Below are 144179 nucleotides of genomic sequence, written 5' to 3' on the forward strand. Positions count from 1 at the left end.
TTATTAGCACCCTTACGATAACTATGTTCATTGGGGATAGCGGCATATTTCCTTACCGCATGCTGCCACACAAGCCATCCAGTTGCGTATTCGTGCTTTCTTGTTCTTCTTGAGGTGGTTTTTAGGCCTACTCTGATTCAATATAGGCCTGTACAGGACAGGCCTACTTGCCCCTGAAATGCTGTTAATCAAACTCTCGGCAATACCGTCCATTGTTTACTCCAGGACAACACAAGAGATGTGCGATTGCATTCACAAACACACACGTGTGTGTTCACACGGGACTTCAATTACCACAGGACGTCTGTGTTTCGCCGAAACACAGTAGGTAATTCGCGGCGGAATTATTACCCCACAAATCACGAACATGGCGCATTCGCACAGGACTAAGAACTCAGACATTCTCTGAAATAATTCCGAATTACGGGGGGTCCATAGGTAATACAAGTCCCGTGCGAATTGGGCTTTAGTTGTAATTTCCCCCCCAGGGATTAATAAAGTATTTTTTAATTTAATTGAATTATCATATAAGTTTAGGTCCTTGTATGAAAACTACAATAGTTGGAAAATAATCTCATAACTTTTCATGAACTCATCCAGAAACCATGTGATGCGGTAATGATATCACCGTACATATGACTAAACATGTTAAGGGTGAGCAGATGCATTTAGCTTTGTTGGCTTTTTGTGGTTACACTGACTTCATTTTCTCTTTGTGTGTGTAACCCATGTTAAAATGTGACACAAGTCAAAGATGTCAATAAAATAATCATTTAATGTACTGTTGTCTCTATGTGATTTGCTCTTGTGTGAACACAGATAAACAGCCAGCCAAACTCCTTATTCAAAGAGCCAGGAAGTGAGCGGCTTGCTCCTTTAATATCTTCTCACACACAAGTCAGCATTTCGGACTGCATTGAATTTGGTGTAAAACTAGAAAAGACAGATACAAAAAATGTCTTAATAAACAGCCATGTAAATATCAGTATCAACGTTCAACCGCTTAACATTAACTCAACAGGTATTAGCACAGCAGGCTAGAAAACGAGGCAAATTAGCAAGTAAGTATACACACTGCTGTCCCACAAGCCACAAAATTATACTGTTACTTTTATACACAAAATACTTAAAAGTCCTTAACACATCTTATCAAACCTGTAAACAATTTGAAACACTTACAACCATTGCTTTCTGGGAGTTTAACTGCATTGATGCGGCTGTAACACGATGCAACATACGTTTTCTTCGTTTATGTTTTGACTTCCTACATCCGATTCGTAGTGAGATTTTCCAAATAAAGGCACCGGAAATACATATAAAGAAAGAAAACTGAATCAACATTTCAAAGTCGTTTTGAGTGTCTTTTAACCCTCCTGTTGTCTTCGGGTCAAAATGACCCATCACTGTGTTAAACCCCCCCAAAAAAACACTAAATGCTATTTTTTTTACTTGAAATTTTATGACTTTTCCTAGATTGGCCCCAACAGTAGAAAAAGTGAAATGTTGCTTTTATTCACATTTCCATATAAGCTGTACAAAAAAATGTACAAAGGTGGTCTTCGGGTCAAAATTACCCGTGAGGCAAATAGAGTTGAAATCAAGGTCACAGAGTTATTTACAAACCACAGAATGTTACAATGTTTTAGTTGTGTCTCAGATCAATCAGTAGCAGAAATAAACAAGGCAAATCTCAGACTGCAGAATACCACCTGTTTTTTTCCAGAGGTTATAAAGATGTTGCAGATCACAGGACCCCGAATTCTGTCTGTGCTGAAGCCATGAGTGTGCGTTATAACGTTGAAGAGGCTGTAGAGCTGATTTTCTCAGATGTCCAGCAAGACAACTCTGATTCAGAAGAGGAAGTGGAGGATGTATCCGAAGAAGAAGATGGATACAACCCAGAGCATGATGAATCATCTTCAGAAGAAGAAAACCCTGAAGCTGAAAGAGAGACTTTCCTTTCAAAAAATGGCAAAATAACATGGTCTTCAGCAGAATATGACCAACACGGCAGGCATGCAGAACAAAACGTCATAAAGGTGACCCCAGGACCCACAAGGTATGCCGTTTCTCATGCCCATGACATTGTCTCTACATTCTACCTGTTTATCACACCAGCATTAGAAAAAATAATCCTGGAGATGACAAATCTGGAGGGTTTGGCCCAGCAAGCCAGCAAAATATGGGATCAAGTCATGGGCGGCTTGCGATGCCAAATCAAGCTATGCTTGAAAAATGCAAGTCTATACTGGGAAGCCGACCAGTGGATGCCCAGAGAAGAACCAGGGGATGTGAGTTGTGCTTGATGTGACTGAGGGGTCACAATGTGACATGTGACAATTTCTTCACCTCTTATGAACTCGGACAGCAGCTCCTGAAGAGGAAGATCACCATGGTTGGTACAGTTCGAAAGAACAAGCCTGAGCTCCCACCTGCACTGCTTGCGTCAAAGGAGAGAGAGGTCTTCTCCTCAAAGATCCTCATGCCCACCACCACTCTAGTTTCCTACCTCCCAAAGAAAAACAAGAATGTAGTTCTTCTGAGCACACTGCACACAGACGGTGACATTAGCAATCGTGAGGACAGGAAGCCAATCATCATTCTAGACTACAACCGCAACAAAGGAGGTGTGGGCAACCTAGATAAGGTGATTGGAACATACAGCTGCAGAAGAATGACTGCCCGCTGGCCCCTGGTCATCTTCCACAACATCATTGAAGTTTCCTCCTACAATGCCTTTGTGATTTGGAGAGAGATCAACCCAACCTGGATGTTGGGTTGACCCAACCTGGCTGTAAGCAGAACAAGAGTAAGGTGTTCTTGGAGCACCTAGGAAAGGCACTTGTAACTCCACTTATTGAAAGAAGGAAGCATGTCCCCCGCACAGAAGCCTCAGCAGCAGTTGTGAAAGCTATTCAGAGTGCAGGAGCTCCTGATCAACCAGAGAATCCAGCTACCACAGCCACTTCCCCACCTAGCGCAAGTAAGAGGAAGTCAGTTCTGCCCTCAAAAGAGGGTCTGTAAAACACATACTGTGTGCTGCAGGTGTAAGAAATATATCTGCTAAGGCTGTGCACTTGCATACTGCCCTACATGTGCTAATTAGTTGAATGGGTTACGTTATTACCTCCGCCAAGGAGGTTATGTGATCGCCCGAGTTTGTCTGTTGCTTTGTCTGGATGTTTGTTTGGATGTTCGTCTGTTCGTGCTGCAATCTTGCTACCTGCCACAAGGTGGCGCGACCTCAAGGTGCCAAAGCCAAACAGAGCCAAAGCCAGACAGAATGCATAGTGCGCGGATTGAATGCATATTGCGCGGATTTGCTGTATTTAGCACAACAAAAGATTGCAACGGCAAGCCAGTGTGCATAACTGCATATAGCGTAATAATAACGGCGAACACTGCTTCCCGACAGAACACTGCTTCCCGACAAAACATTATAATAATAATAATAATATTAATAATAATTAATAACGGCGAACACTGCTGTTCAATAATGAATAGTGAGAAGGGAATGCCTCTTCTGCTGACAGCGCCAAAGAACAAGTAGCCCACATCAGGAACGTATGTCCATACATGGCTCGCTATCCACAGGTAGGTTGGCGGTTGGCGGAGGTCTGCACTCTCTGAGTGCATTTCTAGTTTTTCATATTTTTGTCTTAAATTGTTCACTGGAGAAAAAAAAGTGAAGAGGGAAAACTCAGGTATTAACACATTTTGTGGTGAATGACAATATGCAAGATGAAATTTGGTGTTTAAAATTCAATCAAGCTGCTTATATTGGGGGTTTAGTGAAGGCGGGTCATTTTGACCCGGAGGACACGGGGTGTATACAGAAAATGAGGACAACAGGAGGGTTAAACATATTCAGGGCAGAACATTTAATGTTAAAAAACTAAAAGAATGGTGACAGAAAAGTTATGTCGCTGTCCCTTTAGGAATCGGTATGCTGCCGCAGATACTTGAGGGAGAGAGCAGAGAGGAGATTGCAGAAAGCGTGCGGCGGCTAATTAGAAAAATAAACGGTGAAAAAGTTGATTAAGAATCCATAAAACGATATTTAAAACTTAGCAATTTACAAAGAAATGCTTCGTCATAGACTGTTTACCAGTTAATATTTTGAGTTTATACTGACAGTGAATGTTATAAAAGTGTATGTATGCTGTGTAAATGGAAGGTGTGTTTAGTAGTTCGTGTGGGAGACGGAGCCGTGAGTTAAAGGAGGCCGCTCCAGCGCCATTTTGAGATGAAAAAACTCTGTAGCAGTAATGTTACAATTCAGGGATTGAGAGACATTTATTTATGCAACTTGAGGATTTTAAAAGATTTTTCTGTGCTTATGACCGTCAGGTCAGGTTTTTTTGCTCGGTTGGAAGCTCGGTCGGAGTGAGAACTAGGCTGTGTTCGAAACCGCCTACTACATACTTGCAAACGGCATACTCATTCGATCAGTATGCAGCCGAAATCAGCCGGCCTGAAGCTGATTTTGCTTAAGCTATAAACTCTGTTAATATATAACTTTAGCAACATTTGAAACATTTTCAGGCGAGAGAGTAGTCGTTTAGATCCCCAACGTGTTGAATATCTGTAAAAATACTGGCAATTTACAATTTTTGTTCCGATGAATTCGGCGCTACTAAAGCTAGCCGCAGTGAGCAACGCACTTCCGGTTATTTTCAAAAAATAAAATACCTGTTGCCTTTTATCATAGGGAAAGTCATTACGACACAATTGGTGCTTTTGTTTTGAAAACAGGAAGTGAACCTACCCTCGTTATAGCTAGCTTGAAACTGCCGTTTTGACAGGAAATGACGATCGGCGACGTCACGTTACGTTGCATCTTGGGTAGTTTGAGTATGAGTAGTAACCTCATGATGCATACCCAACATTTCGGAGAATCTAGTATGCATCCGGGAACTTCTTGCTTACTCAAACTCGCATACTAACTCAAGTAGTTGGAGAAGTATGCGGTTTCGAACACAACCATAGGCTCCATGTTTCTGCCATCAATTGTGTTTCTTCTCATTCCCTTTGAGCAGTGATCCCACTGGCGCTTCACTTTGCTTGTGTAGCCAATTAAATCACCTGATTTCTCAGGTCTTATCTCGTGACAGATTGTCACTTTAACTTAAAATGTCAAGCCTGCCCACAATCAAACATTAAAGTTGACATATTATGCCATTTTTAACAAGCCAAGGTCTTATTTAAATAAGACTCTGAAAGTTGGAACTGATCCCTCTTTGAGGCTCGGTTTCTTCAGTCCAGCGTTGAACTGGACCAAGTTGTTAAAAACAGGCTGCTGCTGGATGGAAGATGCATGCTCCTCAGTGCAGCTGACAGCAGAACATTTCCACCAGAAGCTGGCTTCATCCGTCCAACAGGGTGGATGTGAGTGGGCGGGGCTTAGCAGAGGAGGCGGAGTCAACTTAAGGTGTGACGTACTTTGGAAATGAAAATTGTACTGTTCTATACGTTAGGTCTCTTATCCAATGTGTGCAGGGGATAGGCTCACCCTGATATTCTCCTATCCCACAACATGTACAGGATATTACTGAGCTTTGCAAATGGATCAAAACAAAGCAGCAGGATTCTCTCTAGATGATTTTGTTCGCTATCATGATCAATTTTATGCGCATTACAAAAGTTCTGACCAATCAGCTTCCTGTAGACGTAGTTATTGGTGGTTTTCAGGTGTGATGACAATAAACAAAAGTGACTTATATTAATTTTCTGGTTCTGTGAGTGATGTTTGATTTAGCTGAGTGGTTGACTTTGATAGCCCATGAGCCATGTAGTATAGGTCAAATTATGTTAGCTCGCACATGCTATCCTAAGCAAGTCGCCAACACTTAGAAAAAGAAGCAATTTAGGTCATTATTCAGAGAGGAATTCAATAAATTCTTAATTTACAGTCGAGTTAGAACAATGTTTGTCCGGCAAAGGATGGAATCTTCCGACAGGCTCACCACCCGAGGGAGGGGCCAAGGGGGTCGGGTGCATTGTGAGCTGGGTGGCAGCCGAAGGCGGAGACCTTGGCGGTCTGATCCTCGGCTACTGAAGCTGGCTCTTGGGACGTGGAATGTCACCTCTCTGCTGGGGAAGGAGCCTGAGCTGGTACGTGAGGCTGAGCGGTTCCGGCTAGATATAGTCGGACTCACCTCGACGCATGGCTTGGGCTCCGGAACCAGTCTCCTCAAGAGGAGTTGGACTCTCTTCCACTCTGGAGTTGCCCGTGGTGAGAGGCGTAGAGCAGGTGTGGGCATACTTATTGCCCCCCGGCTGTGCGCCTGTACATTGGGGTTTACCACGGTAGACGAGAGGGTAGCCTCCCTCCCCCTTAGGGTGGGGGGACGGGTCCTGACTGTTGTTCGTGCTTATGCACCGAACAGCAGTTCAGAGTACCCACCCTTTTTGGAGTCCCTGGAGGAGGCACTGGAGAGTGCTCCTCCAGGAGACTCCCTCGTCCTGCTGGGGGACTTCAATGCTCACGTGGGAAATGACAGTGAGACCTGGAGGCGCGTGATTGGGAGGAATGCCCCCCCCGATCTGAATCAGAGTGGTGTTTTGTTGTTGGACTTCTGTGCTTGCCACGGACTGTCCATAACGAACACCATGTTCAGGCATAAGTGTGTCCATATGTGCACTTAGCACCAGGACACCCTAGGCCGCAGCTCGATGATCGACTTTGTGGTCGTATCGTCGGACTTGCGGCCGTATCTCCTGGACACTCGGGTGAAGAGAGGGGCGGAGCTGTCAACTGATCACCACCTGGTGGTGAGTTGGCTCCGCTGGTGGGGGAGGAAGCCGATCAGACCTGGCAGGCCCAAACGTATTGTGAGGGTCTGTTGGGAACGGCTGGTGGAATCCCCTGTAAGGAGGAGTTTCAACTCCCAACTCTGGCAGAGCTTCAACCATGTCCCGCGAGAGGTGGGGGACATTGAGCCCGAATGGGCCATGTTCCGCGCCTCGATTGTTGAGGCGGCCGACCGGAGCTGTGGCTGTAAGGTGGTCGGTGCCTGTCGTGGCGGCAATCCCCGAACCCGCTGGTGGACCCCAGTGGTGAGGGAAGCCGTCAAGCTGAAGAAGGAGTCCTATCGGGCCTTTTTGGCCAGTGGGACTCTGGAAGCAGCTGATGGGTACCGACGGGCCAAGCGGAACGCAGCCTCGGCGGTTGCTGAGGCAAAAACTCGGGCTTGGGAGGAGTTCGGGGAGGCCATGGAGAATGACTTCCGGACGGCCTCGAGGAGTTTCTGGTCCACCATCCGGCGGCTCGGGGGGGGAAGCGGTGCACCGTCAACACCATGTATGGTGAGGGCGGGGCTCTGCTGACCTAGGGACATCATCAGTCGGTGAGGGCCTCCTCAATCCTACCGACACGCCTTCCGATGAGGCGAGTTGGGGAGCTCGGATATTACTGGGCATGTATTGTTGTAATGTTTTAAATACTTGAACACAGTTTTTCTAGAGAAGATTAATTGTTTTGTATATGTGATTATCGTCCATCGACTCTTTTGGGCTTTCACATGCGCGAGCGTACAACTAACCGGTAAGTGACATGCTGTTTATAAAGTTGTTTTGTAACGTCCCCATGCCAGTAATGTGAGAACCATGCACATGGTTTTGATGGTAATGCTTGTGACTTTATTGTCGGATGGTTTATAAAGTGGTGTGACGTTTAGGCAGTGTGCAAGTTGTTGTTTTACGTGGAAGGGTTAGCGCTTGCCCCTTAGCCACCATGTATTAGCATCGCATGACAGGCTGTGCAAACAGCGCGATCTCCACACAGGGAGCGCCGATTTGCACCAGCCTGTGTCCTACTATCAGTATTGGACAACCTCTAGCAATGGGATTGCGCTTCAAATGCCCCGGAGTTTTCCTTTAATAGTATACTTCATATTTTATACATTTTGTCTTGTGGACAACTTTTCAGGCTCAAGTCTTTTCTTCGTTGAGTTCTAGTGCCTGAAAGGACTCAGTTTCTCCTGACACAGTGAGGGACCTATACAGGGACACATATTTCCTTTGATCCTTATTGTTGTGACCTTTGAGTTAGAACTTCTTTTCATAATTTAGCATTGACACAGTAGCAGTGTAAGTCAGAGCAAGTGTAAGAAGGCTAAATGGACAGAGATGATTTATAACTTTCCACACGTTTAGGTCATGGCACCCCACTGTGAATATAAATGTAAAAAACACATTTCTAACACTTTGCATGAACCGTACAATAATGATAAGTTTGAGTTCAAGTTGTGTTCAATTGTTTAATTATTATTACATGTTTCTCAAGCTGTGGAGAGAAAACAGAATTAAATACAGTTCACAACACGAAATTCTCCTTTATCTGAATTTATACTAACATCCATCTCCAATTTCATAATCTCTAGCTTGATCTTTTTATTTTCAGTTTCTTGTATTCCATATCTAGTTTGGCGCTCTCTTTATTGGACAAACACATTTCTTCAAAGGCTACTTACCACTCTGAAATATGTTCCTGTACTTTACCTTCACCTGCTGACAGGTACGCTTTTGGCTGTTAAGATTGATCCTGCTGAGATGTAACAGTGAAAAAATAATATCTGGGTCACACACACAGGATAATATAGTCACAAAGTATGATGATGCGTGTCGATTATTGGGTTATTAATAAAGTGAGCAGGGCCAGTATATGTGTGCTGTACATCTCATACAGAGACAATTCAGCATGCTTTATGTAAACAAATTATAACACAAAGAGGAGAGCATAAATACATGAGGACGGTAAAATTAATGTCAATGGTGTGAAACTTTCATAACTTACGGATTTAGTCCATCTGCAGTTGTTAGCCATGCCGTTTCTTTGCTTTTTTGATCACAGCTGTATTACCATTTCTGGTGATGACACTTTTAAAATCCTAAAACAGCTCCATCAGCATTATTAGTTCAGCTGCCGAAAAAATAACAGCCCTTGTCTCGCTCTCCTTTTCACACAGATCTCCATTTTTCCACCATCCACTCGTCAGGGCTTCTTACGTTCCTCGTGCACTCGCACTAAGCTAGGCTATGTAAGCCTCGCTTGGATTAGCCTCACCGAGATGCAGCTAAAATGTCTTTGGAGTAACGACTTGAGGCTTAAATGGGAGATGGCGCTAGTTCAAGCGACGCTTACCGGCTATAGCCTGGCTTTCTTTAGCTACTTTCTAGGAATACCCCCCTGGTCTAAAAACCTCTCCAAAATAGGACATATTTGCAACATGGCGAAGGGGTTAAGGGGCAGAACAATCGTCAAAACTGCTTTCCAGTTGGTTCGTTTGAATAGGGGGCGTGTCTGTCAGTCCTCCTCCATTCAAATAGCACAACGCTGTGGGGGAGTTTACTTTAAGCCCATACAGTGCATGTGTCGGCAGCTTGAGCTTTCGTCAACCAAATTTAAATACCAGTTACTTGGTTAACACGTTTCTTGTGACCCTGATGGCGTTGTAATGGTGCGTTTGCTTGCATCATACAAGTTCTACATTTCTTTACAAAAAACAAACAAACAAACAAAAAAATTCATAAAAAAATTCCACACTGTTAACAAAATTGACGGTCATGATTTATGCTCGTGTGACCATATTTTCATTACCGAATTGAATTATTACTATTATTCTTTTTTATTTATTATTATTATTATCATTATTATTATTATTATTATTGTTATTATTATTATTATAATGCTTGAAGTTGTAGTAGTCGTTTTTCACTGATTTTTTTCAGGTATTGTTTTCTGTCCCCCCAGATGAGCTAACTGCCCACCCACACATGCCATTCTGGTCACACCTCTGCTTGGGACGTTGTGCTGCTGGTGACTGGCGCTTTTTACACCCGTTATGATGCGTAACCGAATCCCGATCATGCCTGGCGGTTTACAAGATTGGTCAGGAAGTCGGTGACCTTGTCCATGAGATGTCAGTGGATGAAGGTGTGCAACAGGTGCAGCTAAACTCAAGCTGCCTCACCGTTTACCGTCTGTACAAACTACAGAGTTTGGTTACAGGAACATCATTTTGTTTTAATCTAATATGCTGTTTTAGATGTGGCTGCTTTGTTGACCCCATCTCACTGGTAAAAGATGACTTTTTTATTCCCGGCAGCACTTCCTGGTTCAACCCATCTTTTAATCATCAATCCGTCTCATCCTCCATACTGTGACAAACATGAAAATACTAAATACTAATCAGCCTTGTAATTGAAAGTGGAGATGCCTCCATATGTGCCTCATCATCTCTGAAGGGAAGCAACTTCAGAAACGGTTTGTTTTTGCTGCCATTCAACACACTAAATTCTCATTATATATGCAATCATACTGTACATACAGATGCATACGATCCCTGATCTGTAGGATACATATGATGACACGTTTTCCTATACTTCGTCTCAGGTTTTTCTATTGCTAACACTTTCTTTTTCAATTATTTGCAGCTCCTGTTTCCTGCCTGGTTAGATCAAAACAGCACCTCGGCACCTTCACGCTGCCATCAAGCCACACTTCAAATGCCTCGTTTTCAAAAGGTGTCTCAAAATAGGTTCGACATGAAGCTCCCCGTCTTTGAAGTAATAAGATCACATTGATACCTGCAGCCTGCTCCAGCACCGATCCCATCCCTACTAAACTATGGAAGTATACACAAGTGTTGACAATCCTGCTCTCAGATTAAGGTGTGAAATGAGTTTGAATTCTTAACACATCTCTGTCACAGCCATCGTGATCGGCAGTGTAAGAGGGCAATGATTCTGTAAGAGGATCACTGAGTTCTGTCTCATTTTCCAGGTAATCACCAAGCTGCCCAAAACACGCAGTCATGTGCAAAGAAAGCACAACATATCATCAACTGGGAAACCTTTTCTGGATTGAAATTAATTGGATTCGACAGGATTGTAATTAATTTGATTCAAATTAGACTGAACTGTATGTTTAGAGTCAACCGTGTTCAACTGAACTAATACTAAGATTTCTGAGAGTCCTCAGAGTAGTGTTCCACATCTATTCCACCTCTCGTTGCCTCGCTCTTTCCTGAGGCTCTGGTCTGGAAATTTGCATGTTCGTTTAAAACAGCTCGATGTTAGCCTGACAGATTGTGCCAAAGCTAAAGTTGCCTGTTTATTCCTGCTTTCAGCATCTATTCAAAGGTTGATATAAATCTCTTTTTTTTTAGCTGGAGGAGAAGCCGTCACAGGAAGGGAGCATATCACACCAGCAAACACAACGAAGAGCTAGGAGCAGATGCTAATGTATCCTGGTGAACTTGACTTCAGCACAACAATACAAATCTACATTAAAATCCAACTTTAAACAGAAAAAGAAAAAGAAGCATTTTCTGCTCACTGCACCTGAACTCCAACACATCCAGGGGACGCGATCGAATGTCCACCGTGTGTCCCGGCCCATGAGAACCCAAGAAAGGTGGACTCTAAAGCAGATAAAGGAAATAAGATTTATCAGGTAAGGTAAAGAGGGGCGAGCCTTGGGTCAGTTCTCCAAGATATCTCTGCAGGGATAGAGGGAAACTGTTAGGACTGATAAGAACTAGCATAGGGCTCCACAGAGGAAGCTGAGGGACTAAAGGAACCACAGCCAAGGCAAGGATACAATTTAGATTCTTGGTTTTTAGTCACGAGAGAACTGATTACCACGTGAAGGATGCTGACAATCTGGCAAATAGTGGCTGCTCCTGCTGGTCCTAAAGAATGGCTCCTGATGAGATAGAATGAGGCTCAGGTGTGCATGCAGGAGCCGGCCAGATTCCGCTCAGGAAAGCTTCTGATACCTGCTCCGCACCAGCCTATGGCTCAGATCACACAGCAACGCCACAGCCAGGCATCATCATGACACTGTGGGTCAAAAACCTACGACCACAAATGATCGATCCCGAATAATGAGTGTGGATAATAATACATATATAATATAATAATAGGAAATAGGAGGTGAAGGCCTTGGTGTAAAACCAAGAAGATGAAAATGGACTTCAGGAAACCGTGTGGAGTGTCAATGTAAAGGTGATGTAAAGGGAGTAAGACGTTGCGACGAGGCACGCTTGTTAACTGAAAAGCCGTCCAGGTGACTGGATAGTGGAGTGGTAAGATTGCTGCCTTTCATGTGAGTTTGAACCCTGACCCCCTGCATGAAAGGTGCCTACCTCCGGTAGGGGTTCCTTAGGCAAGACCCCCTTACACTACCTGCCTACCTGGGATATGAGTTTAAGTCGCTTTGGATAAAAGCATCTGCCAAATGCATAATTAAAACAGGTGATTTCTATCTAAAGCTGGTGGAGAACTTGCAAGGCTGTCATAGAAAAACATCACTCATATCCTTTCTTTGTTTACTACCATTCTGTCAACTTTACATTTCTATTGTGTGGGTGTATAGAGATATATGTCCATCCATCCATCAATCCTGACCCTAGCATTGCTATTTTTTGTTAACAATTGGATTTATCAATCTAGCATGGTTTAGGACTGATCGCCAGTGGTGAAACATCGAGTCAGTGAGCATTTTGGCTCATCCAATCCATCCTTCGGGTCTCTAAAATGATGGTAAATGATAAATTGACTGTACTTCCGTAACGCTTTTCTAGTCCAGTTGACCGCTCAAAGTGTTTTTACACTACTAGCCAAATTCACCCTTTCACACACTCATACAGAGCATCTTAATCTAACCAATATTCTAAATGACTAAAAGGTTAATACGGAGGAACATCTCACAAGTATTGTTACTATAGTTTTTTTTCATAGCAGATCATAGGCTACAATTATCATAGAGACCATGATTAAAGACCTCCTGAAAAGTTTTAAACTTGTTTAAATGACCATATTGTGTTATTTTTTGCCAGAAATCATACCAATCTTTGGACAATTCAAATAAACAGTTCATACAGGCAGGGTTTCATACGTAATATACTGAAGGAACACAGTCCACTCCATTGGGAATGAGAGTTGAAGCTGGTGACTAGAACAAGGCTAATATAAGCAACATCCATCCATTCATTTTCTATACCCGCTCAATTCAACTCAAAACTCAAACCTTGTGCAAACATAGCCAACCAAATGCATGAAGACCAAACTATAGTCTAGTGTCTGGTTGCTTCCACTACAATACTTATCAACTTAATCAACCCAATGATTAACTCTTTGGCCACATCGAGATGGAATTTCACAGAATGTGCCCACCAGCTTTGCAGAGACTGAAGATTGAGAGGCCTTTCTCATCTTTCAGTCATACGTGTAAAATCAATCCATACTTTTTTCACCTACAAAGTGCACCTGTTCATGTATCTGCTCCTTTTAACCTCATTAGTGGCAACCCTGATGTTTTCATATAACGGAGAAATGAAATGTGGCGAAGCAAAGTGTTTCTATTTGCAAAATACAGCTTTGTATGTAGTGTCTGTTTCTGGTTGCACTGCACGACCGCTGCTGACAAGGGCTCCAAGTCAAGTCAGCAAAATTGAGAGGATTTATTCTTTATTACTTGCTGTTATTGCTCAGTTCAGTTCAGTGTTTCTCTCAGCTGTTTATATATCTCCTCAAAAGCTGTTAAACCTGAACAAACTGAATGGCATTCTAAGCACTGGAGAGCATCTCTCAGGCAGAGGCAGTGTCCTTTGTGCTGGGAGACTTCAACAGGCTTGGTAAGAAGAAGTTTCTGCTAAAACAATATTGCCCATGATAGGAGATCTGATCCCTTGATCAATATTACACCCGATTTAGGGACTTCTACAAAGCCCTCCGTGCCTTTCTTTTGCAACCACTGCTTCATCCATCTGCTGCTTGTATCAAGGCAGAAATGGAAAGAGAAAAACGTTTTAGGTACATCTGCTAATGCGTCATAGAGGCTGAAAGGGTCTAATGGGACTGCTGTGAGATCATAGACTCATTTATTATGGCTATACCAGTAACTTACAGACCAGGTAAGTGCGTTGACCGTCATGAGCCTCCGGATTCAGGTGTTTTATTCTTCCTCTTTCCCTCGTGTGTGTGTTGGATTGTCTCCCCCTGCTGAGCGTCTGCTGGAGTGCCAGTGAGGGTGGGTTTGGGTGTGGGTGTGGGTAGGCCAAATGTAGGCCAAATGTCATTTCGATCCGGGCCCTTGTTCTGGCATGGGCATGGTTGTATGCCAGTTGTGCCTCCAGAGGGTCTGCAAATGGAGTGAGCAGAAAAGGCTGGCAGGCATACCCTCTGTCACCCAGCAATACACCCAGGAATTCACTTGTGAATACAAAATGTTACCATCACAACCTCATAAGTAGTGACATTCTTAACACAGCCATGATGTTAAAAGTGGTTATCAATAGAGGTTCTTTGGCTCACCTTGTGATAGGCGCCGATAGATCTCCGAGTTCTGAAACACTCGGGAGTCGTGGACCGAGCAGGGCCACTTTGCCACAACATTACTGATCAAATAGTCAGCATTGCAGACCATCTGAAATGATAAGATGTTAAACCAATTAATGCACATCACAGGCAATGTACAGTGTTCATTAATTAACTTTATCAAGAGTCATGTTCACCTGTACATTGATGCTGTGGAAGTTTTTCCTGTTCACAAAATCCCCCTCATGGCCACCTGAGGGGGATTTTATTTTGATGTGTGTGCAGTCCACTGCACCAATGACATTGGGGAAACCTGTAATACGATGCAATGAGTATCTTACTCTGAATGTTAACATTGTAATTGTAACTGTAATTTTCTGTAATTAACTGTAATTAACTGTAATATAAAGAGTTACATTTAGGTAGTTTCACTCACATGCAGTCAATTTCAACTTATTCATAATCAAAGTAGGCTACAAATATGTTTTCAAATATGTTAATTAACATATTATTTGGATTGTGCACTACTTACGCATTCAGGCAGTCAGCAATGGTTTGCCACGCTTGCTCCCTTTGTTTTTTAACTGTGGCAGTATTTCCTTTTTGTTTTATTTTCTCCTTCACCTCTTCATATGCTTCCATTAATAGTTCTTGTTCCGCTGGGGAGAAATACGCCACCCTGGTTTCCATGGTGAATCAGTGAATCTATGATCGATCGTGGGGTCTATTTAAGCAAGCCGTGTGCAGCACTTATCCAGGATCGGTTTCACCTGGCTTGATGAATCCGTGTCTGCTCATCCTGGCTTGGCCTTTGTGCAACCAACTAAGCCTGGGCGCCCATGTTTTGGATTCCTTGAACCTGGCTAAGTAATTCATCCTGGATGTCTAAATCCTACTTTTGTGCAACGGGCCCCTGCTCTTTATGTCCAAACTCGCCTCCTTGGGACTTTGATGACAACTGTCTGTACACAGGCAAATCAGAAGTGCGGGATCAAAGCTACACCTTTTATGCTAAAGTGTATTCATGCAAGTGAAGAGGTTGTCATGCTGACGTGATAAAGTCCTTTAAGAAGGCTCAGTCATTGAAAAGTAGTAGCCAGTTGGTATCCCAGGCCTTGGGGTGGAGGGGTTTACCAACATAATAAAACATTCAGAGAAAACCATGGTCGCCACTTACCTTCGAGCATCAACAGCCATTCCTGTTCCTTAGATACAAATGTTTAGCACCATGTCACGCATTCGATTATCATGAAGTGTTTTGAGCAGCTTGTCAAAAAACCTCATCTGCTCTTATAGTGGGGTCGTATGTATGTGTAATTTTTCTCAGTCATTTCAAATTGGTGTTAAAGTTTGGTTTTCACTTTTAAGTTGAAGTAAAGGGTCTATAGAACAATTTGAGTTCGAGTGTCAAACACACAGATAAAAAAATATCCTCTTGGGGGCACTGCAAAATATTTAAACTGCTACAACTTTTGATTAGTTTAACCAAATATAATATATGAGGTATGTATGGATTCAGAATTAAAAGGAGAAACTGTTGAGCTAAGCATTTGGTTACCAGATAAAAAGCACACTTTATAATAAGCACACCTTTAGCCCATGGACAGCAAAATTGTGCTTTTTTTTAGATTAAGGGTGGAAATGCCCTCAAAGTTGCAATGAAACATAATTTTTAAAGTTATTGTAAATAAAGGCTGGGTAATCACTCAACTCGATTTAAGATCGGTGTTCAGAATATCCCTGAAACACAAAGATACCTAGGATACCCATACACAAATATGGCTGCATAAAGCCTATGTGATATTAAGCACCCAACTTGCAACTTTGAGTTTATGAATTTAGGATCATGAGTACCAACTTTTTTTCAATCAAGCCATCATTTTATTCACAAAAAAATACACAAAAGAACTTCATGTCTGGAAGAAAGTAAATCAATAATAATAATAATAATAATAAAGAAATAATAATAATAACAATAATAATATGAGGAACAACAGTTTTTCTGGCATTCAAAAAACAAACAGAAGACCATAGGGCTAACATTTATTCCAATACTCCACTCTGCAATGATAACTATGACAGATAACAGATATGATAACAGTCAGTGGTCAGTCTTAGTAATAGCATGTGCACTTTAACTCTGCCTTCATGCACTTACACCGAGAACTGGCAGGTCTATTTGTACAAGTACTTGTACAACTGCACTTCACCTCTAGTTGGAATACATCTTTGGCAAGTGGTAGTCCAAATTGGAAGAAGTTTGCTGTCCTCTTCTTTCCAGCCATGGTCAGTGGGGTTGTTGACAGGCATTGTTGACCTAAATTAATGGCTGATTTCGGCTCGGGCAGGAGCGAAATGCATTGTGGGTAAATGCTCTGCATACTATCTGATCGATGAGTATGCAGTATGGAAGTATGCCGTATGCAAGTATGTAGTATGTAGTATGCCGTTTCAAACACAGCCATTGTCTTTGTTTCAGATAAAGTTGTTTATATGTTGAAAGTGAGCCACTGACGAGCGATGGAGATACAGGTGGCGAACAATTTGAAAAAAAGGAGGCAAGTGTGTCGTTATGTAAGGGATTATTTTCATTTGTGTTTTTTGACTTTAATCATTGCCAGGAGGGCAACTTTCAGGTCTGTGGAATCAGCCATTTGGAGACTATTTGTTCAGTCGCAAGCCATGATAGTTTGTGTGTTTTGCATTGAAATGCCATGTCTTTCACAAACTGCTCAAGGACAGCACTTTGTACCAGGTACTGCTTTACTGCATTCCCCTGGGTGAACAGTATTGATCTTAGTTGCTGAATTAGCATTTCATATCACCTTTCCTCATTTAAAATGGTGATTGCTGATATCTCATCCAGGATAAATGGTTGACTGGGGAATTGCAGCTGAGGGTGATACCGATCAGCCACAGAGAGTTAACGAGCTTATCATCCAAATGTAAAAGCATTGTGTGTGTGTGTGGGGGGGGGGTGTTGATTGCTTTAGGGCACTCCCTCATGTCGAAGTGTCATGGTTGGTAATCAGAGGATAAACTGGAGGAGAATCACAAATGACTGTATCATCTGTGCTTGTGACAGAGACTCCTTTAAGAGATGATCATCCTTGGCTTTTTGTCAAAACACAAGAAGAACAAATTCATCAACTGGGTTTCTGCTGGAATAGTAATGACACAGAATGCGCTTATTGATTCCTGTCCACCGAGTCAAAGTTGATTTATTTGCCAAGCAGGTGTGCTGATTGTCAATGTCATGGGGTTTTAGGTGTAAGAACGCAAAAGTTCACAGATTGTGAGAGAATCAAGATGACACAGTCCTATCATCATTGGCCATGGACAGCCAGGGCCCTTCTTCCAAGTGAAATGCACATTTTTGAATTGTATATTTAGAGATGTACCCTGAGTTGAGATGAGCTATAAGAACAGAAATGAGACGGTCATGTTTGCTTAATTTCTTGATTTTTATCAGAGGTGTAAAAAGTACCTACATCCTTTACCGAAGTCGAAGTATAGATACTGGGGTTCAAAATTACTCAATTAAAAGTTGAAGTATCAACTCAAGCTTTTTACTCAAGAAAAAGTGAAAAAGTAAAGGCTTAGAAAGATACTTTTAATGTATCCCAGCCAGCATGTCCATGTGGGGCCCATAAGGTTTAAATTAGGGCTGCAGATAAGGGTCCCAAGTGGGATTGTCCGCAGTTTCCACAGTGGCCTCACCTGTGTTTGCCCATATGGGTTTCAAGTTGCTGTGTGGACAATAATGCAAATGCTGAATTAAAGGGGGCAGAAAGAAGCGAACTTATGTTGTCTACCCCTTTTTTCAGTAATCATTTTACAGATTAAATTATAATATGTGTCCAAGCAAATGGACACCTCTGGGCAGGGTCTCCCATGGCAAATTAATCTTAGGAGAGGGGTCACACTAAGAGCAATTCAAAGACCTCGATGGAGTGGCAACAGCTAAAGAACGTCCTCTCGTCGGAAGTGGGAAACTGGGGCACCACCCTGTCTGGAGGGGGAGCTTACCACAGAGCGCCTGGTGGCCACTTCCAAGTGAGCCCACCAGTCATGGGAAGAAATTCATGGGGTGTATTGTGAATTGGGCGAGGAACTTTTTTAGAACTTTTACTCACATACTAGTTTAAAATGATGGGATTGAACTGGCTAGATCGACGATAACGATCAATTTATAATTTACAATTCAATGTCTGACAAATAACATTACAGCGACATACCTGCTGCTGCTGTCTTTGTATTTTACATGAACTGTGATAAAGAGTACGAAAATAAAGCATATAAAGATGTTGCAATGCAGCATTTGTATAGAGATGTGATGCATAAACAATTGTGAGCTGCTCTTGATTGTGTTGTTGCTGTTGTTGGTCCTTTAGCTTTGTGTGCTCTGGAAAAAACTAAGTGGATTACAAATTTTAACCTGTATTTCTTTGCTATTTAATTTTTTTTTTTGGACTTTCATCCTTCTGTTAATAAATCTGTTGTGTCTTCAAAGTCTATCTTATGTCAGCTTTAGACTGCAAGTTTCTATGTTTCTGTTAAAAAACTGAAATATGTGGGAGCTAAGAGCAGTTCAGAAAAATTAATAGGCCTCAAAGTCAGTCCAATGCCTACTTTCTTTGATAGCAGTGTTAGCTAGTTGTTGGCATGTGATGTGGTACTGTAAAACAAATTAAATCTTGCTGCGCATGAAACAAAAGATCTGAACTGTGGAGCCCACTGGTGCTCCAGAGCCGTTTCAAGCCTGGAAGTGTGAATGAAAACCGATGGAACTGTGTAAAGTCTTCATAGAAGGCAAAATAGCAGTAATTCAAATAACTAATCACATTTGTTGACATCTTATTATAGTTTGATAAGTCACACTAAATGCTTTGCTGCATGGAAGACTGTGGAGCTGAAAATCAGACGAATAATTTGAAACAAAGCAAATTCAAAATATGATGTCCAACTGAAACATAAGGTTTCTGTGTTCGTGACCTCAGGAAATTCATCACTGCATGAAAAGTGGGATTTTCGTCCCTGTAAACTCCCGAAAATCTCCCTAATTTTTGGCAGTTAACGACAATTTAAAGGCTGCGAACGTGGCGTTTGTCGGTGCCACTAATTGTCGGGAAGTAACCATGCTCACGGCTCTAATTAGCATATGAATGCAGAAACCGCGCGCCTGGCGCTGAATGTCCTTACTCAGGATTGGATGAAACCACTACTTTTCAAACAAGTAAAATCACTCGTGATTGGTTGGTAGAGCTACCAGTAGGCAGGCTCAAATGTAAACCCCAATAATAAATTATATTTATTATTATAATATATATATTTATTATATTATTATTATATATTTATTATTTAATTTATATGCTATTATGCTGTATATCATTGTTCTCTTATGTAGGCTACTACACGACATGATTGAATTTATTGAGGCAAGGAACATTTACCAGAAACATGTTTATGCAAAGAAAGAGCTTTATTTAAAAAAAAAAAAAAACACACACACAGGAGATCAGAGGTCCGTTTCACGTAGCAGGTTTAGTGAAAACTCTGAGTTTGTTAACCCTGAAATGAGGGAAACCCTGAGTTTTCCGTTTCACAAAGGGAGGTGACTCAACCCCGAGAAAGAGGGGTAACTCTAGCCTGTTTCACAAAGAGAGGTAACTTAACCTCACGGTCAGTTACCGGAGTAACAGACTCTCTGAACCTAACCTGGTCGGGACCAGGTTTTATTCAAGAAACCTTGAGTTTCTTTCTGTCTCCGCCCTCTTTCAGCCACACACGCCATTTGATTTCCTCATTCATTCAGTCAGCAGAGCGAGTTCTTCTACTTCTAGAAGTCCATTAGGCACAGTAGGAGACGACTTTTTTCACGAACATGTCCTTTTGACAACGATCCCGTGGATGAAGGTGCAGCATTATTGCGCAGAGAAATAAATATTCGTCGGAGATGGTTATCAGACCGCGCATAGATTTTTGCATTTACAGACAATTATCTTTTTGAGCGGCACCATCAGAATGTGTTGGGACAAAAGGAAAAAAAGACATAAAAGACAAATAAATATTTGTATGAATAGGCTTAAAAAAGACATATATAGGTCTATTATATTTTATAAAGACACTCGTGTCTTGGGGGTGGATTCCTTCAGCCACTGGCCTTCCGTTAGAGGTGGCGGTGCTGGGCAGCACCCGTTTTACGGGCATCTGCCTTCTTTCTGTTGGCTCAGTAGAAGTCTGTGTTAGTTTAAATAGGCTTAATTATTTAACAGAACATGATATAGATGATGACTCTAAATTGTCCTTCGGAGTGACTGTGAGTGTGTATGGTTGTTTGTCTCGTTTGTCTCTATGTGGCCCTGTGATGGACTGACGGCCTGTCCAGGGTGTACCCCGCCTCTTGCCCATTGACCGCTGGGATAGGCTCCAGCCCCCCCGCGACCCGACTGACGGATTCAGCGGTGTATAGATACAGGATGGATGGAGGGATGGTATAGATGAGAAGACATAGTTTATGTGTGTGAAAACAGCATTATGTTGGGAATAAAATAACTGCACAGTGAAATAGCCACTTAATATTTATTTTACAGTGTAAAACATGATCAAAATGAGGTACCTCCATGCCGAGGTCTCACCTGTTTGAACAATGTTTTTATATTTCATCTTAAACTGCTGCAGAGCGCTTCTCCCCTGCGGGATTGCACCTAAATGAAATAAATGAATGGGCTACCATTCAAGCAGTTTCCCTGTAATATTATTGTGATTGCAAAGGACTACATTTAAACTTACACTTTTGCTGCTGCAACGGTGTTGCACTTATTTCTAAAAACGTGTTGAAACTCGCCGTATGAGCGCATTAAGATTTCCAATTCGAGGTTGGTGAAAAACGTAGCCCCTCCTCTTCCCCGTTGCCAAGGTGACTCATCGAATCGGGGCTCCATTGATGCTGGCTTTTTAAAGTTGTGGTGCACGCGCTAAACTCAAGGTGAACTTACTCAGAGTTGATTAACCTCACTCAAATCAGCGTTTGTGGAACCGAAAACTCAGAGTTTTCTATCTCAGAGTAGATCAACTCAGAGATCAGGAATAGACTCAGAGTTGGTTGAACATGCTACGTGAAACGGACCCCTGCCCACACAACATGTATGGGTAGCTGACACAGAGTCAAAAAAGAGTACCCAAAATCCTGGCTACAACTGTGTGAACTGCCGCTCTGCAGCCTCGGAGCAGTAGGCGGCGTTCTGTGCGAGGGCTGGCCGTGTTGCAGACGCTTATGGTGGGTCGCTCTGTACTTCAGAGTCCCCTCCAATCGCGACTGCAATGTAGTACAGAGTTCGGAGAGGTCCTGGCTACGGAAGGAGGGAGAACGAACTATCCATCCAGACACCCCGCCAACAGTGCCGTCTTCCTCGTCGGACATCAGGTCTACTGTAGCGGACTTCCAGAGTTCCTCCTCGGCCGCTACTAGCACACTGTGTCTCGCTTCCAACAGCTGTAAAAAACAAATAAATAAAGGCAATAAGCACTGTGCTATGCACTGCGTATGGACACAACACATATATAAATGCATCTGAAAAATAGTCAACAAAAAAGTCTTACCCTCTTTTTCTCGACCTACTCCGAGCTGAAATCTTCGCAGCTTCCGCCTAATCTGAAAGTCCTGGCTGGTTATATCGGAAACTCCGGCGTATGCTTTCATAGTACGTCTTAAGGCTGAGTTATACTTCTTTTAACTGCCCTTGCGCTTTCTTCTTGCGCGTATGTTAATGGCTCGAGACGTTTATACTTCATTTAGCTTTGTCGGCGCTTGCGTGTGCTGCGTGGCGATTCACCGCCAGGACAGTAGGTGCAGTAGCGGGTTTTTTCAATGACAAGCCTACTATGATGAAAGGAAATTCACCGCCAGGACCTCTTCGAGTGATTCATGCTTCTTCTTCTTGTAAATAGCCGGTATTTTGTCAGATTTTCAACACCTTGGGGGTCTAAACGACTACTTTCTCGCCTGAAAATGTTTCAAATGTTGCTAAAGTTATATATTTACAGAGTTTATAGCTTAAGGGAAATCAGCTTTTCAGGCTGGCTGATTTCGGCTCGGACAGGAGTGAAGTGCACTGTGTGTAAACGCTCTGCATACTGTCAGATCGATGAGTATGTCGTTTTCAAGTAGTAGGCTTGCGTCTTTTCTTGCGTGAAGTTTAGAAAATTGAGGTGACACACGCAAGCTCGCAATGGGGGGCTTGCAACCGCGCAAGGGCTTGCGTTTCTTCTTGCGTCTTGCTTTGCGTCTTGCGTTACCGACTATAAACCAGGCTTTACAGGCCGCTGGAAAACAATTAAATGAGGGTGGTATTAATGAAAATCAAACGTAAGTCACAGTAACATCAAGCAAGGAAGGAGAACCAGTAAAAAAAAAAAAAAAAAGAAGTTACTTACACACAATTTCGTCATTATCAGCATCGTGTAAATCTGGACAAAAAAGAAGTGACGGCCTCGTTGTGAGGAGAGTTTAGCCTCTGAAAACAAATTATACAGTTAAGATCGGTATCTATTAACGTGTCCATTTCCTTATACAGAAGAATGAAAGCATATTATTTCAATCTTACCCTTGCTCCGGATTGTAGCGCCTAGTATTGGTCTCCGAGTTGTGAAGTCGGCGTATGGCTTCCTGTAAATTACAAGACAAAAAATACACTTTAATAAAGAAACTTACACTGCTTCTGTTGTTCTTTTGCAAGGCTACTAGGCTACTTTTAGCTTGGGCTACCAACAAAGGCGTGGTTTTATAGTACGTTTAGCTTAGCTAGCAGTCATCAAACATATTCTTACCGCAATCTTAGGATTGTGCACCCGTCTTCTTTTCTTGGAGTTAGCCTCTGGACAGCAACCTGGAGTTAACGGCACTGAACTGCTCGTTCATGCCAGTAGCAACCCGACTCAACTGACGAGACAGTCCGCTGATGGCAACCAACAGTTTCTTGTGGTCGGTCTGCGGACTGGCTAGAAGTTGGTCGCGTTCAACCAGACGAGTTGAGGCGGGAGAGCTAAATGCGAGACGCCGTCCAGCCATTGTAGCAAAAATCCTTACTAGTGTGTAGACAAGGCAGCAAAACCACAGGAACTGGAGATGATAGGTCTGAGAGCTAGCTAGGTACGATAATGTTTGTGTACATGCTAGTCGTGCAAGTAGCCGTGGCCATGACCTCTCACGTGATGAGGAGTAGAAGGCTCGTCGGGCTCCTCCAATCACATGCGAGGTTATTGTTATACGGAAGGACTCGTGAGACAAGCTCGCCCTGGCTCGCGTCTAAAAGGTGTGCCTGTGAAATTCTTGTTTGTTGAAAGATGGAAGTCCCAAGACGGAAGGAAAGACCTCGGCGCTTCTGTGAACATTGCAACTATGAACTCTCTCATTCATAGTATTATGACCACAGAAGGCGCTATTTCAAAAATGGAGTTTGGGAGAGAAAATCCAAAGGCTTAATATTGTGGATGTTAATACATTTAAGTAAGACCAAAGAAAAGGTCACTGTAGTCATGCCACTATGCACAGTGGTTGAGCTCTAGGATGACAGGGACAACAAGAAAGCAGACATTTCCAGCTGCACTCCCCCTCCAGGCAATTGCATTCCCACCCATAGCGTCTTATTCTTATGTGTAGCCTTAATTCTATTCTTACTGTTCTGTATATTTTATTCTTTTTTATGTTATTGTTGAGTGTTGTACTTTGAGAGCAAAGATTAACCAGAGTCAAATTCCTTGTTTGTTTAAGCCAACCTGGCCAAAAATGCTAATTCTGATTCTGATTTTGTGTATCTTTTTTTACATAACATTTGCCATTGCTAATGACATACACAGTAGTTAATCTAGCATACTTTCATTAAATAAATCAATTCAAGCTAAAATGTAAGAGTCTATAATTAAGCTATACTTAGCCTGATCTATTTGTACCAGAGATTTTACCTTTTAGAAAAATCTCAGCTGGGATATAACTCCCCCTGCAACCCTGATTTGCATTTGTATAGCCTCCCCTAGAATTAGGAGCAGGGGGGTCATAGGGGGATGACTGCCAAGCCAGGCCCACGTCAATTTCCGGCAATTCACGGCAGTTTTCTGCATTGCCGTAAACCTGAAATTTCATGACAATCTACAGTGCCGCATACTGACGAAAATCCCACTTTTCATGCAGTGATAGTGCTTTGTTTTTTGGCAGAGAAAGTACACACACGACAAAAACAAGGTTGGACTTTTCTCTGCGTATTTCACTGTTTAGATATGTTGTAATATTTCATTTGAGACAGCTGCTTCTGAAATATCAACAATATCAAAAATGGAATTCTGTACTTATTCTGCTCTTTTCTCCTGAAGCAGCGTCTTCATTCATGTTGAAAAAAGCCACATACACAGAAGACAGTCAGTGGAACTACTCCCCACTGGGTAAAAAACTTATTTTTCTGGCAGCAGGTCCAGGAGGGAAGCCTAGACATCCCTCTCTCCAGCGACACTTTCCAACTTCCCCTGGGGGATCCCAAGGCGTTCTCTGGCCAGAAGGGATATCTAATCCCTCCGGTATGTTCCGGAAAAACCTCCACAGGGAGACGACCAGGAGACATTCTGGTTGGATGCCCAAACCATACTATGAATGCTAACGCTAACAGCTTAGCTAATGAAGGTGACGTACACCAACTTCTAAGGAGTTATTCAGGGTTGCCAACTTTTCCAAAAACCTTGGAGTGAGATTTCAGCGGGTCGGTTCGCGACACGCATCTCAGAAGTTATTCCACTGTACAGATATATTTATATATCTGTGTAGATATGATGTAGATACATGTATACATTTTATGAATATGCAATAGTGCAGAGTGTGGGGCCTTCCTCTAGAAAATTTTGCATTTCTTAAATGCAATTTCTTCCATTCTAGTCGATTTTAGGGTGATTAGTTAGACATGGCAAATCCTAAATCTACATCTCATTCATAGCCTACATCCTCAGCTGCCCTTCAAAAGACAATGTTGTTTAACAGAGAGAAACTAGTCTAGGCTGGTTCAACACATTTCAAGGCAAAGGTGAGATGGTATATGTAGATTTTTAATGGAGTTTCATGCCATAGTCATAGATCAATTCAGAATTTAACAGAAAATGTACAAAATGACAATGTACACGGTCCCTCGTAAAAATAACTTAATATATACAATATAGTTTTCTAAGCGGTACAACAGTACCTGAGTATTAGTGAGTATCACCTCAGTAAGTCAACCCAGCTTTTCTGATTCCTGATATGTGCATTTATTCAAATAAATGGGTGGAGTTGGCATCAGCTGATCAATCCCAATCTATTTATCAGACTGAAAGCAGCAGCTGTAGCCACAGCAGGAAAGAAAGCTAGCACAAAAAGACGAATGCCAGCAGCCGACAGTGTGAATGAGTAATTAACAGGCTGATCAATAACGCTGTCGAGTCATTAAAGCAGTTAGGAGTTTTCTGGATCTGTTAGATTTGCGATTGTGTATTTCATTGAATGAATGAATCCCAGATGCATCTTTTAAACTATCTGAGAGAGTTTCAGCCTTAATCTATCAGGTGTTATGATTGCACTTGGCTGTGGCGTTTTGGTTGTGTTCTGAGTTCCAGGCGGGTCTGAGCAGGTATCCAGGAAGTCCGGGACGGACCTGCAGCTCATCTGGCTTCTCAACAGGGTTCATACACATTTTGACCAAAAGATTTCCATGACTTTTCCAAGACTTTTCCATTAGCCTGATAAACCAGCCTAAATGGATTGGATGTCTAATTTAGTCTGGCTCCGATCAATGGATACAACGGAACATTGTTGATGAGCACAACCCGTTGTCTTTCAAACCGTGTCTGTGCCTATAGGCCAACGCTCTGACCAATCAGCGCAACTGACTGTGACGTAGTAAGCGCGACAGAAAGCTTTGGTGGGAGGGGACTCTTCCAAAACTGATGCCAAGGCTGAATCAAACGAGCGCTGTTCCATTGCCGCCGCCATCTTTCTTGTTGTGCTTTCGCTTCCTCTATGTTCGCTTCCACTGCCCAACGTCGCACTGCTCTGTCGTCACTCCCTCAAAACCCCGCACCAGAACCATCTGCCCCGCCCGCGTTGATTCAAAACACATCTCTGCGTTGTGATTGGTTTAGTTGCCATCTGCCAGATTCAGGGCAGTATTTTCAAAATGAAAAGTGGTTCGAGGCCAGACCCAACCGCAGGCAAAACATTTTGCCGTCCAGCAGTTGGCGCTGGTTTTCCAGGCTACTTTTCCATGACTTTAAACCAAATTTCCATGACCAAACATTTGGTGAAAACTCGGTGTATACATGAAAAAGTGATCAAATGTAGTATTAAAACTAACAATGAGAATTCCAAAGCATACAGTATTATCTCAAATGACACAAATGAATGAGAGACAATAGTTTGATTAAAAGAATAAACATTTATAGATATACTCTGGTTGACCGGCATTCATAACACTGACACATCAATGAGAGCTTTAGTAGGCAGTATCATCCAGCAAGGGCAAACATTGCTTTCCCTTTTGTAGTGCAAATTTTTAACAAAACGTTGACTTGGCAACTAACTCTTTGACTACAATTTAACAAAAACTATTTCTACATTTTGGCCCATCCAGGGTCTTTATCTGGAGTATTTATCCATTTGTAACCAAGCATGGTTAAACCTACAGTGGCCTGGCATGTTGAATTTTTTTCCCGTCTGCTTCTTACTGTTGTTATCATAGACGTCTATGGTTGCTATGGCCAACGAACTTTTCAGTAGTATTCAGCGTATGCCTGCTTATAATTTGCGCGTATTTCTTTTTAAAGCATATACATTATTTCAAACTCAGCATAAATGAACAACCTGAAAATATGAATGTTACAAATTTCCATGACTTTTCCAAAACTTTTGCGATTTTATTTTTTTCAAGCACTTTTTCAGGCCTGGAAATGACCATTTTAAAATTCCATGACTTTTCCAGGTTTTTCATGACCGTACGAACCCTGTCTCAAGGACCTGCAGGAGCTCCAGTTAGAAATCAGTTCATATGGCCTTTGGCTAATAAAATATGAAACCGTTGAACGTTTCCATTGACAGTGTCAGCCAGTGAATACATCTTCCTTATTTTGCTAGATCTCAGTCCTTCATTTGACATCAAAGTTTTGTCCCAGACTGAAACTTCTCAGAAAGATTAGAAATACCAGAAGTCTTAAGTCATATTTATCATATTATCCTGATGGTCTGTGTCAGCAGTGGGACTTTAACACACACTGAATTAGTCTTATATTTCCATAAGGTTTGTTGACGTGTATAAAACTCTTCAGTTTCTTCATGCTTCATATTGGCAAAATGATGAGGAACCACAAGAACTTCTCATTGCTTTGCAAATAACCTGATGTTTTTAGGGCTGGGCGAGTTAACTCGTTATCATCGCCTTAACTTGTTACTTATTTAACGCCGATAAATATTTGATCACGCATCAACGCAGGCTTTATTTATTTATTAAATTTATTTATTTATTTTTTATTTTAAAAAAACAAAAACATTTTTGGCAGAGAGAGGGGGAATGACACGCAGCACAGGGCCGTCCGATTGTGGGACTGGAACCGGGGCCAGCTGCAGCGAGGACTATAGCCTCTGTACATGGGGCGCCTGCTCAACCCACTACGCCACAGACCACCCCTGTTTTATTATTTATTTTATTATTGTAAAAGTATGTTGCTCACAGGCTTTTATTTTGTAAAAGTCTGTTGCTGTCTGCTGTGGAACAGGAAAAGAAAGTAATCGGCGGATCCACCAAACATGGAGAAGGGTACGGAACTTTTACTCGGCCATTTTCATTTTAAAGTTCTTCCAGACGGCGGAGTCGACAGAACCAAAGTCATCTGTAAACACTGCCAAGTTGAATTGTCTTCTCAGCGTAGTAGTTCCAGTCTAAAATATCACTTAAAGGCAAAACACACAACTGATAGCAGCAAGTCATTCAAGGAAACAGACAGTGGAGCGAGGCTTCTACATAAAAACTACAGAAAGATGCTGATGTTAAAAGTGTGTTTGCACAACTAATGTTATGGCTCTTTCATTCATATGGCAGCACATTTAAAATAAAACTAAATGCTAAAAGCTATACACTACTTTTGGATTCATTTTTGGATTCTGCGTACAAATGCGATTAATCGTGATTAATCAGGGAAATCATGTGATTAATTAGATTAAACATTTGAATCGTTGCCCAGCCATAGATGTTTTTTGTTACATGATGCAAAAACGTACAACAGGAACATTCTAAGACAAATGCTGGAAAAACTCCATTTGTTACTTCTATACTGGACTAATTGGTAACTATTTGAAAGTCCCAGTAAATCTCAGAGGCCTCCAGCTGATGCAAACCAAGTGAGATCATCTATCATATGAGTGGCTTTTCAACTGCTCTCTACACAAAAAAGATCTTTTAAAATCCTGTATGTGTAAAGCCCTTTTAAGCGTGTTCCACTGCATTAAAAACATCTCATATCATCATGTTTTCCTAACAGGCTCTGCTCCCAGACTTCTTTTTTTATTTTTGCTTCAGCCCAGCACCTCATTAAATACGCTTTTCAAGTGCTGTGAGTGCTGTGAGTGTTGACTTCACAGCCATCAGAAAGCCTGCAACTCAAACGATGATTAAAGTACAGCACTCACCCACAACATTCGGTGTCAGTCCTGGAAATGGGCCTTTCTGTCATTTCATGACACAGCTTACAAGAGTGATGGACGCAATTTAGTCTCGCTTGGTTCTGCGTTGGATCGTGTGGCAGCAAAGTCTGCTGTGCATTCAGCTGTCGTCCACCTTTACCATGGCAACTAAAGGGAATTAGTTCCACGCACTGAAGTCAAACCCAATAGATATTGTAAGAAACAAAGCATGAAGCATCCACTGACTCTCACTCACTAAACTCACAGGCTTTTTGCACCTGCTTGCGAATTGCAGAGCTGCCCCAGTTTCTTTGAGCGGGTCAAAGAGCAGCTGAGGATGGAGTCAGCACAGGCCTCTCCAGTGATTGAGGCTACGGCTACACGGAAACGAAACAAGTTTTTTTTTTTAAGACGGGTACGAAAATTCTTGCAACCACACGGCAACGCTGCTGTAAAGACTCAGGTCCAGACGAAAACGGATGAAAACGATGAAACGATGCAGTACACACGCCACTGTGTCACGCCACGCTGTGAGACAATAGAGAAGTCTCACAGCGTCAACGTTTGACTGACGCAAAAACGTTTTCGCTGTAATAATGGAAACGAAACGACCTCGATTTCAAACTTTCCCACTCTGGAACCCGTTCTCAAAAACTATCGTTTTGGGGTAGTGGGAACGCCGGCTCCGTGTGGCCGCGACAGCGAAACGATAAGAAAAATTATCCTTTACAGTGAAAAACGTTTTCGTGTAGCCGCAGCCTAAGACTGAAGCTGTTCCAACCGTTCATCCAGGAAACACACGCCTATCAATCATTCTCCAACTTTACTTTTCTAATATATTCTCTCTTTGTTGGATTTAACGTAGGGCTGGGCAACGATTCAAATGTTTAATCTAATTAATCACATGATTTCCCTGATTAAGCACGATTAATCGCATTTGTACGCAAAATCCAAAAATGAATCCAAAAGTAGTGTATAGCTTTTAGCATTTGGTTTTATTTTAAATGTGCTGCCATATGAATGAAAGTGCCATAACATTTGTTGTGCAAAACACACTTTTAACATCAGCATCTTTCTGTAGTTTTTATGTCGAAGTAGATTATAACGAGTTAACTCGCCCAGCCCTAATCATTTCCCTTTAGGAATAATTAAGTATTTCTTCATTTTTCTTCTAAAGGGTCTCTGGTACATTGTTTGTTAGCATGCTAAAGAACAAACATCTTTGTTAAACTTAATCTTGCTTTTCCTTTATCCAAAGAATCAGAGGTTGAGGAGGCTGGTAGAAAGTTTCTGTGACACAGTTAGTCTAATGAACCTCTGTATTTAAGACCTCTAAGGGCAAGGATCAGAGTGAAATGAAGCCGTTGACCGTTGTGTTGCGCATAGTTTAAGAGTCTGGTGAGACAAGCTCGGACACTAAGTAGGAGCCAGAGAAAGGCCTCTGAACGGAGGAGCTAAAGAAGATTGGGATGTACTGGTTAAAGGTTGGTGTTTATTTGTATCATGCCAGCTCTGACGGGATATTTTCTTGCAGTAAGATCCTGAGTGCAGAAGAAACCACACAGGAAAAAGAGGATAAGCCTGATGATACCTCCAATCCCACAAGTCAACACAACAGCACAAAGATGAGAGTGTGGAAGAAGCAGCAGGAGACTGAAGCTGGCCTGGAGCGACTCTTTGCTCTCTGACTGAAGCCGTGTGTCTGTAGATATAAATAGTGCAGCGGTGAAGTCACAGCCAGAACCAGGGTTAGTTTGCACATCTCTCTCTGGAGCGGGACCGCTGCAGAAACGCTGTCATAGTTGGACGAGTCGTCGCTCATGCTCTATGAATCGTTATTATAAAGAGATCCACACGAACATTATTCTCATCTCAGGATAACGTTCAGGCATTAAAAGTCCTTGTTTTGGTTCGACTGCATCTACCCGGCAGGACCAAGCTCCAGCAGAAGCTCCCAACTCTGCAGTGACTTCTGCACCAGAGCACAGTTCTAAGGTGGTTCTGTTTCTGCATTTAGCAGAAGCATAAAAGCTAACAATAAGCTACATAGAAGGAAGCCACAAGAGGATAGAGGGATATTGCTGATGATAAGATGATATTATCTTACGTGATGCTAGATAAATGTAAACACTGCAGTTCATGATCATTTAGAGTCATAAAATATCTTATTTAGTATGAAAAACAGAGAATTCTGTGAAGTCTGATGGCAAAGTTGTTGTATTCAAACTAGGGCTGGGCGAGTTAACTCGTTATTTTCGCGTTAAAGGTGGGGTAGGGGATCTTTTTCTGGAGCATTTTTTTACATATTGCTTGAAATACTCTTCACACCCCCATTGCAACCAATTAATTAAAAGTTTTGACACAAATATGAAAAGTTTTAGTGGCCTCTAGAACGTACAATCTAGGAAAAACAGTATCCAATCATTGTGAATGGACCGTTCACAATGATTGGATTCTGATGCCGTCTATCAAACTGCAATCTGCTCCTCCCTTTGTGCCTTTAATGGATAGGAAAGTTCAGAGAGACAGGAAGCATGGGGGCAGAGGGAGGGGGTACGACATGCAGCACAGGGCCGTCTGATGGGGGACTGGAACTGGGGCCAGGTGCAGCGAGGACTATAGCCTCTGTACATGGGGCGCCTGCTCAACCCACTAAGCCACGGACCACCCCTGTTTTATTATTTATTTTATTAATGTCTCTGGCTCCTACTTAGTGTCCGAGCTTGTCTCACCAGACTCTTAAACTATGCGCAACACAACGGTCAACGGCTTCATTTCACTCTGATCCTTGCCCTTAGAGGTCTTAAATACAGAGGTTCATTAGACTAACTGTGTCACAGAAACTTTCTACCAGCCTCCTCAACCTCTGATTCTTTGGATAAAGGAAAAGCAAGATTAAGTTTAACAAAGATGTTTGTTCTTTAGCATGCTAACAAACAATGTACCAGAGACCCTTTAGAAGAAAAATGAAGAAATACTTAATTATTCCTAAAGGGAAATGATTAGGGCTGGGCGAGTTAATTCGTTATAATCTACTTCGACATAAAAACTACAGAAAGATGCTGATGTTAAAAGTGTGTTTGCACAACAAATGTTATGGCACTTTCATTCATATGGCAGCACATTTAAAATAAAACTAAATGCTGAAAGCTATACACTACTTTTGGATTCATTTTTGGATTCTGCGTACAAATGCTATTAATCGTGATTAATCAGGGAAATCTTGTGATTAATTAGACTAAGAATTTGAATCGTTGCCCAGCCCTAGAAATGATATACGAATAGCCTTAAAGCTGAGTAGAGAGGTGTTAGAATTGTTTCTGCAGCTCCTTCCTCCTCCTTTTTCTCCATTCTGTTCCTGCTCTGCGTCTCCTAGACGTCACCTCTTGAACTCTTTCGATAGCTCAGGCAGCTGCTCTGACAGCTTGACAACTTTTCCGTTGCCACGGTTACGCATCATAACGGATTGAGTTACCAGTAGAAGTCCGCCCGGCAGCTCAGCATCCAAACCGGCGCAGAGGAACGTTTCAGAAATCTGTGTTTTTACTGAAAACAGAAGAAAAATCTCAAAGGAAGTGATTTTACAGAAGGGCTTGAGGTGTCGCAATCGAGGTGTTAACTTATGAAGTTGGTTTGATGTCATCTCTCACTCCGGGTGTGCAGACAGCACATCTGTAACAGCAATAATACACATTCTAACAGAGTCCGGGGGAAATGTGCCACTGAGATGAATCGTGGGAAATGAAAAATCATTACTTTCAACTGCACATTAATTCTCTTGTTTCCGTTTGCTGCTGGGGGAACCTCGCTTCACGCAGTGTAGAAAGATGGATGCCACTTTTCCCTCTCACTACGCTGATCCCGTGTGGACACGGTTTAAAAAGACAGACGTTTTTGAACCCAGAGGTGTCACATCCATGGGGTTTTCCCCATGTTTTCAGTTCTTTTGTGTTTTATCATGTGTTAGTTTATGTCACGTTTTAGTTTTTAAGTCCATGTTTAGTTAAGTTGTTTTTTCCTCAGTCCCCATGTTCTGGTCATTAGTTCACTCACGTCACCTGTGTCCATTGTCTTCAGCTGCACCCATTTGCCAATCAACCATTTAGTTTCCAGGGCTGTGTTCGAAACCGCATACGTCTCCTACTACTCCTACTAACGTTTTGAGTTAGTATGCGAGTTTGAGTAAGCGAGAAGTTCCCAGATGCATACTAGATTCGCCGAAATGTTGGGTATGCATCATGAGGTTAGGGTACTCAAACTACCCAAGATGCAACGTAACGTGACATCCCCGATCGTCATTTCCTGTTTCAAGCTAGCTACAACGAGGGTAGGTGCGAAATGCATTGTGGGTAAACGCTCTACATACTGTCTGATCGATGAGTATGCAGTGTGCAAGTATGGAAGTATGCAGTTTGCAAGTTTGTAGTATGTAGTATGCGGTTTCGAACACAGCCAAGCTAGCTATAACAAGGGTAGGTTTACTTACTGTTTTCAAAACAAAAGCACCAATTGTATCGTAATGACTTTCCCTATGTTAAAAGGCAACGGGTATTTTATTTTTGTGAAAATAACCGGAAGTGCGTTGCTTACTGCGGCTAGCTTTAGTAGCACCCAATTCGTGGGAACAAAATTGTAAACAGCCGGTATTTTGTCAGATTTTCAACACGTTGGGGATCTAAACGACTACTTTCTCGCCTGAAAATGTTTCAAATGTTGCTAAAGGTTACAGAGTTTAGAGCTTAAGTGAAATCAGCTTCAGGCCGGCTGATTTTGGCTTGGGCAGGAGCAAAATGCATTGTGGGTAAACGCTCTACATACTGCCTGATCGATGAGTATGCAGTATGGAAGTATGTAGTGTGTAGTATGCAGTATGGAAGTATGCGGTTTCGAACACAGCCAAGGTTTCCCCATTCAGTTGTGAAATCCTTTCACCATACGCTGTTTTCACCTTCCACGCCCCGCCACGCCCCGCCACGTCACGTCACGTCACGTCACGTCACGTCACGTCACGTCACGTCACGTCACGTCACGTCACGTCACGTCACGTCACGTCACGTCACGCCACGTTAAGTGTTTTCAAGTCTTTTGTCACGTTCATACTCATGTTTTGTTTCCACAGTTTAGTTACGTCATCGGGCTCAGCCACGCCTTTGTTTTGACATTTGTTGTTTTTGAAAAAATAAACCAAGTTTGCTTTTACCCCTCTGAAGTCTGCATCCGTGTCCTGCCAACAGCTTTACTGACGTGAGGAGGGTCTGCATCAGGGCTTGGCACACCCTCCTCAGGACCATTGAAGCACCCAGATGCTGGAGTGTGCCCAGATGGCAGTGGACTCCGGGGCGGATCCGCCCTCAAGCCGAGCGGATCCGCCGTCCTGATCAACCGCTCGCACCACCTCCACACAGTGTTATATCTCATCAGCGGACCCGTTGCGGACTCTAGGCGGATCCGCACATTGTACACGCTCTTTTCAAACCTCGGCAGCGACACGCCCCGCCCCCAAACATTGTACCGTAAAACAGCGGTAGTGCTGCACACTCCAGGCGGATCCGCACCATTCTTTGTTACAGCGTCATTCCAAGTTGGAAGTTGGAAATCAACAGCGAAACGTCTCCTTCGGCAGATCGTACACTGTAAGTAAACTGTTAAAACTGTTAATATGTGCTTGTTTATGCAGATGGAAAGCGGGTGAACCTGTCTCTATGATTTAACTTTGTAATATAGCATGTAGCATAGCGAGCGTGGTTAGCTAGCTCACATAGCATATTGCCGGTAGGTAATGTAGATTTGAGTTAACCCTGGTAGTTTTGGTCACGATATCATTCACTCATCACTCATTCATCTAAGTTGACTATACACAGGTTATTTTTGTTAAATAGTCTTAAACTGCATTCCTATATTTAGAAATTCTATGTCTGAAGTATGTGACAGATTGTCTATTTTGGAGTGCATCACTATGTGTATCCTGTCACATTACAAATTGTCAGGGCTCTCAAGTCTCACGCAATGAGTGTGAGACACACGCATTTCAACAAGTTCACACGCTCACACGCCACACATGCCATTTCTCACGCTGAGAAATGATCAACTTCGTCGCACAGAAATTATAATGGCCGATACTATAAACGAGTCAATGGCAGGTGCGCTCGTACAGCTCAGAACTATAGCTCTGGTACAGCTGTCTTGATTTAGCAACCCATCGGAAAATCACAAAATAGAATTTCTCATGCTCTGAATGCGTGCAGAAGTTGTAGACGAGCTGGAGGTGGAAGAGAACCGTCAGGATCTTCAGCAGGTCATATCTTCATTTATTTTAATCTTTTGTTAGTTACTATAGTTTTCCTACTCCTTGTAAAAGACCAATACCTGCCGATTAAAGTGTTCGTTGGAGTAGTAGGCCTAAATATTCAGCACACACCCTTTGACATGAGCAACTTAATGAAAAATGAAAAATATGTAGGAGTGTAATTAGGCTTCTGTGGTTAATTCTTTTCAAAGGTGACTGGTATGAGCAGGTTCCCAAGGCTATCTACAATTGCCAAACTGGTATTAGTTCTGCCACACTGAAATGCTGATGCAGAGAGGGTTTTTTCCATGGTGGGGCTCAATAAAACCAAGACCAGGAACACGTTGGCTCTGAATGGAACTCTGTCATCCATCATGACTGTGAAAATGGCTGTGCTTTAAATGGGAGCCCCCAATATCAGTCATCAAGCATCAAAATCTGCCACAAACACTTACAACAACACTCATAGAAAAATTTTGTTTGTTAAGACTTTGCATACCTAAAACAATTTATTTTAAAATATAGCAGAATTTAGTGTAAAAGTGAAGATTTGTGATTTTGGTATAAATAAAACAATTGTTCTTTAGCTAGTTTATGGCGATGGAATACTGCAAGGGACCAGCCCCCCCCCCCACCAAAAAAAAACCGAAAGAAACCCCCCCCGCGCACACGGCCCGGCCCCTGCCCCGCCCGAATCTCACTCCAAGCAAACTTGAAAACTTGAGAGCCCTGCAAATTGTGATTATGATGGCGGATGATGATAACTTCATTGAAAATCTCATTTTGTGATTCCAGATTCTTCAGAAAAAATCCTGTCGCTCGTGCTTCCACTGAACATGATGTCTGCAAGCATGCCATCCGGTGGTTCAACTTGGCAGCAGATAGGGGAACCTCAAGGAGACGAAGAACACACGAGGTTCACCCCGCTGACCATGTCTAAGCACAGCACATCACATGTTATGCCAGTTCTTTTTTACGTTTTCTTATTGTTCATTTAAATGAGTCTGTGAGCATTAATAAATACATTTAAGAATTTCCATCATGTGTGTCCATTATCTTATTAGCCACTTGTAGTGATGTGTTGGTCAATCTGGTGTTTGTGCCAGCTCTTTTAAGTGAACTCAATTCCACTCAATTGGTTGTATCCAACCAATCATATGATCACAAGGATCATACTCTAATGTCCTATATATCTCCAGGGAGGTTGGTGGAGGTTACTGTCCTGGTATGGAGGATGAGGGAGGCAGGGAGAGCAGTACAGCACAATGGATAGCAGATGAGCTGAAGTACCCAGAGAGAGCCCATGCATGTACAGGGAGAACATGCAAACCACATACAGAAAGACCCCTGGCTGGATTCTAACACCTGCAACAGTGCTACCAACTGCACAACTGTGCAGCCTCAAAACTGTAAATTTACTCGTAATAATAACCCAATTTGAGGTCTTTTGCAGCTTTACAATAAATCATTTTCAGGTGTATAAGGCTAAACTGGTGGGATTATTATGGAGTCATTTCTAGTTGGTAAGCAAGTTTTTATCTGTATCTACTTTTGTTAATAAATTCATGATAAATAATGGTTCTGGACCAAATGAGTCCACCTCCATTATACGTATCATACACAGATCCAAAACGGCTTTGGGCCGGATGATGTGTTCTTTGAATGGATCCAAAACGGATCCGGGCTGGATGTGGTACTTAATGAGAGGATCCGGTTAGGGTCTGGGGCGGATCCGACCTGGATCCGTGATCTGGATCTGTTCCAGATCCGTTCCGGTGCCCAAGTGGACTCCGATCCGGGTCCGTTTTCCGGATCCGTTCCTGAGCCTACCCGTCCGTTCGCTATCTGGGTGACATCTGAAAACTTAAACATAGAGCATGTTGAACCCAAACACAGAAACTAAGAGCTATTAGCCCTGTGAAGATGTATCGTGGGATAATGGCGTCCTCACAGAGAGATGCTGTAATCTAAGCTACTCTGTTCTATTGCTTTCTGGAGTACAATCACAGAATGAATCTAAACTTTGTTAAAGTACGTATATGGATTTATCTTTAAGTAGGTGTCCCTGGAGTCCTTTTCTTTGCCTCAGGCTCTCTTATCTTCCAGGTATCAATAACTCTGTGGATACTCATAAAGCCAAATATCATCCCAACTGTGTTACTTAAACGTTATCAGGCACAAGTACTGAATCCATATTTATGCTTGACATTAAACCAAACTGAAAGTGCTTGTCATGAATGATGAATAAAAAAAGAATCAACTTAACATATGTCTTCCTCATAGAATAGAGGTGATATTTTGTTGATATTTTGTCATGATTTGACAACAAAGTCTATTCTACACTGCTTATGTTGCAGATTTGTGTATTGATTAATGTAGTTTTTTCTTTTTACAGAATAAATCCCAAAAATCTAACTTCTATATGGCAAGAAACGAACTTTCAACATTCAATTCAGTTAAATTCAGAAAGACTTCGTTCATCCCTGAACGTAAATTATATCACTGCTGTATTCATTATTATTAAAGAAGTGCTATTGTTGGAGAAAAAGACTAAAAAATTAGACAAATCTGCTGACAAACATGTAGAAAGTTGAAGTGTAGCAAAGGTCTCCATCAGTGGGTTGGGCTGTTGTTTCTGTAGCTTAGCAACAACTCAGCTGATGATGTCACTCACAGCGTCAGCAGGTAAATCAGGTGAACTCTCTCAGTGGACAACATGGACAGAAACTCAAAGCCAGCAGTTCAACATCTGGGGTGCAGAGACGCTCCTTCTCAGTGACATGTCCAGGATTACAGCATCTGTTGTTAACCAGCTCTGTGATCCTCCTCCTTTCCTGTTACCGCTCTGTCTGCAGTCTCTGTCTGCCCGGATAGTCTTAAAGCTGAGCAGAGAGCTGTTAGAGCTGTTCCTGCAGCCAGGTCCAGGATAACAGCATCTGTCGTTAACCAACTCTGTGATCCTCCTTCTTTCCTGTTACTGCTCTGTCTGCCCGGATAGTCTTGAAGCTGAGCAGAGAGTTGTTAGAGCTGTTCCTGCAGTCAGGTCCAGCATTACACCAACTGTTGTTAAACAGCTCTGTGATCCTCTTCCTTTCCCGTTACTGCTCTGTCTGCAGTCTCTTTCTGCCCGGATAGTCTTGAAGCTGAGCAGAGAGCTGTTAGAGCTGTTCCTGCAGTCAGGTCCAGCATTACACCAACTGTTGTTAAACAGCTCTGTGATCCTCCTCCTTTCCCGTTACTGCTCTGTCTGCAGTCTCTGTCGGCCAGTGGTAATTTAACCACCCTTTGAATGGACCTCAGCCTTAGCTTCACATCTCACACCAGGCCCATCTTTCAATCTACAGTTTACGTGTACAATATATCACGAGAAAATTGAAAAGTAAAATAAAACACATCTGTGTTGCTCACACAAAAGTTGAAACTTCAGAGAAGAATGACAGAAAAGCTAAAAAACAGTAGCAGAGGAATGGAGGCTCGCTTTTTCAGACGTGCTTACACATTGTTGATAATGTGCATTTGAAAAAGTGAATAAAAATAATGCAAATTAATATATGACATTCAATAATATATAAAACTGTTGACACAAGAGAAAACTTTTCAGAACCTTGAAAACCATGCTGAAAGCTACTCGTGTGGACTTCACTTCCCACAAGCCATTGCGACAGGTCGATTAAAACGTATCCCTGGACAAACTGAAGCTCATTTCAAAGCATTAACGTTTCTTTTTGTTGCTGAATTCCATTGACAGACTGTGTTACACCACTGTGTCATTTGGAAAGCTGCTGTTATTAGCAGCTTTATACATTTATAAGTGTTTCCGTGTTAGCTTTTATTCGCCCTCGTTCCCATGTATTTAACGCGGAAGTATGTTTGCGGGTGAAACATGTCTGAGTCAAGCGGCTGCTACAAATGTGTGAGCCATGTCATCTTCGACATGGATGGATTATTACTGGGTATTGAAACATATGTCAGATTGTAATTCTTTGTGGTTTTGTTTAATTTATGAGTTGCATCTATGTTGGAACAGAAACTCACTCATTCCGCTCGTTCTCACGTAGAGCTGGCATAACAAACCTTAGGAAAAGTAGGTGTTCGTGATGTTTTTTTTTAAAGATTTAGGAGATAGTGCATCGTATCAAACATCTTGAACAAAACCTTTAATGCTTTATAACATATTGGTGAATTCGGCTTTCTTTTCAATGATCAATCATCGCTGCAAACTGGAAATATCAACGTTTACTACTCTTATGATGACAGTGAGGTAACTAACGTGGAATCACCGACCGACGCAGACCAGTAAACAGTGGAGAGTTTACCGACAAATTAACTTTTTTCTTACGAAAGACATATGCCGAATTGAAGGGATGGCATCTACTGGCCATGTTATAATAATAATATTACACCAGGGGCTTGCAAGTGAACCGCATAGCCCAGCGATTGAATGAGCCTCAAGTTTTTAAAGCTATGTTTGGCGTGAAGGAAAAGCTCCTTTAAGGGCTATCAGGTGAAGGTTGGGACTCTACTGTCATGAACATCTGACTCTTTTTTTTTTTTTTGATGACTTCAAACTGAACATTCTGCCCTATTCAGTTTGAATGCTAAAATACCAAATATCCCAACATTAAAATGTGATATTGACTCATTTATTTATTTTGTTTTAGACACAGAGCGACTTTACACCGTGTCCTTCCAGGAGATATGTGACCGCTTCGGAAAGCAGTACACATGGGAGGTGAAGTCATCAGTAATGGGTAACAAGGCTCTGGATGCTGCCCAGGTTATTCGGGATGCTCTGGAGCTTCCCATGACGGCTGGGGAACTCCTCACTGAAAGCAGGCAAATACAAGAAAGGATCTTTCCCTCTGCCAAACTCATGCCAGGTACGCCTGCTTTACCTCTGCATGCTCACTGCAGGACGTCTTTCAGACCTTTCACTGAAGAGTACATGGCCTTTCATGAAGGCTGCTCCTTGTGTTTTACATAGAGTGATAATGATCTGCAATCATTTCCTCTGATAATCAGCTAAAACAATTACCAATTGTGAGCTCAGGCCGATCTTTTGTGTGACAGCTAAGGTTCCACCATCATTTCTGAGTGAGGATTCTTCTAATCCAGTCGTCTGCTGGAAACTCGTGTTATAAGCAATCAATCAACCATAAACTGGAGCTATTAATATCAGTGTGAATATCATTAATTAGAGAGAAAAGCATATTTTGGAGTTAATTTAACTCTTAATTTGGAGCGTATAATTTGTGCTGCTAATGTACTGAACAAATAGAACATCATGATTGTCAGTGGGATCAGCTAAATTCCTCCTAAATGCAAACAGACGCTTTCCGGGTCATTGTATACTGTTGGAGCAGCTAACTGGACACGTAATGCCTGGAAAATACCCCAAATCAAGAGGACTCCAAGAGAAGACGTCTTGGATGCAAAGCAGGAATAAAATAGGAAAAAAAGTTTAAACCATTTCTTTCCTTGATCATCATGGAAAATGTGAGATCAGTGACAGGTAAAATGGACGAGCTTGGAGCCCTGATGAGGACACAGCAGGAATATCAGGCAGAGACCTGGCTGCAGGAACAGCTCTGCTCAGCTTTAGGACTATCCGGGCAGACAGAGACTGCAGACAGAGCGGTAACAGTAAAGGAGGAGGATCACAGAGCTGGTTAACAACAGATGCTGTAATCCTGGACCTGACTGCAGGAACAGCTCTAACGGCTCTCTGCTCAGCTTTAAGACTATCCGGGCAGACAGAGACTGCAGACAGAGCGGTAAAAGGAAAGGAGGAGGATCACAGAGTTGGTTAACAACAGATGCTGTAATCCTGGACCTGGCTGCAGGAACAGCTCTTACAGCTCTCTGCTCAGCTTTAAGATTATTCAGGCAGACAGAGACTGCAGACAGAGCGATAACAAGAAAGGAGGAGGATCACAGAGCTGGTTAACAACAGATGCTGTAATCCTGGACCTGGCTGCAGGAACAGCTCTCTGCTCAGCTTTAAGACTATCCGATTAGACAGAGACTGCAGACAGAGCGGTAACAGGAAAGGAGGAGGATCACAGAGCTGGTTAACAACAGACAGGACCGTCTCTGCACCCCAGATGTTGAACTGTTTCTGTCCATGTTGTCCACTGAGAGAGTTCACTTGAGTTACCTGCTGACACTGTGTGTGACATCATCAGCTAAGTAGTTGCTAAGTTACAGAAACAACAGCCCAACCCACTGATGGAGACCTCTGAAGGTTTCTACCACACCTTCCTCTCTGCTGCACCTCAACTTTCTACATGTTTGTCAGCTGGTTTATATTTTATTTTGTTGTCTGTCTGTAACAGCAGTATCACCTTAATAATAATGAATGGAGCCCTTTGGCGGCTTGTGGGTGATCATTCAGTTTTGACAGCACAGGATAAACATATTAAAAGTTATATCCAAACCAGTATCATGATTGGCAGACAAGTACTTATCAGTCAGGGGATGGAAGACGGAGGGGGTGCCCTCTCTTCAAGAGTGGGCTGTGGAGATGGCACGAGTTGCAGTATTCGAAAAAATGTCATATTAACGACTGGGCAGACTGGATCTACATGAAGCAAAGTGGGGCAAATACCTGAACTTTTTAAAGGGCTCCTGAAAGGGGTCATATAGTGGAGAGATTCAAGTTTTAAGTAGTGGTGGATAAATACATTACAGTGCTTCTTCTTATTGTTATTTATTTATTTATTTATTTTCTGTTAACCAATTATTTCTCTTGATGTAGCACTTATTTTACTAATTTGATGTATCGACATTGTTTGGAGCTATTTTCTGTGTCTAATTTTGTTATCGTTAATTTATGTGTCGTCTACATTGATACAAATAGTGTGGCTACATGAAGGAGAGCAGTAGTAGATATTGGTAACCAAAAAGGGATCAGCATGGATGGTGGTGGCTTGGGAGGGGTTTGTTTGCTGGGGGGGGTTACTGTTGTTATTGCATTGTTGAAATAATGAAAATAAAAAATGTTAATCACAAAAAATAATAACGAATGGAGCAGTGATATAATTTCCCTTCAGGGATTGATAAAGTGTCATCAATCTGAACTGAATTGTACATGGTGTTTACCTACAGCACAACACTGCTGTTTTAGAAAGCTTTTAAAAAGCATGTGACCCAATGAAGCCGAAGTTAGGGCTGAAAATGGGCTACTTTGACAAACCTACATTGTTCTTCTGTTGTGGAAATCACAGAAAAACACGCCCCCCCACCCACCCCTTTTCTATGAGAATTTTGTGCTAACAGATGTTAGCTTAGCTTGAATTGTAATTTAAACTTTTGTGTGTCAGGCGTGGACAAATTTGTGAAGCACCTACTGAAGCACAACATCCCCACTGCTGTGGCGACCAGCTCGGCCGGCGCGACCTTCAAACTGAAGACCAGCCAACACAAGGACTTCTTCACCCTGTTTGACCACATCGTCTTGGGGGACGATCCCGACGTAAAGAATGGCAAACCTCAGCCTGACTCCTTCCTGGTGTGCGCCAACAGATTCAGCCCCCCAGTTTCCCCAGAGAAGGTAAGGCATCCAGCATGGTTGTTTGGAATGAATTCCTGTGTTTAAGCAGACTTCCTGTTCCGGGAGATGCTCCTGTGGAGCCTTATTTTACATTGGGAAGACTTAACTATGCCAAATGACCTCTTCACGGCTAACGGTGGTAATTATGAGATCCCCGACACACAATCCCACTCCCGATCGTCACTGAAATTGCTCTCTCAGAATGAGGAGATAAGCCACATTAGACTAATGGAGCTGGAATTAAAGGGCTGTCTGGGAATCAGCAGGTGTGATAGAGTTTGTCTTGCCTGGCCTCAGACCTCAGACCTCAGAACCCATCGCTGTGGCAACGTGACGTGACCCAGTCAGGTTTACCATTTGTCCATCAATTTTCCATGAATTCTAGTTGGCGTGACACAATGATGACACCACTTTCCATAGATGGAAGCATAGATAGCAACATGGATAGAAGCAGCACTCTGTTTATGACTGCCATGTGTGATGGAGCCCACCCTGCCACCTGCTCACACTGCTGTTTACAACCATTCCACACCACTTAATGGACACCCATCAACATAAGATTTCCAAAATGTAAATCAAAACCATTGGACTCATATTATGGCCCATTTTGTACCTGGAGATGTTAAATGGGGGAGAACAAATTCAACATATGTGGAGAGAAATACCCCCGACCATCAACTCCAAGTGTGGTGAACATGCACTTTGATTTTACAGACGTAAATACCTTGAAATGTAAGTGAGAGATATCATGCAAATGTGCAAACTCATACAAACTGACTCTGACCCAGTCACTCACTAAAGTGAATCGGGTTTTCGAGTCACTTGAATCAATCACCCAGATTGTGCGCCACGGAATGTACAAACAAGTTCCAAATCATTGTGAAAAAGGCTAAAAATCAAGAAGTCTCCAAGGTGAAACATTTATTTTTCTTTCTTTCTCTCTAAATAAATGCAAATAACCCAAACGGCCAATAAATTAACATTCAGTGCGAAACAGTGCAAAAATATAATAAAATGTATGAAACTGTGCACAAATAGAACATTTAAATAACCCAAACAATAGTGCAAAAATAATATTCTAACATTCAACTCTGAACCATTAGAATAAAATAATTATGTACAGAATGAATGAACTCCCGCTTCCTTCATCATCCTGAATCATGAGTCGTGAGTCCTGAACCGTGAGTCCTGAACCGTGAGTCCTGAACCGTGAGTCCTGAACCGTGAGTCCTGAACCGTGAGTCCTGAACTGTGAGTCCTGAACTGTGAGTCCTGAACCGTGAGTCCTGAACCGTGAGTCCTGAACCGTGAGTCCTGAACCGTGAGTCCTGAACTGTGAGTCCTGAATCGTGAGTCCTGAATCGTGAGTCCTGAATCGTGAGTCCTGAATCAAGTCCTCTGAACGAGTTAATGGAGACAATGACTCGTAACTCCCGAGTCAGTAAAAAGAATCTCAAGTTTTGAACGATTGACTCACGAATCGCACATCACTAATCCTGATCCTGATCAGATGCCTGAACCACCTCAGCTGGCTCCTATGGATGCAGTGGAGCACCCGCTCTTCCCCCATCTCTCAGGCTGAGCCCGGCCACCCTATGACTAGGGCTGAGCAATTTTATCGATACTGCGATATATATCGATATTTCGTTTCCCGATAAAGTATCGATTTTTGAGCCGAGAGTATCGATTTTTAAATTTTTTTATTTAAAGCAAACTTTATTTAAAAGTCAGACGTTACAATTAGTGAAAACACAGAACATTAAGGTAATACAATACAATGACAGGGGGTCACATTATACAAAACAGTGATAAATTAGTTCATAAAAATGTTGTATAAAGTGCACAGCTCTCCCGTCTCATGTTCGTTTGTTTCTGTTTGTCTGGCGATGTTATCGTTCCGGTTCAAAGGTCGGACCACCGGTCCAATCAGCGACAATTCATGTCAAATCACACTGTCCCTTTTTTAAGTGAATCGAATCGTATCGTATCGTATCCTGAGATTAGTGTATCGCTACAGCCCTACTTATGAAGTCAATTCATTTCAGTCGCTTATATCGATGATCTGGTTTCTTTAGTCACTGCCATGAACATTGGTGGTGGTTGGAACTAAAATGGACTTGTCAAAGTTTTGACACACTACATTCTTACGGCTTAAAAAGCTCGAATCCATCGGTTCATCTCTTGCCATCACCTTTGAGCAAGATCCCCGAGATACTTGGACACCTCAGCCTGATGTAAAGCTCCATTCCTGACCTGGAGGAGCACCCTTTTCCAGTTAAGAGGCCTGGCCGTCATCCCGGCCGCTTCTCACTCTGCTGGAAATCCCTCATCCCACATGGAGTCGGCTTACAACCACGAGACATTCTGTAGGGGTTGCTGTGGGAGGCTATTACGTTTGTAGAAGCAAAGTAAGAGCTGGCCGCATCATTGGCACAAAGTCAACCTTGTAAACTATATGGCTGTAATGCTGCTGCTCCAACAGATGGCTGTGAAGCAGCGCTCAACGTAGCAAACAGGAGTGAGGAGAGGAAATGTCATGGAGCGCTGTAGCAATTACGAGTCACAGAGCCGCAGGTCGTCTGATTACCTTTTCGACCTTTACCTAAGCTGTCAGCGTCAGCTCATGCAAAACAGCCGTTAAAAATAATTATTCCACGTTTCACGTTTCTCTTGTGTGAAGTTAGGCCACCAGAGCTGGAAATCATCCCCACTTGAGGAACAATTTATTTGAAATGACATAATTGAACTGGTAAAACTGTCACAAAAGTGTTTGCTAGAAATATGAACTTTTGCTGGAACATTAGCCTCAAGTATAAAGTTTATCCACCGGGGTCATATGTCCTCTGAGGCTGGAGTAGATGCAGTATAAGATGCATGATCTTCATGATCTCACACCACAACCACCATAATCTACCTCAGCCTCTCACCAACTGCACACCAGTCACAGCGGGGTGGGGATGCAAACCCTGGTTCGGGTAGGGGAAGAAATAAAAGAGGTAAGAAAAGCAGGAACGGGATTCAAACCCTGGTTCGGGTAGGGGGTAATGAAAATATAGAGGGTGCCAGTGGTGGAGGAAACAATAAGTGCGTAAGGAACTAGGACAGAGCAGGTGATGTCCTAAGAGGGCGGATCAGGGTAGTGATAACTGAAGGCTCTGCCTCCCAAACTGGCAGCTGGTTCCACAGAGAGGGGCCTGATAACTGAAGGCTCTGCCTCCCAAACTGGCAGCTGGTTCCACAGAGAGGGGCCTGATAACTGAAGGCTCTGCCTCCCAAACTGGCAGCTGGTTCCACAGAGAGGGGCCTGATAACTGAAGGCTCTGCCTCCCAAACTGGCAGCTGGTTCCACAGAGAGGGGCCTGATAACTGAAGGCTCCGCCTCCCAAACTGGCAGCTGCTTCCACAGAGAGGGGCCTGATAACTGAAGGCTCTGCCTCCCAAACTGGCAGCTGGTTCCACAGAGAGGGGCCTGATAACTGAAGGCTCCGCCTCCCAAACTGGCAGCTGCTTCCACAGAGAGGGGCCTGATAACTGAAGGCTCTCCCTCCCAAACTGGCAGCTGGTTCCACAGAGAGGGGCCTGATAACTGAAGGCTCTGCCTCCCAAACAAATGCATGGAGCAGTTTTTCTGAATCACTCTGAGACAGGATGTTCCTGATTTGAACAATATTACCAAGTTGACAGAAAGCTGTTTTATATGTGAGTCAGGGGACGGATCCTGGTCATTTCCTTTCAGCTCAAATTGTGTTTCTCATCAACTCATTCACCCAAACACTCCTACACACTCTATATGTGCAACCATATCAGCACAGGAGGAGCAATGTGGAGAGCAGGGTTTTTCAGTGTGTTGACTTTCATTTCCACTTCACCTGCTGTGTGTCAACCCATTAAAATAACCGTGATTACGGTGAAACGTGCCGGAATCCATCAGCTGTACATGCTGTTGCTGTGACTGCTGCCTGACAAGTTCATCTCCTCGTTGTGGACAAATACAGTTCCGTTTCTGTCCTAAATATCTTGAAAATTCGACTGGATATGCTTTTTATTTCATTGTATTACAGTTCTTCGAATCAGCGAGCATCAGTCATGTGATGGAGTGAAAACACAGCGAGCTGCTGCCCAGCTATCAGAACCTGACTGTACTCCGTCTCACGTTAATTCCCCTGCCCGTCACACATGGAGCGATGCAATCACTTTCTGTTGAGTGTGTCTCTTAAAGATGACGCCGTAAATGATTGCGGTCTTCATCTTTGAACAGGGACCTTTCAGCAGAGCTCTGCAGCATCAGCAGCAGCAACAGAAAGCAGCCTTTCTGGGGGTTTCCTCTCACTTTAGTTTCGTGGAAAGATTTGTGAGATCCTTTTAATTAACCGGGAAAAAAACCTCACTGAGATTAAAACCTCTTTTTTGAGAGTGAAACACAACCAAAATACAACCGGTCCATGAGAAGTACCCTTCAAACATCAGGGCAGTAGCCAAGGGAGCTCATGTCTCTGTCCTTTAAAAGTCCTTTGAATTCCCCCAAAGAAGTGTCAGTTTTGAATCGTTTTGCATATTATTCCAGGTAGCAGGGGCAGAACATTTAAAGGCCTTTTTACCCACTTCACTTCTGACTTCTGGGACCTGCATCAAGAAATCATAAGTGCATTTCCTTCCAAAACCAAACAGCTAAGAGCATAACTAGTGCTAGAGTAAGTGCGGTAAGTTAGGTACCGAGATAAATGGGAAGACAATTTAGAAAACAAAGACAATTTAGGAGATAAATAAGTGCGTAAGAAGCTGGGTTGAAACAGATGATGTCCTAAGAGGGCGGATCTGGGTAGTGTTTCCTGAAGAGATCGGTTTGCAGCCTGCGGCCAAAGATGGGCAGCGACCCAACACCATACGGTTAGTTTGCTTTCACCCCAACCTGAAGCTGGAACTTATTCAACTCATCCCATGGACTGTGGTGGCTCCATGACTAACCGTTTCTGATATTCTGTCCACAACGTTTATGATAATAGAGCTAACAGCAATGAGGACAGTCCTTGCATTTATTAGGACATTTATTGGAGCATGACAATGATCATTCACTGGATTATACTTGGATTGTAATAAACTCTGCATGTTAACCTTACTTCTCATTCAGGCCTTGAGCCTGAACTCGTTTCTTTATATTTAGCTTCCAAGGATCTTTCTTCTTAAAGTGGCCTTCAGCAATAATTCCCCCAGGCTGTCAAAGATATTAGCTGCTTTCTTTTTACTCATCTTCAGTCCAATCTCTTTTTCTAAAGCCACTTAACTCTGACCTGTGAACCATTCAGGCAGGAAAAAGGCTCCTAACTCAAGGGATGAACCAGTGTTGTGTCCACACAGAACAGACAACTTAGCAAAGAAGCCATTTTAAATTGCATATGGCACTTTGTTCCCAGCAGCCTGTCACAGAGACACATCATTTGTTCCCATTTCTTTAGTTGCATCTGTGAAAAACAGCAAAGATAACACAGTCTGACAGACAGAAAACAGGATTTCTGCAGCAACAAGGTGATTCCCAAAGAGCTGTTAGCTGAAAACTTGGCATATCTCAGCATGGTGTGCTAACATCTGCTCTAACCTGAACAGAAAGCCGATGAAGAGAAGAAAAGACTCAAAGAAAGGATCAAATTTTGGGTGACTCCAGTTAGCATTTAAGCTAACAAAGCTTCATGTTTGTTTGTTCACCTTAAAATCATTGTTCATCACATTTCTGAAGCTCTGGGTGTCATTTGGTTGCCCTATGAACAACTGAGTTAGAAAAGTTTATGAAAACAGTCGCATCAAACCCAAAAATCAGTGCCAACACAAAAACAGAGAATTGGACTGTACTATTGAAGTGCCCTGAGATGATATTTGTTGTAATTTGGCGCTCTATACTAAACTAAACTGAATTGGATTGAATTGAATCAGCTGCACTCACTCACCAATCACCCGGTTTGTTCAGTTGTCAGATCCTCATGTATACTCGTTCTTGTTTCGTCGTGTCCAGTTAGGTGTGTTTGTTCATCGTTTTTTGTTGTTTGGTGTTCCAGTTTTTTTAATAAATCAAGTTTTAATTTATAATCTGTATAACATATTTCGCTGTTCGTTTTGCAAGCACAACCATTCGATTCTCTCAGTCCTTCCACCGTCTCGGGCTGTGCCGCTGAGTGTTTATCACAAACCGTAATCATCGGCTTTTATCCGCTTTTCCCAGGACCAGAAATCCTTGCATCCCTCAGGTTTATTGTTCAGTAATAAATTAATAATTTCAATTCAAATCAAACAGCATTTCATGTAGCTCCCATGTAAATGGAGCAGCTCAGCAGCCGAGGCCCGTCACGGTGACTGCTCCTGTTAGAGCCATTTCCCCCTAAATTCATGTATCACACAGAGTTCATTGAAAAGATTCTAATCAGACTCAATTAAAAGTTTCAAACAGTCAGGAAACAGTAATTTTTATAACTTATTCAATGAGCGATCTTTGGCCTTCATAACCAACAGTGCATTGCTTGCTCTGAACATGAAGTGGGTCAGAGCGTGCAGTTAGTTGGCTTTCAGTGAGATATGTGGTAACTATTTTAGACTGACTCCAGACTCCAAAAGGCTCCCTGAGTGTCTGTGAATCCATCCTAAACAGCCCTGGAAGCCTGAAAGCTCACTCACTTCTGATTAAAGTGTGTGTCTGTCAGGGCAAAGAGCCGCTGACGTCAAGTCCTGCCTGCGCTGCTGTCATGGAACAAATCAGATGCCTCGCTCACAGGAAGATAAATACACATAAAGTAGGGCACAGATCTGCTGGAGCACCTGCTGATTTCAGTCAAATCTGATCCTTAACCAGTGGATGCAGAAAAGGGATGAATATCCTGCTCAAGTGTGCATTTATATGGCAGAAAAAAAGATGAATACACCACTGGGCGAGGGCAAAGATTCTTTGGAAGCAGTGTTTCCCACAGATCTGAAGGCAATGTGTGGTGGTGGGCCATCGGGGGGGGGGGGGGGGGGGGGAGTTAAAAAATAAAAATTCTTCAAAATAATTATTTCGTTAATAATTGGTCACACAGAACTTTATTGTATTAATATTCACATCTTCAAATTGTCACGCCCAGAGACTCTCATTTTTGGTTTTCATGTTTAGGTTATGTTTGTTTTCAGTCCAGGTTTAGTTTTTTGTCATGCTTTAGTTTCCCTTCACTCTGTTCATTAGTTCACTCACGTCACCTGTGTTTTTTCCCTCAGCTGCACTCACTCCCCAATCACTCTCTCTCCTTATTTAGTTTCCGGTCTCCCCTGCCTGTTTGTTGGTTCCTCGTTTGATGTCAAGTTGTATACCCATGCCAGGATTCCGGCTTCCCATGATTTCCACGTTTTTGTCAAAGCTGAGTATTTATTCCATGCCATGTTCTTTTTTTGTTTTGTTTATAGCAACGTTTTTAGAATCCGGCTTTGCCGCGGCTTTAGTTTGAACTTTGTTTGTTTTTGTTGTTATTAAATCAACCTTTTTTTTGAAAGTCCGCATCCGTGTCCTCCCTCCACACCACAACCTGACAGAAGGAACCAACCTGAAATGGACGCGGCGGACGAAGGCGCTTTCTGGAGACTGGTCACGAAATTCTGGTGCTGCTTGGCCCGTGACAGCACCTCCTGGCAACATCTTAACGAGGCTAATGATCTAGTGGACTTCTTTTTACAGAAACAGGTCCTTCAGCATTTGCTGGAGGTGTCGGACATCTGGGCGGAGGTCATGAGCGTGCGGCGCGCAGCAACCCTGGACATTTTTGGTTTGGAGCCACACCAGGTAGCCGCGCTGTACAGCTGCCCCTCAGCTTCGCAGTCCCAGGACCCAGCAGCAGCCACAGTCACCAGAGACTCAGCCGTCCCAGAGCTGGCCCCGGCCCCAGCCGTTCCCGAGCTGGCCCCGGCCGTTCCCGAGCTGGCCCCGGCCCCAGCCGTTCCCGAGCTGGCCCCGGCCCCAGCCGTTCCCGAGCTGGCCCCGGCCCCAGCCGTTCCCGAGCTGGCCCCGTCCCCAGCCGTTCCCGAGCTGGCCCCGTCCCCAGCCGTTCCCGAGCTGGCCCCGTCCCCAGCCGTTCCAGAGCTGGCCCCGTCCCCAGCCGTTCCAGAGCTGGCCCCGTCCCCAGCCGTTCCAGAGCTGGCCCCGTCCCCAGCCGTTCCAGAGCCGGTCACAGCCGTTCCAGAGCTGGTCCCAGCTATAGAGGCCTCCGGGCCTGACCCCGAACCCGACCAAGAGGCCTCCGGGCCTGACCTCGACCAAGAGGCCTCCGGGCCTGACCACGAGACGGCAGAGCCCGACAAAGCCTCAGAGCCCATGGGGCCCTAGCCCATGGACTCACCGGTTCGAGCCCCTCCCTCCCACCCCCAGACTTTGGGGATGTCTGGGATCCATCCCTTGAAGGGGGGGCTCCCCCCCCGTCGGAGGTCCGGCCGACCGTGGGACGGTCCCCGGCTCCTCCTCCCGGCACGCAGACGGGGGTCTGGGTGCCATCCAGACCACCGCCTGCTGCCACGTCATCGCCGCGCCAACGGACGTCTGGGTGCCAACCAGACCACCGCCTGCTGCCACCGCGCCAACGGAAGTCTGGGGGCCAACCAGACCACCGCCGGTTCCTGCTATGCCGTCTGCGGTCTGGGCGTCCGCCAGACCACCGCCTGTTCCTGCTATGCCGTCTGCGGTCTGGGCGTCCGCCAGACCACCGCCTGTTCCTGCTATGCCGTCTGCGGTCTGGGCGTCCGCCAGACCACCGCCTGTTCCTGCTATGCCGTCTGCGGTCTGGGCGTCCGCCAGACCACCGCCTGTTCCTGCTATGCTGTCTGCGGTCTGGGCGTCCGCCAGACCACTGCCTGTTCCTGCTATGCCGTCTGCGGTCTGGGCGTCCGCCAGACCACCGCCTGTTCCTGCTATGCCGTCTGCGGTCTGGGCGTCCGCCAGACCACTGCCTGTTCCTGCTATGCCGTCTGCGGTCTGGGCGTCCGCCAGACCACCGCCTGTTCCTGCTATGCCGTCTGCGGTCTGGGCGTCCGCCAGACCACTGCCTCCTGCTGCCCGTAGCCGGTACCACATACCCGTTTCTGGTCCCCAGCCTGACCGGCTTCGAGCCCCTCCCTCCCACCCTCGGATTTCTTAAGGGTTGTCTGGGATCCACCCCTTGAGGGGGGGGCTCTGTCACGCCCAGAGATGCTCATTTTTGGTTTTCATGTTTAGGTTATGTTTGTTTTCAGTCCAGGTTTAGTTTTTTGTCATGCTTTAGTTTCCCTTCACTCACGTCACCTGTGTTTTTTCCCTCAGCTGCACTCACTCCCCAATCACTCTCTCTCCTTATTTAGTTTCCGGTCTCCCCTGTCTGTTTGTTGGTTCCTCGTTTGATGTCAAGTTGTATACCCATGCCAGGATTCCGGCTTCCCATGATTTCCACGTTTTTGTCAAAGCTGAGTATTTATTCCATGCCATGTTCTTTTTTTGTTTTGTTTATAGCAACGTTTTTAGAATCCGGCTTTGCCGCGGCTTTAGTTTGAACTTTGTTTGTTTTTGTTGTTATTAAATCAACCTTTTTTTTGAAAGTCCGCATCCGTGTCCTCCCTCCACACCACAACCTGACACAAATATCTTTACCTCTACAAAATACTATGCCATACTACATTTTGTATTAACAGCCTATTTCTTCATTGGTCATACACAACTTTATCATATTAATCAAACATTATTCATACCCCATTCAAATGTCTTTACCTCTACAAAATACTATACTATACTACATTTTGTATAAACAGACTACTTGCTGCAAAGTCTGCATGTTTTGTCAGATGATTTTGTGGGGCTTGAGCAGCACTGGTTGAAGCCTGAAAATATTGTAAACAAATGAATAACATAGCTAATTACACTGGTCGGACTGTTCAGCTCTGTTTCAGACTGATACCTCCGGTTCAGGCTGGTCCTCATCCTCAACACGTTTCTTTTTCAATCGCGGAAAATATTTTTCAATACTCATCTGGATTGAAGCAGCAAACATTCAGTGTAAGAGTTTACAAAACCTACTTTATTTGATTCACAGCTGCTAGTGTTTTGACCTGGACAACCCAACTACATTTTTTTTTTTTACCGCAAACTTGCGACTAGTTAACTTTATAAAGAAGGCGTAATTTCTTGTTTGCTATGGGTCGGGTCGGGACGGGACAACATTGTATTCAAAATATAAAATATTTGTATAGGAATTTTTCATGTGTGATTTTATAAACGTGCACGTGATACCAACCTTTCGTGAATTTCGCCAGCCGTCTTCTCTGCACTAAGGCACAGCTTCCACGCTTCCAGGGATGAGCTCGGTGATGGAGACACATGCGGTGTGCACGGAGGGGAGGGGCTGTGTGTGTGTGTAGGCTATGTGAGAGAGACGCATGACTGACAGAAACGGAGGGAGAGCAGGGAAAGGAAATGCAGCTTAACGAATTCGATGCGTATTTTTTAAATAGCGTTAAAAAAATAATAACGAAACGCAATATGTGGCGGCTGGTGTTGAATCTGTGGCGCACCGCCACGAATTAGTCTATGTCTGGGAAACACTGGGAAGGAAATTAATCTGCTGCGACCAATGTGGCTCCTAATCGAAGACCAAGTCAGAGCCTGGTGGAGATGGGGCAACTCAACAAGCCTGGTGGAGCAGGGGCAACCCAACAAGGCTGGTGGAGCAGGGCCAGCCCAACAAGCCTGGTGGAGCAGGGGCAACCCAACAAGGCTGGTGGAGCAGGGCCAACCCAACAAGCCTGGTGGAGATGGGGCAACCCAACAAGCCTGGTGGAGCAGGGGCAACCCAACAAGCCTGGTGGAGCAGGGGCAACCCAACAAGGCTGGTGGAGCAGGGCCAACCCAACAAGCCTGGTGGAGCAGGGGCAACCCAACAAGGCTGGTGGAGCAGGGCCAACCCAACAAGCCTGGTGGAGAAGGGGCAACCCAACAAGCCTGGTGGGGCAGGGCTAACCCAACAAGCCTGGTGGAGAAGGGGCAACCCAACCAGCCTGGTGGAGCAGGGCCAACCCAACAAGCCTGGTGGAGCAGGGGCAACCCAACAAGCCTGGTGGAGCAGGGGCAACCCAACAAGTCTGGTGGAGCAGGGCCAACCCAACAAGCCTGGCAGAGCAGGGGCAACCCAACAAGCCTGGTGGAACAGGGCCAACCCAACAAGCTTGGTGGAGCAGGGGCAACCCAACAAATCTGGTGGAGCAGGGCCAACCCAACAAGCCTGGCAGAGCAGGGGCAACCCAACAAGCCTGGTGGAACAGGGCCAACCCAACAAGCCTGGTGGGGCAGGGTCAACCCAACAAGCCTGGCAGAGCAGGGGCAACCCAACAAGCCTGGTGGAACAGGGCCAACCCAACAAGCTTGGTGGAGCAGGGCCAACCCAACAAGCCTGGTGGAACAGGGCCAACCCAACAAGTCTGGTGGAGCAGGGCCCAACCATACAAGTCTGGTGGAGCAGGGCCAACGCCACGGTACCGGGAACCCTCCCAAAGTCTATTAAGTTGCCTGATGCCGAGTCCCATCTTTATGCCCACGATATGCTTATCTATGGTCCATCTTCTTCAGTCTCTCAATCACTCTAACCTCCTGCAGCTCAGTCCCGTTTGAGCAGGCTTCAGCCAGTTTGAAGCGCAGAGAAAGCAGCTCCCGCCTCTCCTCCCCAGCTTCAAACTGAAACTGTTTGAGGCTACAAATGTTTATTTATTTATTTAGTGGTTTCTCAGCTTAGACCTAAATGAAGCCAGGAAGCATTTGATCACTTCAACCTTTCTCCCCCTGATGGATGATGGAGATCTGCTGTTCGTGAGCACCTCAGCCCAGCGTGTGCATCACTGTGCTCTGCCTTTTCTGATCGCTGGACTTCCACCCCCCGTCTCTGTCCGACTCATAGACACTGGCTATTTTTTATCTATAAACGCATTCTTGGACTTCTTGGACACATGGATATATTAACATTAGGGCTGGGCAACAATTAAAATCTTTAATCTAATTAATCACATGATTTCCCTGATTAATCACGATTAATCGCATTTGTACGCAGAATCCAAAAATGAATTCAAAAGTAGTGCATAGCTTTTAGCATTTAGTTTTATTTTAAATGTGCTGCCATATGAATGAAAGTGCCATAACATTTGTTGTGCAAACACACTTTTAACATCAGCATCTTTCTGTAGTTTTTATGTAGAAGCCTCGCTCCACTGTCTGTTTCCTTGAATGACTTGCTGCTATCAGTTGTGTGTTTTGCCTTTAAGTGATATTTTAGACTGGAACTACTACGCTGAGAAGACAATTCAACTTGGCAGTGTTTACAGATGACTTTGGTTCTGTCGACTGGAAGAACTTTAAAATGAAAATGGCCGAGTAAAAGTTCCGTACCCTTCTCCAGGTTTGGTGGAAACACCAATTACTTTCTTTTCCGGTTCCGCAGCAGACAGCAACAGACTTTTACAAAATAAAAGCCAAAATAAAAACCCGGTTCCAGTCCCACATTGGTCGGCCCTCTGCTGCGTGTCGTTCCCCCTCTCTCTGCCCCCTGCTTCCTGTCTCTCTGAACTTCCCTATCCATTAAAGGCACAAAAGCCCCAAAAAATAATTTAAAAAATATATATAAAAAAATATTAAAAAAAAAACTGCGTTAATGCGCGATAAAATATTTATCGGCATTAAATAATTAACGAGTTAACGCGATAATAACGAGTTAACTCGCCCAGCCCTACTTTTTTTTCCATTTATTCTGGTTCCCAGTTAAATAAATGCACAAAATCTTCTTGTGGCTCCAGAATTGAGGCACTCTGTGTGGACGTGTGCTGATCTCTTCCATTTACTCTATATTACTGCTATCTACTGTGAGAAATTGTAAATTTCAAGAATACATTATATGTACAGTGTACACTGGTTTGATACTGATGCACAGTGGCGTTATAATTCACTGGCCTGCAGCAAAGATTGAATTTCAGTGCCTCACAGTGCTGCTTTACATTTACAAGCAACTAGTGAAGTAAAACAAGTCTTCGCATCTTTCCTGGAGAACAGTAGGAGCGAATAAAAGACCCTAAACACATGTGGCTGTGCGCCTTTCTGATTCATTTGATGCTGTTGTGAAATGAAACAGAAAAAAAGTTCATAGGCGTTGCTTGTCATAGGAATCTTTATCTATCTGTCATGATGCTATGATGTTTGGCCTTGATGCACCACATCAGAATGAGAGCTATTGTGCATTGACAGAATTGTGTGCCGCAATGCTTTTATGGGTGGCTTGGATTTATCCCCCTGAAACTCATTGTTCGTTCAGAGTTAACTGTGTTCAGTTTGTTCAATTTAAGACTCCTCTCAGGCCATTCAAACCTTGAAAACGTTCACATGCAGCTAAACTAAAACCCAGTAGCATAGTCAATCTACCATTTCGACATACACTACCGTTCTAAAGTTTGGGGTCACCCAGACAATTTTGTGTTTTCCATCAAAACTGACACTTTTATTTATCAAATGAGTTGCAAAATGAATAGAAAATATAGTCAACACATTGACAAGGTTAGAAATAATGATTTATATGGCAATTTCTCGCATGAAATACCCTTCATTCCTAAGAAAAGGCGAGTTTCACATGAAAGTTCTCTTTTTCTGGCCTTTTTGAGAGTATAATCATGCTCCAGATACTCAACTAGCTGAAAGGAAGGACAGTTTTATAGCTTCTCTCACCAGCAAAAACAGTTTTCAGCTGTGCTAACATAATTGCACAAGGGTTTTCAAGGGTTTTCTAATCATCCATTAGTCTTCTAAGGCGATTAGCAAACACAATGCACCATTGGAAGACTTCAGTGGTAGTTGCTGGAAATGGGCCTCTATACACCTATGTAGATATTTCACTACAAAACAAACATTTCCACCTAGAATAGTCATTTATCACATTAACAATGTATAGAGTGTATTTCTGATTAATTTAATGTCATTTTCATTGAAAAAAAACACTGCTTTTCTTTGAAAAATGAGGAAATTTCTAAGTGACCCCAAACTTTTGAACGGTAGTGTAAGTTTAACAGTCCCATGAGTCTTTGGACGAGCCAGAGTTCAACTGTCCCCAGTCAAAGTCGCTGCCACTCCTCGCCTCGTTTTGATGTTTACCTTGAACTGCTGATGACATGAGGTGGAGCTCCTCCATCAGCATCTGCTGCAGAGACACACATAATTTGCTGCACTCTATTCTCTCTGATATCCATCTTGATGTACAGTCCAAGTAAAATCTTCAGTCTCATCTTCACCACTCTTGCTCCACTTGTGTTTGATTGAAAAGGCTGATAAGAAGTCGCATTTATGCCACTGTAATTGGGCAACAGTGGACCAGATCTTTACTGTTGCTTAGTAACCGAGGGCCTTCTCTAGGTCCAGGGTTTCCTGGACCTAGAGAAGGCTTATGACTGGCTCCCCTCAAGGGATTTTGTTGGGGATGCTGCAGGAGTACGAGGTACTGGATTATTCGGTCCCTGAATAACCAGAGCAAGAGCTGTGTCCACATTCTTGGCACACAGTCATACTTGTTCATTGTGCCTGTTGTACTCTTGGACCCCTTGTTACGGTCCCGATGGTGATTTTCATGGACAGGATCTGGAGGTGTGGTCTGGTTTGGGAACCTCAGGCTTACATCTCAAATCTTTGCTGATGATGTGGTTCTGTTGGCTGTTGTTCTGTTGGTGGTTCCTGCTTCAAACGGAGAACTTTAAGTATCTAGGGATCTTGTTCATGAGTGATGGCAAGTTGGAGCAAGAGATGCATAGATGGATAGAGCAGTAATGAGGGTGCAGCTCTGGTCCATTGTGATGAATAAGGTTTTCAGGTTACTGCTCCATCTTTGTTCCAACCCTTACCTATGCTCACAGATCTGGGTAGAATGAGGATGACGTCGTGGATACAAGCGGCTGAAATGAGTTTCCTTGATAGGGGGGCGGGGCTCAGTCTTAGAGATAGGGGGAGGGTCAAAGCTCAGAGTAGAGCCGCTGCTTCTCTGCATCGAAAACAGTTAGCTGAGGTGGTTCGGGCGCCTGGTTAGTATGCCTCCCGGTCACCTCCCTTTGGAGGTTTGGCTCTGGGGCAGATCCAGAACTTGCTGGAGGAATTATCTATTCCATTTGGCCTGGAAACGCCTTGGGATCCCCCAGGAGAAGCTGGCAAGAATGTATTTTCTATATAACAGAAAACATTTTCTTACTTTGTGGGATTCGCTACGGCTAAAATGTGAAATTCCTAAAATGTTTTTCGGAGCAGCGTTTCCCTGATTCTGGTCCTCGAGGCACACCTGCTCCACCTGATTCAAAGGAATGGGTTTTCCTCCACCTTCTGCAAAGCTTAAAGAGCTGAAGAGCTGACCCATTTATTTGATTTTTAGGGTGTGTTGGAATGAGGATACATGGTTGCCAATGTTACAATATGTTGCCAGACTGGCAGGATAACAATGTGGTTGCAGTGTCCACTCTTTACCAAAAACATAGATGTATTGATTGATGTTGTTTTTTCTATTATGCAATCATAACAAATCATCACCCTCTTCTAGACCAGCCATCATTATTTGCATAACCTTTTATTAAACGTAATTACAAAGCCCTTAATGTTCATAATTGGGTTCTTGATGATTTAAAAATCGCGGCACAGACAACAAGTCGTCATCTAAAAAGTGAGCAACGATGGGATTGTATTGATGCAGGTCTTGGACATTTCTAGCCTAATTTAACAGAGATTTAAGAGGCATCTGAAAGAGGCCTTCGTGCTTGTTGCTGTCCTCTCACTTGAAAGGCTTTTCGCTGCCCTGTTGCACAACACACCTGATTTTTTTAAATCTGGAGCCAGCCTCAAGCTTTTTTCTTGATGAGACATGAAACTTCGGCTCGAGGGGGGGGGGGGGGGGTGTCGACAGTGTTGAGTGGTATAACAAATGACGATGCATCATACATAGAGGGGAAACTGGAGCCCGGAGGATGGCTAGGGTAATATAAACACAAGTAAAAAGGTAGTGACTCAGATCCAGTGGTCAGCTCTTACTGTTTTTTTTGGGGCCTTTATTGGCTAGGACAGTGGAGAGAGACAGGAAGCAGGGAGCAGAGAGAGGAGGAACAACATGCAGCAAATGGCCGTCTGATGCGGGACCCGAACCGGGGCCAGCTGCAGCGAGGACTATAGCCACTACGCCACGGACCACCCCAGCTCTTACTGTTTTAATCAAAACTTGGATGTTAACCATGGAAAAAAGAAACCTTGTAAAGAAAGGAGAAACTTTGCTAAGCATCTAAAACATAACAGATGATGTCACAGAATAGGTTTTTCTGTGTACCCCCGTGTTAATAGGTGCAGATGTGAAAGTGGAGTAAAATTTCTGCTGCAACAACTGGAAAAGCTAATGATGCCTACAGCACTCCTCTTTTATTACCCTTTGCAAATTGCTTTTTCTTGTACACAATGCATGTGAGAGGAGTCTTAAATGCAAACTATGTGTGAGTAATGTCATGTTTCTGAGCAGTTATGGAAGCAGCAAATGGATACTTCTATTTGCCTTGTGAACAAATGTATTAACACAAAGTTCTGCAGGACTAAGTACCCAGAGCTGTCTTTGCACTAAAATGTGTTCTTACCTCTTAAGGGAAGCTGAAAAGAGTCGGCTTGTCCTCACAACTGAAAACACATTTTCTTACAAACAAAAGCAAAGTGCCGTGCTCTGAGAAATAGGACTCAATCATTTGTAGATTGCAGTGCCAAAAGCTTCCACTTTTAAAATGGTTGCGGTGGATAGCTTACACACTCTGTGAGTAAAATGTGACCATTTGAGAAAAATGGGATGCCACTGTATGACCACAAACAGAAGCCTTCTGCATAAAGAATGACCAAAACACGCCAATACCTCTTTCTCTTTTAGCTTTGGGTGATGTTTAAGGTGACAATGCATCATTTCAATACTGTAGATAAGCCAGAAAAACGTGTGATGGGCCCTTTGAGGTAGACATAAAGTGTATTGTGATTGACATCTTTGTCAGAAAGTCTAGAAATGTCATGGTCACTCAGACCCTGCCTGAGTCCAGGCTGACTACAGCAACTCCCAGTATTACTGTCCCTTAAAGATGACGTTTTGTGTAAAAATACATCGGGGAGTCTAAAGTCACCGGCAGGTGTAAAACGCCCCAAAAACACAACCCTGGTCTTTTTTTAAAATTTCCCCTTTGTTTGAAAGTTCTTTATTTAACGAGCCCTTCTGATGTTGATCCCGCCTCCTATGCTAAGCCCCGCCCCCTCACATCCACCCTGCTGGACGGATGACGCCAGCTTCTGGTGGAAATGTTCTGCTGTCAGCTGCACTGAGGAGCATGCATCTTCCATCCAGCAGCAGCCTCAGAGGATATCGGAGTCCAGTGGATAAACTCTATCTGTGGCTAATGCTCCAGCAGAGTTAGCTAATGACTGTGGATGTGCAGCATCCCACTGTTGGTCCAGTTCAACGCTGGACTTCCTTTTGTTTTCTATATGAGCTCATAAAGTGGCTGTGTTCGCAACCGCATACTGCATACTGATCGATCAGACAGTATGCAGAGTGTTTACCCACAATGCATTTCGCTCCTGCCTGAGCCGAAATCAGCCAGCCTGAAGCTGATTTCCCTTAAGCTCTAAACTCTGTAACCTTTAGCAACATTTGAAACATTTTCAGGCGAGAAAGTAGTCGTTTAGATCCCCAACGTGTTGAAAATCTGACAAAATACCGGCAATTTACAATTTTGTTCCCACGAATTCGGCGCTACTAAAGCTAGCCGCAGTGAGCAACGCACTTCCGGTTATTTTCACAAAATAAAATACCCGTTGCCTTTTATCATAGGGAAAGCCATTACGATACAATTGGTCTCTAGCTTGAAACCGCCGTTTTGACAGGAAATGACGATCGGCGACGTCATGTTACGTTGCATCTTAGGTAGTTTGAGTATGAGTAGTAACCTCATGATGCATACTAAACATTTCGGCGAATCTAGTATGCATCCGGAAACTTCTCGCTTACTCAAACTCGCATACTAACTCAAAAAGTTAGTTTGAGTTGTAGGAGAAGTATGCGGTTTCGAACACAGCCAGTTTTTTGGAGTCCGATACACTTGAACTCCATCTCTTTTTTCGGCAATTAAACGAAACCAGTGAATTCTTCCGTCACAATGTGGGTGGAAGTCCTGAGCTCCACTTTCTTTTGCAGGCTGATTAGATGGTCCCTGCCCTTCAAAGCGCTGCTGGTAGACGTGCAGCAGTTGATCATTGCATCTGATGTCGTGTTGTGATGTTGTTCTACTTTACAGATTTAACGTTTTAGGTTCAGCAGGTTAGAGATTTCGACATGAAATAAGGGGCTTGTATGGAAGTAGTATAAGTGAGACCATCCCTCACGTCTAATTATAAGCAGAGAGTTGGGACTGTCGAGGCACGGGAGGGTCTGAATGCTCCTTTCCTTTGAAAAATAAATGACCAGAAGTAAGTTGATGACAACCTACACACTTCGTCCTCTCCCCCTGGCATTGTTACTATAACAACAGGCTCACATCAATTCTCAAGGCTCTTTCACTCACACAAGACAAACACAGCGCTCTTCCCCTTAACAACACCCATAATGACAAAGTTATTAGCTCAAACTCTCTCAGTAGTTTTTAAAAAATAGAATCACCAAAAATGATAATTCTTTCAACAAAAGTAATATTAAAAGCAGAAAGCAAGAAAGTAAAGAGAAGCTGGTGCTTTTGTGGGGATTCAGACAAAGATTTCTAGCTTTGGGTGCAACATAATCATTCTTTATTCAACCCAGTAACCCAGTCATTGCTACAGAAGAGCTGAAGACTGAACCTTCCACCACAGACTGATGGAAGATGATAACTCCACCACCTCTGCCTCCTCCCCTAAGATAGAAATAGTGGTTCGGTATAATTCAAATTTCTCTTAAAATCTACAATTATCTCCAGTTTATTACATTGAAGATGGGGATTGTTGCCACAGAGGAGGAACTGAAAGTCTCTTTAAATGAGAAAAAATTAGAATTTTGTTGGTTTCAGGATTTATTTCATGGGTCTGTTAAATATTTTTTTGATCACTGGCATATTTGCCTATTTTTCTTTATGCCGATTTATTTGATTATTCGTCCGTTTTCGATATTGGAAAACATAGATAACAGCAATCCATGTAATGGCACCTTTATGCTGTAGAGGTGCTTTACTGCATTAGGCACAACAGATGGTGAAGATATGCAGATAAATTGAAGCATGTCAAGAAATCAAGGAGGAAGCCAAAGCCCTGGTGTAGCTGGGAAGGCCAAATACGCATAATTCTGGAGCCGTGGATCATCGTTTTATTGGTGGAGCATCGACTCCACAACCAGTTCATCATCATTCCTGCTAAACAGAAACAGGTGGCATCAATGCTAATTAGAGCTGCATGATAGTTGGAAAAATTCAAAATGTCTGACATGAAATCCGTCTGTAGTCCAAGAGTCTTTTTTTAATATTGATGCGAGTAATGTTTATGTCGCAGTGATAATTATTTTATATATCGTGCTGCAGACGATAGGACAAAGGGAAGTAGCTGAATTCAGTAATATTTTATTCATCCCTGAAAGGAAATTAGATTTTTTTTCAGCATTAATTATTATCAAAGTTATGCTATTGTTGTAGATGGATAACAAATTGAAATGTAAATCAGCTGTGTAGCCAGGGGCGGTCCTAGAGCTGGGCCGACCGGGCAGGCGCCCGGGGCAGCATCGCGGAGGGTGAAAAAAAATAAATAAAAAATTGGTATTTTATTGATATTGGAGGTGTTTCTACGTGCCAGAGGGCGACGAACGTGGTATCAATAATAGTACTAATGGGAAAGTGAAGAAGACCAAATGGGTGAAAACGGAGAAGGAAATAATGACAGGTCAGTCTGCTAACCTAACACTACACGATGCTCCCACCACAACGCACAGTGAAGTGCAACATCTCTCTGTGAGCACTAGGGGGGTTGGGGGCGCCAGCACCGGGTTTCGCCCGGGGCGGAAATCAGTGTCGGACCGCCACTGTGTGTAGCAGAGAGGAAGGTGTGGTAGAAACCTTCAGAGGTCTCCATCAGTGGGTTGGGGTGTTGTTTCTGTAGCTTAGTAACCACTCAGCTGATGATGTCACACACAGCGTCAGCAGGTAACTCAGGTGAACTCTCTCAGTGGACAACGTGGACAGAAAATCACAGCCAGCAGTTCAACATCTGGGGTGCAGAGATGCTCCTTCTCAGTGACATGTCCAGGATTACAGCATCCGTTGTTAACCAGCTCTGTGATCCTTCTCCTTTCCTGTTACCGCTCTGTCTGCAGTCTCTGTCTGCCCGGATAGTCTTAAAGCTGAGCAGAGAGCTGTTAGAACTGTTCCTGCAGCCAGGTCCAGGTTTACACCATCTGTTGTTAACCAGCTCTGTGATCCTCCTCCTTTCCTTTTACTGCTCTGTCTGCAGTCTTTGTCTGCCCGGATAGTCTTAAAGCTGAGCAGAGAGCTGTTAGAGGTGTTCCTGCAGCCAGGTCCAGGTTTACACCATCTGTTGTTAACCAACTCTGTGATCCTTCTCCTTTCCTGTTACCGCTCTGTCTGCAGTCTCTGTCTGCCCGGATAGTCTTAAAGCTGAGCAAAGAGCTGTTAGAGCTGTTCCTGCAGCCAGGTCCAGGATTACAGTATCTGTTGTTAACCAGCTCTGTGATCCTCCTCCTTTCCTGTTACCGCTCTGTCTGCAGTGTCTGTCTGTCCGGATAGTCTTGAAGCTGAGCAGAGAGCTGTTAGAGCTGTTCGTGCAGCCAAGTCTCTGCCTGATATTCCTGCTGTGTCCTCATCAGGGCTCCAAGCTCGTCCATTTTATCCACCAGTGATCTCACATTTCCCATGATAATCGAGGGATGAAATAGTTACTCCTTCCTCCTCCTTTTTCCTATTTTGTTCTTGCTCTGCATCCTAGACGTCTCCTCTTCAACTCATCTTTGTTTGGGGTCTTATTCCAGTCGTTACTTGTACTCCGTTCGTCAACTCTCCTGTTGCCATGGTTACGCATCATAACAGATGAAAAAAAAGTTGATGTTGTTTTGTCTGTGCTGTCAGACAACCAAATTAAGTCTTCATTCTATATATTATATAGTATGATTAAAAATGGCAAGGTTTGATCTTATATACAAAATAGTTGGAGCAGAGCAAAGAAAAGCTCATGTCCCTCAGGTTGCTGGACTTGGAGACGTTAAAGCTGCCATCTAAGTTGACCCAAAGTGACCCAAAGCCATGCTCTCCTTTCCAGGAAGAGTTGGGACATATCTTCACAAATCTGAAGGAAAGCTGTTGATGAGACTGGAGATTTTTTTTCAAAGCTGTGCTCGGCGGCCTGAATAAGATTAATGAAACATGAAAGTAAACTAGTTCATGCTCACGCTGATAAGGAGGGAGAGATGGAGTTCTTTCTCTGTCATTAATCAAACATTGGGGAAAGCTTCATAACCCAGACTTTCATAACAGGTATAATTAAGACATGAACCTTTTATGTTGGAACATTAATTTAGTCTCTTATTACTTATTCCCCCTTTACAACAGGCTTCGGATATTCAAAGGCACGTGTTTCATAGTTAAGTAAAAAATATTGCTATGGCTGCTATGGCTGATGTTTGTATCATATCTAATGGCACTTGTCGGACGCTGATTCAGGCTGTCCAGACGGTGTCCTCACGGGAAATAAAGGGCTGTGTGTACTGGTCACCGGTGATTGGGCAAAACTAAGAGCCCACGTTACTTTTACTGTCATTCCGGGGCGGCTGTAATTCAGTGTGAAGTCATCTGCCAGTCGGGACTTTGGGGATTCCCTGGACCACATGTTAAAGTGTCCTTGGCAAAGTGAGCTCTATGTTGCCTCTTATGTGTCCATCGAAGTGTGAATGTGAATGTGTGTGATGGAGGAAAAAGCACTAACATTGTGCAGTATGAGCGTGAATGTGTGAATGTGGCTGGGAGTGTAAAAGCATTTTATGAACACAGTCCATTTACCTTTTACATTAAATAAAAAAAACTGAAGAAAACTCAAAGATCGCCATAGAAATTAAACCATTTCTTATGACTGACTGTGTTAAAAGCTTTTATGCTGCTGGAATGAATCCCTGTCAGCAGGTGTAAGGTCACAGAGCTGCAGGGGGTGGGGGGGGGGATGTAGAAACCTAACCCTAACCTAACCCTTACCCAGCTTGAGCAGAGAAACCCAGACGTCCCTGTCCCTGGCCACGTCCTCCAGCTCTTCTCGGGGGACGCCGAGGCGTTCCCAGGCCAGCCGAGAGACGTAGTCTCTCCAACGTGTCCTGGGTCTTCCCCGGGGTCTCCTCCCAGTGGGATGGGCCCGGAACACCTCACCAAGGAGGCGTCCAGGAGGCACCCTGACCAGATGCCTGAGCCACCTCATCTGGCTCTTCTCGATGTGGAGGAGCAGCGGTTCTACTCCGAGCCCATTTCGCCTGCTTGTATTCGTAATCTTGTTCTTTCGGTCACTACCCACAGCTCGTGACCACAGGTGAGGGTAGGAACGTAGATTGAGCGGTAAATTGAGAGCTTCGCCTTCTGGCTCCTTCTTCACCACGGTGCAGAGCCCGAATCATTGCGGACGCCGCACCGATCCGTCTGTCAACCTCCCGTGAACAAGACCCCAAGACACTTGTACTCCCCCACTCGGGGAAGGATCTCATTCCCAACCTGGAGAGGGCATTCCACCCTTTTCTAACTGAGGACCATGGTCTCAGATATGGAGGTGCTGATTCTCATCCCAGCCGCTTCACACTCGGCTGCAAACCGCTCCAGTGAAAGCTAAAGGTCACGGCCCGACGACGCCAACAGAACCAAATCGTCCGCAAAAAGCAGAGACCTGATTCTGAGGTCGCCAAAACGGACCCCCTCAATGCCCTGGCTGCGCCTAGAAATTCTATCCATAAAAATTATGAACAGAATCGGTGACAAAGGGCAGCCCTGACGGAGTCCAACCCTCACCGGAAACACGTCCGACTTACTCCCGGCAATGCGGACCAGACTCTGACACCGGCCATACAGAGACCGAACGGCCCCTGTCAACGGGTCCACACTGCTGCTGAGGGTTTAGAGCTGGTCCACTGTCCCCAACTCTGCTTCCTCATAGGAAGGCGTGTCGGTAGGATTGAAGAGGTCCTCGAAGTATTCTCCCCACCGACTTTAAAGTCCCCAGTTGAGGTCAGCCGCTTCCGCCCCCTGAGCCGCCAGAGGGTGGACCAGAATCTCTTCGAGGCCGTCCGGAAGTCATTCTCCACGTCCTTTCTGTCATAGAGGGTCTTGTGAGTTGTTCTTTGTTTGGTCCCTCCTCTAGGATCTGTTTGCCTTGGGTGACCCTACCAGGGGCTTTAAGCCCATGGCAACATAGCTCCCAGACTTATTGGGGCACGCAACCCCCGCCCCACCACGGTAAGGTGACAGCTCATGGGGGAGGTTATTCTTCTTGAACAAAGCTGTACCTATGCCTCCTTGATGACAACCGGCATGCCGGCAGAGATTGTGGTGCCCAGGAAGGTGAAGGAGTGGACTCTCTCCACTGATGGACGAGGGAGACGGATCTGCCCTGTGCTTCCTGAAGTCCAGGATGATCTGCTTTGGGTTTGTGGTGTTCAGAGCCCGGTTGTTCATGGTGCAACACATACATACGTGTACTGTGCACGTGTATTTGAACTTAGTGAGTGGCATCTCCTCTTTACAGCACGGTGGGATGGGTTGAACTTGATTCAATCGTTGATGAAATGCATGGCTTTCTTTCTTTGCTGCATCTTTACTACATTTTAGTAAAGTTTTTAGGTTTTAGGTCGGGAGAAGTAGATTTGAACCTTTTCACACCGAGGGCATCGGTTGAGCTGGCTAATACTCTAATAATAAATGGAAGACTATGCTTTAAAAAGGGGTCTGAATGAGGTGTTGTTTTTAAAAATGAATTTATACTTTAAAGTAAATCGACAGTAACAATAGTCTGTTTTCTGACTGGACTAAACCCCCCCACCCCGTTGTTAAGATGACGACGTTAACTCTCAGGTGTCTTTCACTCACATAAGACACACACACACACACACACACGCACACACACATCAATCATCACTGCTTCCTGGTGATGAGAACTAAAAGCAAGTTGAACGAACTGTAAAATGAGCAGGATGGCTTTTTTTCCAGGGTCGGTTAGAGGAGACTTGTGCCACTCCTCCCATCTGTGTTTTATAGAGGGCGTCGCTGTCTGTGTAAATACAGCTTCAGATGGACTCCTAATGTTGACAGTCATAATTCGGATGTTTCCTTTATGCTAACCCCAACCCTCCTGCCTCAGACTTTGACATGGTTTTACTGCTGTGCATTTGAAAGGTGTGGTGACCAAAGTTTATTATGATAAAGTTAAGTTTAGACTTTATTATCATATAGATACATGAAATATAACTCTGTGAAATATTCTCAGTGATGGCGATAATCCAAATACACAATTAGGGGGGGGAATGTCCAGCCTGGGGTTTTACTACAAAAGCTTTCAGTAAATTATTACCCTGCAGTGTTTATGAATTCATCTTCATTGAAATGGTGTGCTGGTTTCTGCAACTTTATTCATCCCTTTCAGTGCACGTTAGCATAACCTGCTTTTCAAATATTTGGTGCCGGCAGGCTTGTCTGGCTTGTTTAACTTATTGAACCAACTGTGTGAGGAACTGATATATTCCACATGTAAAGATGATACTTATTGGGCTGTCACCTCGTGTGCACGTATTTCCTACCAAATGAAGCTTATATTGTTTAGTTCTATTGTGAGTGATGTGTGGTGTCGAAAGGGCTTAAAAAGTCGCAGGTGAGGCAAAGAAGTTTAAGAGGAGTTGGCAACACCACTTGGTATGCTGTAAACAAATCCTGGTTTTGTACTGGAGAGCTTTTTCAGTTTTGTGTTGATATGTTACCTTCAAATTTGTAGGGTTGTTTCTTTCCCGTTTATATAATAGAACTGTTCCCAGCAGAAAACGGGCTACTTGCTGCTCAGAATAATAAAAAAAAAGGGGATTTTTTTTTTTTGGTTCCCGAAGGTTGACATTTCTGTTCTTTATGATGGTTGTGTTAAATCGTTCTGAATCAAATAACATCTTGAAGAAAATCTTTCCCCGTCTTTCTGAAATCTCAGGGATTTTCAGATCTGGGGGCTGGACAGGTCACTCTGACCTATGTTTGTCATTGTTTAAAGAGAGAAAGTTTGAGTTCTAAAAGCATGCATATATTTTCTCTGAATAGGTTAGGGATGATAGTGTTTAACAGCAGGCTGAATGGAACAACATTGTGAAATATTTCTATGACTTACACAATGAAACTTAAATTGCCAGTCTGCCTAAAAAAATACCAAGGTAACACGTTAATGGCGAGAAGGAGACTGGGCCAAATCAGCTGAAATGAGAGTGGACATGTTGTGGGCTGTTAATAAGAAGGAAGAGCTCGTCTGCCAGTTCTGAAGGATTAAGTGTTAAGGCAGAACGATGCTCTGTCACATGCAGTAAACCAGTCTCCAGCCTGGCCAGGAAGCCTCAAAGATGACCAAACAATGATCCTTGGAGTACAGGCCACAGTCTCAAATGTCTTTGAAACTGCGGCCTGTACTCTGGCTATAGCTAATTCCAGGATCTCAGGGAACTGTTGCAGTGAGGTTTGCTTTCAGCCTAGAACTGTTACAGCTATACAGAGTCCCATCTCCTGCTGCACTGTGGTGTGCTTCTAGCCTGGAACTGCAGCAACAAGTCAGCTACACTCAGTGGGGTCACATGACACTGAAAGGATAATTGGCTAGGGCTGTCGCGGTGAGGGAATTCCCACCGCGGTGACTCATAGCCACTCAACAGCGCGGTATGCGGTGATATCGCATTTTTGGTCATTAGGCTACTTTCCACGACACGCAATGTTAGATGAAAATCGAGCGCATAATCCGGCTTTTTTTTCCCAGCGATTCTGACATTTCACTTTGCTTTGCCTGTCATTTACTCGCTCACAGACCAACATAGCGGAGATCAAGCAGCGCATACCCCAGTTCTGCAACATTGTTGCCAGTGCCACATGGCAAATATCAACATTGTTGCAGACCTGCGCACGTTTCGTTTAGTAATGACGGAGAAAAACGAAGCAGATCAGCGCAGCAGTTGAGCTCACGTGTCCAGGATACAGTTTTTTTTTTTTAACAGACTGCCGCCGACCAACCAACCCAAGCTGAACTTTAACTGTTTCCGCGAAGTTGTTAGAGCTTATTTCTGGCCCGGCACATTTTTTAAACGTTTTTTTAAATTTTTTAATTTAAATAGTTTCACCTACAAAGTTTTGTTGAAATGATCAGGTATTTCCCAACAGCAAATGTGCACACCAAGCTGTGGTTCTGTGGAAGCTAGTTTATTGCTGATATTAGACGGTCGCATTTACAACGTTAAACATGGATAATAAGGGAAGATTCAAAGCCATAAAGTGTCCGGACTAGGCAGAGGAGTAAAGCCGAGATAAAGGTAGGCCACTGCATTTTATTTTAACTTCTATTGCTACGACACTGAGTAGGCATATTCTTGTAATATCAGCTGCTGAGGGAGAATGAGACCACAACGAGTAGCATGCAGACGTGTGTGCGTGTGCGGTGCCTATATGCAAAGATGACGACAGAAACGCGGCACCTAGCTGTGTTAATGTGTTTCTCCTGCCTTGCGGGGAATATACAATGTATCATTATTACTGTGCTGGCTTAAAAAAAGTATCAGTTCTGTCAGTCGCTTTGTATCTACTGTGCAGTCTTAAAAACTCTTTTAGTTTCTCGAGTTGTTCTGCGCGTGCAAGCGGGCGTGCAAGCGGGCGTGCAAGCGGGCGTGCAAGCGGGCGTGCAAGCAGGCGTGCGGTGGGCGGTGGTGGCGGTGGCCTGGACACGCACCGCGGAGGTCCTCTCAGCACCGCGGTGATTGCATTTTGCGGTTATCGCAACAGCCCTATAATTGGCTAAATTACAATAAGAATGAGTTGAGCAAGGGTAATTCTCCTTGGATATATGGTGGTGAATGAAACGGATCAGAGGCACAAAGCGTGTCATACCCCGGTATGATAGGTGGCGCTGTACCCATTCCAACTGTTGCTAATAGAGCCACGTCCTGTTGACCTCTTCACCACCAACAACAACAACAAACTCAGGCATTGGAGAAAGATGGAGAACGCAGAGCCAGATGAAGCTACGTCCCTCTACATTTGGTCTGTGATGAGCTGCTTGTTGCACAAACGCGATGCCCAACGGAGCATTCTCCATCGCGTTGTTTGTTTCTTTCTGACGGCGACAACAACAGGAATATCGTCTCCATTGACTTCCGGGTCACGACCCCGGGAAAACATCTGGAGCATGCGCAGAACGCAAAGTCTGATTCACCACGTGCTTCAGCGTCTACAAGCAGGTTTAGAGTGACTTTAAACCCAGTTATCTCGGGGTCTTAATCCGATTGCGAGTAACTTGATTCGATTTAATGTCTTGTCAGATTAAGGTGTCTACATGCACTTAATAACTCAGTCTTATTGTAATTTAGCCAATTATCCGATCCTTTCAGTGCCATGTAACGCCACTGATTGGCTATACTGGCTTGTGCTGTGCGTTGAACCTACACCATCTGATTTTGAATCTTTGTCTGGTCTTAAAAAGGTTCATCTTAATGTGCGTGGCTTATTAACCAACATGGACGTGGTCAGGATTTGGGCTAAATCAACAGATGCTCATATTGTTGTAATTTTGGAACCTTGGCTGTCCAAATCTGTTGCTGATGAAGATATTAATATAGTTGGATACAGCATTTTTCGAACTGACCGGCCAAAGAAAGGTGGCAGTGTTGCTATAAATCAAATCAAAATTTAATGCTGTCATAGTTCTGTCTGAATCCAGCTGCAAACAACTGGAATTGTTGGCATTGAATGTGGAAATCCCTAAGGGCCTCATGGCCAACTGTTGTTGGGTGTTACAGGCCTCCATCTGCCTCCAAGGAAACGTTACAATCTTTGAAATGGGACTGGTTTAAGCCAGTTTCTGATGATTTTAAATCTTAACAAGCATGCCCCTATCGGGAAATTTAGGGTAAAAGGGCGAGAAAACCATTGGTTCTCTCCAGAGCTGGCAGAAAATATTTATGAGCGTAACCTGGCTTGGGCCAAGACAAGTAAAACAGACACCTTCTGATATCTTCAAATCTCAATTAAGAGTAACAGGGAACATTTAAAATTCACAAAATGGTGATTTTTTTTTTTTTATATCGTGATATGTATCGATATCGACAGATATAAAAAAGATATATATCGTGATGGGACTTTTTTCCATATGGCCCAGCCCTACTGTAGCATCCCCGGTTAAATGATGATCTTACTCTCATACTGATGGATAACATGGGTTTTATTTTGATACTCTAACATTTTCCACCTTTTCCACCGTAAGAGCTGCAAGGGACAAGAAACATCAATGCGTGGTCTGATAACCATCTCCCGATGAATATTTAATTCTCTGCGCAGTAATGCTGCTCCTTCATCCACGGGATCGTTGTCTGAAGGACATGCCATGTTGGTGGAAAAAGTCGTCTCCTGCTGTGCCTAATGGACTTCTAGAAGTAGAAGAACTCGCTCTGCTGACTGAATAAATGAGGAAATCAAATGTCGTGTGTGGCTGAAAGAGGGCGGAGACAGAGAGAAACTCCAGGTTTCTTAAATAAAACCTGGTCCCGACCAGGTTAGGTTCAAAGAGTCTGTTACTACAGTAACTGACCGAGAGCTTAAGTTACCTCCCTTTGTGAAACAGGCTAGAGTTACCCCTTTTTCTCTGGGTTGAGTTACCTCCCTTTGTGAAACGGAAAACTCAGAGTTTCCCTCATTTCAGGGTTAACAAACTCAGAGTTTTCACTAAACCTGCTTTGTGAAACGGACCCCAGGTTATGAGTTTTAAAAGCTTAAGCTAAGATACGGACCTCTCCTGCTGTGATTGGGATCATTGTCCTGTTGATGAGCCAGTTTCAGCCCAGCTTCAGCTGTCAGACAGACGGCCTCACATCTGACTCTGGAACACATTGGTATCCAAAGGAGTTCATGGTGGACTCAATGACTGCAAGGTGCCCAGGTCCTGTGGCTGCAGAACCAGCCCAGATCATCAGCCCTCCACCACCGTGCTTGACAGCTGGTATGGGACCCCCTTGAAAACGAGGTGATTCACCTCAAGGGGTTTATCCTAATAAAGAAATTTGAATATATAATTTGGTATGAGGTGTTTGTGCTGATATGCTGTGTTTGGTTTCCTCCAAACGTGCTGCTGTGCATTATGAGCAAACATCTCCACTTTGGTCTGGTCTGTCCAAAGGACATTGTTCCAGAAGTCTTGTGGTTTGTTCAAATGCAGCTTTGCAAACCTAAGCTGTGCTGCCATGTTCTTTTTAGAGAGAAGAGGCTTTCTCCTGCAGCCCTTCCACACAAGCTATACTTGTTCAGTCTGTTTCTAACTGTGCTGTCATGACCTGTAACCTTTAACATGCTGACTGAGGCCTGTAGAGTCTGAGATGTAGCTCTTGGGTTTCTAACCTTGGGGTGACCTTTAACCTTTAACATGCTAACTGAGGCCCGCAGAGTCTGATATGTAGTTCTTGGGTTTTTGACCTTGGGGTGACCTTTAACCTTTAACATGCTAACTGAGGCCTGCAGAGTCTGAGATGTAGCTCTTGGGTTTCTGACCTTGGGGTGACCTTTAACCTTAAACATGCTAACTGAGGCCTGCAGAGTCTGATATGTAGCTCTTGGGTTCCTGACCTTGGGCTGACCTTTAACCTTTAACATGCTAACTGAGGCCTGCAGAGTCTGAGATGTAGCTCTTGGGTTTCTGACCTTGGGATGACCTTTAACCTTTAACATGCTAACTGAGGCCTGCAGAGTCTGAGATGTAGCTCTTGGGTTTCTGACCTTGGGGTGACCTTTAACCTTTAACATGCTAACTGAGGCCTGCAGAGTCTGAGATGTAGCTCTTGGGTTTCTGACCTTGGGGTGACCTTTAACCTTTAACATGCCAACTGAGGCCTGCAGAGTCTGAGATGTAGCTCTTGGTTTTTTTTTGCTTCCTTGGCATAGTGTTAGCACACACTTAGAGGTGCTCACACATGCTGATGATCGGTTAATCAGGTCCATTTCATTAGCACCGCCTGGCTGCTTCTTACCCTTTTAACTGTTATAAAAACAGTTAGTGGCCTCAGATTGGGCTCAGTGCACGGGTAATTTCACATTGACAGAAGGTAAAAAGTCTGTTTTTTTAATGACTGCATAGAACTGAGTTTACCAGTGTGTGATGACTATGAGATATGATTACTCTCGGCCCTAAACAGTTAACCTCGGAGGCTAACTGCAGAGTAAGAAAACCGTAATAGTTTTCACATTGACCTACATTTTACTGGCCTATGTTATTGAATTGTCCCACTAATTTCACACGACGCAGCTCCTCGAACAAGCAGCAATTTCAGGAAAGTTTGCATTGAAAAATATTCTCACACAGGGTGAATGGAAGGCAGATAATTCCCTTTTGGCTGGGTAGATGATGATGCTGCAACAATGCGGTGAGTATGATTAAGGGACTGCCTGCCTCCCATGCTTTTATTAGCTTCATCCTTCTGAAAGCACCCGGGCTTTACGAGGATTCTGAAATAAATCTGTTAAGATAAAGAAACTGGGGAAAAATCAGGGTTTCAAAAAACACTCAAAAACAGTTCAATGTTAAATCAGTGTAAATGACATTTTCTGCTCTGTCTAGCTCATACCATGTGTAGCATCTAAAATGCACCAAGTGCAACCAAAATCTCAGGATGCTGTGTAACATGCAAATAAACAGAATCCTCGGCCAACATTTCATTCACTGTGGAGCCAAATCTGGACGGGGAAACATTATGGGAGTGTTCGAAACCACATACTACATACTACATACTATCATACTGCATACTCATCGATCAGACAGTATGCAGAGCATTTACCCACAATGCATTTCGCTCCTGCCCGAGCCGAAATCAGCCGGCCTGAAGCTGATTTCATTTAAGCTCTAAAAACTTTAGCAACATTTGAAACATTTTCAGGCGAAAAAGTAGTCGTTTAGATCCCCAACGTGTTGAAAACCTGACAAAAATATTTACAATTTTGTTCCCACGAATTCGGCGCTACAAAAGCTAGCCGCAGTGAGCAACGCACTTCCGGTTATTTTCACAAAATAAAATACCCCTTGCCTTTTATCATAGGGAAAGCCATTACGATACAATTGGTGCTTTTGTTTTGAAAACAGGAAGTGAACCTAGCCTCGTTGTAGCTAGCTTGAAACTGCCGTTTTGACAGGAAATGACAATTTCACGTTACGTTGCATCTTGGGTAGTTTGAGTATGAGTAGTAACCTCATAATGCATACCCAACATTTCGGCGAATCTTTGTATGTCTTGAGTATGCATCAGCTTACTCAAACTCGCATACTAACTCAAAAAGTTAGTATGAGTAGTAGGAGAAGTATGCAGTTTCGAACACAGCCATGGTCTACGGATTTTTATGTCAGAAAACAGGAAATAGAAGTAAAAAACAAGTAGTTCTTGGATTTTTTTCATGGTCAAAAGGAGCAAAAAGAAAACTCAAAAAATGCTTTGATTTTCATCTTAAGTTTGAATAAAAACATCTAAAATCGCTGCAGATCAGAGATGAATAAAAGAGACTGTGCACAAGGAAAAACATGTTTTGAGACCATGTTCTACTAAATGAAGTGAATAAGATAGAAGTAATTCAGTCTTAAAGTGGGAATAAAAGGACAGCCATCAACAGCTGATTTTACATGCTTGAATAAAACTTTTCTGAAGTCTTATTGGGAGGTATCAGACAGGCTTTGGTGAAAATACCCATTGGTTTAAAGGAGAATTCCGGCATTTTTACAAACATATCCCATCTGTTGGAGACAAAGAAAAGTTGGCCAAAGGGAAAAACACGAGAAATGTTCATGCCTGCTGTGCAAAGTTTTCCAATTGCGCTGATTTCCATGAAAGCGGGCTCTATCGGGCAAGCTTTTAACCTTTCCTGTGGCTCTTAACGTGTATCAAAATACTTTTTACTGAATTGGCCATGGTGTCAGTAGCAATACAATTCAACCCAGGGGCTAACCATACCATTAGCTAGCACAGACATGATACATTTTGAGATTTCAAAAACAGCGCACTTACCTTTCTCAGCTTCCGTGTTCCACAGGCGTGTGCACAAATTAATCGATCGCCGAAGTCATACACTATAGTATTCCAAAATTGTCTTTTTGTCCACCAAAAACGACCCTCGGGAACCGAACTACACATTGCCATGTTTGTTATTGTTTCCTATCAAACAGCTGACTCGTTTCAACACCCATATTCGCCGTGATGTCATGACGTGTCACATGACTGCTGGAAGGAGCGCACCTTCGCCCATTATTCAGCTGCGGGAGATAAGAACCCTCGGGATTTTATTGGAATCAATTTCGAGATGGATAGTTCGTCAGATTCTGATGTTAGAATGGAAGAGCTTGGCGAGTTTGATGGTCGGGGTTATCTTTTTGAACCAGAATACCCTGATGAAGAGTTGTTGGCACAAGATGCAGCGAGGATGGCTCAAAACGATGATCCAGAAACGGGAGCTGCTGCTAGGTCACACATTGGGGAGACATGGTGGTGCAGATGTGGACATTGTATTGCACTGACCACAGAGGAAGACAGTACTTTGGAATACTATAGTGTATGACTTCGGCGATCGATTAATTTGTGCGCACGCCTGTGGAACACAGAAGCTGAGAAAGGTAAGTGCGCTGTTTTTGAAATCTCAAAAGCCCCTGGGTTGAATTGTATTGCTACTGACACCACGGCCAATTCGGTAAAAAGTATTTTGATACACGTTAAGAGCCTCAGGAAAGGTTAAAAGGTTGCCCGATAGAGCCCGCTTTCATGGAAATCAGCGCAATCGGACAACTTTGCGCAGCGGGCATGAAAATATTTCGCGGTTTTCCCTTTGGCAAACTTTCCTTGGTCTCCAACAGATGGGATATGTTTGTAAAAATGCCGGAATTCTCCTTTAAGCACAGCGGCCCTTCTCTTACCCTGACGGAAACAGTTCGGCCGACAGCACTCATTGGTGAGGCGACGTCAGCGCCGAGGTTAGAACCCGGATGGCAAAAAGCCAAATGAGAACAGGTATGTTGAGGAGAATCAGGCTGGAGCCAGACTGGAGTCAGGGTTTAAAGCAGAAGTCAGAACCAGGGTAACTGGGAGTAAACATACAGGAAGCAGCTGGAACATAGCTAATCTGGCGGAGATGTGGTGTCTGAGACCAGTCTTCATTACGTACGTTAGCTGTCACCAACACCTGGACATCTGCTGTGTGATTTAATGCAGTAACACAGACATAATGAAGCTGTTCCTCCAGTTAGACCTTATATAAAGATACAGAAAGTTACTGTATTGATCCCAGAGGGACATAGTTTAGCAGCGTAGCTGTAAGTTAAAAGCAGATGCTAGCAAACAATGCTTTCTCATCAACAGTGATGGACCAAGCCGGAGATGTAAGGAAAGTGTAGCACGTTTCACAGAGGAAAATCACAAAATGCTTCAGAGATAAAAGTTTAACATGTATTAACAATGTGAAACGTAACAGAATACAACATAAACCCCAGGTTAATTAAAAGCTTGTCTGTATAGACGTGTGTTTAGCTGCTTTTTAAGAGTCAACGGGGTCTGTGCAGCATAAAGACAGCCGAGCAGAATTACACAGCCTGAAAAGCCCGATCCCCACTGGTTCTGAACCGAGTGCTCGGGGCCGGCAGCAACCTCTGACCTGATGGCCTAAGAGCCCAGGAAGAAGAATGAGCTTTCAGCAGGTCAGAGACGTACTGGGGAGCTCTACCATGGAGGGCCCTAAAAGTTTAAACTAAAATTAATTCTAAATGAACGGGAGCCAAGGAATAGAAGCTGAAACTGGAGTGATGTGTGACCTGTTGGCGCCAGGTTAAAGTCTCGCTGTGGCATTCTGAACAGCCTGAAGGCGATAGATGGATCCAAAGCTGATTTTTCTAAGCAAGTAAAAAGACAAAGAGATATAAGTATCAATAATCATCTCGAGTTCAGTTTTTGACACCAGCAGTCTGAGTTTTTAAATATTTCTTGAATGGTTAAACAGTTTCGAACTAGTTTTTTGCAGTGATGCTCAAGGGACCAAACACAGATCCTTGAGGTACCCCACGAGGCAGAGCTGTTGTTTCAGACATCACTTTTCAGATTCATACAAACACTGAAAGCTCTCTCAGATATATTTTAAGATGACACCAGTAATTACAAACAAGTTCATTGGGATACTGTGGTCATCAGCATGAAAGGCAGCAGTGTGATCCAATGAAAGCAGAACTGAGGGCTCTCCAGAATCTGCTGCCATCAAAGTGTCACTGGAAACAAAAAGAGACTGTAAAATATCTACAACATTGTTCTCCTCTGAGAAACAGTTCAGTTGCTCTGCTGCTGTTTTTCCAAAATCTTTGCCACAAAAGGTCATTTGGATATTGACCTGTAACAGTTTGGAAGAGATGGGTCCAAATGTGGTTTCGTTGTTATCGGCTCAACAGCAGTTTGTTTAAAGAAGCTGGGAACTGAGCCTTTATGAGGAGAAGTATGAATCGTTTCCACGATACGGGGGCCAATAGAGTCAAAGACACTAATGAAAAACGAAGCAGGAAAGAGATCAATGGGGCGTGAAGTTGGTTTCACATGACCAAGCAGAGCACTGATGTCCTGAAAGGTAACAGGAGGAAAATAAGACCAGGTCTCAGAGGTAAGCAAGTTACAAGAAGGCTATTGAGAGAAAGATGAACAAATACTTGACCTCATTGCACTCGTGTACACAGCGTAACTCGTAGTAATGCATGTGTACTGCTAATTACTGCGTTTAAACACTTTGGATACATTAACATCATTAAACAGTTGTACTCAGAGACCTACATCTTCATCAGAAACATGCCGATAATGTAACGCTAACACACCGAGAGTGAGGAGAGGACCGGTGTTGTGTTAGAAACACACCTTATCCACACAGCTGCAGGTTGATGAGTTACAGAACGGAAACCGTTCAGCTAGAAAGCTTCAGCTAACAAAGCAATGTGGGAACAATGATGTTCATCTTTCAGAAAGGAACAGCAATAACTCCTCAGAAGTTGGTGTACGTCATCTTCATTAGCTAAGCTGTTAGCGTTAGCTGCTGCTAAAGGAGAAAGGCTAATGTGGGAACAATGATGTTCATCTTTTAGAAAGGAACAGCAATAACTCCTTAGAAGTTGGTGTACGTCATCTTCATTAGCTAAGCTGTTAGCATTAGCTGCTGCTAAAGGAGAAATGCTAATGTGGGAACAATAATGTTCATCTTTCAGAAAGGAACAGCAATAACTCCTTAGAAGTTGGTGTACGTTGGGGCGGTCGGTGGCGTAGTGAGTTAAGCAGCCGCCCCATGTACAGAGGCTACAGTCCTCGCTCCAGCTGGCCCCGGTTCGAGTCCCGCACCGGACAGCCCTTTGCTGCATGTCTTCCCCCTCTCTCTACACCTTGCTTTCTGTCTCTCTCCAACTGCCCTATCCATTAAAGGCCTAAAAAGCCCCAAAAAATATTTGAAAAAAAAAAAAAAGAAGTTGGTGTACGTCATCTTCATTAGCTAAGCTGTTAGCGTTAGCTGCTGCTAAAGGAGAAATGCTAATGTGGGAACAATAATGTTCATCTTTCCGAAAGGAACAGCAATAACTCTTTGGAAGTTGGTGTACGTCATCTTCATTAGCTAAGCTGTTAGCATTAGCTGCTGCTAAAGGAGAAAATAACTAAATAAATAAACCATGAGGAATTATTTCTCAGATACTTCCATTTCTCTGCTCTGAAGTTGAGGCTCTGAGAGTTGGAACTGGACCAAGTTGTTAAAACAGTGGGATGAAAAGTGGCTGCTGCACATCCACAGTCTGTAGCTAACTCTGCTGGAACATTAGTCTCAGATAGAGTTTATCCACTGGGCTCTGATATCCTTTGAGGCTGCTGCTGGATGGAAGATGCATGCTCCTCAGTGCAGCTGACAGCAGAACATTTCCACCAGAAGTTGGCTTCATTCGTCCAGCAGGGTGGATGGGAGAGGGCGGGGCTTAGCAGAGGAGGCGGAGTCAGTTTAAATAGTGACGTAATTTGGAAATGAAAATCAGAACGGTTAAATGAGGAAAAGGGGAACTAAATTGGTTGTGTTTTTGGGGAGTTTTCCACCTGCTGGTGACTTCAGACTCCCTGATATATGCTCCCAGGAACAGGAAGAAGGGATTTTTACACAATATAATACCTTTCACGCAAGTGAATTACCCTCAAAGTTACCCCAAAACACATTTTATGGATATTTTTTTCAAATTCAAATTTATTTGTATAGCACATTTCATGTACAAACAGTTCAAAGTGCTTTACATAAAATAAAAGCATTGCAGCAGGGAGTGCAAGAAGCATTAAAAATACATAAAATAATATAAAGAGAAACAAATAAAATCATTTAAATGAATTTAAAATCAGGCAACAGTCTAGATAAGTTAAAAGATATTTCATGCATAGACACATGAGAAAAGAAATGTTTTTAACCTGGATTTAAAAATGTCTACATTTGGTGAAAGTTTAATCTCCAGTGGCAGTTTGTTCCACTTATTTGCAGCATAACAGCTAAATGCTGCTTCTCCATGTTTAGTCTGGACTCTGGACTGGACCAGCTGGCCTGAGTCCTTGGATCTAAGAGCTCTGCTGGGTTTATATTCTCTGAACATATCACAGATGTATTTTGGGCCTAAACCATTCTGGGATTTGTAAACCATCTTTTAAACCGGCTTTTCAAATCTATTCTGTGACTGACTGGAAGCCAGTGTAAAGATTTTAAAACTGGTGTGATGTGTTCAGATCTCTTAGTCCGGGTTAAAACTCTAGCAGCAGCGTTCTGGATGAGCTGCAGATGTTTAATGCTCTTTTTGGGAAGTCCAGTTAAAAGAGCTACAGTAATTACAGTTATCGTTACAGTAATCGAGTCTACTGAAGATGAATGCATGGATGAGTTTCTCCTGGTCTTTTTGGGAGAGGAAACCTTTAATTCTGTTGATATTTCTGAGGTGGTAAAAAGCTGCCTTGGTGACAGCTTTGATGTGGCTGCTGAAAGTTAGATCTGAGTCTATCAACACTCCGAGGTTACGAACTTGGTCAGTGATTGTAAGGTCCCGAGTCTCAAAATATTTACCAACGCTGACCCTCTTCTCTTTGCTACCAAACAGAATGATCTCAGTTTTGTCTTCATTTAATTGTAGAAAATTATCTCTCATCCAGGTGTTTACTTCCTCCAGACACTGACACAGTACGTCTGCTGGGCTGCAGTCGTCCGGTGACAGAGACACATAAAGTTGTGTATCGTCTGCATAACTGTGATATTTGATGTTAAAATTCTGCAATATTTGACCTAAAGGGAGCATATACGTTAAACAGAAGAGGTCCAAGAATTGACCCCTGGGGGACTCCACAAGTCATGGCCACTCGCTCAGATTCATAGCTGCCAATAGTAACAAAATAACTCCGGCCTTCTAAGTAGGACCTGAACCAGTTAAGGACCGCTCCAGAAAGTCCAACCCAGTTTTCCAGCCTGTGCAACAGGATTCTGTGATCTACAGTATCAAACGCAGCGCTGAGGTCCAACAGAACCAGGACTGAAACATTACCAGAATCAGTATTCAACCTAATGTCGTTTAACACTTTGACCAGAGCTGTTTCAGTGCTGTGATGACGTCTGAAGCCTGATTGAAACTTATCAAGACTTCCACTTTCATTCAGAAAGTCGTTGAGCTGGTTAAATACAACTTTCTCAATAATCTTGGATATAAAAGAGAGATTAGAGACAGGTCTGTAGTTGTTCATCATAGAGGCATCTAGAGTTCTCTTCTTTAGGAGTGGCTTAATGGCAGCTGTCTTTAGTGACTTGGGAAAAATGCCTGATGCCAGTGAGCTGTTAACTATTCGTAGGAGATCACTTTCTACTGAGGTAAAAACAGTTTTTAAAAAGTCGGATGGTATTATGTCCAGAGAACAAGTTGTTGATTTCAGCTGCCGAACTGTTTCCTCTAGGATTTTTAAATTAACAATATTAAATTGTGACATAACGTCAGAGTTATTTCTAGGTTTTAGACACAGATTAGTTTTCTTGTTTGTCTGTGTTGCGTTAATGTTTTGTCTAATTGTTTTGATTTTTTGGCTAAAAAAGTTAGCAAATTCATTGCATTTCTCAGTGGAGAGGAGGTCTGGGTTTGACTGTTTAGGAGGATTTGTGAGTTTTTCAACCATAGCAAACAGAGTTTGAGACTTGTTGACATTCTTATTAATCATTTCAGATAAATGCAGCTGTCTGGCCTTGCACAGCTCATTGTTAGAACTACGCAGGCTTTCTTTGTACAGGTCATAGTGAATCTGAAGCTTTGTTTTCCTCCATTTACGTTCAGCTTTCCTGCATTCTCTTTTCAGATTTTTGACCGTAGTGGTGTTTCTCCATGGGGTTTTCTGTTTGATCAAGGTGCTCTTGATTCTTATCGGTGCAACAGCTTCCATTACATTAAAAATTTTCAAGTTAAAATGATCCAGCATTCCTTCAACCGACTCTGCGCTCATTGTTGGTAACATAACTATGGCCTCCCTAAACTGAGCACTTGTTTTCTCATTGATGTACCTCTTCTTAACTGAGAAGCTGGTTGTTTGAACATTCTGAGTAATATGTAAATCAAATAAAATACAAAAATGGTCAGACAAGGCCAAATCAGTAACAACAACAGAAGAAATATCAACACCTTTAGAAATGAGCAGGTCCAGAATGTGACCTCGAAGGTGGGTTGGTTCTGTTACATGCTGCCACAAACCAAACATGTCCAGCACAGAAGAAAATTCTTTGGCATTACCATCCGTCATATTATCCATGTGAATGTTAAAATCCCCGGTCAAGATAAAATGGTTAAAATCAGTCGAAATAACAGACAATAATTCAGAAAAATCATCAATAAAACTTGCACAGTATCCTGGAGATCTGTAAATGATTAAGAACAGGATTTTAGGAACGCCCTTTAAAATAAATTATTATTGGAATCCCTGAATATTAATAGTTATTAACAGATTTCCACTTTTCAACGATCGTGTGTAAAATCAGACGTAAAAGCTGTGATTCGGACTTCCTGTGTGTCTTATTCACTCAATATTGTAAAATGTGGTATCAAAACATATATTTTGTTGTGCATGTTGGGCTCTGTGGTCTTATTCATGTTAAAATTACAAAAGAAAAACCTCTTTTTTTCTTTTTTTTATCTCTTTGAATTTTATCATTCAAACAGAAATTGAAAATCAAACTTATTTTGCCCGTTTTGATGACAAAAATGAAAAAAGTTTTGTATCTCAATTATAACGAAAAGAAAAATAACCACAATTTTTTTTGTTTTTAATTTAATTCCAACGACCTGAACAAACATGGACCCAAAATAACTGTACATAGTAAGTCGTAACTGGAGAAACATGCTCAAACTAATTAGGTTAAATGGAAAATAGACAGCAATATCATTGGGTATAAAATGAGCACCTTAGAGAGGCAGAGTCTCTCAGGCGATGCGTTCCCTCTAAAACTCAGTTCACAAAAGCTGAAATGAGATATTTTCCCATTTCATGAAAGAATATAAGCTCATGTTGAAATTGAAGAAGAACCTCTCCCCATTTTGACTTTTGAGAGACTCTGCCTCTCCAAGGTGCTCTTTTTACACCTTATAATGGTAATGACTTGTTTCCAAATACATAATTAGTTGCAACATGTTCATTTAGCTGTTGCGGTTGCCCTCATTCAGATCAAACTTGATAGGCGCTCTATGTTTTACAAGGTACATTAAATATTAAATAATGTTTATTTACATTTCACACAGTGTCCCAACTCCTTTCGAAATAGAGTTGTACAACTGAATATGTAAATCTGTCGGTCTTCCCTGTTTGTGTTCCTTAAGCTGGATTCTTTATCAGCACAAACTTCAAATGATTGGCTAAATCCTGCCGCAGGCGCACCCTTTGATCAGAAGCAAAGCAAAGGAACGCAGGGTGGCTGTGAGATTTGCAGCCACTCATTTAGCTTATTGTGATATTTGATGAAGTCCCTGGGCAGTCCATGGACTGAGCCTTTTGCTTTGGGTTTAAACTCAGCTCAGTGGTAAGTTATCTCCTAATGAAACGCATGCTCAGAACCCACCGGACTGGCCAGTAAATTTGGGTGTTTCTTTGTTTTTTTCCACCTGGTCAGTTCAGATTACGTTGACATCGAGTAAGAATCTAATATTTATGTGTTGATATGGAAAACTTCAGTTTCAGAGAAGAATTAAAAGGATTTAATCCTTGTGATGACTTTTTATCAACCTGAAACACGTGCAGGCTTTGAAGTACCTAATCTGAAGCAATCTTTGACAATCTTTGGGAAGATGACACGCAGTCATGCGAGTTTATTGTTGGAAAGCGAGTTTGTCGGGTTATTTTAATCTCTGCCAGGTTATCATCAGGGTTAAAAACGCCTCCATCTCCACCTCCATCTGTCAGTATCAATTAACTCAAGCTCTTAATTGTCTATAGGTGTAAAACAGCTCGACCATGAATCATGCCAAATATCAAATTGTGTTTAGGCTGAAACCTGGATTTCCAGTTTAGCACGACACCAACTTATAGCAGTACAGCTAACACATGTCGTTTGCATGCAGAAAACCCAGAATTCTTTCAGTTTGATTAAATCTGGTTGGAATTAGTTAGAATTAGGGCTGGGCGAGTTAACTCGTTAGTTATTTAACGCCGATAAATATTTTATCATGCATTTACGCAGTTTTTTTTTTTTTAATAATTTTTTGGGGCTTTTGTGCCTTTAATGGATAGGAAAGTTCAGAGAGACAGGAAGCAGGGGATAGAGAGAGGGGGAACGACATGCAGCAAAGGGCCATCCGATTCGGGACTCGAACCGGGGCCAGCTGCAGCGAGGACTATAGACTCTGTACATGGGGCGCCTGCTCAACCCACTACGCCACGGACCACCCGTACTTTTATTTAAGATTGGAGTTACCATGGCGACGTAATAAGCAAAAAACAGCCCCCCAAAGCCCCCCTAGGAATAAACAGGGGGATGACCTGGAAAAATCATTAAAAAAACAAAATTTTGAGCAGTTACTGTGTCATCATGCATTAACCTAGAAACGCCATTAAAATGTCAGTTTGTAGATACGTCCGTGCTGTGTTCAGAAGTGAAGACGCCATGTCGATACCTGCTACGGATATCCCACAGCATGCCTCCAAGCGACCCAAAGTTTTGGCCAAAATCTGCAAAATTTGAATTTTTAGAGCACAACTGCCATTTCATTAGAGTGTGGGAGTTCTGACCTCAGATTAATTTTTGAATCGCCCTCACGCCTACAAATATCGCTCCAATGCCATTATGTACTGTCATAATATAGGCACGCATGTTGGGATTCATAAAATGTTTTCATATTTCATCTAGGGCTGACCATTTGCTCTCAGAGCCCCTCAGAGCAAAGTGATGTCGGGGCTCAAAGACCTCAAATCCCCATTTTAATTCATCCAATTCTCAGAATCTCAGCAGCTCCTGCAGCCCTTCTTTCTCTCATCCGTGCTTTCACTGTGAATGTGCTACAGATCTGAAACGCAGGAATATTGAAGTCCAAAGGCGTCCCTCGCTCATTCTGCGAGAACTCAGCCAATCTATGTCCTGGTCACATGACCTTATGTGATTTCCTTTTAAAACACACCTGTGATGTTTTTCACCTTTACACCTTGAAAAAGACTCCTGTGAGTCGAAACGCGTCGGTGCGTGTGAAAAAATAAAACAAAGGACTTAACAGCAGAGTTGCCTCGGGACCTTCCTTCTTTTATGGGATTTAACGTTGAAAACGTGTCTCTTTATAGATTTATAGATTTATTCTTCCGTCCACATTAATAGGGCCCGCACATCCCAACAATATATATATCAAAACGACTGGCTCGATGAGTTTTCGCGGGCTATTACTTTTATTGAAGATTGGAGTTACCATGGCGACGTAATAAGCAAAAACCAGCCCCCCAAAGCCCCTGTTCAGCGGGGAGCTGAACGGCAGCCTGGCCAACACCATCACCAGCTTCGTGGACAAAGGAACAGGTAACTGCCCCTGTTTCACTGGTGGGGTATTAAAGGGACAGTTCGCCGCTTTAAAGGAACAATTCGCCTCTTTAAAGGAACAGTTTGCCTCTTTAAAGGGACAGTTTGCAGTTTGAGCGATACGCACACTTTGGCAGGCCCCTTCTAAATTTCTTCAGAAATTTTCTAGTTCATTTTATTAATGTAAAAGTCTGTTGCTCACAGGCTTTTATTTAGTAAAAGTCTGTTGCTGTCTGCTGCGGAACCGGAAAAGAAAGTAATCGGCGGATCCACCAAACATGGAGAAGGGTACGGAACTTTTACTCGGCCATTTTCATTTTAAAGTTCTTCCAGACGGGAGTCGACAGAACCAAAGTCATCTGTAAACACTGTCAAGTTCAATTGTCTTCTCAGCGTAGTAGTTCCAGTCTAAAATATCACTTAAAGGCAAAACACACAACTGATAGCAGCAAGTCATTCAAGGAAACAGACAGTGGAGCGAGGCTTCTACATAAAAACTACAGAAAGATGCTGATGTTAAAAGTGTGTTTGCACAACAAATGTTATGGCACTTTCATTCATATTCAAGATTCAAGATTCAAGAGGGTTTATTGTCATTCCAGCCATATACACAGTATACAGTGCAATGAAATAACGTTTCTCGAGAAGTTTTCAGTGCAACAAACAGCAACAACAAAGAACAGCGCAACAATAAAGAACAGCTGGGACAACAGAGGTGATCAGATCAGTCTCTGAGCGTTGAGGAGTCGTATGGCCTGGGGGAAGAAGCTGTTTTGTAGTCTGGTGGTGACAGACCGTATGCTGCGGTACCTTCTGCCAGATGGGAGGGATGAGAAAAGTCTATAGCCGCTTTCGGACAAACCGTTCTAAGAAAGTAGTTATCAGAACTACTCTCCTCGAATTTCGTTCTGATAACTATCCTTCCCCAGCGGAACTGTTTCAGTCTGCATTCGCACATGAGTCGGGACCTGATAGGGACCGATGCGCCGCGCGCAGCCGTCTGCTTCAGTGACGTGTTAGCCGTTAGCCGTTTAGCGCTACATTCAAACACAAAACAAAACGGTAAAAGTAAGGAGAGTAGAAAAAACACCACTAAGAAGCTAATATGGAGAGCGGGAGGCCACCGTGTTTATGGTCTGCATGATGGTGATATTAATCATGGACAATCACATCAGGCGTCTAATATTGAGGCTGGAAAAGCTCACAGAGAGAGTCAGGAGACGATACTTTTTCATTTCATGAAGGAAGACAGGAGAGCAGAGCGCTGCAGACAAATGAGACCAGTGTAAGTTTAACTTATTAAACACCCGCCGGTTGTGTCTGTGTATGAGGAAACATTTCAGCCGTGATAACATGACATGGGGCGTAGCTACCGACCACCACACACCTCCGTTAGATTAGTTCTATAAGAACTATGAAAAGACCCGACCTCGGAAAAGGAGCTAAATAGTTATAGGAACTAAGGGAGAAAGCCCCGAGTTCCTGTATGTCCGAACACGGGAGAAAACGGCCCCGCGGATTAAAAGGTTATTAGAACTGCCAAAGATTCCTACAGTCCGAAAGCGGCTTATGAGAGGGGTGGGTGGGGTCTTTAAGAATTCTGGTTGCCTTGCGGATGCAGCGTGTGGTGTAGATGTCTGAGACAGAGGGGAGAGTGGCTCCAATGATCTTTTCAGCCGTCATCACCACACGCTGAAGGTTTTTGCGGTCCAGTTGGGTGCAGTTACCGAACCAGGCGGTGATGCAGCTACCCAGGAGGCTCTCTATGGTCCCTCTGTAGAAGGTGGTGAGAATGGTGGGAGGGAGGTGGGCTCTCTTCAGCCTTCTCAGGAAGTGGAGACGCTGCTGAGCCTTCTTTACGGTGGAGCCGGTGTTGAGGGACCAGGTGAAGTTCTCCGCCAGATGGACACCAAGGAATTTGGTGTTCTCCACAATCTCCACCGGGGAGCCTTCGATGTGCAGAGGCTCGTGGTCCCTCTGTGCTCTGCGGAAGTCAACAACCATCTCTTTAGTTTTGTCCACATTAAGAGACAGGTTGTTGGCTTTGCACCAGGTGATCAGCTTTTCCACCTCCTCCCTGTATGATGACTCGTCGTTCTTTTCGATGAGACCCACCACGGTCGTATCGTCAGCGAACTTGATTATGTGGTTCGAGTCGTGTAGTGCTGTGCAGTCGTGGGTTAGGAGTGTGAACAGTAGTGGACTGAGCACGCAGCCTTGAGGTGCCCCTGTGCTCAGTGTGGTGGTGCTGGAGGTGTTATTTACGATCCGGACTGACTGGGGTCTCCCCGTAAGAAAGTCCAGGATCCAGTTGCAGAGGGTAGTGTTCAGGCCAAGCAAGCTCAGCTTCCTAGTCAGGTGCTGTGGGATGATAGTGTTGAATGCTGAACTGAAGTCTATGAACAGCATTCTGACACAAGTGTCTTTTTTGTCCAGGTGGGTGAGTGCTAGGTGGAGGGTGGTGTTGATGGCGTCGTCGGTGGAGCGGTTGGCTCGGTATGCGAACTGCAGGGGGTCTAGGGTGGGAGGCAGATGGTTCTTGATGTGCTTCAGGATCAGCCTCTCAAAGCACTTCATGATGGTAGGGGTGAGTGCGATGGGGCGGTGGTCATTGAGGCATGACACAGGCGACTTCTTGGGCACAGGGACGATGGTGGTGGTTTTGAAGCACAATGGGACGATGGCACTGCTCAGGGAGATGTTGAAGATGTCCGTGAAGACATCTGCCAGTTGGTCTGCACATCCCCTGAGCACACTCCCGGGAATGTTGTCTGGGCCAGCAGCCTTACATGGGTTGACTCTTTGCAGAGTCTTTCTCACTTCAGCTGTGGTCAGGCATAGCACTTGTTCGCCAGGAGGGGGGGTGTTCTTCCTTGCCACCACGTCATTCTCTGCATCAAAACGACTGTAGAACACGTTCAGCGCATCGGGCAGGGAGCACATTTAAAATAAAGCTAAATGCTAAAAGCTATACACTACTTTTGAATTCATTTTTGGATTTTGCGTACAAATGCGATTAATCGTGATTAATTAGGGAAATCATGTGATTAATTAGATTAAACATTTTAATCGTTGCCCAGCCCTAGTTTAATTAGATCTGCTGGGAATTAGTTCAAATACAAGGCCAAAGTGTTATTATTGTATTTCTTCCAACATGGGATTTGTCACTTATGAAATGTGGGCCGGTGATCTGGTATGACAGCATTTTACCTTTTCTTTCTTCATACTTGTGGCTGCCTGATTTGATACCATTGTAGCTGGTAATATGGTTTGAGTTCATAACTAACATTTGATGTCAAGTGTTTCCTGTTGTGTAGCTTTCTTTAGAATTAGCTTTGAGGAGACAAAGCCTGAGGTTCTGACCAACTGTAGGAATGTTACACGTTCCTTCCTCATGCCACCCGAGGCTCCAGGATCATTTAAAAAATACGATGGGCAATATGTCACTGTCGTTTATTTACTTGCCGCTACATGTAGGACACACTAAATGAATTTGGCCTCATATCACACTGGAGTGCGTTATAACGTATATTATAACGCCCATAAATATGGGAGCGTGTCCGTTGGTTTTACATCAAAAAGTGTGTCTAAGCTGCAGGACCATCTGGATTTATTACAACTGTTTCATGCACACACAGAAGTCAGTCAGTCACAACATGTATTATGTGTATTCCCATGAGTCATATGTATGTGATTTGTCTGTGAAATGCATGACATGAATGTCAGGAGATGATACAAACACTGTGGGGGCATGAAAGTAAAAGTCTCACTGTTGTTTTTTTTAACTAAACCCTAAGGATATCTTAGCAAAGTATTTAAATTTAGCTGCATCAGTCGGGAGAGGAAAGCAGTCCAGGAGAGAGACTGAGAGAGTGCTGTCACCATGGCAACCTGATCTGATGGTGTAAAAAGAATTATACCCTAATCTCAGTGTCAGTGCAGAAAAAGGTTGCTGAGATTAGATCTCGGTTTTGATTTGAAATCCATGTGCTCACGTTCGGGAGACTTAGTCTGAAGATCATCTGTTGAAGATTAAAAATGACTTTGGATAGTTCAAACTCGACTGTGCATCACTTACAGCAACGTAGTTTCCATTCGCCAGCAAAGAAGATCTCAAACGTTTATTTGAAAAGCTGGAGGAAAAATATAACCTGGACTCAATTCGGACTCAATGTCCCCCACCTCTACCGGGACGTGGCTGAAGCTCTGCCGGAGGTGGGAGTTAAAGCTCCCTCCACCAGACGTTCCCAGCAGAAAATCCCAATACGTTTGGGCCTGCCCACCAACTCACCTAGTGGCGCCAACTCCCCACCAGGTAGTGATCAGTTGATCCCCCACCTCTCTTTTCACCCGAGTGTCCAGGACATATGGCCGCAAGTCCGACGATACAACCAAAAAGTCGATCACAGAGCTGCGACCTACGGTGTCCTGGTGCCAAGTGCACGTGAACACCCTTATGCCTGAATATGGTGTTCATTAAGGACAGTCCATGACGAGAACAGAAGTCCAACAGCAGAACACCATTCTGATTCCGATCGGGGGGCCGTTCCTCCCAATCACGCCCTTCCAGGTCTCACTGTCATTGCCTACGTGAGCATTGAAGAGCCCCAGCAGGACGAGGGAGTCTCCTGCAGGAGCACTCTCCAGTGCCTCCTCCAGGGACTCCTAAAAACGGTCGGTACTCTGAACTGCTGTTTGTGTGCATAAGCACAAATAACAGTCAGGACCCGTCCCCCCACCCGAAGCCGGAGGGAGGCTACCCTCTCGTCCACCGGGCTGTGCATTGAGGTTAGTCCGACTATATCTAGCCAGAACCACTCAGCCTCGCGCACCGGTTCAGGCTCCTTCCCCAACAGAGAGGTGACGTTCCACATCCCAAGAGCCAGCTTCGGCCGACCGGGTACCCATGGGTATAGGCCCGGCCACCAGGCGCTCGCTGCCGGACCCCACCCCCAGGCCTGGCTCCACACGTCCGGGCAAGGCTCAACTTGTTCCAAGTGTCTTTTTCTTCATAGGGGGTCTTAAGAGCTGTTCTTCGTCTGGTCCCTCATCTAGGATTTGTTTGCCTTGGGTGCCCCTACAAGGGGCTTAAAACCCTGGACAACATAGTTCCCAGAATCAGTCAGTGGGATTACATGGCACTGAAAGGATCGGATTATTGGCTAAATTTAAATCAGACTGAGTTCTTAAATTCATGTAGACACCATCTGACAAGAAATTGGATCGGTTTGGGTTACTCGCAATCGGATTAAGACCCCGAGATAACTCGGTTTTGTTGTTAACAATGTACATTTTGACAATTTATAGGATGAACCAGTAAATCTGGTCAATGTACTGGAAAAACTGGAGATGAACTCATCAGTTTGGTGGTGGTCTGCTGTTTGGTGGTGGTGATCTGCTGTTTGTTGGTGGTGATCTGCTGTTTGATGGTGGTGATCTGCTGTTTGATGGTGGTGGTCTGCTGTTTGTTGGTGGTGATCTGCTGTTTGGTGGTGGTGGTCTGCTGTTTGATGGTGGTGGTCTGCTGTTTGTTGGTTGGAATCTGCTGTTTGGTGGTGGTGATCTGCTGTTTGGTGGTGGTGATCTGCTGTTTGTTGGTGGTGATCTGCTGTTTGATGGTGGTGGTCTGCTGTTTGGTGGTGGTGATCTGCTGTTTGGTGGTGGTGAACTGCTGTTTGGTGGTGGTGATCTTCTGTTTGTTGGTGGTGGTCTGCTGTTTGGTGGTGGTGGTCTGCTATTTGTTGGTGATGATCTGCTGTTTGATGGTGGTGATCTGTTGTTTGTTGGTGGTCTACTGTTTGGTGGTGGTGGTCTGCTGTTTGTTTTAATGTCTCATCTCTGTTCTTGCTCGCTTTCAACCAGAACTAAACATTATCATGATTTTAGCCTGCACGACATGCCACTTTGGCTTTTGTTGCGTCCAGACTCTTGATCGGCTTGGGATCAGTTTGAGAATGAAAGAACATCTCTAATGCAGTGACTAAGAGCATAAACAAAGCCGTTGGAGTGTGTCTGCAGGGCATAGTATTCTTGAAATTGGAGATTAAAGGACAAGACCGTTTTTTTTACATTGGGCCCTTGATTTCACATTATAACATTCAAATTCAATTCAAATTCAAATTCAATTCAAAAATACTTTATTTATCCCAGAGGGAAATTAAATGTTGATGTAGCTCAATTAAATCAAGGAGTTATTATAGATGCTGATGGCTGTGGGCAGGAATGATTTCCTGTAGCGGTCCGTTTTGCATCCAAACTGAAGAAGCCTTTGACTGAAGAGACTCGGTTTTCTCATGGAGAGGATGTTCAGGGTTGTCCATAATTCTCTTGATTTTATGCAAAATCCTTCTTTGCATTATTGTCTCCAGAGGTTCCACAGTCTTCCCCAGAACAGAACCAGCCTTCCTTATCAGGTTGTTGAGTCTTTTTAGGTCCCTGGTTCTGATGCTGCTGCCCCAACAGATGACGCAAGAGGAAATGACGCTCTCAACAAGAGACTTGTAGAAGATCTGCAACATCTTGTTGCAAACCTTGAAGGACCTTAGCTTCCTCAAGAAGTAGTCTGCTCTGTCCTTTCTTGTAGATGGCTTCACTGTTGTGTCTCCAGTCCAGTCTGTTGTCCACATGAACACCAAGGTATTTATATTCCTCAACCACCTCCACTTCTTCTCCCATGATGGAAACAGGGTTTGATCTGACCCTGTTTCTCCTGAAATCTACAATCATCTCCTTTGTTTTGTTAACATTCAAGATGAGATGATTGTTCCCACATCATGCCACAAAGCGGTCCACCAGCTCTCTGTACTCAGCTTCTTGTCCATCTCTGATACACCCGACTACTGCAGAGTCATCTGAATATTTCTGTAGATGACAGGAGTCTGACTTGTACTGGAAGTCTGAAGTGTACAGAGTGAAAAGGAATGGTGAGAGTACAGTCCCCTGTGGTGCTCCTGTGCTGCTGATCACCTGGTTAGACACACAATTCTTCAGTCTGACAAACTGTGGTCTGTTTGTCAGGTAGTCATTAATCCAGGTGATTGTTGAGGCCTCCACCTGAGTCTTCTGGAGTTTCAGACGAAGCAGATCAGGCTGGATTGTGTTAAATGCACTGGAGAAATCAAAGAACATGATCCTCACAGTGCTGCCTGCTTTGTCCAGATGACAGTGGGTTTGTTGAAGCAGGTGTATGATAGCATCTTCAACTCCAACTCCATGGCGATAAGCAAACTGCAGGGGGTCCTGATATGTGCTGGTTTGCTTACACAGGTGGGTCAACAGGAGTCTCTCCAGGACCTTCATGATGTGGGATGTCAGGGCAACAGGTCTGTAGTCATTGATGTCTGAAGGACGAGTTTTCTTTGGTACCGGACCCAGACAGGATGTCTTCCACAACAGTGGTACCTTCTCTTGGGTCAAGCTAAGGTTGAAAAGGTGTTGCAGAATCCCACAGAGCTGCTCTGCACAGGCCTTCAGGACTCGGGGGCTGACACCATCTGGACCTGCAGCCTTGTTCTGGTTCAGTCTCTCCAACTGCCTCTTCACCTGACTTCTAGAAACAGAAAAGTGGGAGGGGGAGGCAAAGGGGACAGCAGCATCTCCTGATTGGGTTGAAGACAAACTAGTGGAAGCAGAAGAATCCATGACTGAGGTGGAGGTGGAGATGTTACAGGAAAGCTGTGGGTCAGAGGAGGGTGGGATATCTCTTTGGCTGGGAACAGGAGGGGAGGATGGTGAGCTTGTTCCTGAACTGAACCTGTTGAAGAATGTGTTCAGCTCATTTGCTCTGTCCAGACTTCCATCCATCCGATCCTCCCTCTGTTTGAGGCCTGTGATCTTCTTCATTCCTGACCACACATCTCTGATATTGTTCCTCTGCAGTTTACTCTCAAGCTTCTTTCTATACACCTCCTTGCTCTCTCTGATCTTGACTTTGAGCTGCTTCTGTATACTCCTCAGTAACTCCCTGTCTCGCTCCCTAAAGGCTCTTTTTCTCTTGTTCAATAGTTCCTTTAGCTCACTGGTGATCCAGGGTTTGTTATTAGGGAAGCATCTCACTGTTCTGGTGGGGATGGTGTTGTCCACACAGAAGTTTATATAGTCAGTCACACACTCAGTCATGGCATTAATGTCCTCTCCATGTGGCTTACAAAGAGAAATCCAATCGGTTGCATCAAAACAACCCTGTAAGGCTTCTTCAGCTTCTTGTGACCACTTTCTAACAGTCCTTTTTGTGACAGGTAGTCTCTGGACAAGGGGTTTATATGCTGAACAGAGAAAAACAAGGTTGTGATCTGATTTACCCAGGGGAGGTCTTGATTTGGAAATGTATGAATCCTTGACATTTGTGTAAAACAAATCCAATGTCTTGTTTTCTCTGGTAGAGCAGCTGACAAACTGTTGAAAAGTTGGCAGTGTAGCAGAGAGTGAGGCATGATTAAAATCACCAGATATTGCCACAAAAGAATTGGGGTGTTGTGTCTGTATCTGAGCAACAACGGAACTGATGACATCACATGCAGTGTCGGCAACAGCTGAGGGTGGAATGTAAACAGCCACCAAAACAACACTGGTGAACTCTCTTGGCAAATAATATGGACGAAAACTTACTGCCAATAGTTCAATGTCAGGACTGCAGAGACGACTCTTAACAGTAACATGTCCTGGGTGACACCATCTGTTGTTGACAAGCACTGCCAATCCACCCCCTTTCCTTTTCCTGCTACTATTTAAATCTCGATCTGCTCGTACAGTCAGGAAGCCCGGCAGAGAGACGCTGGAGTCGGGGATATGATCCTGCAGCCATGTCTCAGTAAAACACATAATGCTACATTCCCGATATTCTTGCTGAGTCCTTGTCAAGGCTAGAAGTTCATCCAACTTGTTAGCTAACGATCTTACATTGCCCATGATGACGGATGGCAGAGATGGTTTGAACTTCTTCTTTCTTTCTCTCCTCTTTGCTCCTGCTCTGCATCCATGACGCCTCCTTTTCAATTCCAGTGGGATTTTTGGCTTCAATTGTCGAATTATTTCTGCTTTTCCAATGTTAATCAGCTGCTCCCTGTTGTAAACCACCTTGTTGCTATGGTTATGCATCATAACAAAAGAGCAAAATATACAAACGTATTGGGAAAAATCAATCCAGCTGCACAGCATCCAAGGCAGGAAGGAACAGTTGTCCAAAAAATGCAATTTCTTCCAAGAAAAAACAGGAATGAAATTTAGAAAAAAGAATAAATCTCAATGTGAGGTACAGAGCTACTCCAACGTGCTGCCACCCTCAGCAGCGCATTCTAGAACATGATGTTCTACTCACCCCTGCTTGTTGTTTAGCCTGGCGACGCCATCCTACGTACTTCCGCCCAAAGATTTTGGCTCCGCACATAGTCTGGCCAAATCCCCCTACCTCGGTTCGCTCAGTGTTTTGCCAATCAGCAAACATTTGCGAGTTGTGACGCAGAACTCACGCGCGGAGTCCATTGTAGTCCATATAATTGTAGTTCAACCGCAGCGGAAATAAACATGGCGACGGAAGAACGCTAGAAGCTATCCATGAAGTTGTCTCAACTCTGGAGATCATTACACAATTAAAACGAGAGCAAGAGGAATGCCTCGTCAATTTTGTTAGTGGCAAGGATGTCGTAGCTCTCCTTCCAACTGGCTTTGGGAAAAGTTTGATTTATCAAATGGTACCGGTATAATGAAAGCGGATGTGGGAAGCGTGATTCGCGAGCTAGAGCCTCGCGAGAGTAAGCATGAACCTCGGCGCATAACCAACGTCATTTCTAAACATTATGATTGGTTAAGGGAACTCCGTTACTCCAATGAATTTAAGTTGCTGGGTAAGGTCCCGCCCTCTTCTCTTGTTTGGTTTTTTTTGGAGTGAAAATCTGTTAACCTAACAAACTTGCAGGATAATATCTATGTTTATGCCTCTCCTTTTCTTTGCTCAGTGCTTGGTGTTTGAAGATGCTCCCAATGGCGTGAAGGCGGCCCTGGCTGCAGGGATGCAGGTGGTGATGATTCCTGACGACAACCTGGACCCCCGCCTTACCCAGGAGGCAACACTGCGACTCAGGAGCATGGAGGAGTTCCAGCCTCAGCTCTTCGGCCTGCCGGCATACGACTGAGGCACATATCAGGGATAAAATCACAGTGTGTCAGGCTCTGTATTTGACCTCATTCTCACTCCTTGAAGGAAACTAATCTAACACTTTGGAAAGTTAAAATCCAGCTGATTGTTTTTCGGCCTACCTCCCCTTTTTTTTGGGTGGGGGTTGCTGACAGGAAATGACATTTAACAGCCATCTCTTTCAGATATGTCCTGTTGTTTCATGAAACCCTGAAGTTTTTAAGACTGTGTGTGTGCCAGCTAAGTCAATATTGTCCCTCAATAAATGTCAGTTATTACATTAGAAATCCTGAGGGTTCGGTTCTTACATGTCTGCCTCCTATGTGCCATATCTAATGTAACAGGGCTCATTAAATGGGCTTATTTGGAGCTCTGAGCAGTGAAAAGGACATTCTGGCTGTTACAGGAATATCACATGAACACTAAAATGACTGCTGTTTTCTTACTTGACTGGGCTGATATTCAATTTTCAGTGCCACAAACACTGTGGTCATCAGACCAAATACAGTCACTTCTTAGAGTTTAAAAGGCTCCACAGTCACTGCCTGTTCGTCAGTGGGTATTTCCAAAGGAAGTTATTTAGTAGAGCAGATTAAAGGCCTTTTTCAGGAGAATCGTTCACTTTGGTATAAACGCATTAAATTTGGCACAGATACTCTCTAAGGGTCACTTTTTGGAAAAAAAGCGCTGGCCACGCAAAAATTCAATATGGCGGCCATTTTTCAAGATGGCCGCTGTTTCTATCATACTCATTATGTCAATCTGTACTGTAGGCATTACAATTTGAATGAATACTGATATGGTACTCTTGAATGAATGTTAAAATGGAGAATGGTCCTTCTCCCTCAAAAACAAAGATGATTTTTCAAGATGGCCGCCACCATTTTTCAAGCCATCAAGGCAGAGATTGGTGAAGGAGGATTGCCAACTATTCTCCAAACTATTCATCTCATGTCAGAGCAGAGAATGTGACCTGCAGGAGTTTTTCAAACACGAGAACCATCCCTACCCAGCTGCATTAAGTGATGGTGGGAAACTTTATTCCTGTCAGAAATCACAGTTTGCCTCCATTCTTGAAACCTATATAACACTTCCAGACCAAGAACCAGAAGCTGAAGTCATCATAATAGATGGTGCAGCTTTGGTCCATACATTGCCACCAACCAGATCGAAGACATTTGAGGACTATGCAGCACTGGATATTCTACCCTGCATAAATGCTTATGCCATGAAATTCAAGAGCACACACATTGTGTTTGATGTATACAGTCCGAACATAGTTGTCACCACGGGGCCCAATGTCTTGAGTACTTCGGAAATCTGTCTTGATTATCTAGACAAGTGTTCCCATGTGGAAGCTGACAGCCGCATCTTTGTGCATGCCAAATTTGCTACAGATGAGGGTAGCAAATCAATACTGATCAAAGCCAGTGACACTGATATTCTTGTTGTCGCATTGAACATATTCCCATTCCTCCAGGATCTTGGTCTCCAGCAGTTGTGGGTTGCATTCGGGCATGGTGTGAGCCTGCGGTGGATCGGTATTCATGACCTGTACCTTGCCATTGGGCCGGATAAGACCGAAGGCATTCTATTCTTTCATGCCTTCACAGGTTGTGATACTGTTTCAGCCTTTCGCAACAAAGGCAAAAAGACTGCCTGGCAAACCTGGGACATTTTCCCAGAGGCCTCTTTCACGTTCAAGAAATTAAGTCAATACCCTATTGTTTTCACAGATGGCGACTTGGAGATCCTTCAAAGGTTTGTCGTCTTGATGTATGATAGATCAAGCACAGCTGTAAGTGTCGATGAGGCCAGACTTGATATGTTTGCCCGAAAGCAGAGGCCATATGAAGCCATTCCTCCTACAAGAGCATCTCTGCTTCAACACAGTAAACGTGCTGCATATCAAGCAGGTTGCATATGGGGTCAAGCAACCAACTGTCAGCCAGAAGCAGAGAGTCCTGCTGACTGGGTATGGAAAAAACTTGGTGAACAATGGGAAGTCTTCTAGACTGCAAATGCACCAATTGCACAAAGTTGTGAACAACTAGCCAAGTGTGGCTGCAAAACAGAGTGCCGGGGAAGATGCACATGTTTTAAATTGGGTTTTAGTTGCACAGAACTTTGCAGCTGCAAATGTGAATAGAGAATATGTGATTCTGAACCATGATTTATTGTATGTATATATATATACTGTATATAGTTTAAAAATGGCATTAGCAATGGCAGCCATCTTGAAAAATGGCTGCCATATTGGATTTTTGGGTGGCCAGGGCCTTTTTCCAAAACAGTGGGCCTCAGACAGTATTTCAGCCACATTTCATGTTCCTATACCAAACTTAATGGCTTTTGCTCTAACCATTTAGTAGCAATGGCGGCCATCTTTAAAAATCACCGCCATATTGAATTTTTGGGTGGCCAGGGCCTTTTTCCAAAAAAGTGGCCCTCAGACAGTATATCAGCCAAATATCATGTTCTTATACCAAAGTCAATGCTTTTTACTCTAACCATTTAGTAGCAATGGCGGCCATCTTGAAAAATGGCCGTAATTTTGAATTTTTGGGTGGCCAGGGCCTTTTTCCCTAAACAGTGGCCCTCAGACAGTATTTCAGCCAAATTTCATGTTTTTATACCAAAGTAAATGTTTTTTACAGTAACCATTTGGTAGCAATGGCAGCCATCTTGAAAAATGGCCCCCATGTACTGGGCCCAGTAAAAATTATTTTCATGGGGCCCAAAATCCCTAGCAGCGCCCCTGCATATAAGGCACAGTAGATTAGTTCCACCACCGGTGTCCCCAACCCTGACATGAGGCTTCGTCCCAGCCTGTTGGGTTGTGGTTAGATTGGCATCACTTTGTCACATAAAGCCTGGGTAGTTCATGGGATTCTTTCTGTGACAATAACCAATGAGGCTGCGAAAGGATAAAAAAGAAGTACCACAGTGGCAGGTGGTTTATCTGTTCTCTAATATCTAATATCTAGGACAGGGCAGAGACGAAGAGCCGCATTTTTTACCGTGTTACCACAAAGAGCCACATTATTTTGAAAAATGACCGAATTCTCTCAGTTACATCCGTCACGTGACGCATCAGCACTGCTACTAAACCCATGAACCGAGCAAAATGAGTCAAAAACAGACGTGTTTGGAGAGCTTCTTCCCAGGGAGGAGACAGAAGAAGAGGCTGTGACCGCTAAGAAAAAGAAAGCTGCGTTTTGAAGGCATGTTTAAGCATTACCATAGCGACTAGAGGATGTTGTGTCAGGAGGACGCTGCTAATAAAGTTACATACAAGTACACAGTGGATTCAAGTTTATTATTATTAGGGCTGGGCAACGATTAAAATGTTTAATCTAATTAATCACATGATTTCCCTGATTAATCGCGATTAATCGCATTTGTACGCAGAATCCAAAAATGAATCCAAAAGTAGTGTATAGCTTTTAGCATTTAGTTTTATTTTAAATGTGCTGCCATATGAATGAAAGTGCCATAACATTTGTTGTGCAAACACACTTTTAACATCAGCATCTTTCTGTAGTTTTTATGTAGAAGCCTCGCTCCACTGTCTGTTTCCTTGAATGACTTGCTGCTATCAGTTGTGTGTTTTGCCTTTAAGTGATATTTTAGACTGGAACTACTACGCTGAGAAGACAATTCAACTTGGCAGTGTTTACAGATGACTTTGGTTCTGTCGACTCCGCCGTCTGGAAGAACTTTAAAATGAAAATGGCCGAGTAAAAGTTCCGTATCCTTCTCTGTGTTTGGTGGATCCGCCGATTACTTTCTTTTCCGGTTCCACAGCAGACAGCAACAGACTTTTACAAAATAAAAGCCTGTGAGCAACAGACTTTTACAATAATAAAATAAATAATAAAACAGGTGGTCCATGGCGTAGTGGGTTGAGCAGGCGCCCCATATACAGAGGCTATAGTCCTCGCTGCAGCTGGCCCCGGTTCGAGTCCCACGTCAGATGGTCCTGTGCTTCGTGTTGTTCCCCCTCTCTCTGACCCCTGCTTCCTGTCTCTCTGACTTTCCTATCCATTAAAGGCACAAAAAAAGCCCAATATATATATATTTAAAAAAAAAACACAGTGTCTGTGTTGGTCGTATCATTTTATTTTGTAATTATCCGCCACACCTGCAATGCCGGTCCGTGAAAATATTGTCTGACATTAAACCGGTCCATGGAGCAAAAAAGGTTGGAGACCGCTGCCGAATTGAACGAATTAAAAAACAAACAAAAAAACCCACAAATTTTGATATGAACGTAAGAGAAACCAGACAAAGAGCTGCATGTGATTGGCCACCCCTGATCTAGGAGTTCTACACGATGTCTTTGTAAAATTACAACGACACAGCTCACAGTAATTGGATAAATTCATGGTGAAGTGGATATATACATACATATACATGCATGCATACTGTGCATGTATGTGCAGATATGTAAAAAGTCATGTTAAATGGGTTAACATCCCGTTGCCATATCAACAAACGGGAGACCAACACCGTGAGCCGGGGAGCCAACTAAAGGCCGACACCTTTATTTCCTTTAAACGGCTCAGGGTGCCCGGCCTCTGCTGGGGGAAGACTTTTATTTTGTTGTTTTCTATCATGCCTCACAGCAAAATCTGGAACCATGCACATAAACCTTTGTGCCTCATTTTCACATAGTTGTGTGTTTATGTGCAAGCCAAGCAGAGATCCATCCATTCCTACGGGGAGCGCCGTAATCAGGACGACAGTTTGAAACACCACTGACGTTTCCGCTCCTCCAGCATTTGCCTCGAGTACATTGATTAAGTTTCAATTTTGTATGCTTTTCAGGTTTGTTTTGTTTGTTAGTTTCTTTATTTGTTCCATTTTGGTAAGTTTATTCCTCCCCCTCTCCCTCCTGGACAGCCCAGATCTGTATTCATTGAATTTAATTCAATTTTATTCATGTAGTGCCAAATTACAACAAATCTCACCTCAAGGCACTTCAAAGACACAGTCTAATTCAATACAATCATAATCCATTCACAAGTCATTTTTTCCAAGTCCAAGTCAAGTCTCAAGTCTTTGAGGACCAATAACAAGTCAAGTCTCAAGTCTTTGTTTGTGCGACTCGAGTGGAGTCATGCGACATCTGTCACCAACATTCTCACTGATGCCTGTTTGCATGCAGTTTTCTTAAAGTCCAGCATTGAACAAGTGATGTGGAGCACGGCATTTTTTTCTCTGACTCGTTTCCAGCTGAGGGATCAGATAAACGTTTTTAAAAGGGCCCGTCATTGAGCCTCAGAACTGCAGCAACGTCTTTCTTATTACCTATAATAAAATCTGTAAGGGCGCCATGTGTTTTCCTCTCACAAAAGAAACGTCTTTCCCTGCTCCGTTAATCATCCTTCCTCTTTTATCCCGGCTGCAAACCTTTTCAACGTTAATTCTGCTTTGAGTGGAGAGGGAAGCAAAGCGGCGGGAAAGATAGTTCCCCGACATGTTCCTCAGGCCCGTGCTCTCACAGCTGATAGCCAGGAGTGGCCGTGGGACACATTTATCTCCAACATTTTGTATCCAGACCTTATTAAACCTCAGACCAGCAACGTTTTTCACAGGAAAAGTCCCAACACTAGATGGTAAGATGGACGACCCCATTTTAGTGTTGGAGCTATTTATTCCATATCTTCATTACTTTGAATTTTGTTAAAATTTATTCTTAGTTTACTTTATATTCTGGGGGGTTATTCACATAGTTTATTTGTAGGTTGATAATTGTTTGTTTTTTGTTTCTTTGTTTTAAGTTAGACAGGAATAACTGTGGGTCCATTCCCTATAAGTATAGGGTGTCAGGATCTGGGTTTTTAGTTGTGTTTTTTGGACCGAGTTATTGGTGTTTTTATTTAGTACTTAGTGTTTTCTGTATTTAGATCACTCTTTGTTTCACCTTCACTCTCACCTGCAACCCGTTATCAATCAGCCACCAGTTCCTACTCCAGCAATCACCTCCCCACTATATATGTCTTTCTAGTTCAACCACTCCTCGCCGGATCCTCGTCTTATACCCGTCTTACACTTTGGTCTTGTCTTGTCTTGTCCCCTGATCTGAAATCCTAGTCTGCATTCCTCGCCTCCTGTCCCTGGTTTTTCCTCGTCAGTCCTTCCGCAATTATTTAAGCTGTCACCTTACCGTGGTGGGGGGGTTTGCGTGCCCCAATGAGTCTGGGAGCTATGTTGTCTGGGGACCCTGGTAGGGTCACCCATGGCAAACAGATCCTAGATGAGGGACCACACAAAGAACAGCTCATAAAACCCCTATGATGATGAACAATGTTGGACACCGTGTGCCCTTGCCCGGACGCGGGTCACCGGGGCCTCCCCCTGGAGCCAGGCCCAGGGGTGGGGCCCGCCGGCGAGCGCCTGGTGGCCGGGTCTGTGCCCGTGGGGCTCGGTCGAGCACAGCCCGAAGAAATTACACGGGTCCCCCTTCTGACGGGCTCACCACCCGTGGGAGGGGCCATGGGGGCCGGGTGCAGTGTGAGCTGGGCCGCAACCGAAGGCAGAGACCTTGGCGGTCTTATCCTCAGCTACTGAAGCTGGCTCTTGGGACGTGGAACGTCACCTCCCTGCTGGGGCAGGAGCCTGAGCTGGTGTGCGAGGCTGAGCGGTTCCGGCTAGATATAGTCGGACTCACCTCGACGCATGGCTTGGGCTCCGGAACCAGCCTCCTCGAGAGGGGTTGGACTCTCTTCCACTCTGGAGTTGCCCGTGGTGAGAGGCGTAGAGCAGGTGTGGGCATACTTATTGCCCCCCGGCTGTGCGCCTGTACATTGGGGTTTACCCCGGTAGACGAGAGGGTAGCCTCCCTCCGCCTTAGGGTGGGGGGACGGGTCCTGACTGTTGTTTGTGCTTATGCACCGAACAGCAGTTCAGAGTACCCACCCTTTTTTGGAGTCCCTGTAGGAGGCACTAGAGAGTGCTCCTCCAGGAGACTCCCTCGTCCTGCTGGGGGACTTCAATGCTCACGTGGGCAATGACAGTGACACCTGGAGGGACGTGATTGGGAGGAACGGCCCACCCGATCTGAATCAGAGTGGTGTTTTGTTGTTGGACTTCTGTGCTCGTCATGGACTGTCCATAACGAACACCATGTTCAGGCATAAGGGTGTCCATATGTGCACTTGGCACCAGGACACCCTTGGCCGCAGCTCGATGATCGACTTTGTGGTCGTATCGTCGGACTTGCGGCCGTATGTCCTGGACACTCGGGTGAAGAGAGGGGCGTAGCTGTCAACTGGTCACCCCCTGGTGGCCAAGCGGAACGCAGCCTCGGCGGTTGCTGAGACAAAAACTCGGGCTTGGGAGGAGTTTCTGGTCCACCATCCGGCGGCTCGGGGGGGGGAGGGGGGGGGGAGAAGCGGTGCACCGTCAACACCGTGTATGGTGAGGGCGGGTTTGTGAGAATAATTTCTTTATTTTTCCCCTATTAACAATAACAAAACATACTGTATCAAATTTACAAAAGCTGAATGCGGCGATTGCTGTGCAGCAAATCTCTTCACAAACTCGTCCAAATCTAAATTTTTTTGCACGTTTAGACTCAATACTGAGAATTGCTAAACATGTGAGTCTGTTCTCTGTCATAGTTGAACGCAGGAGATTTTTGATGAGTTTAAGAGCTGAAAAACTCCTCTCACATGCTGCACTGGTGACAGGCAATACCACAGCTATTTTGCATAACCGGAACATCGAGAAAAAAAAACTCTTTGTAAGGTTCCAAAAAATTAACAAAATCTTTTAAACTGTGGGGACCTTTTCCATGTGTTGCTTGTCGATCTAACAACCTTCTAGTCTGGTGCAGTTCATGTTTCAGATCCTCTACATTTGCCCCATATGCATTTGCAAATAGAAAAACTGCCTCCTCGTTTAAAAAGCTGCTGCTAGATGGATTTAGGGCCTGGGCACCCTGCATGATGTCACAGTTTACGCTAGAGAATCGTCTTCTCATTTCACCAACCATACAATCAACGATGGGATAAAATACCTTGGTGATAAAAGACCTCTTACTGTCCGATTCTGTGTGTTGTCCTAATGTTGACATGATAACACTACCTTGAAGTGTTTTTGTTATTTGCCTTGCCCTTTTATAGGTGCGAGTCCTTGAAATGAATTTGAATTTTCACAGGTGGCTAGTACCTCTCTCCACAGCTCATCAAAGTATGTCTCACTGCGATAGTCTTCCAGAGTCTGTCTGAGGGTCGCAATTAACTCTACAGCTTTAGTAAGGTCATTGTCCTCCTCTGAAATATCTTCCAGTACTTGCATTATAGCAGGCAACCTATCCATGACATTGCGACAACCTGTATGTCTGCTGGCCCATCGAGTCTCGCTGAGACGGGAGAGTTCCCTTACTTGACCATCATACATCTCTCTCTGCACATCCAACCATTTAGGATGGACATAAGATCCTGACATAAATATATACAGTCACTCTAACAATGAAAAGAAATTTCTTGCATCAGGAACAGATTTCATACTGTCTACAATCACTAGGTTTAAGCAGTGGGCACTGCAATGAACGTAGAATGCATGCCTGGCTACTTCTCTTATTCTGTCTTGGACACCAGCATGCTTCCCACTCATAGTTGAAGCACCACCATAGCCTTGCCCAACTAGGTTTTTTTTATATTCCAGCCCATACTTCTCTAAACAGCCTATGATCTTCTCAGTTAAACTGGCAGCATCCAGTTTATCTGCCTCTTGAAACTCTAGAAAACTCTCCTGAACTACACCATTATAAAAGTACCGAAGAGGGGGAAGGAGGGGTCACGTGACCAAGATGGCAGCTCGGTAGAGAAGCTCCGAAACCGTGGACTACTTTTCTTGTAAAATACCCTTACAAACTTTCAACAACTCTCAAAAAAGCTACAGTGCTGTTATGTCAAAGTCTGCTGCAACAAAACAGTGCGACATCTTTACTCGAGGACGCAAGCCAAATACTAAAACAACTCAGTCGAGTCCGGAGAGTGACGAAGGTGCTAGCATGCCTAACGTTAGCATACACGAGGTACTGAGTGAGCTAAAATCATTACGGTCGGACTTTGGAACAAAGTTGGATAATATTGACATAAGACTGACCGGAATGGCGAATACTATGGCTGCGTTGGAAGGTAAAGTGACGGAGATAAAACGTAATGTTTTGACTAATACAACCCGTCTAGGAGAAGCCGAAACTCGCATTGACCAAACAGAGAGGGCAGTTGGGAAAGTCGAGACAGCATTAGAGTCGGCAACCAAGCGAATAACTTTCCTTGAGGCCAAAACAGATGATCTGGAGAACAAGGGAAGGAGAAAAAACCTGCGCATGTTTGGCCTACAAGAGGGAGCAGAAGGAGGTCAAACTCTCTTCAACTTTATCACCGACGTGCTGCCAAGATGGCTGGAACTGCCGCCCCAAAAGTCTTTCACACTCGAGCGAGTGCATCGCACAATGACCAAAACAGAGCGGTGCTGGTCCGCTTTCTAAATTTCCAAGAGAAGGAGTTTGTGTATCGAGAGGCAAGGAAACGAGAAATCGTGCATGATAGGGCAAAGATAACATTTGCTCAGGACCTCTCCGCGGAGACGATACGCATCCGACGGGGGTTTCACCCGGTCATAAAGCCGTTTGTCGACATCAACGCCTTCCGTGGATTCCTGCACAACCCCTGCAGGCTAAGGATCCTGTATGATGGGAAGACTCATATCTTCTCAACACCACAGGAAGCCGAGAAGTTTTATAAATCTCTTCCACCACAATCAGCAGCAGCGAACGTGCCTGAGTGAGTTGTGAGGGATAAGTTCGTGACGCAACAGAAAGAAGCAGACATTTTATGGGACTGTGGGCTACCTACACAACGAATCAAAGCAGGTGATATCTAGAGTACATACAGTTTTATAAAACTGTTACCAATGTGCTTGATTTTCTATTGTCTATTGTGTTGTTGAAAGGCTTTACAGTCCTGAATCTGAAATTTTTTTGTTTTTGTTTTTCTCTTTGCTGTTGTTGTTTACATGTTGAAAGTTAAGACCTAAAAGTAAGTTATGATACTTTTGATAAGGGTTAAAAATATTGTTATGCAAACCTAATAACACGGTTCATGGACACTGTTAGTTCAGAGAGCTATCTGTTGAGTTCACACTGACTAGTTGCTCCCCAATATTGTGGATCAGCGTCCTCCAAATCCACTTGGATTCAAAGGGAGGGGTAGGCATTTACGAAGGAAATGCCAATGTTTAGTAAGGGATTGTTCATAGCAGGTTCTATGTTGAGTGTGTGTGAGTGCTTGAATGTATGTGCCAACTTGCAACTCTATAATAATGTTTCTCCTTTTTATTTACATTCTTTCCTTAACTTATCATTATTACTATCCCAGATACATTTAAATAATGCAATAATTGTGTATGGAGAGGACCAAACAGGACAATGGTCTGATTGCTAATATTTCCAGCTGGAATGTCAGGGGAATGAGGACACAGACTAAATTAACAAAAGTATTAAATAGGATAAAAGATCTAAAATCTAAGATTATTTTCATACAGGAATCACATCTGACCACAACAGATATTCAGAGGCTAACCAAAAGATGGCCTGGCCAGGTATTTCATGCTTCCCTCAATAGTCAAGCTAGAGGTGTTGCTATTCTTATACACAAATCGATACCCTTTCAGACAATAAAAGTCATAACAGACCCGCAAGGGAGGTACATTATTGTGCAAGTAAGCATCCTGTCACAAAAAATAAACCTTGTTAATATATATGGCCCCAATGATGATAGTCCATCCTTCTTTGAAAAACTATTCCTAATGGTGTCTGCTCTGGAAGGCCTACACATTATAGGAGGAGACTTTAACTGTACTCTCGACCCAGTTTTTGATAGATCTACCCAGACTGACAACACCCATACAAAAACCAGAAAAATACTCCATAATCATATGCAAGACCTTAGACTAAATGACATCTGGAGAATTAAAAACCCTAATAAAAGGGAATACTTATGTTATTCAAACTCATATAAAACTCATTCCCGAATCGACTATTTTCTTATATCTATTGAATTACTGCCTCAGATTAAAAACTGTTGGTATAATAGCATTGTAATTAGTGATCATGCAGCAGTGTCTATGGAAGTCCAATTGGGTAAAATTGAACACTATACAAAACGATGGAGATTACCAATGTTTTTGTTAAAGGATCCAAACTTTGTCAAATTTCTAGAAAACTCTATAAATATGTATTTCGAATTAAACAAATGTGAAACCACAGCCAGTATTAGATGGGAAGCTTTTAAAGCCTACATACAGGGAGAAATTATAAGCTACACCAGTAACAAAAATCGGCAACACAAACAAGAAACTCAGATATTAGAAAAACAAATTAAAACCATCGAGAGAGAGTTCTATCATGATAATGATCCCCAAAAACTACAAAACTTGACTATTTTAAGAGCTAAATATGATAAATTGACAACTGAAAAAGTGGCTAAGAGCTTAATGTGGACTAAACAAACATATTATGACCAAGGAGAAAAAGCAAGTAAACTATTAGCCTGGAGAATTAAGAAAACACAGGCTGAAAGGACAATCCATAGCATTAAGACAAAAACAGGTAACTTAACGATTGACCCCTCAGAGATAAATGATAACTTTAGAGAGTTTTACAAGCTATTATACAAATCAGAATATGATGGAAATGAAGAAGCTCAGAACACTTTTCTTGACCAGTTACAATTCCAGACATTATCAGAGGAGGATAATGACACTCTTAATAATCCACTAACAATAAAGGACCTTTTAGAAGCTATAGGAGAAATGAATAATGGTAAAACACCTGGACCAGATGGGCTGCCAATAGAATTCTATAAAGAATTTAAAAGTAAACTAGTACAGCCGCTTCTAGACATGTATAATGAATCATTTGAATTGGGAACGCTTCCAGACTCATTGAGAGTAGCTACTTTAACTCTTCTATTAAAACCAAATAAATCCCCAACTGAATGCTCCTCCTACAGGGGTATTAGTCATCATGGGATGTGACACACTAATAATATGTAAAGCTCTCGCTAGGAGACTAGACACATATGTACCTAAATTGATAATTAATGACCAACAAGGTTTTGTTAAAAATGGACAGGGCTATCACAATATCAGACGGGTTTTAAATATATTATATGAGAAACATGATGCGAAAGATACAGCACTGCTGGCTCTGGATGCAATGCAAGCATTTGACAGAATTGAGTGGAATTACCTCCTGAAACTACTTCCAAGATATGGATTAGGTAACTCATTCCTCCAATGGATTCAATTACTATATACAAATCCTACTGCACAAATTTTAACCAATAACAACTTTTCAAAACCCTTGAGCCTACAGCGATCAACGAGACAGGGATGTCCTTTGTCACCACTACTTTTTACATTAGCAATAGAGCCTTTAGCTATAGCAGTGAGACCACATGCAGGAATATCAGGCATAAAAATTGGAAAAAGGGACCACCTTATTTCTTTATTTGCGGATGATATAATATTTTTTCTTACTGATCTAAAAAAGAGCATCCCAAATCTGACAAGGTTATTAGAAGACTTTGGTAAATTCTCTGGGTACAAAATTAACAACTCTAAATCCGTATTAATGTTTCTTAATGAGGAAGAGAGGGGAAACCCCACAATAGCAACACCATTTGTAACAATTACTGAAGGTTTTAAATACCTGGGGGTTAAAATTACTCCAGACTTCCGTAAAATAATCCCATCAAACTATGATCCCCTGGTAGATGAAGTCACTGAATTATTGAACCGATGGTCTAATTTGCCTATATCCATGATGGGACGAATAAATATTATAAAAATGACAATTTTACCTAAATTCCTGTACTATTTCCAGACACTTCCTCTGCCTTTACCAGCATCATTCCATGATCACTTGAATAAGTTGTTCAGTCAGTTTATCTGGAACAATAGGAAAGCAAGACTCCGCCTAAAATTACTATTCCAGCCTTATGAGAGAGGGGGACTGCAGTTTCCCAATCTTAGATGGTATTATATGGCAGCCCAGTTAACGTCAGCTGCACACTACTTTTTTACAACTTCACCCCCAGCTTGGGTAAGCATTGAACAAGAGTCTGTTCCAGAACTGCCCTTGCATAGTTATCTTTACTCTTCAGATGTCAAAACACTTAAAAAACTTACAAAAAATCCCTTCCTGAAAAACACAATTTTAATGTGGCACGCGTCACACAAACATATAGGAGAGTCTCCTGTACTCTCCCAATTTACTCCTATCTGGGGTAATGAACAATTCCCACCTGGTAAAAAAGATGGGGGATTTAAATTATGGAATGCAAAGGGCATTCAGACAGTGAAAGATTTGTATATGGATGGAGTGTTGCTTACCTTTAATCAGTTATGTGAGAAGTATCAAATTCCTCAAAAGCATTTCTTTAAATATCTACAACTAAAAAACTTCATGTCATCCAGATCCAGACAATATATACATGTCCCACCATTGTCAAAAATAGAGGAAGTCTCCCTTGGACGTATGGCAAAGAAAGGCCAACTCTCTATTTATTATAATTTACTAATAGCTGCATCTAAGGATTCAGCAATGGATAGGTTAGAGGCCTGGAGGGATGACATACAAGAAGATATAACTGAAAAAGATTGGAATGAGGCTTGTTTAAAGGCACAAACACAAACGATAAACACAAGGTTTAAGCTCCTCCAATATAAATGGTTAATGCGGATCTATATAACTCCTGTTAAACTTCACCATATGTCCGACAACATTCCAGATACTCGTACTAAATGTCTAAATAACAAAGGAACCCTTCTTCACTGTTTATGGGAATGTCCAAAGATTCAAAAGTTCTGGAAAGATATTGCCAATTGTCTGTCAGCAGTCTTTCATATCAACATCCCTTTAACTGCTAAACTGTGTGTACTTGGAATCTATCCACTGAACTTCATACAAACAAAGAAACAGACTAAACTACTGGACTTTGGGCTTCTACAAGCTAGAAGAGTGATTGCACTTCATTGGAAGAATATAGAGGCTCTTCCATGAAACAGTGGATAAAAGAACTTTCAGAGTGCATTGGTCTAGAAAGACTAACATATATTGCTAAGGGAAAACTGAAAGAGTTTGTTCATCTTTGGGAGCCATACACGAGCATTATAGAATCTGGAATGTAATGTATCTATTTATGTTTGTTTATTTACTTATTTATTTTAAGGGAGATCGTTATTACATTGAAATGTAACTGTATTTCAGTTAAGAATTTTGTACTTTGAGTTATTAATGTTAGGATTGAGCAAGTTTAGGTATGTGTGTGCGTGATGTGTGTGTATGAGTGATACTGGTTCTGTGACGTGTTGCAGTCACAGTTACAGTGTTCTATAAAGTAAAAAAATCCAATAAAGATATTTGAAAAAAAAAAAAAAGTACCGAAGAACAAAAGACATCTGCTCCATTTTCTTTACATATTTTGTTTCATCAACAAGAAGAGAAAATTGTGCACTCTCTTTAACCTCTTTGATAATCTCCTCTTTAACCATTTCTGCTAAACACTGCAGTATTTCATTTTGTATCAGGCTACTTGTGTATTTTGCATTTTTTGCTTGATTTTCCATTCGTTTCTTTAAAAACGGATCATGCTTTCATCAGGAGATCTAACAATTCTAGGAAATTTCCTCTATTGTCTGCCTCAGATGATACCCGGTGACCACGCTGGGAAATATTTTGAGTGGCAGTTAACAACAGGACTTCACCAGGTGTGCGAATATATTTCTGGTTTTCGATTACTTTTTTACTTGACTCCTCTTCCATCATTCCTAACATCGATGAGTTTCTATCTAGCATTTTCTTATTCTCTGTCCATGCAAACATAGCATTAACATGGCTCTCAGATTTAGCATGTGAACAAAATCCACTGTCCTTAAATGTAGCTTTCTTCCAGTTAGAATAACCATTCATAGAGGTAAACAGAGTCCTAAAGGCATTAGGTAAAGAAAAGTGTCTACAAGCAAAGCAATATGCTGCATCTTTTGACTGTGAGTATTCCACCCAGTTATGCATTTTGTACCAGTCAGCCTGGAAACTTCTCCTTGCACAACCTTGCATCGTCTTGGGAAAGCTCTCCAGCGATGGTTGTGTCGGCCCATCCCCTCTGTTTTTGGACATGTCTGGGAAAAGATAAAATAAGAAGGGAAAGTTACTCTATAATAACTACCCTGATAAGTCCTAACATGTATTTAACTACATTGATTCATTGATTGATCTACATTGATTCAAATCATAAATGGCATTTACTGTATGGCTTTGATAAAATGTCACTAATGCTGTGCTGATATATGTATTTGATCCAAATGGTAAATGGACTGCACATATGGGACTTCATTTTCACCTAACGGTACCCAACACACTTTACAATGGCCTCTCATTAATCTATTCTCACACACATTCACACCAATTGTGGTAGCTTTTTTTCAAACGTAAGGAGCTAACACTTGAATGGAACCCCCCACCCACCCAAAAACATACCATGAGAACCAGCTGTAGCTGCACAATCTTCCACTTCTGTCTCAGACTGTCTCTCTGCACAGTCATCATTGACAATTTCTGGCTCTGGATCGAGGCACTCCAAGGTCTCTATTGGGGTATTTTTTTGTTGTGTAGGAGAAAAATAAAACAAGATAAGATATTATAGGTAGCAATAAAAATAATAAAAATAATAATAATAATAATGATAATAACCCTGATGGTCAATGTCACACTTATAGTCAGTTCTCTGGGCAAAAATAACAGATGGTGTTTAACTAAGGCTACTCAACTGAAATGAATATGACATTGTAACATTATTAAATTAAATATAGTTGTCTTCCCTTGTTTTAACTTAGCTTGGCGTTAGCTCGTATGACTGAACGCTAGCTGCGTTACACACCAGTCAAGTACATGCAAACACAATAACACAACAACAAAAACATACTGACCAGCTACGCAGATCTTTTCCACCTCCATCTCAACAAATTGGCTCTCTGCATAGGCAGATTCTGGCTCGGGCTCGCTCCCTCCAGCTCTTTTCTGATGCAAATAAAAAATATTTCAAATAAAAGGTTTCTCTCAGCATCAATGAAATGACCTACCTAATGCATATTTTGCATTACCGAAATGCTTTACTCCTTTAAATTAGCAACCTCTGCTATGCCACCTTAATAGTTAGTCAGCTTTTTTAACCTTGACCTTGACCTCTAGCCTCAAGCTTCGAGTGGCAGAGGCTGTCTGCACTTGGACCCTCATGCTCCCTCACTCTTGTATCCCTCTCATCACTAACCTGCTTCTTTGTGATGATGAAGCTCCTGATGTCACACTTCCTCTTTGAGGTTGACACCATGGTCTTCCTATAATTGAAACAAGTCATATTCAAACATACATTAAAGTTGACATGTAACGTTAACGTTCGCCTTTCTGATGCTACACACAGAAATTCTGCTAGCCTTAGCCACCACTAGCATACTAGCTAACGCCAACTAGCAGACTTTTTAAACCTCTGGAGTCTAAAGGGCCGTGTATACTCTTGCAGCAGTGTGTCGCAGTGAGCTTGTCGCAGACATGACGCAGTTATTTTTGATTTATGCCTACTTTTGAAGCGCTGTCTGCGCTATGTTAATCCCACGCCACAACGCAAGAGGGACAATCACGAACAAGCTAGGATTGTGTTTGTGTTACGGTTACGGAGGTCATTCAACAACAATGGCGACTGGACGAATGCGCACTTTGATTGAGATGCAGCTGATCGATCTAGAAATAAAAGAAATATTGCTACTACTGGAGCTGGCAGAGAGGCGAAAGAATCGTCACGGTTAGCACGGTTAGCGTCACCATAAGCCGGTTAGCAAACCGGAAATACGCATAGTGTAGAGCGGATGTAGAGTTGACCAATCAGAGGCCTCCTTTTTCTCCTCCTGCGGCGATGTCTGCGGCGATGTCTGCGGCACTGTCTGCGGTGAGTTACAATTTTGGGGAAGTGCACCAGAGTGTCTGCGTAAGGGGCGGGGGCATGTCTGCGTTAACTGCGACACACACGCAGACGGCCTGGTTTCCGACCATAAATCAGCCTTAAAGGTCCACTAAGTTAAATAAACAAAATTTAACAGTGATCTAGTTGTGTTTTCATGTGTCCAGATAGATACCTTACATTTCTGATAGTGATTTTTATGAAAATGTACTAATATCTGGAAAACGGTATTTCATCCGTTATCAGGTCCAAAAGCTCCACCCTTCAAAAAAATAAACGCGCGGGGTTACCAAGGTTACTTATGATGACGTACATTTCAGAATAACAAAGCGCGGCAGGTAGCAAGTAATTTGAGTTGGTAGTCCATATAGTAGATCGTAGGTTATTACAAAAGACAGTTTTCGTTTACAGTTTTCGTCGCTAGTATCTAAACAGGCCACCAAACTGGGTCCCGGCGAGCCCGAAACACCGCTGGAAGCGGCCGCCACGGGAGGATCGGTGCCGTGATCTCTCGGCGGGACGCCGGCTGCAGGCGCTCCGCAGCTGGGCCGCGGCTCCGTTTCAGCTGCGGGGCGCCTGTGGCATGGTGTCCTGCCGAGAGATCGCGGCGCCGGTCCTCCAGCGGCACCCCAGGCCCACCAGGACCCAGCCCGACGACCCGCTCGGGAGGACCGGCGCCGCGATCTCTCGGCAGGACACCATGCCACAGGCGCCCCGCAGCTGAAACGGAGCCGCGGCCCAGCTGCGGAGCGCCTGCAGCCGGCGTCCCGCCGAGAGATCACGGCACCGATCCTCCCGAGCAGGCCACCAAACTGGGTCCCGGCGAGCCCGAAACACCGCTGGAAGCGGCCGCCACGGGAGGATCGGTGCCGTAATCTCTCGGCGGGACGCCGGCTGCAGGCGCTCCGCAGCTGGGCCGCGGCTCCGTTTCAGCTGATGACAACGTTCATAAACGAAATGAGATGGTTTATAGAGAGCCAACACTACTCCGTTTACTGACACTGTTTCAACATGTATTTATTTCCCTTCCCGATATATGAGCGATATTGACACGACATTGAAATGTGGTTGTAGCCTACCAATTGATGTGCCCCAAACGAGCGCCAACTCCTCCCGCAGCCTCCCCGTCCATATCCACCTGTTCCCCAGCCTCCTGCGCTGGTGGTTCAAATAAATACGGTTGGACACCTCGTGGAATAAACGGTTCATCTTCACTGCTGGAACTGCTGTCGTCCATTGTATTGAGCTCAATCCAGAGATACTGAATTATACGTCAGTATTTCGATCAGTATCAATCACAATCACAGGCTAGTTCTGCGCTGTCTTCTGAAATGTACGTCATGACCTGTTGTCCAATCAGAAAGACGTATTTTATAACTTCACTAAAAATTACGATTTTGACAAGTACAACTTTCTCACTTTACTCAAAGTTTGAGTTTGTGTATTTTAGGTAACAATAGACGTATAAGGAACTTTAATTTTGTTAATTTAGTGGACCTTTAAGGCCTTTCAGAGACTTTGAGGCAGTTTGCAACACCTTGACATTTTCAAGTATTTCAACTAACTGTAAACATTTATGCAAAAGTGACACATATGGTTGTATTCTGAAAAGCCCAACAAAAAAATAATATAAGAGTAAAGTGAATGTAATACAAAGAAGTTTTATTTAAATTGAGGGGAAACACAACTGTACAAAAAACAGGTTTTAGAGGTCTTCAAATAGTGCAAGAAAACACACTATAAATGTATCTAGCCAAGACTTTTGAAGGTTGAATCTTGTAAACAAAAGTGTTGGCTGCATAAAAGTAAAAAGTGCTGTCAGAAATGTTTTGTTGTTTCCACACAAACTGTAAAAAAGTAATTGTAACTCAAGGCAGTGTCTCTGTTAGTTGATAGATGGGTGTGTAACACCCCTGATTGCCCCCCCGTCACTCTCCATCTGTCTCGGGCAGGACATTGTTGTTGATGCTGGCTGAATGGGGCGTGTTCTCACCTGTGAATAGCCACTCAATCACCTGGTACTTAACATGTGAATAGCGATAGGTGTGGCCTAGGAGGCTGCTGCAGTCAGAGCGTACAGAAAATCCAAAGATTTCTTTTCACTCTCTTTAAAAAGGGCCAGCTATATAATTTATTTTAATATATGTATATGTATATGTATATATATATATATATATATATATATAAATATATATATTTGAAAAGTAGAAGTTTCAAGGTTTTTAATGGTGTCACTTATATGTTTGAATGACAAAAACTCACAGAGTTACAGATGTGTTTTTGGAGAAGTATCAAAAATTCTCCCGGCGGGTTCTTAGACTCCAGAGTGTTAAGAACGGTTCATAGAACTACAATGATAGGAAATGCCACAACTTCAATTGGTTTCAGTTCAAGATGTCAAAGGCTAAACGTTTTTCAGTTAGGTAGTGCCAGCTATCTAGTTACTGAACTGGTTTGAAAAGCTATCTTGTGGCTAACCGTGACATGAGGTAAAACGTAGGTAGTGGTTATCCGGAGATTTTTTGTTGCATATCCGTGTTTTTGTAACTTTATGAACGTTTCATGAATGAGACCCGAACTGGCTTGAAAATAATAATAATAATACTTTTAATTTGTACAGCGCCTTCCATCTATGAGGAATTCTAAATGTTTCCATGAGCTGTCACCTTACCGTGGTGGGGGGGTTTGCGTGCCCCAATGAGTCTGGGAGCTATGTTGTCTGGGGCTTTAAAGGGGAACTCCGGGGCATTTGAAGCGTGTTTCCATTGCTAGAGGTTGTCAAATAATGATAGTATGACACAAAGAGGTGTGTATTTGCGCTCCCTGTGTGGAGATCGCTCTGTCCGCACAGCATGTCATGCGAGGCTAATACGTGGTGGCTAAGGGGCAAGCGCTAACCCTTCCACGTAAAACAACAACTTGCACACTGCAGAAACGTCACACCACTTTATAACCCATCCGACAATAAAGTCACAAGCCTTACCATCAAAACCATATGCATGGTTCTCACATTACTGGCATGGGGACGTTACAAAACAACTTTATAAACAGCATGTCACTCACCGGCTGGTTGTAGGCTCGCGCATGTGAAAGCCCAGAAGAGTCAATGGAGAATAATCCCATATACAAAACAATTATATTCTCTAGAAAAACTACGTTCAAGTATTTAAAACATTACAACAATACATGCCTGGTGACCGGGTCTATGCCCGTGGGGCTCAGTCGGGCACAGCCCGAAGAAATTACACGGGTCCCCCTTCGGACGGGCTCACCACCCGTTGGAGGGGCCATGGGGGTCGGGTGCAGTGTGAGCTGGGCGGCAGCCGAAGGCAGAGACCTTGGCGGTCTGATCCTCAGCTTCTGAAGCTGGCTCTTGGGACGTGGAACGTCACCTCCCTGCTGGGGCAGGAGCCTGAGCTGGTGCGCGAGGCTGAGCGGTTCCGGCTAGATATAGTCGGACTCACCTCGACGCATGGCTTGGGCTCTGGAACCAGCCTCCTCGAGACGGGTTGGACTCTCTTCCACTCTGGAGTTGCCCGCTGTGAGAGGCGTAGAGCAGGTGTGGGCATACTTATTGCCCCCCCGGCTGTGCGCCTGTACATTGGGGTTCACCCCGGTAGACGAGAGGGTAGCCTCCCTCCGCCTTAGGGTGGGGGGACGGGTCCTGACTGTTGTTTGTGCTTATGCACACAAACAGCAGTTCAGAGTACCCACCCTTTTTGGAGTCCCTGGAGGAGGCACTGGAGAGTGCTCCTCCGGGAGACTCCCTCGTCCTGCTGGGGGACTTCAATGCTCACGTGGGCAATGACGGTGAGACCTGGATGCGCGTGATTGGGAGGAATGGCCCCCCCGATCTGAATCAGAGTGGTGTTTTGTTGTTGGACTTCTGTGCTCGTCACGGACTGTCCATAACGAACACCATGTTCAGGCATAAGGGTGTCCAAATGTGCACTTGGCACCAGGACACACTAGGCCGCAGCTCGATGATTGACTTTGTGGTTGTATCGTTGGACTTGCGGCCGTATGTCCTGGACACTCGGGTGAAGAGAGGGGCGGAGCTGTCAACTGATCACCACCTGGTGGTGCGTTGGCTCCGCTGGTGGGGGAGGAAGCCGGTCAGACCTGGCAGGCCCAAACGTATTGTGAGGGTCTGTTGGGAACGGCTGGCGGAATCCCCTGTAAGGAGGAGTTTCAACTCCCACCTCCGGCAGAGTTTCAGCCATGTCCCGGGGGAGGTGGGGGACATTGAGCCCGAATGGGCCATGTTCCGTGCCTCCATTCTTGAGGCGGCCGACTGGAGCTGTGGCTGTAAGGTGGTCGGTGCCTGTCGTGGCGGCAATCCCCGAACCCGCTGGTGGACCCCAGTGGTGAGGGAAGCCGTCAAGCTTAAGAAGGAGTCTTTTTGGCCAGTGGGACTCTGGAAGCAGCTGATGGGTACCGACAGGCCAAGCGGAACGCGGCCTCGGCGGTTGCTGAGGCAAAAACTCGGGCTTGGGAGGATTTCAGGGAGGCCATGGAGAATGATTTCCGGACGGCCTCGAGGAGTTTCTGGTCCACCATCCGGCGGGTCATGGGGGGAAAGTGGTGCACCGTCAACACCGTGTTTGGTGAGGGTGGGGCTCTGGTGACTTCAACTCGGGACGTCGTGAGTCGGTGGGGGGAATACTTCGAGGGCCTCCTCAATCCTACCGACACGCCTTCCGATGAGGAAGCAGAGTTGGGGAGCTCGGACGTGGGGCCTCCCATTTCTGGGGCTGAGGTTGCCGAGGTGGTCAAAAAACTCCTCGGTGGCAAGGCCCCGGGGGTGGATGAGGTCCGTCCTGAGTTCCTCAAGGCTCTGGATGTTGTGGGGCTGTCTTGGTTGACACGCCTCTGCAGCATCGCGTGGACATCGAGGGCAGTGCCTCTGGACTGGCAGATCGGGGTGGTGGTCCCCCTCTTTAAAAAGGGGGACCGGAGGGTGTGTTCCAACAATAGGGGGATCACACTCCTCAGCCTCCCTGGTAAGGTCTTTTCGGGGGTACTGGAGAGGAGGATCCGCCGGATAGTCGAATCTCGGATTCAGGAGGTGCAGTGTGGTTTTCTTCCTGGCCGTGGAACAGTGGACCAGCTATATACCCTCGGCAGGATCCTGGAGGGTGCATGGGAGTTCGCCCAACCGGTCTACATGTGTTTTGTGGACTTGGAGAAGGCGTTCCACCGTGTCCCTCGGGGACTCTTGTGGGGGGTGCTCCGGAAGTATGGAGTGCCGGACTCCTTGATATGGGCTGTTCGGTCTCTGTATAACCGGTGTCAGAGTTTGGTCCGCATTGCCGGCAGTAAGTCGGACATGTTTCCTGTGAGGGTTGGACTCCGTCAGGGCTGCCCTTTGTCACCGATTCTGTTCATAATTTTTATGGACAGAATTTCTAGGCGCAGCCAGGGCGTTGAGGGGGTCCAGTTTGGCGACCTCAGAATCGGGTCTCTGCTTTTTGCGGACGATGTGGTTCTGTTGGCGTCGTCGGGCCGTGACCTTCAGCTCTCACTGGAGCGGTTCGCAGCCGAGTGTGAAGCGGCTGGGATGAGAATCAGCACCTCCAAATCTGAGACCATGGTCTTCGGCCGGAAAAGGGTGGAATGCTCTTTCCGGGTCGGGAATTAGATCTTTCCCCAAGTGGAGGAGTTCAAGTATTTCGGGGTCTTGTTCACGAGCGAGGTGAGACGAATGGAGCAGGAGATTGACAGACGGATCGGTGCGGCGTCTGCAGTGATGCGGGCTCTGCACCGGCCCGTCGTGTTGAAGAAGGAGCTGAGCCAGAAGGCAAAGCTCTCTATTTACCGGTCAATCTATGTTCCTATCCTCACCTATAGTCACGAGCTGTGGGTAGTGACCGAAAGAACGAGATCGCAATTACAAGCGGCCAAAATGAGTTTCCTCCGCAGGGTATCTGGGCTCTCCCTTTGAGATAGGGTGAGAAGCTCGGTCATCCGGGAGGGGCTCGGAGTAGAACCGCTGCTCCTCCGCATCGAGAGGAGTCAGATGAGGTGGCTCGGGCATCTGGTTAGGATGCCTCCTGGACGCCTCCCCGGTGAGGTGTTCCGGGCCCGTCCCACTGGGAAGAGGCCCCGGGGAAGACCCAGGACACGTTGGAGAGACTATGTTTCTCGGCTGGCCTGGGAACGCCTCGGGGTCCCCCCAGAAGAGCTGGAGGAAGTGGCCGGGGACAGGGACGTCTGGGTCTCTTTGCTCAAGCTGCTGCCCCCACGACCTGATTCCTGGAGCAGCAGAAGATAATGGATGGATGGATGGAAAACCATATTACATTTTTTTGCATGCTACCCACCTTTGAACAGGCTTCATCTGAACGCTTGTGTCCGCACTGACTCCCCGTCTAGGCAGAGTGATTCTGCAATATGGATGCAACCATTCGTGATGGGAGGGGTGGGGGGAGGGGGTTGGACCAACGTGTTTCTTTTTAAATTCAACATTCTGCAGTTTGACACTGATTTCGGATTGTTTTGCATTTGATTTGATCTTAAAACGATAATAATAATTATCCAAAAATCATCAGTTGGTTTTTTTTGACTGGGGTGGCAGGTGGGGTGGCAGACCCCTTTTCAGGGGTGGCGGCTGCCACCCCGTGCCACCCTGGTAGTTTCACACCTGCATAACGCACCATGACATAGGGGCTGTGTTCGAAACCGCATACTTCATACTATATACTACATACTTCCATACTGCATACTGCATACTCATTGATCAGACAGTATGCAGAGCGTTTACCCACAATGCATTTAGCTGATTTTGCTTAAGCTCTAAACTCTGTAAACTTTAGTAACATTTGAAACATTTTCAGGTGAGAAAGTAGTCGTTTAGATCCCCAACGTGTTGAAAATCTGACAAAATACCGGCTATTTACAATTTTGTTCCGATGAATTCGGCGCTACTAAAGCTAGCCGCAGTGAGCAAAGCACTTCCGGTTATTTTCACAAAATAAAACACCCGTTGCCTTTTATCATAGGGAAAGCCATCACGATACAATTGTTGCTTTTGTTTTGAAAACAGGAAGTGAACCTACCCTCGTTGTAGCGAGCTTGAAACTGCCGTTTCGACAGGGAATGACGATCAGCGACGTCACGTTACGTTGCATCTTGGGTAGTTTGAGTATGAGTAGTAACTTCATGATGCATACCCAACATTTCGGCGAATCTAGTATGCATCCGGGAACTTTGCGCTTTTCCAAACTCGCATACTAACTCAAAAAGTTAGTATGAGTAGTAAGAGAAGTAGGAGAAGTATGCGGTTTCGGACACAGCCAGGGACTAATATAGGACCAGTATGGATTGGGGTGGGGCCTATGTTTTTTTTTTTTTAACCAGAGCAGGAGAAGCAGCAGAGGACAAAGAAATGTTTGATCTGTACTATTTGCTTGCCAGCTGGATAAATAAACCGTCAAACGCAATCTTCAAGTGTTGGACATGGGACTTCTTTTTGCCTGCGTACGAAACCCAGTTCAGTAGTGGCTGGTTTGGTCGCCACTACAACCGGTTTAGAAAGAGCAGGATGGAGGCCGGACTTCCTGTGCATTGGTCTCATTAGAGATGCTATGATCTTTTTTTTTTTTACCTGGCCGACACAAATACCTCTACGTGCACGGTGGCACAGCTGCAGATAGAGCAGCGAGCGAGCTCATATCTCAGGTCGGCATATCTCTGAAGCACAGCCTACTGCTGAACTGCCAAGAAGGGAAAAGCACAGAAGAATCCCTAAATCAGATGAAAGTATTTCTGCTAGATGCCATTTTGTATTCCACTGCCAACGTGAGCAACCTCAGCTTGAACCAAAAGGGATTTTAAGGAGATATGGAAGGGCTCCGACTACAAGAACCACTTTAAGGTGCAGACACTTTCGTTTCTGCTCTCACTCCTAAACTCGATGCTTCCTCAGTGATGCAAATGCAGCTCATGTTTTATTCAGCTTCAAGGAATGAGGGAAGAGTTTGATTAAAGGAGCAGGTGATGGAGAGCACGATGTTGTGATTGAATCCAGAAAGGTATTCAAAGCACAATCAAAGGCCAGACGATATCAGATTAGGATGTTCGGTAATAATACTTTGCGGAACGTCTTTCTTATCTTTTTGGCATCTGAAGAGCTCTTATGTCTTGAAAGGATCAGGATTCATCTGGATCTTTGTTTGACATGTAAAGGATGGATTAGTGGATGGAGCAACTGGAGCTCAGCAGTAAGAGCAGCTTCCCCAGGCCAGGTGACGAAGCACCCTTGGGCCCATCCACTGAACCCCGTGTTGCCCTCTGATGCGTCCATCAGTGTGTGATAAGCTGTGATAGCTGTGTCATCGCTAAAATGCATGAATCACAGATTCATTACGTCTAAAATTGCCACCTCACAGTCTAATCAGCTGCCACCTCAGAGTCTTTTCAGCTGCCACCTCAGAGTCTAATCAGCTGCACCACAGTCTTTCAGCTGCCACCTCAAAGTCTAATCAGCTGCCACCTCAGTCTTTTCAGCTGGCACTTCAGAGTCTTTTGAGCTGCCACTTCAGAGTCTAATCAGCTGCCACCACAGTTTTTTCAGCTGCCACCTCAGAGTCTAATCAGCTGCCACCACAGAGTCTTTTCAGCTGCCACCTCAGAGTCTAATCAGCTGCCACCACAAGGTCTTTTCAGCTGCCACCACAGAGTCTAATCGGCTGCCACCACAGAGTCTTTTCAGCTGCCACCACAGAGTCTTTTCAGCTGCCACCTCAGAGTCTAATCAGCTGCCAACACAGAGTTTTTTCAGCTGCCACCTCAGAGTCTAATCAGCTGCCACCACAGAGTCTTTTCAGGTGCCACTGTAAAAATTGGCTTTGTTCTTAGACATTATGAATGAAATAAGTCTCAGTACTTTTCCATGATGACCTAAAGTGATCCAGGAGTATGAAGACAAAACAATTTGGAAAGCCTGGGAATGCAAGGGCAGTTTCACACACACACATTGTTTTGGGCTGATCCAGAGAATATGACGAAGCATGTTGAATCTACTCATGTCCAATCATACTCGGTCGAGTGTGAGTCCAACCTATGAGGCTATAAATACAAATAACAACCGGAAATCGAGGCGCAGTCTGACAGACTTCCTGCGGGAGCTCTTTTCCACTGAGCCCAGCGCTGATATGCTTTGACGTGTGACTACAAATAAAGACTTCATTTTCACTTGAATTACTCCGGTCCGTTCTTGAGCTTCCAATTAAAAGAACCGAATCTAACAGCCACCTCAGAGTCTTTTCAGCTGCCACCTCAGAGTCTAATCCGCTGCCACCACAGAGTCTTTTCAGCTGCCACTTCAGAGTCTTTTCAGCTGCCACCCCAGACTCTTTTCAGCTGCCACCACAGAGTCTTTTAGCTGCCACGTCAGAGTATTTTCAGCTGCCACCTCAGAGTCTTTTCAGCTGCCACCACAGAGTCTTTTCAACTGCAACCTCAGAGTCTTTTCAGCTGCCACCACAGTCTTTTCAGCTGCCACTTCAGAGTCTAATCAGCTGCCACCACAGAGTCTTTTCAGCTGCCACCCCAGACTCTTTTCAGCTGCCACCACAGAGTCTTTTCAGCTGCCACGTCAAAGTCTTTTCAGCTGCCACCTCAAAATCTTTTCAGGTGCCACCTCAGAGTCTTTTTAGCTGCCACCACAGAGTCTTTTCAGCTGCCACCTCAGAGTCTAATCAGCTGCCACCACAGGGTCTTTTCAGCTGCCACCCCAGACTCTTTTCAGCTGCCACGTCAGAGTCTTTTCAGCTGCCACCTCAGAGTCTTTTAAGCTGCCACCACAGTCTTTTCAGCTGCCACCACAGTCTTTTCAGCTGCCACTTCAGAGTCTAATCAGCTGCCACCACAGAGTCTTTTCAGCTGCCACCCCAGACTCTTTTCAGCTGCCACCACAGAGTCTTTTCAGCTGCCACGTCAAAGTCTTTTCAGCTGCCACCTCAAAATCTTTTCAGGTGCCACCTCAGAGTCTTTTTAGCTGCCACCACAGAGTCTTTTCAGCTGCCACCTCAGAGTCTAATCAGCTGCCACCACAGGGTCTTTTCAGCTGCCACCGCAGACTCTTTTCAGCTGCCACGTCAGAGTCTTTTCAGCTGCCACCTCAGAGTCTTTTAAGCTGCCACCACAGTCTTTTCAGCTGCCACCACAGAGTCTTTTCAGGTGCCACCTCAGAGTCTAATCAGCTGCCACCACAGAGTCTTTTCAGCTGCCACCACAGTCTTTTCAGCTGCCACCCCAGACTCTTTTCAGCTGCCACGTCAGAGTCTTTTCAGCTGCCACCTCAGAGTCTTTTAAGCTGCCACCACAGTCTTTTCAGCTGCCACCACAGAGTCTTTTCAGGTGCCACCTCAGAGTCTAATCAGCTGACAACTCAGAGTCTTTTCAGCTGCAACCACAGAGTCTTTTCAGCTGCCACCTCAGAGTCTTTTCAGCTGCCACCCCAGACTCTTTTCAGCTGCCACCACAGAGTATTTTCAGCTGCCACTGGAAAAATTGGCTTTGTTCTTAGACATTATGAATGAAATAAGTCTGAGTACTTTTCCATGATGACCTAAAGTGATCCAGGAGTATGAAGACAAAACAATTGGGAAAGCCTGGGTCTTTTCAGGTGCCACCACAGAGTTTAATCAGCTGCCACCACAGAGTCTTTTCAGCTGCCACCACAGAGTATTTTCAGCTGCCACCTCACAGTCTTTTCAGCTGCCACCTCAGAGTCTTTTCAGCTGCCACCACAGAGTATTTTCAGCTGCCACCACAGAGTCTTTTCAGCTGCCACCTCAGAGTCTAATCAGCTGCCACCACAGGGTCTAATCGGCTGCCACCACAGAGTCTAATCGGCTGCAACCAAAGAGTCTTTTCAGCTGCCACCTCAGAGTCTTTTCAGCTGCCACCTCAGAGTCTAATCAGCTGCCACCACAGAGTCTTTTCAGCTGCCACCACAGAGTCTTTTCAGCTGCCACCTCAGAGTCTAATGTTTTTTTCTCATGTTTTTGAGTTCTTAGTTTTGTGTTTTATCATGTTTTAGTTTATTTCATGCCTTAGTTTTCATAGTTCTGGTCTTGTATTTAGTTTTGCCATTGTTTTCCCCACAGTTTCTGTTTTCTCAGTCCAATGTTTGACTCTGTAGGAAGGCTATTCCTGTGTTTCTTTCTCAAAGAAGGTCATTTAAAGAGGTTTATAGATGGAACCTACTTAGAATGGAAAGATATGAAAGGAGTTAGTTAGTGAACTTAGTTTGACTGAAGAAATTCCTTTTATAGCAAACATTCGCCTTAACTCCGCAAAGGAAGGCTGTAAGTCATTAGTTCATTCACTTCACCTGTTGATTCTTCCAGCTGCATCCATTTACTCATCACTTCCCTACAGTATTTAGTCTCTCTGGTTCTCACAGTTATTGTGAGATCCTTGCACTTTCACCATTCTTCTTCCAAGCCAAGCCAAGCCAAGCCAAGCCAAGCCAAGCCAAGCCAAGCCAAGCCAAGCCAATCCAAGCCAAGCCAAGCCAAACCAAACCAAGACATGTATTTGTTGTGGAGAAATTAGAGTCGAATCACGCGTTGGTCAGCCGTCCATTGGGGAGTTTATTGAACAAACTGTCACAGCAAATATGCATACAGAATGTACAAAATGTCCGCCGTCTTCCTTCTGTGATCTCTCTTTATGCTGGTCCTTATCAAAACAAGCGTACGTGGCACTCTCTGGAGGTGCCTAATGTTAAACAACTCATTCTAACTATCAACAATATTCTGAACCAGTCAGCAAGGCAGACGATGTAACTAGGCCAGAAGTCATGAGAATGTCATGACATCCTTCTCCCACATAGTCCCCCCTGAAATCACTTATCAGTGATTTAATAAAGAAATAATCTAAAATGAAAGAAAATCATCCCACATAGTTAATTAAGAATTAATTAACATAATCAACACCAAATTATTCTAATAATTCTACAATATCAATCAACGGGACCATTTTGAATAAATGAAAAGGAATATTTATATGTGTACCCGAATCACCTTAAATGATTAAATTAAATTAAACGATATTGAATTAAACAACACTACAAGTTTTACATCACACTTGTCCACTGTTTGTAGTGCATAGGTGCGAAAAACCCACCGGCTGCTACTTTCGTAACTCATGTTCTTATCTTGGGAAAACTCACCTACGGCCCCACCCAACTTGGCGACCAACCACTTTACCAAGGTCGCACTCCGAACAGTTGACTAACACAACTGGCAATGCACATATTAGTGATCAGTTCTGATTGATAATACACATAGACTGAATACACCACCATCAAATCAGTTAATCACCGTTTTGTACCAAGTACAATACACAAAATTATGGATTATCACACAACAAATAATAATAAAATGCAATGTAATGCAGCTCTTCTAGTCCCGTCCCATCTCCCGTACTCTGGTGTCGTCTGCTTCTGGCCGAACATCCGTCCGGCTGGGTCTGGAACTGCTAAGCTAACTCTGGGAGGAGAGGTCGCCAGTACGTCACTCCCAATCAAAGAGATCTTCAGCATCTCTTCTCCCTGTCAGACTATGCTTGGTTCCACACCCTCAAGGAAAGAATCTTATGAACCGTCCGTTGATAACCTTCATTCGTTGACCTGCTCTCCCATGCGTTGGTCCTCAGACCTGGTCTCGCATGGTCATCTGCCTCCTGGTCTGTTCCATACTCCGTTTGAACATCACTTGCAGCAACCACCTTCTCAGAATGGGTATAATGCAACACACCAATAGGGAAACCATTATCACTATCAGCAATATTGCTATTCCCGCTTTAACCGTCATCGCTCCCCCTTCTCCCAAAATCCCAAACAGACCAGTCCACCACCGTTCACCTCCACCGCCATCACACGTCAGCTCCTCTCTCCGTTCTCTGATCTTCTTCACGGCCGTTGTAAACGTCCCATCAGCTGCAGTGTTCCCGGGTATAAATGTACAACATTTCCCAAACATCTGGCAAACACCATTTTCCCTTCTAATATACATTCTAAACCTTGCCTGTTCTACCAAGCCATCATACTCATCTCATGTAGTTGTTCTCCAAAGGCTGCAAACCCTTCACCCGTGCAGTTAAGAATCCTCTGTTGGTTGTATTACATGTAATTAATCCACGCACCATTTTGTTAAATATGATCCACGGCAAAATAGACTCAAATCCAGCTGCAATCTCCCTGCGTGCTTTGAACTCGAAAGGAATCCCTCTCGGCTGCCCTATTGCATCCAAGTAAACGTGCTTATCCATGATGTAGTCATCACTAGACCTTTTAACTCTCCCTTTTTCCACATCCAAACCTCGCATCTCGTTTACCTTGGCATACACTAACACAGCTGATGTGTTCCTCCTCACCAGTCCCCAAAGACCTATCCACCTGTTGGGTAACACATTTAACAAAACATTATCTCCACACATCCAGTAACTCTCAGCTACCGGGTGTGTCTGATCCCCAAAAAGATATTGAGTTAAACTGATCATCAGAATCAGAATCAGAATCAGAATCGCTTTTTATTGCCAGGTATGTGGACACACACGAGGAATTTGACTCCGGTTACACCTCACTCTCTTTAGTGCAACAATTACAAAAAAATAGACAAAAAAATAGACATAGAACAAGATTAAATCAGAAGTGCAAATTGGTGCATGGTGCAAGGATGAAACACTGAAGTCCGGTTTTAGCTGTTTCACACAGAGACAGCCTGAGGGAAGAAACTGTTCCTGTGTCTTGTTGTTTTGGCGTACAGAGTTCTGTAGCGCCTTGCAGAAGGGAGGAGTTTAAACAGTTTGTGTCCAGGGTGTGATGGGTCTGCAGAGATGTAACCTGCCCGTTTCCTGACTCTGGACAGGTACAGATCCTGGATGGAGGGCAGGCTGACACCAATAATCTTCTCTGCAGACCTTATTGTCCGTTGCAGTCTGTTTTTTTCCTGTTTGGTGGTTGATCCGAACCAAACGGTGATGGATGAACAGAGAACAGACTGAACAATGGCGGTGTAAAACTGGATCAGCAGCTCCTTAGGTAGGTTGAGCTTCCTGAGCTGCCGCAGGAAGTACAACCTCTGCTGTGCCTTTTTGATGGTAGTGACTGTGTTGGTCTCCCACTTCAGGTCCTGAGAGATTGTGGGGCCCAGAAACCTGAAGGATTCCACAGCAGACACTGCGTTGTTGGTGATGGTGATGGGTGGCAGAGTGGGGGGGCTTCTCCTAAAGTCCACTGTCATCTCCACTGTTTTTAGCGTGTTCAGCTCCAGATTGTTCTGACCACACCAGCAGACCAGCCGTTCAATCTCTCGTCTGTATGCAGACTCATCACCGTCCCGGATGAGGCCGATGACTGTTGTGTCATCTGCAAACTTCAGGAGTTTAACAGACGGGTCTCTTGAGATGTAGTGCAGTCCCATGTTAACGGCATCATCCGCTGACCTGTTCGCTCGGTAGGCGAACTGCAGGGGGTCCAGCAGGGGGTCTGTAATGTCCTTCAGGTACCCCAACACCAGTCTCTCGAAGGACTTCATGACTACAGATGTGAGGGCAACAGGCCTGTAGTCGTTCAGTCCTGTGATGGTGGGTTTCTTGGGGACCGGGATTATTGTGGAGAGTTTGAAGCATGAGGGGACTTCGCACAGCTCCAGGGACCTGTTGAAGATCAGGGTGAAGATGGGGGCCAGTTGGTCAGCGCAGACCTTCAGGCAGGAAGGTGACACACCGTCTGGGCAGGGTGCCTTCCTGATCTTTTGTCTGTGAAAGACTGACAGAACACCCTCTTCACAGATCGTGAGTGCTGGTGGGGGGTCAGAGGGGAGAGGTGGCAGAGTGGCAGGTGATGTCAATGGGGGGGGGGAGGTGGAGAGGTGTGAATGTGTCAAACCTGCAGTAGAACACATTCAGCTCGTCAGCCAGTTGATGATTCACTGCAGTGTTTGGGGATGGTCTCCTGTAGTTGGTGATGGACTGCAGGCCTCTCCACACTGACGCTGGATCGTTGGCTGAAAGGCTGTTTTTAATCTTTTCAGCGTAGCTCCTCTTGGCTGCTTTCACCTCCATTGTCAGCGTGTTTCTGGTCTGGTTGTACAGGACTCTGTCCCCACTTCTGTAGGCCTCCTCCTTGGCCTGACGAAGTTGCCTGAGTTTTGCAGTGAACCAGGGTTTGTTGTTGCTGTATGTGCGGAAGGTTTTGGTGGGCACACACATGTCTCACAAAAGCTGATGTAAGAAGTCACGGTATCAGTCAGTTCATGCAGGTCTGAGGCTGCAGTCTCAAAAACACTCCAATCAGTGCAGTCAAAGCAGGCTTGTAATTCCACTTTGGCGTTGTTGGTCCATCTCCTCACCGTCTTGACCACAGGCTTAGCAGATTTCAGCTTCTGCCTGTAGGTTGGGATAAGATGAACCATGCAGTGGTCAGAGAGTCCCAGGGCTGCACGGGGAACAGAGTTATATGAGTTCTTACAAACAGTGTAACAGTGGTCCAGAGTGTTTGTGTCCCTGGTGGGACACTTAATATGCTGTTTATATTTTGGCAGTTCGTGGCTGAGGTTTGCTCTGTTAAAGTCCCCCAAAACAATGAGCAGAGAGTCCGGGTGTTTTTTCTCCACGTTATTAATCTGGTCGGCCAGGTGTTGTAACGCCTCAGTAACACAGGCCTGAGGAGGGATGTAGACTCCGACCAGAACAAACGAGGAAAACTCCCGCGGCGAATAGAACCGTTTACAGTTGATGAAGAGTGTTTCTAGTTGAGGACTGCATGATTTGTTTAGGACTGTGACATCAGTACACCAACCTTCGTTAATGTAAAAGCAGATTCCGCCTCCCCTCGTTTTCCCCGTAAGCTCCGTTATCCGGTCAGCTCGGTGCAGGTGAAATCCAGGCAGGTAGAGAGCAGTGTCCGGGATGTGCTCACCGAGCCAGGTTTCGGTGAAGCACAAGGCAGCAGATCTGTTGAAGTCCGTGTTGGTTGTATTGAGGAGCTGCAGTTCGTCCACCTTGTTCGCCAGAGAGCGGACGTTGGCCAGGTGAATAGACGGGAGCGCAGTGCGAAACCCCCGCTGCCGTAATCTGACAAGTGCGCCGGCTCGCTTCCCCCGATGTGTCCGGCGTCTCCAGCAGAGACCACAGAGAGCTGCTGCTCCTCCAATTTCATTCTCCATTTCTATATTTTCACAATTTGATCCAAATAAATAAATCCTAATAAATATTGGTTTCATATTTGCGTGTGGAAACCAAGATAAAACCCCTGCGACCTTGCATTTAACAGTAGTATTACCTACGTGAGTTCCAAAAGCATTCAACCTCACCATCGTAATCTACTCTATAATCAGTGGGAGGCCCATCCTGTAATGTACTCAGATTAAATTCAACACAAGAAGACTCCAATTTGTGGCCCTTCCTTATTTTGAAAACAATTGTGTAATTTATTTGGCCCAAACATCAATCTGCACTTAATACCACACCTAGGAAACAATAACCGTTTATCCTCTTCCGATGTGAACCTACCTTCTCTGCATTCCCGTTGCCGGACCCCGCACCGTCCCTGAAGATGTGTGGCTCTGGAACAACAACAGGCAATGCTCCTGGAGCGTCTGCGCATATGAGACACTCGCTGTCAGTTCTCTCGTAGTGTCCCATGCCCATCTATACCACATATCCTGTGCTGCCTTAAACCATCTTCCACAGTTACACTGTTTTCCTGACTCCACCTGTGCATGTACACTCCGTCTGTTCTTGGATTAACATGATTATTCTGTCCCGTAGTGCTAATGGTAGCAAGTCCCCCTAGACTTCCCCGAAAAATCTTTCTATTCTTACAACCATTGTGAACAACTTCTTCTGACCCGAGGACAACATGATCTTACCAGATTGCTCCTTTGTCGTGGCGTCCGGAGGCAGCGATTTCGTCGTCTCCTCCACCGGACCCATGATCCACACTTCCTCACACTTCCTCACACTTCCTCACACCTCCTCACACTTCCTCACACCTCCTCACACTTCCTCACACTTCCTCACACCTCCTCACACTTCCTCACACTTCCTCACACTTCCTCACACTTCCTCACACTTCCTCCAACCTTTATCCACACGTACTTACTCACGCTCAACCGATACCTCTTCCCGACCAGCTCTAGTGTGCATTGCTGGCAAAGTTTGTGGCGTGGCATGGTCTGAGTGGGTGTGTATTGTTGCATCATACTCATCTGACCCAGGCTGGCTACTTCCCTGTGGGGTGGCTTCCTCACGGGACCCTTCCAGCCTCTCCTGTTTGCGGGATCCCGTCCAACATCTCCAGGCTTCGTTCTCCTTAGCACATGCTGTCGGCCAACACCCACACCTAGATGCTCACAGTGTCAGAAATCTTAACCTCTTCCTTTCGTCCATCCTTTCCCTCGGACTCGACTCCGACTGTTTCTTTAGTCCGAACCCTAGTGCAGTGATTCAAATGGTACCATGTGTTGCTACCTTCCACTTGAACTGCTGTTGGTGTTGCTCGCACCATTGTGTACGGTCCTTTCCGTCTTGGCACAAGCCACTTCCTTCGGAACACTTTGATGTGCACCTGGTCGCCTGGCACCACTGGTCTCTCAACCAGCTGTTCGAGACCTGAGTCTCTGGTCTCCTCTTGTAGATAGATTGTTCTGTGGATTGCAGTTAATTGCTCCATGTAACCTGCTCAAGTGGGGGCCCTTTAAAGGGACCTCTCCCTGAGGTGCCGGCATGGGTCGACCCGTTAGCATTTTATGCGGTGTTAGTGCGTGACTCTATGAGTCTGCATAGGAAATCTCATTAGTGCAAGCGGCAAAGCATTTAGTTAGTTTAGTTGAAGCACAGATTCAATTCAATTTCACTTTCCAGGTTCCTTTGATCCTCTCAACCATCCCTTGACTCTGTGGATGATAAACGGCCCCACAGCGCTGCTTGATTCGCAGCTGCTGCAGAATGCCTCTTGCACTTTTATAAACAAACACTTAACCATTATTTGAGCTAATCTCTGATGGAATGATAAACAGATGAATCAATTCTCTTACCCAAAAATCTTTTTTTTTTTTTTTTCACGACTATTTATCCAATATGTATGACCAATATCCTTGTGGTGGTGTGACCTCTGGCTCCAGTAACACCATTGGTGCCAAGACAGCAATCTGGCACTTTGATACTACTTTCGCTGCTTCATCAGCCTCGTTGTTACCTTTACTGACCATTTCGTTACCTTTACGATTCTTTGACACTTTATCACTGCCAATTTTCAATTTTCATGACTGCAATCCGCTCCTTCATTTGGACATCATGTCGCACTGGACTTCCGTCTGACCTCCTGAACCCTCTCTGCTTCAAAACTGCTTCAAACAAATAGCAAATATCATGAGCATATGCAGAATCTGTGTACACATTCGTAACCTTACCTTACACCAGTAGACATGCTTCCGTTAGTGCCTTCAGTTCAGCCAACTGTGCCGAACATGGCTGTTCACACTTCTCAGCTTTCACCGTCACAAAGTTTTCCACCTTCCTGTTTCACAACCGCAAAACCTGCATGATTACCCAAATGATCTCACCCCATGAACCATGCACAACATAAGTGACATCAGCCTGAACAAGTGAAGTTGCTTCTAAGTCAGGTCTCCGTTTAGTGTATCTCACAGCTTCTGACACACGCTCATGTGGTTCTCCTTCAAACTCACGTGGAATGACATCCGCAGATCCCGATGTAGTACACTTCTGTATTCTCACATCTGGATGTGTCAAAAGATGTACAACCTGCAAACATCCTGTCCGAGTCACAACATACCTACTCTGATTTATTAGTTCTGAAATCTTATGGTGTCTATTGGAGACATATAAGAAAAATGGCTTCCCATAGACTAATGTTGCCCGTTTTGGATGACTTTTGCTAATTTTGTTTCAAACTTTCAAAGGCTAACTTAGCCTCGGTTGTCCTCTCCAGTTGTGCTTTCAACCTTTGATCTTTGGATTTTTCATGATTCCTTCCAGAGGAAGCACATTTTATTGCATAATCCTCCCAAAAGAAGATCATACTTGTTGTATTTTAATTTTATTACTACATTTATTTATTTTGGATACGGCGCTTTACTTACTCAAACCACGTGGGATAGAGAGATATCAGTAATTCCCTATGGGATAAATAGATACTCTAACTTAGGCTATCAATGCTAAAATTTAAATTAGAAACTTGGTTTTGTTTTGTCATAGTAACAGTGACCTATTTACATTTAAGTTTTAGAAACTTAGTCATAGTTTTGTAATAGTGACATATTTAAATTCAAGTTTTAGAAACTTAGTAATCGTGACACATTTAACTTAAAAACTTTGTTTTGTTCCGTAATAATGACACACCTGAGGGCGGTTTTTAAACCCTTTTGAGTACGTCGGATGTAAGTGTACTTCTTACCTCTATATGTCAATGTAAACCAATACTGGGATTCCTCTGCCAGAGGAACGCCTTGGACCTGCCGGGTCACTTGCTCCGCCCCGCAGGGACTGGCCACGGTCCTGCCGAACACTCGGGTTTCTCGGTGCTCTCGGACAGCTGTAAACAAAGTCCTCTCGCCACAGGCCCAACATGCCCCCGAGGACCTTCGTCCTCCAGGTGCACCTCTTCTTGACCTTTGACAGGGTCGACGATGGACTTGCCCCTGTGATGGCTGTTCAGCGGCCCCGGCTGTCATGGCCTCATTTCGTACTTCTTGCTTCGCTTGCAGTTCTTCTAACTGCAACCGTGCAAGTTCCCTTTGCATATCCTCCTCCTGCTCCTTCCGTTTCAGTTCTTTTCTGTATTTGTTTACTGCATGCACAACGTGGTCTCGGAATTGTCCATGTGACATTGAATTCAACCCCACCACCTCCTCCAGCCTCCCCTGAACTGGGGCAGGCAGAGCCTCTTTAAAGGAAACTCTGAACAATGTCACCCAAGCTGGGCTCTTTTCAATTTCTCCCTCAGACTCTTGTCTCCATTTTTTCAATTGTTGTGCAATGTACACAACCGGACTCTCTGTTCCTGACAGTGGCTTCCCCTTTAATGCTTCGAGGTCCACTCCCACGGGAAACTCAGCTCGTAACGCTCTCCAGAGTGCAGCTCGATATGCATTAAAATCAGTTCCATCAGCTCGGTGGCTTAACATCCAGTCACTCTCACTGTGTCTCAAAATGCCCTCCATGGTAGAAGTTCCAAAACACAGTGCCCACACTGCCTTAATGTGTCCCACAGTCAACAGTTTATTCACAGTCTCTTGTTCAAACGCTCTTATCCATTTGCTTGCACCTGTGTGAATGTCCGGCAATCGAGCAACCAGCCTCGCTAGGTCGAGCGTCTGCCACGGCACATACTGTCTCTGCGTCATTTCTATCAAACTCGGTGCTGACGCTGTTGGACTCTTATGTTCTTCAGAAGATGCCTTTTGAACTGGAGGTGCCAGTTATGGTGATTTTTGGTATTGTGGGAGCTGTCCCCTTGCCTGATCTGAAAACAGACTCAGGAGCTCCATGACTGCTTGATGTAGCTATTTGTGGTTCTGGACGTTCATGAGATATTTTGTGATCTTTTATTTCAGAATCTCCTTGTATGTTTACTGCTCCTGGCAGTGTTGGATATAGCTCTGCATTCTCAAAGGAATGTAAAACTTTTAATTCAAGCTCTCTCTTTTCCTGTCTCTTTTTGCTTTTGTCCTTTGGTTTGTAAGCTTTAATCCTTTGTTCCATAATCTTACAGGTAGTTACATTGAAAGTGCCACCTTTTGGCCAGGGTGAGACATTATTTTTTGTTCGTTTTTCCCATTTTAGAGATATCTTTTTAATATCTTTGGAATGTTCAGGATGTTTGGCGCTGATGGTTATTGTTGGTGTTACATCCATTGTTTCACCTAGTTAGTTCCCTTCTTTTGACTTTTTATTTACTTATTTATTTTCCCTAATTTTCCTTATTTATTATTATTATTCCACTTTTTTTTAAATTTTTTTTTATTGAAAGTCAATTTAAATTAAACTAATTCTAATCAATGCTAATTTAATGCTCGGCTAAATTTAGCTTAGATGCTGCTAATTATTGGATTGGATATTGTCAATGCTAATGTTAAGGTTAGCCTATGTTAGCTTTGAAAGCTTATGCTCTAGGTTGTTTTTTTTTTGTTTTTTTTAAATTAAACCAATGTTAATTCAATGTTAGGCTACTTTAGCTAGTTTGGAGTTTGGTTACTATTATTGCTAACGTTAATGTTTGCTAACCAATGCCAATTGATGTTAGCTTCCTAGCTGTTGCTAATAAATGCTAACCTATTGCTAATTAAGATTTAAACCAATATTTGCCTTATTGCTATTGCTAATCAATGCTAATTGTATTTCCGATCAATGCTAATTATGGCTAACGAAATGCTAACAATGCTAACTATTGCTAATCAATGCTACTTATTGCTAATCAATACTAGCTTCCTTGTTCACCAATGCTAATCGAATGCTAATTATGCTACTCAATGCTAATTATCGCTAATCAATGTTAGTGATTGCTAATCAATGCTAGTTATTGCTAATCAACACTAACTTTCGTGTTACCCAATGCTAATCCCTGCTAAACAATGATAGTTATTGCTAATCAATACTACTTATTGCTAATCAATACTAGCTGTATTACTAATGCTACCCAATGTTAATTTGTTGCTAATCGAAAGCTCAGTTAATGCGTACTCTGTTTGAAGTGACTCTGACTAAAGGCGTTGCCCCCCTTTTTGCTCACATCCGGATGCTTCCGATCCAAACCATACACAATGTCTCTCTACCAATCCAGATGACACAATGCACGTCACAGCTACGTCAATTCTGACCAATGAAATAAAAATATTTTTTGACCAATAAAATATGAACACACCTCTAAGCCCGCCTCCAATGAATCACGTGAATTCTAACCAATCAAATATGAACACATCATTACGTCTACTTCCTAGACTGTTATTAACTCCTCCCAAACATAACAATTGAACCACACCCCTACTCAAAATGGCGTTTGTCACACTTTTTGTGACAAGTTAAGAAACAGGAAGAAATACAATCTGTCCAGCATTGGACAGGGAAAAAATACAAACCAAACACAGAAATAACAGTTGCACTATTCTTCACCTCAAAATGGCATTTGTTAAGAAAGAAAAAGAAATACAATTTAACACGCTGTGGACAGGGAAAACACAGACCAAAAGATACATAAACAATGCATAAGCGAAAACTTTCTTTATCAGGGATGTCACATTCAAATGGACTAGAGACAGAACCTCTCCTCTAGAATTGCGAAACCAATTCACTCAACTGATAACAACTCCGCAATTAGCACATTACCTAAAGAAAACTAATAACTATTTTAGTTCAGCCATAAAGTGCCCCTGGAAGACACAAGGAAAGAAAATGTGATCACACACGAACATTTGTGAGCGTAAAACCAGCACAAGAATGTCAAGGACGAGCAGCGCGCCTCCACACGAGTAGCGTGCCCGCGCAGCACCTCGCTCTCCCCCTGAAAGCCAAACACCTTCACTCGCCTGTTGAAAATAGAACTTTAGAAACTTAACGCCAATCACAGCAGTATTCAATAATTCAATAGTAACAAGATGCACTCAACGAAAATACAGAATCTTAAAGAAATAAACACACAGCGTTTAAAAATCACAGCTCTTCACTGTAACAAAACCTTATTTCAACAAACTATCAATGCGGCAATTATAACAATGAAGCAAATTATACCAATGAACCATTATCTGAGTGTCTCTGCACTCAATTTTTATTTAACCTAAGATTATATGTAAGACGTGGTGTTAACTCTATGTGTTAACTCAAAATGACTAAAATACTCAAAAGTCAAGGGATGAGATGAGTTAGAATCTTGATTCATCATACAAAATAACTTTTTTCTTCTTTTTAGATTCACATAAAACAACAGGATTTCACACACATTGACAGACAAACAAAGACCGGTCACACACACTCACACCAAGTCAGTCGATCAAAGTTTTTGTGTCAGTCACCGTTCAAATCTTCACAGTTTTAAATTATCAATTTCTTTCATTTAGACTTCTAATTTTTCAGGAGATGTTGGTGTCGGCAATATATGGAATACAAAATGTGTTTTCCCTACAAGCTTTGTGATATGGTTTCTTGACCAAAGCAGCAGATGCTGACGTGTACGTGAGTGTACATTATCAGCCTCGCTGTGACCTCTTTAATATGATCTCCTGTGGTCAATACATGCACGAATTTGAATTTTCTTCTCAAAATGTCTTTATACTGAGGTCTCGGATAACTCCAAAGAGTTCTAAGCAGATATAAAATGATATAAACATATATACTTAAAATGTGCCCGTATAGAACTGGAATTGACTTTTTTCGGAGTTTTCTTGAACTGCCGTTTTGATTTCACCTTCAAACTTTTATGTTCGCAAGTCAATCAATTACCAGCATTCGTCTACTCCTTGACTAGTGAAAATAATTTTCACATATATTAATGACTAATGCGAACCATAGTCCCACGGTATTCCTACCCCCCACGGTATTCCTAACCCCAATGCATTAAAGGTTGGCCGTTGGCTCTATGACATCACTATGAACGAGTGATTTCCAATCTGCCCGCTCTAAAAAGCGTATCCACTATTCCAGTTTAAACTCATCGATTTATTTCCTGCCCGAGCATGAGCGACTAGTCTTCCTTAATTACCACAAAAAAAATACAACAACACAATAGCCCGACCAGCTGCTCACAGCTGTCTGCTTAACAACTCACATAAGCTGCTGTTTACCCAATTGTATCTCAATTCAAGCATTTGGCACCTCTTGGCCCAGAATTTCAAAACAATTTCAGCAGCCCCCCTGCGCAGAAGTAAACAATGGAAGTGCTTACCGAATGCAAAATCCGTACCCTCTCCTGTGTTCTTTTAAATTTGGGGAAGCCGGAAGAAGCCTGTCAGCTGTGCTCCACTAACAGAGATCAGCTGCGTAATGGTAGGAAAAGAATCCAACCTGCCGGCTTGTTACAGCTGATGTCGGTTGTCGGGGCACAGAGGACACGCTCCGCCGGGATCCAGATGCAAACTCTCACGAATTCGGGGTCACCATTATGTTGTGGAGAAAAGGAGTCGAATCACGCGTTGGTCAGCCGTCCATTGGGGAGTTTATTGAACAAACTGTCACAGCAAATATGCATACAGAATGTACAAAATGTCCGCCGTCTTCCTTCTGTGATCTCTCTTTATGCTGGTCCTTATCAAAACAAGCGTACGTGGCACTCTCTGGAGGTGCCTAATGTTAAACAACTCATTCTAACTATCAACAATATTCTGAACCAGTCAGCAAGGCAGACGATGTAACTAGGCCAGAAGTCATGAGAATGTCATGACATCCTTCTCCCACATATTACCAAGCCAGGCCAAGCCAAGTATTACCAAGCCATGAATTACCAAGCCCAATCAAGCCAAGCCAAGCCAAGCATTACCATGCCAAGCCAAGCCATGTATTACCAAGCCATGTTAAGCCAAGCCAAGCTAAGCCAAGCCATGTATTACCATGCCAAGCCAAGCCATGTTAAGCCAAGCCAAGCTAAGCTAAGCCAAGCCATGCATTACCAAGCCATGTTAAGCCAAGTCAAGCCAAGCCATGTATTACTAAGCCATGTTAAGCCAAGCCAAGCCAAGCCATGTATTACCATGCCATGTTAAGCCAAGCCAAGCCATGTTCTTTGTTTTGTTTTGTTTTGTCTTAGTCATGTTTTGTTTTCATAGTTTAGTTTTTGTCATCCGGCTCAGCCGCGTTTTGTGTTAACCTTGTTTTTTTACAAATAAATCAAGTCTTGTTTTTTGAAAGTCCGCATTCGTGTCCTTCCACGCCTCGCAACCCACGCATCGTAACACTAAGGGTGAACAAGGGGAGGGCCCAACATCCAAACTGTTGTGGAAAAATGTTTAGAAAGCAGAACAAGTCTCAGCAAAGAATCTCAAGAGGACGCAAAGAGAGACACAATGGGATCAGTGCTGCTACTGCAGGGGCCGGTTGTAGAGCATCGCTCTGAACCGCTGCTCTTAGGGTTTTATTGATACTTTCTCAATAAACTGACAATTAATGTGGATGTAAAACAGTCCCCCTCTGCTCCTTTCTGCTTTAAGCACGGAAAGGGAGATTTTTTAGTTTGTGACGGCTAAATGTGGCAGCTTACTGTTGGACCACGGTGTGTTCACTGAATGGCAAAATCAACTGGTTCCACTGGACTCTTGCTGTGGGTTGGAGGGTGGGGTTTCTGTGCGCTCCACAGATGCTTTGGTTTCTGGGAAATGTTTAATACTGTCGCTGATGGTACCTCCATATGAAAAGTGCTTTTCTTTCTATACTAATATCCAGCGATGAACATACAAAGTCTTTCCCACGGACGTGACAACATGTGGGAGGGTTAGCAACTGAACCTGCATGTTATCGGCTGGAGGACAACCACCCTGTCCACTGAGCCGTGGTCACGACATTGAGCACACTTCATTAAAAAGATAATTGTTTTTAATGAAGTGTGCCTTGTTTTCGCCGTCCCTCCCCGGAGCCCCTTTCGCTGTGTTTTTATCAGTAAAATTTAAAGATGAATAACAGACTTTTATGAGCTTTCAATCTGACCTTGCACTAGTGTTTTTATTAGGGCTGGGCAACGATTCAAATTTTTAATCTAATTAATCACATGATTTCCCTGATTAATCACAATTAATCTAATGAATTAGATTAATCACGATTAATCGCATTTGTACGCAAAATCCAAAAATGAATCCAAAAGTAGTGTATATAGCTTTTAGCATTTAGTTTTATTTTAAATGTGCTACCATATGAATGAAAGTGCCATAACATTTGTTGTGCAAACACACTTTTAACATCAGCATCTTTCTGTAGTTTTTCTGTAGAAGCCTCGCTCCACTGCCTGTTTCCTTGAATGACTTGCTGCTATCAGTTGTGTGTTTTGCCTTTAAGTGATATTTTAGACTGGAACTACTACGCTGAGAAGCAGTGTTGCCATAGTTACTTTGAAACAGTAATCCGACTAGTGACTACTGATTACTTCTTTAAAAAGTAACTTAGTTAAGTTACTGACTACTTGCTTTCAAAAGTAACTAAGTTAGATTACTTTTAGTTACTTTCAGCCGAGGCTGATCCCCCGCCCCTATAACATGAAAATGACTACCAGTTCTGCCAATACTCACTTTATTGACATGTATTTTAACCGGAACATCAAAAATGACACTGGCATTTGCAAACTTTTTCTTGAAATAGGCTTACATGTTTTTTAAATAAAAAAAAATAAGACAGTCTTTCTTGACTTTACTTAAAATATAAAAAAACCTCTTATGTAAAAAAGTAATACATATTGAACATCCCTTGAACCTGTAGTTGTCTAACATTAGAGCAGCAAGAAGTGGTTTTATGAAACAAAAACAGTATAAAAAAATCAAAATACTCTTTCTTCACTTCATTTAACTGAAATACTTATTACAAATTAAATGCTTTTTTGACTTCATTAAATCTAACATAAATACTTCTTATAAGAAATAAAGTAGCGTTTCTTGACTCAATTTAACATAAACACTTCTTTTAAAAAAAAAAATACAATAGACATTCTTGACTCCATGCATTTAACTCTGATTGCATCTATCTATGAATTACGGTAACACTTAAGTTATATTGAACATGTAGTTGTCCCGCATTAGAGCAGCAAGGAGTGGTTTTACAAAACAAATCAGAACAAAACCCGTATCTGTATTTATGACTTGGCTTTTAGTTGCATTTATGCGAGAAACTGTGGAGTAACCAATGATTCAGTGACCATCAGTCATTCACTCGCAGCGATGCAGACAAACGGACGGTCATAACACGTAACCTGCTGATAATTATTGGCCCAAGCCAGTATGACAGTCAAGTTTTTGACCGAAAAATGTCACGTTTATCCACTCGTTGACCAATAAAAGTTTAAACAAACCTGATTGATCGTCAGACCCGTCGCTTTGCAGAAATGTTTGTATGCTAGTCGCCTACAACTGCAGCTGTTACTGGATTACCCAAAGCTACACCTGACGAAGTATACATAGATAAACACCCGTACACTCATTCAGATATCATAGAGGATGTAATACAGTACAAAGACGTTAACAAGTCATCTTTGAGTCATCAATTGCGACCAGGTAAGATAAACAGCTAGCTAGCCCTCTCCATAGCACTGCCTGAAACGTATATGTTATAAAGTTAGCACGAATAGCTAAACCTATCAACTATCGTCTGTGACAGGCACTGATGAAAACTGTGGTTTAGATTAGTGTATTTATTTAAAATGATTAGGGAAAGTGAGTAAAATGTAACAAATGATATCGCTGGTGTTTAACATTTTAGTGGGACAGATCAGTTTTACTGGGTAGGTAGATGTAAAATAACGAGTGACTTCAGGCGAACCCCGCTCCCGTCGCGGACACTGATATAACTCATAAGAAAACGAAATTATCCCAAATTATTTCAATACAAATGTATGGTTGTAATAATCGTGAATATATGTTGACAAAAGCCAAATATATGTTCCCCTGAAATGCAGAAATAGTAACGCACGATGTTTTAGATAAGTAACTTCAATCTGACTACTATTTTTGAAATAGTAGTTGCGTTAGACTACTCGTTACTGTAAAAAGTAGTCCGACTACAGTAACGCGTTACTAATTAACGCGTTACCGGCATCACTGCTGAGAAGACAATTCAACTTGGCAGTGTTTACAGATGACTTTGGTTCTGTCGACTCCGCCGTCTGGAAGAACTTTAAAATGAAAATGGCTGAGTAAAAGTTCCGTACCCTTCTCCATGTTTGGTGGATCCACCGATTACTTTCTTTTAGGTTCCACAGCAGACAGCAACATCTTTTACAAAATAAAAGCCTGTGAGCAACAGACTTTTACGATAATAAAATAAATAACTAGAAATGCACTCAGAGAGTGCAGACCTCCGCCGAGGAAGCTTTGTCGCCACCTTGTGGCAGGTCGCAAGATTGCAGCACGAGAACAGACAAACATCCAGACCAACAGACTCGGGCGATCACATAACCTCCTGGGCGGAGGTAATAAAACAGGGGTGGTCAGTGGCGTAGTGGGTTGAGCAGGCGCCCCATGAACAGAGCCTATAGTCCTCGCTGCAGCTGGCCCCAGTTCGAGTCCCGCATCGGACGGCCCTGTGCTGCATGTTGTTCCCCCTCTCTCTACTTCCTGTCTCTCTGAACTTTCCTTTCCATTAAAGGCACAATTTTTTTTTAAATATTTGTATTTAAAAAAAATAAATTATAATAAATAATTAACGAGTTCAATTCAATTCAATTCATTTTTATTTATATAGCGCCAAATACAACAAATGTCATCTCAAGGCACTTAGATAGTAAGTCCAATTCAAGCCAATTGGAATTCAATTAATTAATAATAATCATAATTCATAAAATAATCCAATTCGTTCATATAGAGCCAATTCAAAAACAATTTCCTAGCTAAGAAAACCAACAGATTGCACTGAAAACTTTTTGTTTTTTCGGTCCAATCTCCCGGCCTGAGCGGCGTGCCTGAGGCGACTGTGGAGAGAAACGACTCCCTTTTAACAGGAAGAAACCTCTGGCAGAACCAGACTCAGGAAGGGTGGCCATCCGCCTCGACCAGCTGGGGTTTGAGAAGACAGAAAGGGGGGTGGGGGTGGGGGGGGGGGGGCGCGGCGGTGGCGGCACTGTAACACCATTCAAAGGATATCTGTTGGAACAGGGAAACACGAGTTAATGACCACAATAATATCACTTATACATAAAGAGAGTAAAGTGAGGAAAGGTGTGACAGATGAGGCCCCCCAGCAGTCTAGGCCTATAGCAGCTTAACTATGGGATGTTTCAGGATCACCTGAGCCATCCCTATTCAAGGTAAACACAAGAAACTTGTGCTAACGAAAATAAATAAATAAATAAAGGACCAGACTCAGTGAGTAATTCCCTATACTCCCTATATAGATCCATATATAGAACCATCTTTTACAGCCACAAGCTACCTCAGCCTCTCACCAACTGCACACCAGTCACAGCGGGGTGGGGATGCAAACCCTGGTTCGGGTAGGGGGAGAAATAAAAGAGGTAAGATAAGCGGGAATGGGATTCAAACCCTGGTTCGGGTAGGGGGTAATGAAAGTATAGAAGGTGCCAGAGGTGGAGGCAGGACAAGACACACTAGCAGATTCAGCAGACAAACTCACCTAAACAGTCCTATAATCACTAAAAATACCAGCAAAAACAAAGCCATACAACTCACTCTCACCAACTGCACACCAGTCACAGCGGGGTGGGGATGCAAACCCTGGTTCGGGTAGGGGGAGAAATAAAAGAGGTAAGATAGGCAGGAATGGGATTCAAACCCTGGTTCGGGTAGGGGGTAATGAAAGTATAGAGGGTGCCAGAGGTGGAGGCAGGACAAGACACACTAGCAGACACACTATCAGATTCAACAGACCTAACTATAAGCTTTATAAAAAAGGAAAGTTTTAAGCCTGGTCTTAAAAGTGGAAAGGGTGTCTGCTTCCCGGACATTTACTGGCAGCTTATTCCACAAGAGAGGGGCCTGATAACTGAAGGCTCTGCCTCCCATTCTACTTTTAGAAACTCTGGGAACCTCAAGTAAACCTGCAGTTTGGGAACGAAGTGCTCTGTTAGGAAAATATCTTACAATGAGATCTTTAAGATATGATGGAACTCGGTCATTAAGAGCTTTATATGTAAGGAGAAGAATCTTAAATTCTATTCTGAATTTAACAGGGAGCCAATGAAGAGAAGCTAAAACTGGAGAAATATGATCTCTCCTGTTAGTTCTCATCAGAACTCTGGCTGCAGCATTTTGGATCAGCTGGAGGCTTCTCAGAGAATATGTGGGACAGCCCAATAATAAAGAATTACAGTAGTCCAATCTTGAAGTAACAAATGCATGAATTAGTTTTTCTGCATCACTCTGAGACAAGATGTTTCTGATTTTAACAATATTACGAAGATGAAAGAAGGCAGTCCTAGAAACCTGTTTTATATGCGAGTCAAATGATAAGTTCTGGTCAAAAATAACTCCAAGGTTCCTCACTGTAGAACTAGAAGCCAAGGAAATACCATCTAGAGTAACTATATAGCTAGACAATTTCTCCCTGAAACGCTCAGGTCCAAAGATAACGACTTCAGTTTTGTCTGAATTTAGAAGCAGACAGTTCTGAGTCATCCAGGTCTTTATGTCTTTAAGACATGCTTGTAGTCTGACCAACCTATTGGGTTCATCTGGTTTTATAGATAAGTACAGCTGAGTATCATCAGCATAGCAATGGAAATTTATGCCATGCTGTCTAATAATGTTACCTAATGGAAGCATGTATAAAGTGAAAAGAATCGGTCCAAGCACAGAACCCTGGGGAACTCCATGACTTACTCTGGTGTGTGAGGAAGATTCTTCATTTACAAGAACAAACTGAAATCTATCAGATAAATATGATTTAAACCAGCCTAATGCAGTTCCTTTAATCCCAATAACATGTTCAAGTCTGTGTAATAAGATACTGTGATCGACCGTATCAAATGCAGCACTGAGATCCAACAGGACAAGCACAGACACAAGTCCGCTATCAGAGGCTAAGAGGAGATCATTGGTAACTTTCAGCAGTGCAGTTTCTGTGCTATGATGCACTCTGAATCCTGACTGAAACTCTTCAAACAGATTATTTCTGTGTAAGTGATCACAAAGCTGAGCTGCAACTATTTTTTCAAGAACTTTAGACATAAAAGGGAGATTGGATATAGGTCTATAATGAGCCAACACTTCTGAATCAAGAGTAGGTTTTTTAAGTAAAGGTTTAATTACAGCAACCTTAAAAGTCTGAGGTACATATCCTGTCAACAAAAACAGATTGATCAAATCCAATATGGAAGTGTCAGTTAAGGGGAAAACCTCCTTGAACAGTCTGGTTGGGATTGGGTCTAAAACACAAGTTGATGGTTTAGAAGAGACTATTGCTGTTGTTAGTTCAGAGAGATCAACTGGGCAGAAGCTGTCTAAATATAAATCAGGTTCTAAAGATACTTCTAAAGCTGCTGTACTTGATAATACATCAGTGATAATAGTGGGAAGGACTCCATCAATCTTCTCTCTGATAGAAACAATTTTATTAATAAAGAAGCTCATGAAATCATCACTGCTGAGAGTTAAAGGAATAACTGGCTCAGCAGAGCTCGGACTCTTAGTCAGACTGGCTACAGTGCTGAAAAGAAACCTGGGATTATTCTTATTCTCTTCTATCAATGATGAATAATAAGCAGTTCTAGCTTTACGAAGGGCTTTCTTATACGTTATTAAACTATCTTTCCAGACTAACTGAGACTCTTCTAAATTAGAGGAACGCCACTGTCTCTCCAGCTTTCTTGCAGTCTGCTTTAAAGCACGCAGCTGTGAATTATACCAAGGAGCCAGCCTCTTCTGACTGATTACCTTCCTTTTCAGAGGGGCAACATTGTCCAGTGCTGTACGCATTGAAACTATAGTGCTGTCAACAAGAGAGTCAAGTGCTGCTGGAGTAAAGTTTAGGTAGTCGTCCTCTGTCATATCTGCACATGGCAGTGAAGAAAAGGATGATGGAATTAATTCTTTAAATCTGGTTACAGCATCCTCTGATAGACACCTTCTATATGTAAATTTCTTCTCAGAAACTGTATAGTCAAGTAATGTAAACTCAAAGGTTATCAGAAAATGGTCAGATAAGACAGGGTTATGAGGGAACAC

At 43.7% G+C, this 144179-nt stretch overlaps 1 protein-coding gene across 1 annotated transcript; it reads left to right on the forward strand.

Annotated features, from left to right (window-relative positions):
* The first annotated feature begins 39152 nt into the window (after positions 1-39152).
* On the forward strand, positions 39153-95589 carry pudp (pseudouridine 5'-phosphatase). The gene is made up of 4 exons (XM_075478104.1): positions 39153-39250; positions 39959-40177; positions 42620-42849; positions 95124-95589. The coding sequence occupies exons 1-4, from the start codon at positions 39181-39183 to the stop codon at positions 95298-95300; spliced, it is 696 nt and encodes a 231-aa protein (XP_075334219.1). The 5' UTR covers positions 39153-39180; the 3' UTR covers positions 95301-95589.
* The last annotated feature ends 48590 nt before the right edge of the window (positions 95590-144179 follow it).

This window comes from Odontesthes bonariensis, chromosome 11 (genome assembly GCF_027942865.1).
Source record: "Odontesthes bonariensis isolate fOdoBon6 chromosome 11, fOdoBon6.hap1, whole genome shotgun sequence".
In the NCBI taxonomy this organism is placed as follows: Eukaryota; Metazoa; Chordata; class Actinopteri; order Atheriniformes; family Atherinopsidae; genus Odontesthes; species Odontesthes bonariensis.

What these genes read in the sequence shown, in the direction of transcription:
- pudp (XM_075478104.1), top strand. Translation starts at nt 39,181, where the DNA reads ATGTCTGAGTCAAGCGGCTGCTACAAATGTGTGAGCCATGTCATCTTC. An exon ending in CTCTGCCAAACTCATGCCAG is followed by an intron (nt 40,178 to 42,619) that starts GTACGCCTGCTT and finishes TTTGTGTGTCAG; the next exon opens with GCGTGGACAAATTTGTGAAG. An exon ending in CCCCAGTTTCCCCAGAGAAG is followed by an intron (nt 42,850 to 95,123) that starts GTAAGGCATCCA and finishes TTCTTTGCTCAG; the next exon opens with TGCTTGGTGTTTGAAGATGC.